Genomic DNA, 144,179 nt, shown 5'->3' with positions numbered 1-144,179 from the left:
TAGATACTTATCTATGGAATCCCCCCCCTTTTGCATAGTATGAAGCTCAGCTTTCAAATGGTTAACAGTAGCTTTAGGTACAGACATATAGCGATCATGTAATGCAACCCATGCCTCATGAGAGGTCTTACATCTTACCACATATTCAATAGCATCATCACTAAGTGTGGCAATCAACAGACTTAACAGTGCTATATCAATTTTGACCAAATATTTATATTCATCATTTATCTCAGTAGCAAATTTGGCATCAGCCTTTCATCATATCAACATATACATCTTCAATTCAACAAAAACTATGGCATTGGCCTTCAATTCTACTAATAATCGAAAAAAAATAAATTCCAGACCCAATCGCACTTCTAGGGTTTGTGAAAAATTACAGAAACAATATCACCTTATCATCAATCGGAGCAGCGAACCGCAGAACCTATCTTCTTTGCGCAAGCAAGACTGGCTCTGATACCATCTTAACAATAAGGAAGAATTCAATGGAAATCAGGAAAATGCAGAAATGGAAAAAGAACAAAGAAGAAAATGATTAAGCTCTCAATGTATTTCTCTTAACTGTTTTTCTGTATACAACCGACAACCACAATATATGAGGAGAACATGTTATTTATACTATTCTATTAAGGCTTGTAAGATACTCTATGTTTGCACATGTTTTGCACATGTAAGGTAATGATCTAGCACACTGTTTACTCATCCAATAGAAAGGTATGGTGTATCATTTTGAAAAACACTAACTATTTGAAAGTCCACTTAGTGTTTCTAGTGCATTTATAATGTCTTAGTAGTAAATTTTTTAGTAGTTGAATAGTTTCTTTATAGTGTTCTTGTAGCAATTTTTAGGTAGCTCCAAACTATTTTTGCAAATGGGGATCTCAAGAAATGAAGTTTGGCACATTCAGAAATGATAACACCAAAACAATATATCATAAATATATTGATGCTTAGAGCATTATAAATAGTTCATAAATCATAAAAATTAGGGTAAATTACACAAAACTACTTCAACTATGGGTTGAACTACAATCTTATACCTCATGTTTTAAATATTTCAATGTCAAGCCTTAACTTATGAATTCATTGCAATATCAGATATCCGTTAAATTTTCTGTCAATTTATCTGTTAAATGATGACGTAGCACCAGCAGAACCCACTCTTTTCCCAACTGAAATAAAAAATTAATATATTATTAATTTTAATTGAATAATTAAAAACTCTCTTCCTCACTCGCTCTCCCTGTTATCGCTTCTTCCTTTGTCCTCATTCTTCCTCCCGTCACTCTTTCCTCCCTCATTTCACTCATTCCTTCGTCCCCCTTCTCCATTTCTCTCCTTAAACACAGCCAAATTTTCTGCGCCGATCCCCATTGATATTCCCCCCCCCCCCCCGCCAACCTCAACGCTCCATTCGTTGCCCACGACCTCTCACTCTGAATGCTTCGTCAAGTTCCTCCACACCGGCTGATACACTGCCTGATGAGGGGGGAACCTCAAAAAACTACAGTTGGTGTTGCGAGAAATGCCTCAGATTCAGGTTGGGTCGGGTCATTTGATGTGCCCCTGCAGATCTGCACCGGAGACCCGTATAAACTCGAGTTTTGAGCGAAAGTGGTTATGACGAAAATGGAAAAGGGCTTGGGTATTTCGTCGGTCAAACGGTTCCCAGAAATCACCCAACTCCATCGTCGCCCTGTGATTCCACGGGATGGCACGCCATCTGTTCTCTCTTTTCCTCATCTATCAGTTTGTCAGAAATGAAGAGAGAAAGGAATAAACAATGAAAATGAAAGATAAAAGGGAGAGAGACTTGAGAGAAAAGGAGGGATAGGTGGGTGGACGTTGCAGGTATTAGGGAGGGGAGTTGGCAAGGGGGAGAAGAAGGGTAGTCGAGGCAACTTGGAGAATTTTTACATAATTTAATTACTAAATAAAAATTAATAATTTATTTTAATTGGGAAAAGGATGGATCCCACTCTTGTCATGTCATCATTTAACTAAATTGACAGAAAATTTAACGGATGTCTGACATTGCAACGAATCCATAAGTTGAGGTATGACATTGCAATGTTTAAAACATGAGGTACGATATTGTAGTTCGACTCATAGTTAAGGTAATTTTGAGTAATTTACCCTAAAAATTAATTAAAAGAAGAGAGCAAGCAATTTATATTTAGCTAGCTCCAAACTCAAAGTTATAGGAACCCTCTAATATTCCCACAATGACAGCTCAAACTTATTATTTGCATACATTACTCATCCATAAACCAACTCTAAGCACCTTGATATATATATAAAGAGACCCTAGATCTGCTCTTGAAAACCCAAACCTTAGAGTTTAAGCTCCAAATCCAAATCACACTACTACAAAAGTGGCTTATTGTGTCGGAGACTAATGTCGGTTTTATATAATATACTGGCAGATAAGACATTTTTGATAGCCTCTTTACATGGTGTTGGAAGTACTGTCGGTTATAACCGACATAGACTGTTAATGTCGGACAAAATCGACATAGTTTTCAATTTTTAACCAATATAAATTTTCTATGTTGCTTATAACCGACATAGACTGTTAATGTCGCTTATAACCAACATAGTTTTTAATTGATGGTGTCGTATAAAAAGAGAATAGTGTCGCTTTCAACCGACATAAAGTTAATGTTGATTAAGGAGCCATTTCTTGCTCTTCTACTAGACAGTATATTTTTATTTTTAAATATTTTCAAACTTCTTGGTGGTTGTAGCTGACAGATTGGTATTTTTATTTTTTTTTAAATACGAATCTCGCTTGACAAAATTTTGGGCAAGATTATTGGGCGGGATATTTCCCGCCATTTTTTAGACGAAAAAGAGAATGTCAGTTCTATTGGAAACATATTTTAATTATATTTTTTACACGTAGAAGATTGCTGTCGATTTGAGCCGTCGTAAAATATTTCAACCCTACGTAAAACCCTTCTCTCTTCCTTGCGCCGCTGCCTTCTCGCTTCCCCAGTTTCTTCTCCTTCCTGTTGCATTCATTCCCCCTTTCCTTCTCCTGTTCTCCTCCCCTTCTCCTTCTCCCTTCTTCTATCCCAAAATCACAACTAACAATCCCAAATTCATAGTCATAGCACCGCTGCTCTGCGGTTTTCCGTATACGAATCACAATCTCAGGGTACCCCCATAACACCACAGTAGCACCACCGTGTAGCTCTCTTTGCAAATTTCTTCACTCCAATGCTGCTATACAACTCACAGTCGCATCATTGGGTGTGTTGCTCTTTGGCTTAGGTTCATTCTTCTTCTTCATTGCACTTTCCCCTTATTTACCATTTGTACGATTAAGGCTGCTAATTTGTTTAAAATTAGGGCTTTCAGATTCTACCTAAATTTTGTTATTGAATTGGCACAAAAATGTAATTTTTTTTTCAAGATTAGTGGCCTCCTTGCCGTTGTCTTGGTCGATTTGAGTTCTGGGATTATTTTTTTTTCAAGTTTAGTGTACTCTTGTGTTCTGGGATTTTTTTTTTCCCATAACCTGTTTTCTAATGAAAAAAATTTTCCCTTGTGAAACTGTTGCAGAAATTTAGGAAAGAGGAGATAAGAGGCATTTCTGCGGCTGAGTGTTTTGAAAGAATCTGCACCGTATAAAACTATGGGTTGGTATTATAACTTCAAATTGATGTCATATAAGTGTATATCCATGGATTTTGACTTCAAATTGATTATATATCCATGTAAAGAATCTGCAACAGTTTCAAATTGATCTCATATAAGTGTGCATCCATGGTTTTATAAGTGTTTTTGGATTTCCCATAACCTATTGTGAAAAAATCTGCACCGTAAAACTGAGACAGACTTTTATATTTTTTTTATTATTATTGGTTTGTGGTGTCGGTTATGGACGAGAGTATAGTTGTTTATTTTATTTATCCAATAGTTAGGTGGTGTCGGTTATAGGCAACAATATAGTTGTTTATTTTATTTATCAAATAGTTAGGTGGTGTCGGTTAGGGCTGACACTAATCTACTCTATTCGACGGTCTTTCTCAGTATTTAATGTCGTCTGTATCCGACTTAAGTTTCAATGTCACTTTTATCCGACACTACTATCCTTTTTTTATTTTATATAGCTTTCCTTCTTCTTGGTAGATTAAGGGGACTAACCGACATCAAAAGCCTTTTCATGACGCTAGCAATGGTGTCGATTCTTTTATCCGACATTACATGAGTTTATGTTGGATTTTTACCTAATATCTGACAGAAATTAGATTCTCTTGTCAGTTTTATGACCGCTAGTTATAGGTAATTTTGTAGTAGTGTCATCATCCCTTTGCTCGGAAGTCACTTCCTCACCTGCACCATTACAATTAGTAGTATCATTATTTTCCCACTCACGTAGATAATCTCTTGTAATGTTAATAAAACCCTGTTTGGCCTCCTTCAACTGATTATCCACTTCTGACCTATTCATTGCAAAAGCAATCTCATGAAAATAATAAGCATCAAGACTTGAAGATGGCAGTAGGCCTAAAGTAGGGTGGACTATCCCATGATAACCCCATCCAGCTACATTCACCTCCAGCACCTGTTAGGCAGCCGTAGCAGCTGGCTGGACCTCCGATAAAGCAGCAAAAACATAGGGGTTACTTCTATAGGTTCCGATGGCATCTGCGAATCTCCCCATGAACTAATTATTTGGGTAACGGTGGGCGTTTTGGTGACCACCCAAGTCCTGACCGGAGGAGAAACCTTTCTCACAATGGGTGCACTTGAAGAGATCTTTTTTGTCAGAGTTGGTTGTGCTATCTTCAGAGTTGGTGGCACTGTTTGACATGGTGATTGGTTTGGACGATGAAAACAAGGTAAATTGAGAGTGAGAGAGAGCTGGTTTGGAGGAAGTAGTGCAAATGAGGGGTTTATAAAAGAGTGAAAATCGGATTTGAAGTTGGATTAAATTAAAGTTTCATGTATGAACTTAAATGTAGTGAGATTTTGTGAATAAGGGACAAATTTGGTCTTGTGAGAGCTTTATGTATGTGCTAATTTAGGGCTTGTGGAACTTGGATTGCGAGAAAAAAATTGAGCAAACTATTAACCATAGTCATTAGTGATGACATGGTTACTTAGTAATGAAGAATATAGTTGGTTGAAATGTGTTGGTAGGTTGTCATAAGGATAAGATTAGTTAGAATTGTTAGAGGGTATTATTGTAATTGAGCTCATCAATTCAGCTATATAAAACCAAATGTGAACAGCCATTTATAGCTATCCAGAAATATATGTAAAACTTCATACTCTCTCATCTTCTCTTCGAAAGCTTCTTCTTTGTTTTATATTCAAAGATTGTTCAGAATAGTTAACATGGTGTCATTGCCAGAAACAGTTTGCTGCCATTTCTGATCCTAATGATTATTCTTCCGCTGATGTTCTTTCTTCCGCTAGTGATCTTTCTTCTACTGTCTATTTTCTTCTGCTGAAGGTCTCTGGTTGTGCTGGAAATTGCTAATTAGGTTTGCAAGTTTGTGCATTTGGTGTTGTTGCTGCTTGTTGAATCAGGTGTTATTCCTGCCATTTTTTTCGATTAAATGTTTGGATGTATTGATCTGATCAGGCGTTATTCTTGCAATATGGGTGTTCATATGATTTCTTGAGTAGTATTGTGGTGAATTGTTTTTGAGTGTTCAAGGAAGTGTCAGTCTCTCTTGATTTTACAGAAAGTATCAATCTTTCTTGAATTGTTAGAAAGTGTCAATCTTTCTTGCTTTAAAAGGGAGTATCAATCTTTCATGCGAAATTGGATAATAGTGCACTTGTTCTTCTGATTGAGTACAATTTTGCTTTGGGGTATATTGTGCATTTCATCATGTCTACACCTATTGTTAAAGTTGACAGTCTTTTGGGTATGCTCATAATCAAACTGAAGGATGACAATTTTACTAAGTGGGCTTTTCAGTTCAAGTCAGTTCGAAAAGGATATAAAATGTTTGGGCATTTTGATGGTACAGATGCTTGTCCACCAAAATTTGTGATAACCACTGATACTGGGGTTACAGCTGAGATTAATAAAGAATATGTTGAATGGGAATCAATTAATATGGCATTACTTAGTCTATTATTAGCTACTATTTCTGATGATGCTATTGAGTATGTTCTTGGTTGCAAAACTTGCATTTGAAGCTTGGTCCAATCTTGTTAATTGGTTTGAATATGTGTCTAAGTCCAGGGTTAATTATCTGAAAACAAAGCTATATACCATTCAAAAGGGAGCAAATTCCATAGAAAAGTATCTGTTGAGGCTAAAGAACATAATAGATCAATTAACTGTTGTAGGAGAGTTTGTATCTAATAATGATGTTATAATTGCTGGACTTGCTGGGTTACCAAAGGAGTATGGCATAATTCGAACAATCATTCTTGCCAGAGAATCTACTATTACTTTGAAGGAGTTTCGGGCTCAGTTGTTAGGTGCTGAAAAAGAGATTAAAGGGGAGCTAAATGTATTGTCACAAAGCATGGCTGCTCTAACACTCAAGGCTCATCTACAACACCGAATTTATCTAATGCATCGGGTTCGAATCCCTTGGGCCATTGCCATATTCCTGCAACAACTGGTGGTATAATTCAACAACAATTTTCAACACCTCAATACCAACAACCACAATTTCAATTACCACAACAGTCATAATTTCCACAACAACAATTTCCTATACCTCAGTATCAACAGCAGCCATTCCCATTATCTCAACAACCACCATTCTTTGAGTCGCCGTCGTATGGTTTTGGTTTCATGGGGAATGGATCAAACTTTGGGGGATCAAGACAGAATTTTGCACAAAAGTTATTCAATGGTTCAAATTACATAAAGCAAAATGGTGGGTATAAAGGTAAACAGTTCAATTCGAACTGTTCTTCTGGTTTTCAGTTTGGGAATTCCAGGCAGAATGGTTATAGCATGTGGTTTGGTAACACTGATACCAAGCATACTGTGGTAATTGAATGTCAAATCTGCAATAAAGAGGGTCATACGGCTGTCAATTGTTTCCATCGAAATTCAAGTACACCATCCACAGGGTTCTTGCTTGAGTGCCAGATTTGTGGGAAAAGAGGGCATTCTGCAATTGTATGCTTTCACAGGGCCAATTATACCTTTCAAGGTGCTCCTTCACCATCAACAATGAATGTCATGGCTGCACAGCAAACACCTCAATATGGTCAACAAGACTCCTGGATTGTTGACACTGGAGCTTTTCACCATATCACTGCAGATGTGAATGCCCTGAATCAAGTCACTCATTTTAAAGGTTCTGAGAAAATTACTACTGGCAATGGAACAGGTTTAACCATTGACAATATCGGTTCTACTACACTTAAACATAACTCTCATGAATTGATTCTTAATAATGTATTACATGTGCCAAAAATTACAAGAAGTCTTCTATCTGTGCAACAACTTTATGTTGATAACCATAGTTGGTTTATTTGTGATGAGAATGAGTTTTTTGTGAAGGACAAGAAGATAAAGGAGGTTTTGTATCAAGGAAAGAGTAAGCTCAAGGAGTTGTTTCAAATCCCAATTGTGAAATGAGCAAGATGAGTACAATCTACAGTGTAGAATTTAGCTTTCTTAGGACAATTGGTCAAGTCAAAACTGTGGCATCAGAGATTGGGACATCCAATACATGAAATAATGGCTGCTATGTTGAAAAAGTCAAATATAAGTATAGATATAGATAATACTTATAGTCTATGTTCTCATTGTATAAAAGGCAAGATGTCAAGAGTTTCATTTCTAGCTAGAAATGATAAGTGTTCTGTGCCATTTCAAAAGGTTCATTCAGATATTTGGGGACCATCTCCTATAAAATCCATTGACGGGCATAGATACTATGTACTATTTGTTGATGAATACACAAAGTATACTTGGATCTTCCCATTGTGCAATAAATCTGATACACTTACTGTGTTTATGAGATTTTATAATTTTGTTCACACTCAATTTGGAACTACAATTAAATGTTTGCAAACTGATGGAGGAGGAGAATACACCAGTTTTTCTTTTAAAGGGTTTCTTGATTCAAAAGGGATTGAACACATGATTGCTTGTCCATACACACCACAGCAAAATGGATTAGTAAAAAGGAAGCATAGGCATGTGGTGGATACAGGTATTACTTTGCTTATTGCTGCTGGATTATCTGCTGAATTATGGTATTATGCATGTGCACACTCAGTATTTTTGATTAATAGAATGGTTTGTAAGTCTTTGTCATTTGAATCTCCTTATCAATTGTTATATACCAAATCACCTGACTTGAAATCTTTGAGAATCTTTGGTACTGCTGTATATCCATGGTTGAGACCATATAACATCAATAAACTTCAATCAAGGTCTGAAAGATGTGTTTTCTTGGGGTATTCAATGGGATATAAAGGTGTTATTTGCTATAATCCTAAAACCAGGAAATGTGTTGTTTCAAGGCATGTTTTATTTGATGAAATGATGTTTCCCTACATTCAAAATTCCCAACAGAATGTTTCTCCATATTCTGTGGATTCACATTCTTCAACTCCTAAGGTTAGGTCAGTTATTGTTCCAATTCCGATTTAAACACATAATGTTCATCATAAGAATGTAGATACTTCAAGTGACTATTCTCATTCAGCCTCATCCTTTACTCAGCCTGGGAGTATTTTTGTGCATACTAAAGGATCTACTAGCACTTCTCACAGTCTCAATGTCTCACCAACTACAGTTCATCAAGATATAAGTGGTCATATTCAAAGTTCAACATCTCCAATAGGCAATACTCTTTCCTCCTCAATTGATACGCCTTATTTGCTTCATGTCCTTGATTTTGCACAACTCCAAGTAATTCTTCCTATTTCTCCACCTCATTCTCACACTACCCCTCCAAACATACATAATGGTATTCAAACTCGGTTGAAGATAGAAGCTATTACAAGACAAGATTATTCATCCTTTATTGCTGCTTTACCAGAGTTACAGTCATTACATTTCCATGAGTCTAGTGGTTCTACAGATTTCAATTGTATGAGTGGTGGATTCATTTTTATTGCTGATATAGCTGAAGTGACAGAACCTAATAATTTTAAAGCAGCTTCTATAATGGTGCAATGGCAGAATGCCATGCAAGAAGAGTTTGATGCATTGCTAGTTTAAGGAACTTGGAGATTAGTTCCTCTTCCAGATAACAAAACTATTATTGGCAGTAAATGGGTATATAAGGTCAAAAGAAATCTGGATGGGACAGTTACAAGGTATAAGGCGAGGTTAGTAGCCCAAGGTTATAGTCAAGAACAGGGACTACTCTGAGACCTTTAGTCCAGTAGTTCGACATATTACAGTGAAACTGATTCTTGCATTGGTAGTTCAAAACAACTGGAGTTTACGACAATTAGACGTGAAAAATGCTTTTTTACATGGAGAATTGGAGGATGAGGTCTATATGAAACAACCACAAGGTTTTGTAGATCCTAAGCACCCAACACATGTTTGCAAGCTTGTCAAATCTCTTTATGGTCTCAAACAGGCTCCACGAGCCTAAAATTCAAAGTTCACTAGCTTCCTACCTTTTCTGGGGTTTAAAACCTCAATGGCTAACACAAGTCTATTTGTGAAAGAAGATGATGGTGATGTGGTTATGCTATTAAATATGGATGACAAAATATTGACAAGCTCAAGTCTAACAAAGATCCAACCTGTTATCTCTCACCTTGCAGAAGTTTTTGACTTAAAAGATATGGGGCAGTTGACATTTTTTAGGCCTTCAAATTCAATATCACGCAAATGGATCTATATTTGTTAATTAATCGAAGTATACCACAGAGTTATTGAAGAAAACAGGTATAGAGTCCTGCAAACCTACTTCAACCCCTTCGAAGCCTCATTCTTAAGTTCTTATGGCTGAAAGAAGTCCTAAGGATGATCCAACACAATACAGAAGCCTCGTAGAGACCCTCCAGTATCTGACCTTCACACGACTCGATATAGCTCATGTTGTTAATGTTGTTTGTCAATATATGACACAACCATCTGAGGTCCATATGCATTTAGTCAAAAGGATTATGCGGTACTTGAAGGGCACAATCCATTGTGGTTTAAGGTATACAAAGTCACCTGACTTTACAATTTCAGCCTATTCTAACTCTGATTAGGCTGCAGACATAAATACACGGAGATCTATAACGGGTTATGTGGTTTATATTGGCACTAATCCAATTTCGTGGCAATCTAAATGACAATCCATAATATCTTATAGCTCTACAGAGGCAGAATATAAAGCGTTGGCTCATTGTGCAGCTGATGTTTTTTGGATTCGCTCTTTATTAAAAGATCTCTATCAATTTCTTCCAGTACCACCACATTTACATTGTGATAATCTGTCAACATTAGCCTTGTGTTTGAATCCGGTGTTTCATTCCAAAATTAAACATCTCGACATAGATTATCATTTTGTGCGAGAACGAGTACAAAAAGGAGATATAACAGTACAATACATTCCTACTGAAGAATAGGTAGCTGATGTCTTCACCAAAGGACTTCACAGTCCAATTTTCAATAAACACTGCCATAATCTCAATGTTGGTACAAATACATTAGAGACTTAGTGGTGTTAAAGGTGTCTGGAAAACAATCTAAGCTATGGCCGCTTAGCTTGAAGGGGGAGTATTAACCAGTCATTAGTGATGACATGGTTACTTAGTAATGAAGAATATAGTTGGTTGAAATGTGTTGGTAGGTTGTCATAAGGATAAGATTGGTTAGAATTGTTAGAGGGTATTATTGTAATTGAGCTCATCAATTCAGCTCTATAAAACCAAATGTAAACAGCCATTTATAGCTATCTAGAAATATAAGTAAAACTTCGTACTCTCTCATCTTCTCTTTGAAAGCTTCTTCTTGGTTCTATATTCAGAGATTGTTCAGAATAGTTAACACAAACTAGACACGCACACAGTTTTAGTTCCTTGTTTTCAGACAGTTTTGATTTTTCTGTTTACCACTTGGAAAAGTGTCCCTTGATGTTTATCTATTGTGTCCAATTGTGAACCCTGTTGAACCTCAACTTTCTTAAAACCCACATAGGTTAAGTAATGAACCGTATATAAGTTAGAAGACAAATAAACACATACATGTCTGTACTTTCCTTAACTGGTAGTATTTGGTATGAAAATATATACTCACTCGTAAAACATCTGGCGCAACGTTAGTTATGTCTGTACTTCAGATATGTGCTTGCTAAATTGAAATATAGTGAGATTTAATTTGACTTAATATGCCCTTGTAGATAGCTAGGGCCCCGGTTTAATGAGAAAAAAAAAAGAGTTTCAGACTTGATTACAATTTTGGAGCAATAATTATGTTGTCAATTGTGCCTTTATGTTCGACACTCATATATTGTATCAAAAAAGTTTAGATAATCAACTATTTTATCGGCACGTTGTTGTATTTCATTTGATAGACATATGCACTTGAAATATTCGGAGTACTAATTTATTTTGTCAGTGCATTGTCTCTTAGCTTCCGACAATATAATATACTACACATTTTACACTTTTAGAGAATAAGTTATTTTGTCAGTTCTGACACGTTGTCTCAGTGCATTGTTGCATAGCGCCTGAGACTAATGTACTACACTTGAAACTTTTTGAACACTAATTATTTTGTTCGTGCATTTCGCACATTGTTTGGCACTAATCTAGTCCGCCCAAAATTTTTGAAGAATTAATTATTTTAACGATTGCAGCAGTTCGTCTGAGAATAACGTATCTATGTTGCACATAAAATCTGTCATACAACAGCCAACAATACTACATGTGAAATTTAGGATATGACAATATTGATCATAGATATTTTTTTTTTTGAACAAACAATATTATCTACACTAAGGGGAAGGGGATTGGGTTTAGCCTCACCATGAGTTAGCAATAATGTGGTTCAAATTCACATTTGACGAGAATCGAACCTAAGACCTCTTACTTACAAGTGAAGAGAAATATTATTAGACTGTAGTACTAAGTGATAGATATTTATCACTAAGAATATTTGAAAATATTTTTCACTACTTGATTCATTCAAGGACCTTAATTATTAAAGGAAGAACCTAATTTTCGACGACAATTTTCATTGTTTTTCTTTTTTATCTCACTTAACTGAAACTTGGATTAAATCTTCACATTAGATTTCTAGGTTGAATCTAGAAGGTATTACCTATATATGGGTGATTTTAAAGACAGTCCACAATTTGTTGAACATATTTCCAACTGAAAACACTCCCAATCACTTGAATTATTTTAATATACCCACCTAACTTACCCACACCACCCTCACGCTTACCCCTCCATATAAGTTATGACCACCTGGATCTTTTATCCCAAAAGCACAAACTGCCTTTACCACGAAACGATTACACTAGCCCTGAAATTTTACAAGAACTTTACCTTTTGTCAATAAAACAATATTGCCGCTAAATTATCTATTAGTAGCGAATATGACTAGTGTGGTCGTTGCCTAAAGTAATTAAGGTCATTCTTAGGAGCCAAATTATCAAGAATCTAATCTCATGGAAATATATATGATTTATTAAACATAAAAATCTGCCAGAAATGACAAATTAAAATTAGGGCACAATTAGCCTCCTTGAAAATGTGGTTTATCAATCTTGAAAACCATTTTTCTGAACAAACAGATAATGCATCCACTAAGATTTAATATACCAAACGGCAAAATTTTGCAAAATAAGCGAGAGCTAGAGGTGGTGCCGTACATATCTTTTGCTCGGCGGAGTTAACAACAAAAAATAAGGGTCGAAACCTCCACTAACTACCGTTGCGAATTACCAGTAAGACTGCATCCAGCTTAATTTACAGTCAACTTTGTAACTGATTGTGTCTGAACAGCCCAATAATTACTTCTGTGAAGCCACATAAGTATAGAACCAACACACACTTGCACACACATAAATAAGATGAAAGAGCAGTTACAAACTTTCAAATACGAACAAGACTTAACATATATTCCATGATGTCTCACAATTACATTTTGTATTCATGGAGGACATAACCTCTTACAAGCATCGCTGGCGACAACACAACAAGAGAAACGGAAGGGGCACACTCACTGGCGCGCACACACTAGAAATGGAAATAACCTCGGCTAATAAAGCTAGTACTCTTCTCTCTCTCCCTGGCTACCTGGCGACAATATATTTTAGGAAATTCTTATCCACACTCGAAATATATATATTTTAGGAAATTATTGTTTTTGGAGTGCAGATGTCAACTCCCTAAAGTTTATTTTATTTAATTAGGTTTTATTTTACTTATTACCTCTAGATAAAGCTAAGCATACAAACGATGCATATCTATTAGGAAACAGAGTGAGAGAGAGAGGGAAGACTCGAAGAAATTGAACTTATTGGGGTTTGAGATTTAAGTCCAGCTCTTCAGTCTTGGAAGTACTTGTTTTACCATTACCTCCACGAATCCAGTCTAAACCAGAACCAGACACCTGCATGTCACCACTTCCTATTGCCAAGCTCAGGGTCACATTAGGCATCTCCACTTTCAAATCATTATTAACATCAACATACTTACCCTTTTTGTTGTGACGATCCGCCTCCGCATCATCATTATCATCGTGAACACGGTTGTTCTTTTTAGATCCACAATCACCTCCATCACCAGCTCCTGATCCAAACCCTACCCCGGTCATTTTCGGATTACAGTCCCCCGCCATTCCCATGAAATGGAGGTACTTTTGTGCACTTGGAGTCGCAGTTCTGCTGTTGTCGGTGATGGAATCATCGTCGCAAGCTGGCGGTGCCCATCTCAAGGGCTCAGGTGACGACACGTATACCTTGAAGCTGTCGTTTTCTTCAGCAATTCTAGAGTTGTGAGCTGAGGATCTGGAATTGTTGAACATGGAACTGTTTGACATCTTTTTCTTAAGATGGGAAAGAATTGGAGGCAATAAGAAGGAAGGGGGAGAGGAAATGAAGAGAGATGAAGAGCAATGGAGCTTGTTGGTAGCACCAAGTGGAGAGGAGGAGAGGGTATATATATATAGGCGACAAGGAGGGTTAATTTAATTTGTTGAGAGTAACAATCTTACACCGGGCAAAGAGAGATCTTACATGTGCTTATAAGTAATTGAGTTACTCCATATATTACCAATTTGGTTTTATGGTCGAACCTCAATTACTTCATGGTATCTGAGCAAGTTGTCCTGCGTGAGAAGCCTAACGGCGACACGTGATCCATGTCACTGATTTGTATTGTCCACATGCTAGGTTTGAAAAATCGCCACACATGAGAGGTGTGTTGAGTGTACCAATCCTACAATGGAGAAAGAAGAGACCTTACATTTGCTTATAAGTAATCAATGTACTCTCATGTTACCAATTTGTTTTATGATAGAACCTCGAGTTCTTCATATTTAGGAGTTGCATGAGTGGGACCTAGCGCGTTAAGATAGAGTTATTTAAGAGGAGGGTAATGTAAATTGGAAAGGAATCCTACTGAAAGTTGAGGATGTCATATGCCTTTAGATTTCTATGAGTCACACATTTGTTAAGTAATGTAACGCATAATATATAGCTAATTAACCAGCGTACATATGTTCACGAAGTGGTGTGAATTATGTATGCCACCTTTCGTTGCCTATTCCTTAACGTGATAGTGATGTGTTGGTAGGAAAATGTATAAGCTGACCCAGTTATTTAGTTAGAGATATGAGTAAGGCTTTATTAATTACCATAATATGGCATTATTCACTGGACTTTTTAATTTGAAGGTTGGTTTTATCTGCACTGTATTTTCCCAGTCCAACTTCTACTAATTTATACTTGCCGTCTACTATGATACACACACACACACACACACACACACACACACACACACACACATATACATATGTATATGTATATGTATATATAGAGGAAAGAAGGGATTCTCCTTTTTTTTTTCTTTTTTTCTTTTTTTTAAATGAGAAATAGTTGTGGGTCCCACACCACATCAAATTTTAACAATTCGAACTGTCTATTTTTTAAAGTTGCACCTCATAGATCATCTTTATAAAATATTAGCCAAATCGGAAATGTATGAGATGTCTGATTGAGTTCAAAGAAATTAACAAACATAAAAACATTGAAATTTCATTGTGATAATTAAATAGGCAAATGTTTCGGATTGAATTGAATTTTTGCAAGGTTGATCTATGAATCGAGACTTACAAAATAGACAATTCGGATTGTTGAAATTCGATGTAGAGTGACTCCCAAAACTAATCCCCATTTTTTGAAAAAAAAAAATGGAAATCCCGTCCTTAAGGGGCCTGCACACACACACACACAAACATATATATATATATATATATATATATATATATATATATATATATAAAGGTTCTAAAAGACGCTAGGAGCTAATTTGGTAGTGGGTTGGGGCCTTGCGCCTAGACGGACTAGACAGATTTAAGTAAATCTATTATATTTCGTGTAGATAAGTGTTTGCTTATACAAAAAATATATATAATTTCATCATAAATACAAAATAGAATGACATATATATATATATATATATGTATGTATTATGAAGTATTGGAACATAATGAAAACATGGGGAACAAGGATTATGTTCATTTAAGTATGCAACAAGTCTCTTACAATTTATCGAAAAAGAAAAAAGAAAATGCAAAATAAAAGTTATCCATTTTCTGTCTAAGTGAGTCACGACCAAGGTAGGTGTCTAGGCAGGTCTGGGCAAGCTAGGTGAGTGCCTAGGCAGCCGCTTCAGCACCCTTTCTTAATTTTCAAACACCTAAGCATTAATCGAGGCGGTGGCCAGTCACCTAGCACTTAAGCAGTGCTAGGCCAGGATCTTTAGAATAGTGATATATATATATATATATATATATATATATATATATATATATATATCTTCCCTTATTATACATTTACGAGACGAGTTACAACCATATAGTGCAACATATACTACCAATTTGTGAGACTTGAAAATGTGTATATGAAATAAGCCTCTCATTATATTGTGGAATTTCAAATAATTTTATTATTGCAAGAGTTTTTAGCGAAGAAATTAACATATAGCCAAAGAATCATAGAGGACTCTATTAAGAATTAACAATAGCATAAAGAGGAAAATATTCTATGAATATAGCTTGTAAAGTTTATTACACTGTGTATAAGAATATTCCAGGCATAATATTAGTTACCTCTCCAAAAAATGAGTTGTTATTAGCACCCAAGAAATGTCATTCTGCAATTCAGGTATATATTTTCACCATAAGTTTTCCTAAATGAAGAGTGCATGATGACATTTTTAGAGTATTGTAGTGTTCACATTATGTCTGACATTAGCATATTGCATATTAAACTTTGAGAGAATCAACAATTTTGTCGGCACGTTGTTGCGTTTCATCTTACGTTTTATATGTATCAGTTGGAGAAATAATTATTTTGTCAGCTTATTGTCTCCTCGCTTCTAACTGTAATATATTGTGCACTTTATAGTTTCAAAGAATAAGTTAAATTGTCGTTGCGCTGATATGTTTTGATCTGTATGTTGTCGTGTTTCATCTTACCTTGTATATTCATCTTACGTTGTCGCGTAGCATCTGACACTAAGATATTGCACTTGAAACTCTTTTAGCACAAAGTTTTTTGTTTAGTACGTTGTTGCATAGTTTCCGGCCCTAATCTAGTGCACTTGAGACTTTTTGGAGAAATCTACATTCAGTTGTTATAGTTTGTTTGACAATAACATATGTATACTGTACACCAAATCTATCATGCGACAGCCAACAGAAATGTATGCACGCGAAATTTATGGTTCGGTCACATTTGAGCACACATGATTTTGATCACTTACAATATTTGAAACTATTTTTACTATACTTGATTCAATCAAAGACATTAAAGGAAGAACCTACCGATAAGGGAATTTTAATTGTTTTTCTTGGTTAAATTTAGATTGGATTTCTTGGTTGAATTTAGAAAATATTACCGTACATCAAATTTGAACCTACATCATGAAATCTTGCATAAAGAGCTTTAGCTTTGGTGAGGGAAACAATATTGTCGCTAAATTATCTATTACTAACGAAAATGATTGGTTTTGTCATTGCCTTCTCTACCATTCTAATTCTATTATGTAATTTTTTTTAGCTGTTGCTTGAGATAGAAGTGCAAGTTAGAATTTAATTTTTTTTATTCCGCTATTAAAATTTCTAATCCAAATCCGGACATTTTCGAATTTGAATATTTTCAAAAAAAAAAAATATTTGAAAATTGAAACACATTTAGAGAAAAAATGTCGAAGTGTTCCGAGCTTATTCCGATTACAAAGTTTCAAATTTTTTTTTTATATTTTATAATTATCTACTATAATATATATTGTAATCAACTTTTGCAGTTTTGGCTACATTTTATTCATTGTATTTATATTAATAGTACATTTATTATTTATATATATATTAAAAAAATAAACATACTTGTATGCTACAAAATAATTGAATTTATACTTATATACTACGTTAGCAGAGAATTCGTATCTTAATTGGATTTAGAAGCTCAAACCATTATTGTCGCTGATTTGGGGATCATAGTGCCATTAACGTTTAAATCCAAATGAATTTATTAACTAAATTTGAGAAAGATTACACAAAATCTCAATGGATTTCCCTTTTCAACTGCGCAACTATATAGTGTATTTTCTTTCCTTATGAAATAAGAAATTATTTCCCATATTTAGATTTACGTTTCTGTATTGAAATTTGTTCATGCAAATATTTGGCCCCACCGCCTAGCACAGAAAGAAGAAAAAAAATCTGGCACTGTAGACGTAACAGAAGTGGCAGATGTTACGATATTGGCCTGGCCATATGGATATCTACTTGTCTTCCAATGGTTGTCAATGTCATGGCTCTGAATTCAATGGAATGACTAAATAACACTTGATTTGTGCTACACCCAGGTTGAAACAGCAGAGTGAACACCCAGGTTGAAACTACACTTGATTTGTGCTACACCCAGGTTGCTTAGACTTCTGCTCCGAAACAGCAGAGTGAACATAAACTAACAAGACTGTATGGGGCTGTGGGGGTCATTATTCGAAATCATCTGGGCTCTCTTGTTGGCGGGGAGGCGTTTACTTTGTAGCGTGCTTTTCCTGAAGCAATGGATGCTGAGGCGGCTCTTGCGGGTTTGTCTTTTGCAAAGGAGTTAAGGATTATGAATGTGATCTTTGAAAGTGACTCTAAGGAAGTTGTGGTCTGCATAAAAAAAAAGAGTGCTAGTGGTATGTGGAAAATTTTCTCCATTGTGTCTGAGATTTGGAGGCTTCAGTCATTTTTCAATGCTGTCAGTTGGCGATGAGTTTCAAGGAAGACAAATAGAGCAGCTCATGAGGCTGCAGCTTTGGCTTTGTCGAGGGTGAGAAACTACAGATGGGCGTCACAACCACCTCCCTCGCTGGTTCTTGTTCTTCCTCGAGATGGGCTTCCTTGCCCCCCTTGTAATTAGGTTTTTTTTTTTTTTTTGTTTGCCCGGCTTAGCGCCATCCTTTTGTGCCTTTTGAGGCTTGATTGTGATTTCCTATTTTTTCTGGGAGTTTAAATGTATTAACTCCTTAAACATTATGGGATATCATCGTCCGTGTTTAGTTCTGTTTCTTGGAATACTTGCTTTGTTTAATACAATGACCTCTTTCTGACCAAAAAAAGAAGAACATAAACTAACACAAATGATGTGGAAACACTAGACATAAACTATCAATATAGCATAAAACATTAGATACGAACTCACTTAATTAATTGTTAAAATTGATAGATTGGGGAAATAATTATTCGTTTAAATTTCTTTTTTTAATTGAAATCAAGAAAATACAAATGTGATAACGTTATGGATTATTTTCAGTTATTTGACCTACGTACTAACCCTAATGAGCATTAGAAGTAATTATAGAACTAAATCACAATTGCTAATGTACTGATAATCAAGTTTTTTAGTGGACTTGTAATCAACCAATGTTATTGACAACTTATCGACATCATATTAACAATCTGTCTGTAAGCAAAAACAAACCTCCTATTTAGAGAACAACTATATGTACATGATAATATTTGTATTTCCAAATAGTTACTGTAAATATATATGTGCCACCCAACTCTATCAATGATCCCTAGTAGATATTTTTCCAATCGAAAGATTTTATAAGAATTCATATGTACGTATATCTTTAGCAAGCGTATTAAGGATCCACTCCAGAAACATCAAAGCTCATATTATATGTTCGACGTTAATATACTATATCCGAAAAATTTAGAGAATTAACTATTTTGTCGACGCGCTGTCGCTTTCATGTAACACATATATGCACCCAAACATTTTGGAGCATTAATTTATTTTTCAGTGTAAGCCTCCTAGCTTCCGATAGTAATATACTGCACATCTTACACTTTTTGAGAATATATTATTTTGTCAATGCACTGACACGTTGTCTCGGTGTATTGCCGCATATATAGCGCCAATAGTAATTTACTAGACTTGAATTTTTTTTAACATTAATTATTTTATTTGTGTCTTGCAGAATTCTAAAGATTTCAATGCTTATATTGGATATGTTGCTTGAAGAAAGCACTTTGTCAGAAGGAAGAATTGCTTGAGTTAAGTTTTAGCAAATTTGTAAACCAATGGTTATTGAGGATAGCTAGCTTTTCAAGCTGTTCTTGTGAGACGCTCTTTTTTCTCTTTAATCGGGTTGAAATCCACGGAAAGATTTTTATCTAGGTCCATGTATGCACACTATCCTCTTATTTGTACATATCACTTTCAATCAATGAATATCGTACTCTTCTTCTTCTTCACAAAAAAAAATAAAAAATAAAAAAAAAATAGAGTTCAATACCAAGAAATTTTAGAATTATGTGGATTGTCATGGACTTTTAATGACTAATTTATTAATAAGTATTATATTATTTTTTTAAGTTTTCGTTATTGAATCGGTGATCATGACCATGATAAAGTGATCTTATGAGATGGCAACAATGATGGAGGTTTCACGTGGCGATTGTCGGCAAGATGATTGTAGTAAAGTTGGTGTCTTTGTGGCGGAGATAATAGTAGGGGGTGGTGATTATAGTGTCAGGATGAAGTTGGGATGGTGGAGGAGTAGGGATGGGGGTGGTGGTGATGGGGTGGTGACATGGTGGTGGAAGTGGTGGTAATAATAGTGCATTATGGTGGGTGGTATAGCAAATCATTAGAAAATTGAGAAAAACAAAATCCATCAAAATCTTAGGGGGAGAGGTAGGATTTGCTATGACAAAAAAACTTACTATAAAAGCATAAAAAATCATAATTGAATACAACAAGACTTTCATAGACTTTTTAGAAGTCATAAAGAGTCTTTATTCTATACATGGTGACTTCGGTAATTAAAGTCCTTATTAAAAGTCTATATTGAATACACTTGAACTTGAGAATCAAGCGAAGTCCATCAAATTTCATATATAATACACCCCCTAAATCTCTTTCTATACTAAGGAGCTATATATTTCCCCATATGTAATTTCATGGAACCTAGTACCAGGTATTGGGAGAATTTTGAGTGACAAATTGAAATAGGGCAGACTTAACCTTCTGAAAATTTGGTAAATTAATCTTCAAAACCATTTTTCTGAAACAAGAGTTAATCATCATCTTAGATCTAATATACAAAAGGACATACTCTTTTGCTCGGCGTCGAAGCCTCCAGCTTTACAATCAACTTTGTAACTGCCCTTTTTTAATTTCCCATTAACTGAATTGAACTTAATTACTTCTGTGCAGCCAGATAAGTAAAGAACCAACACACAGATGCACACACATCAATAAGATGACAAGAGCAGTTACAAATTTTCAAATACAAACAAAGACTTAGTATATATTCCATGATGTCTTACAATTACATTTTGAATTCATGGAGGACATAACCTCCTACAATTCATCATCAGTAAGCATCATTGGCTACAACAAGAAAAACGAACGGGTACACAGACACTAGAACTGGACCCAAAAAAAACTAAGAAAAAACAGGTGCTCATCTCTCTCCCTCGATCGCTACCTGGCCATAACATACATAATTTTAGAGATTTATTATTTGCACCTCCAAAAATACATATAGATCTGCGCTTGACGAAATTGTTTTTGGACTGCAGATATCAGCTCCCTAAGTTTTATTTTGTTTCTCTAAATTAGGTTATTACCCTAGATAAAGCTAAGCATGCATACAAGGATGCGTATTTATTATGTGAGGAAAGAGAGAAAGAGAAGGGTCTAATAAATTAACATTTTAGAGTTTCAGATTTAAGTCCAGCTCTTCAATCTTGGAAGTACTTGCTTCACCGTCACGTCCAACAACGTACATGTACTCCCCGTCCTCCCAATCTAAACCAGAAACGGACTTCTCCATGTCACCACTTCCTGTTGCCAAGCTCAGAGTCACATTAGACATAGCCACTTTCAAATCATCAGCGACACCAACATACTTACCCTTCTTCTTGTCACGATCCGCCTCGGTACCGTCGTTGTCTTCATAAACACTTTTCTTTCTTTTAGAACCTGATCCAAACTCTAACCCTGCACCCCATTTCGGATTACAATCGCCCGCCATTCCCATGAAATGGTAGAAGTCATATGAACGCATTCGAGTCTTGGTTTTGTTGATGAAATCGTTGTTAATAGATGGCGGTGCCCATCTCCAGCGGTCATGTGAAGACACGTAGGGTCTGAACCTGCGGTTTTCCTCAGCAGCGCGAGCAACCCCCCTCGCACGGAGATCATTTCTCTCTTTGCGGTGAGCGTTCTGGTGGCCTCCCAAAGCCTGGATTGTTGGGAAGGCCATGTCGCAACTATTACATGCGTACTTAAAGGAACCACGATCATGCAAACAGAGACACGAACCAAGGCTTGGTGACGTGGAGTACATCATTGGAATTGAGGTATCTGATGAGGTAATGGAGTTACATGGAGCGATAGTAGAGCTGTGAGCTGAGGATCTGGAATTATTGAACATGGAAGTGGACTTAAACATGAAATTCAACATCTTTTTCTTGAGATGGAAAAGAAACTGGAGGCAAGAAGAGGGAAGGGAAAGAGGAAAATAGAGGTGACGAGCAGTGGTGCTTGGGCGTAGCACCAAGTGGAGGAGGAGGGTATATATAGGGGGAAATGCGGGTTAATTTAGGGGTTGTATGGGTGGGGTCTAGTGGGTTAAAAGTGAGGGGTTTTGAGTTTTTACCTTTTGCACCACATTTGCTAACATTCTCTCTAATACAAGAAGAATTCAATAGTATGATCCATGTATATATATTAAAACATGTGTTAGTAAATGTGTATGTTATGTGTGTCCAAATAGTTTTATTATTTTACTAAGAGGGTAATGTAAACCGGAAAGGGATCTGACTGAAAGTTGAGGATGAGGTTTGGGTTAGGGTTTGAAGCAACGTGGGAAGAGAAATGAAGACTTGTACGAGCTGCATGCATTGGGTGACTAGGAGTAATGACACTTGGACTAGGTGGCAAAACGGACTCACTAACCTGTGTTCTCACCAGAGAGAAAAGGACTAACTAGAGTTAAGTCAGTGTAGTCTGATCACTTTTGAAACTGCACACCAGTTACTTGTACTTTCGGTTTCATTCGGTCAGACTCAAAGCTCGCAAAGACGGACCTAGCTTCTCTGACCTCTTACTTCCTATACACTCACATCTTTTTTATTTGTAAGGTCACGGTTAAGTTACGTCAACATTTTATATTACTATTGCTTTTTGTTTTATTATCTTTATAAGAAAATCAATATAAAATGTTGACTTGGCTTAACCGTAACCGCACAAAATAGGAGGGGATGAGAGTGTATGGGAAGTGGGAAGGCAGAGAAGCCAGGTCCCGGCAAAGACAAGTGGTTTGGTACAGAAACTCTACTGGCTAGCCAAGCTAGACCCAGGAGGATTCTTTCCGGATCTTAAAATCATGTCATGCGGTTAATTTTCGTCAGGTACTATTTATATTTAATTTAAAATAATTTCTGACCACACGATATACGATGAACAGACACGATTTGAAGATCCCTAAAGGAATCTAAAGAGGATCCTCATTCAAGCTAGACGACCACACCATGATGTGAAGAAAGTTGAAATCTCGCCATAAAAAAATTAATTGGCAATTCAATAAGTAATTTAATTATTTATAAATACATGTAAGCTATTCATTCTTAACGTACCTCTTCACGTGTAGTGAATTTTCAAGTCTAACACTTAACAACACAAATTGGGTGGCTGTTGAGCTTCAAACATGGACAACATGCTCTGATACCATGAAGAAAGTTGAGGTTCTGTTATAGAGTAATTCAATTACTTATAAGCACATGCAAACTCCCTCCTCTAATCAATGGGGAATCTATTCACAACCGTCCTAATGTGCTCGTTTTAAATTTTTTTGTAAAAGTATATGAAAAAATCCTTTTCTTATAGGACTAATCTTTATTTTTCCCCTTGTTTTTCTTCACGCAGTGCTCTCGGAGTTTTAGATAATTACTAGAAACATAGTAAGGGACTTTGTCTTAACACAAATAAATAAGATTCTATATCACCTCGGTTAATGTACAGAGTTAAGAGAATATAACCAAACAAGTCTGTCTTGTTCCTTTTGAGTCCAACAGATTTCATCAATATGAGCAATATAACGCCTGCGTCAACCATCACTTTGGCTGGAGGGTAATGAATCCCATATGTGAATGATTATTAAGTCTTGATTGACATGTTAAACTTCTTGTGTAATTTACATGGATTAACAGCTAGAGTGGGTGACAGTTCACTTAATTTGGTATGGGTATTTGTAATTCAATTAAGCGTCTCACATTCCTTTCATTGATTTCCAAATAACGTGTGCAAAAAAGAATTTTGGAGTGGAAATAAGATGATCTTATACATATACGAAGGTAAAGTTAGAGTTAAGGTTGGGCTTTACACTTGAGTTAACTTACTATGATATAGAAAGTTCAGGTTTCATCTTAAAACTAATTTATAAAAGAGAAATAACTCAATTTCTTATAAGCTCTTCAAAGATTTCTCAACTTTCTAATGCGAGACAACGCTCTACATACTCACATCTTATCAATGTCATGAGTCACTAATTCACAATAACGTTTCGAAGGGATAGCCATTCCAAGTGTAGGGTTGTTTGAAGGGTTAGTCAAGCTTTTCAATCGTAACCAAAAATGTCTGGTTCTCTAAAGAGTTAGCTTCAAACTTAAGCCATGCAGATCTGTTTTGCTTTTTTTTTTTCGCCATGTTCTCTTAATTGCAAAAATTACTCCCCAGAAAAAGACATAATAAATGCTATCTGATACTACCAGATTTTGTCTTTAATCAATTATACAGATTACAGTGGTGACAAGCGAGTCTTTCTAAAAATTTAAACTAGGATAGTAATTTACACAATCTAACTTATTCTTTCTAGCCATTCAGTAATACAATCCGGTGGTATTCCTCTCCACTTAAAAGTGAGAAGTCTTATGTTCGAATATCGTGGATGGCGAATTTGATACCAAATTAGGCTACCCATTATGTGGCTTAACCGAATTCTCCCTCCCCTTAGTGTAAAAATATCGATATACTCAAAAAGAAAGGAAAAAAAAAACTTATTCTTTCCACACTGCTCTTCTTGTTTTTGTTATTTTCTTTGATCCTATATTTGATCACTTAATTCTCCTATAATTTATTCAATCTATATACTAAAAAAAAGTGAGAACATCCTTTAATTTAGATAAGTGATTTTCACATAATCTTTTAGCCTCTCACGTAGTCTTATTTATGCTAAAATATTTGGAAATTTCTGTATGTTATTCTCCTCCCTATGGAGGCCAATATATATACAAGGCTACATGCTAATTACAAGAGAATACTTTGCTAGACACGGGGTAGGCTCACGTTAACACTCCCCCAAATACGTTGGTGCATAGATGTCGGGCAATGCCCAACTTGTAAAGTAAGCAAATATACTTTGCTAGACACGACTTTTGTAAGAACATTTGCTGGTTGATCTTCACAAATGGTACGAAAATTAATCCAGCTTCCAATTTCTCTTTGATGAAATATCGATCCACTTCAACATGTTTAGTTTGATCATATTGAACTGGACTGTGAGCAATGCCGATCACACTCTTGTTATCACAATGCAACTTCATTGCTTTCCGTGGTCTAAAGCCCAAGTCTGAAAGTAAATTTGAAATCCACAACAACTCACAAATGCGATTAGACATACCTTGAAACTACGTTTCAGCGCTTAGTCTGGCATAAACATTTTGTTTCTTGGTTCTCCAAGGAACAAGATTGCCTCCTACAAATGTGAAACAACGTGAAGTCGAACGTTTGTCACTTATAGAACCAACCCAATCTGCATTTGCATAACCATACACATCCAAGTGACCATGTTTTGAGAACATAAGTCCTTTCCCAGGAGCAACCTTTAGGTATCTCAAAATGCGATCAACGGCACTATGATGCTTAGTACAAAGATCATGCATGAATTGACCAAACAACACTTACTGTAAATGCAATATCTGGTTTGGTGTGTGCCAAGTATATTAACCTTCCAACAAGGGTTTGGTGTTATTCCTTGTTGGTTGGTGTTTGATCTTCTTGCTCACACAACTTGTTATTCATCTTTACTATATATATGTGTATCAATATGTTTCCAAGCAAGCATTCCAGTCTCTATTGGCAATTCCATCCCATATTTCTGTTGAGATAAGAAATACCCTTTGACAATCGGGACACTTCAATCCCCAAGAAATACTTTTAAGGGACTAAGATCTTTCATCTCAAACTCTTGGGACATATATGTTTGTACTGCAACTTTTTCTTCAAGACCATTTCCTGTCATCACCATGTCATTTATTTAAACAATAAATGCAATGACTTTACCTTTCTTACACTTCAAGAATAATGTATGGTCCACATTACTTTGTATATACCTAAACACTTACATTGACTTGGTGAATCTGACAAACCATGATCGAGGAGATTGTTTGAGACCATAAAGAGACTTCTTATTTGCATACTTGATTCTTAGAAGTCATATTACATCTTGGTGGAGGATCCATATAGACTTCTTATGTTAGGTCTCCATGCAAGAATGCATTATTCATATTAAATTGATGGAGCGACCAATCCAGATTGCAGTGTGAGATATAAGAACTCTAATGGTATTGATTTTAGCAACTGGAGCAAATGTCTCCTAGTAATCAACTCTGTATTTTTGTGTATATCCTCTCTCTACTAGCCCTTACAAAGTCAACTAAACCTATACGAGTTGGGCTTAAGTTAACAGTTTAGTCTTCATCGTCGATTTCGTTTGAATTATTCAATCTAATTGTCATAAGTAAAGAATAGTGTGAGAAGTTAAAAAGTGTGTGAAAATCACTTTCATAATTAATTTAAGCAATCAACTTTATTAGAGAATTAGTAGTGAATTGGAATGAATTTGAGTTTCAAAAGGGCTCATTGTGCAAGGCAAATGGAGTTTTACTACGGGCCTAATTCTTTTAGTGGGCTAGGGCCTTGTACCTTGTTATAATAATTCAATTGCGAAAATGATCTTATTTCCTACTACTACTATTAAAGATTCAATCGTGGAGCTTCATCACCACTACCAATACCATCTGCACACCACCTCAACTACTTTCTTGCCATGACCATCAACACGATCTCATCACCTCCATCACCATTCTGTCACGACCATCATCCTCATACCACAACCTCGTACAACTTCTTTGTCATTGTCGTCACCACCACCACCACTGCCACCACCACCACCATCACTACATCCTCGCCACCACCACAACTTCCTACTACCATATTACAGCTATCACCGCCATGACCACCATCGACACCACTCTTACCATTATTGCCACCTTTACCACCATCATCACCACCCCATCAGGACCACCCCCTCCCTCATTCCTCCACCACCCCAAGACTACAATCTCACCGTGTATACTATTATCGCCGCCACCACCGACACCACCTTAGCATCATCTTGCTAACAACCACCACTTGGCACTTCTACCATTATCGTTGTCATTACCATCTCAAACAACCAATTTGTCATGATCTGATCATAACCACCAACAATAACAATTTGAAAATAACAATATTTTATTAATAAATTGATCATAAAAAAGTTCACGACAATCCATAATAAAAATCTCACAAGCTCCATTAAAATCTATATATAATTCAACCAAAATCCACATGAATTTATGAAAGCCAACTAAACTCTCTCAAAATTCATGTATTCATAACTCTATCTACTACTACACACACCCCTAACAATTTCGTTTAAGACTAGGTTAAATCTTTATAAGTTGACTTACAACTTACAACCAAAAACAATTGAAGGCCGCTGAGATTTAGTTCGGGAAGGATCTTATAAAATTACGGTTCATTTGGAAGTAGTTTTAAAATGACTGAAAGTACTTAAGGTGAAAGTATTTTTAGGTTCCAGAAGCACTTGAAGTGCATTTTGAAAGAAACATTTTTACTAAGGATTTGTTACGCTCAAGCATTTACTAGTGGTGGCAATAAAAATAGAGTTTTTAACAATTGGAAAAATATAAAAAAGCCCAAGGCGCAAGGCAAGGCCCAAGACCAACATTAGAATTAGGCCCATAGAAAAAGTCCACTACATCTCACAATCTAAAACAAACAAATCTACGCACCACCAAATCAGATCAAACGCTCCAATATTCAAATTTTCTCTGAGTTTCTCGGCGATTTTCCGATGGCCACCGCCTCCTTCCTCTTCGGCCTCAAGTACTCGGACAGCCTGACGGTGGTAGGCATCTCCTTCTGCACCGCCGTCATCTGCGAGGCGATCTCATGGGTTCTCATCTACCGCACCAACTCCTACAAGTCCCTTCGCTCCTCCATCGACAAAGCCGCTAAGAAGCTCGAGACCATGAAGACCGACTCCTCCTCCGCTGCCAAAATTACCAAAAAGTCCAAGACCAAGAAGATCGACCGCGTTGAGAGCAGCCTCAAGGAATCAAGCCGCGATTTGTCGCTCTTCAAGTTCAAGTCCGGCGCCGTCGTCGCCCTCGTCCTCTTCGTCGTCTTCGGACTGCTCAACTCTCTGTTCGAGGGGATGGCGGTGGCGAAGTTACCCTTCAAGCCCTTTGGGTTGGTGATGAAGATGAGCCACAGAGGGCTGCAAGGGGAGGATGCGACGGACTGTTCAATGGCGTTTTTGTATTTTCTGTGCTCGATCAGTATTCGGACCAATTTGCAGAAGTTCTTGGGCTTTTCGCCGCCGAGAGGCACCAGTTCCGGGTTGTTCCCCATTCCGGACCCGAAAACCAATTGATGGGTTCACTACTCAGGACTCCACTCATTGCCTATTGGGTTTGTTCTAAATTTTAGTAATTTTTTTTTTTTTTCAAAAATTATTGTTAGGTTGTGATTTGTTATTGTTGTTGTTTAATTAGTGTTCTAATTCTCTAATGACAATTAAGATTTGCTTTTGTAATCATCATTGGATCTCTAAAAAGGGACGAATTTTAGTCTTTGTTATCCATTTTCATGTATTATTTACCAAAATAATCAAACTTTTTGTTTAAGTAATTAAGCTGTGAACAATTTTGTGCACTTGAAGATGCTTAAAATGCCACTACATTGAACTGAATTATTTTTTTTCTGAATTATGTGGAATGGTTATGAGTAATCAAACTAAGTAATGTCAATAGTTCGATCAAGCCGAAGTTGCAGTAATGCAATTTAATTGAGTCTCCGTTTGTTTCTTTCTGCTGTTAGTTTTCTCTTGTGGTCGGCTTCTGTGAGTTCTGTTCTAGTCTGGAATTGGAGCTTTCTCTTGAGAGCTAAATTTAAGTTGTCGTCGTCATCATCATTCTAGTACTGCCTTGTATGTTAAATAAGTTGTTTAGTTGAACTTTATCAACAATTCATTTCGTATATACTGACATCAAAATGTATGCAGCATTGTAACCAATGACCATTACAACAGTTTTGTTTTTCTGACCATAGTTCTGTTTTCCTACTTCGGGTCGTTTCACTTTTTGAATTAATTTTCGAAGAGCCAAGTTATTCAAAGAGATACAGAGACACACACAAACACACATATTCATGTCTTTGTATGTGTTTATGTACCATAGTGCATAAAGTATGGTTGTTGGTTATGGTCGATTCTGTTTGCACCCAGTCTCGATATTTATGAAAGTGGAACGTTGGTGTGAGTTTGAATCTATGTATTGTCATATATGCTCTTTTGTTTTAGTTTGCATAAAACTATGTATGTGTTGCGAGAAGTCGCATTGTCTTTAGAAGTAAACGAGTTAAACCTTGTTATCTAGTTAAAAGACTCTTCTGTTCCTCATAAACAGAAGTGCTTTATCACAGTTTACTATGGTGCAGTTGGGATATTAGCCTTGTTATCGAGTTAAAGGACTCTTCTCTTCGTTTCTTACCAGTTTGATGGCCTAATGACGGTTTTCGTGCTTTCGTTGGCCATCTTTAACATGGATGTTGTTTGGTTCTTGACTGTGATTTGTTCAATGATTGTATCCATAAAATTAACATTCATGATGTTGATGAAAGCGTAAAGCTACTTGAATTTTGTTTGTTTGTATGGTATTTAGGGTTTATCTTGGTGTTAAATTATTTTTATGAATGATCAGATGTGGTAACTCTTAATTCTTGCATAATGTCGCTGAACATTTCCGAATATCTTGAGTTCAAATCTCGTTGGCAAAAGTTCTTGATTAATTCCAAAAGAGGAAAGGACAGCTCTTGCATAACGGCTATTCTGAATTTACAAGGGAAACTAACTGCATTTAGATTGGAGTATTAAAACACTAACATAAAAGGTTGGCTCGATACAGGTCAAGATGAATTTGAAGAGTCTTAACATAGGAGAAGTACAATAATAACCTAAGGTTTAAATATAGTTGCACCACTTTAATTGTATCAAGATTTTTTGAGATAAAACTTCACATCTGAGGTTTATTGGGCTTGATACTATCTAAAGAATTGAGCTTAGATGATTAGGTAGGGACAATATCAATGCATGGTAGCTTTAGTCGTGAACAATTGGATTCACGATAAATATATCCATCAAAACTGCCTGTGAAAAAAACCAATAAATTTCATGACCTAAACATTACAAACGCAACAAATTGGCCTCCACCTGCATCATTGTCAAGCGTACCGTCCCCAAGGGCACCAACATAAAGGACAAGGAGAAAAACTTCATCCGCAACAAGATCAACCTGACGCCAGATATGATGGATGTATTTTCTTTACTTAATGTTTTCGACGATGTTATTAATGATGGTGATGTTCATCATGCTGCAACTGTTGAGGTTGAGAACTTCTGGTTGAGGAAACTTCCTTTTAATGTACAAATGTTAGGTCATTGTGATGGGATCATCTGTGTACAATATCCCAACGACATTATTGTTTTATGCAATCCAGCAATCAAGGAATTCAAGCTTCTTCCCGAGTCTTGTCTTCTTCACCCTCCATGGCCTCACTGGCATTTAGGTATTGACAAGGGAGAAGAAATCATCATGTATAGCAATGCCGCGGGATTCAGTTATGATTCCAAAACTAAACAGTACAAGGTTGTTAGAATTGTCAATTTTTTGCCTAGGCCTTCTAGTGAAGAAGAAGTATGCACGCCTTGAAGAAAAGCAGAAGTATACACCTTGGGTGCTAATTCTTGGAGTGCGATATCAAAGCTAATGTCTTCTGGATGGCTTCGTTTGATATGTACTTCAAGGGAATTTTTTACTGGTATGCAGCTTCTGTTCCACAAGATAATGATCCTTTCATTCGATATGAGCGATGAGGTGTTTCATAATATACCACTTCCAGATAACTTCCGTAACATCAATGGGTGGCTTAAGAGTCTTGCAGTATGGAATGACTCCATTGCTCTTTTATTATATAATAGAGTAGGGGATAATACCCAATTTCCGTCTTTCGAAATATGGGTGATGGATGGCTCCAAGGAGGTGAAAGGTTCATGGATAAAACACTTAAGCATTGGAACTTTACAGGACATTTTGATTCCACTGAAAATTTGGAAGAGCGATGAGCTTCTTATAGTTAGCGCTAATGGGCATATAGTCTCCTACAACTTAAGCACAAAAACACGCAAGTACGTTTCTATTCGTGGCGTGGATAATCCAAGATTTATTCAAGCTGCTGTTTATGTGAATAGTGTTATTTCAGTCAAGGGAGACAACACACTTCACGTTCTGTCAAGAGAGACAATACACTTAATTGAGGGCTCAGATGTTTCTGCATACATAGAAAGTGGTGGATTGCCATTGTGAATACATTCTTCTTTCTCAACTCATGGTGTCGGGTGTTCAAACCCTCACCCCTCCCCATATTCTAGATGAATTTAAAGTAAATTATCTATCGTTTGTCCTAAAAAAAAAAAATGTTCCTACATGTCAATAAGGACATTTTGTTGATGTGTACAATGAGGATATTTTGTTCAAATTACATGTGTTCTTCAATGGATCAGTGCTAGTAGCCTAAACATTCCTTTCTTATGTGTGCTACTGTTGCGTTTGAATTGCATGTAATATACATTACAAGAAGACGCCGATAATAGCTAATGACATTAGTAGCAATGGTTTAATATGCTGCGTGGAAGTTGATAAGAATGATAATGCTAATACAGGATCACTGTTTTTCGAGTCTGCAGGTTCCATGGGTTGTCGTATGTTTCTATTTAATCCCTGAAAAAGAGTTGATCTTATGTTTCAAGAGTTGAATAATTATGCTTTGTATCAGTTTAAGGATTGAGGATAATGCTTTCTTCTTGTTCTTGTTATATGCTGGGCTTCTTGAATTGTTCATTTTTTTTTGCTTGTACGATTATCACTTTGATATATAACAGCTTGATCGGTATTGAAATTTGTATGATTATTAGATAGCATGTGACTATTGACATTTTGTATTGCATATGCATAAACACTCGCACAATCATGAAAAATATGTAGCATGAGTTGTGTTAAGCGTTGAGTTGTGAATGTATTCAGAAGACAAAGAAGGCCTTGGATATATAATTTGAAATTTGTATATATTCACTAGACATTGGAGGAAAGACTTGAATACATATTTGGGCGTCGAGAGAATGGCCTATATAACAACTGAAAGTTGAGAATAAAATTAAAAAATTTGTGATTAAGGGTTAGACGGGTGCTAACTCATATTCTATAGTATTCAAAGCCAAGTAGTATAAGCATGGTATCGGACGTGCAGGCTTGGTGTCTTGAGTATGTGTTAATGGGATTAATAGAGAATAAGAGTACATTCATACATCTCATTTGAATAATTATAATCCTTGTTTTGTGCAATAAATTTGTGAAATATTATATATTTTAATTCTTATTAGGCGAATGTCTGCTTCATCGGTGGACTAGTCAGTGGACTAGAATTCGTTGGACAATGATCTGCAGTGTATCCATATATCTTATTTACAATTTCTAATAAACTCAATTTATTATATACTTCGATTTGTTACAAATAAATTTTAATTTTTTCTTATTTGCGAGCCGGACGTGACATTCCCGCAATTAAATAAAAATCTATTTTATTGGAAAAAAATGTATACTTCCGTATCCTAGTATTCTACTAGTAGATTGTCTTCTTGTCAAAAACTGAATCCTGTTAGTACGTAGTACTACTCATTCTGCTATCCATTTGCGACAATATGCATATATTATTTCCTACTACTACTAGTAATTGCAGTTTGGAAACCTATTCCGAACAGGACTAGGAGAAAGCACATTGATCTATATATATGCAAGGTCGCGTCGAGTCTTTCACTCAAACAAATTTCAGTCAATCATTCCTTTCCTTCACTCTCGATTTGTCCTTCCTCTTCTATTTCTTTAGCCATGGCTCTGCAAAACACTATTGCACTAATTTTCTTCGTGATGATGATGGTGCTTTCTGGTGTTTGTTTAGGTGATGTTTATAAAGTTGGCGATTATGATGGGTGGACGTCTAGAGGTCTCGTTGATTACAACAAGTGGGCTTCAACAAAAGAGTTTCATGTCGGTGATACTCTCATATTTGCTTACAATAGTCAATTCCACAACTTGATACAAGTTACGAAACAAGATTTTGAATCTTGCAACACTACCGCTGCTATCGCAGTTTATACCTCTGGTTCCGACACCATCACTCTTAAAAGGCCCGACCACTATTACTTTCTTTGTGGTGCTCCCGGCCATTGTCAAGCGGGACAAAAGGTGGATATCAAGGTTACCCTTCCTATACCGCAGAGTTCGCTGGCAAGTCCAAACCCGGCACCTCAGGGATCATTACCTTCTGACTCAACTCCAAGCTCAACTCCAAGCAGTGCTCCGACTATTTATTTTTCGAAGCTTGGATTGGCCGTTACCACTCTTGTGTTATGTCTTTTGAGTGCTGTATTTTAGACACACGTTGTAGTTCTTCTAGTTACTTTTTATTTTAAAACTAAGATTGCTTTTGTTGTTAATGATTTGGGCGGATAAACTTTGAAAGTTTTGTTTAAAGGAATTTTTTTTTTTAAGATTAAATAGATGTGTTGTTGATGAATATTTACTCTTGTTCACGAGTAGTTATACTATGAAAGGTTTATCTAGTACATTGCAACAATCATGTCAATCCGTAGCATCATGAGGCTTGTGAAGGAGTATTTATCAACTATAGCAAAAAATTAACCCTTAATTTCAAAAATGTCATTTTTATAAAATCTTTTAAATATATCCAAAATTCTACCTAAATAGACACAAATACCCTCAAATTTAACAATCAAATAAATTAAAGGCTTTTTAGCCAAAATGATTCGTGACATTGACATAACTTCTTAATCTGGTCCTTAACAATTAATGATAATCAATAGTATTGTTCTTGAATTTGTCTTTCATGAATCATTTTAGTCCTTCTTTGAATTTGTCCATCGTGATCATTTTAGTTTTTTCGTGAAAAATATGTCAATTGCTCTGTTAGTGTGATGATGTGGCGCCACGTGAGTCTCACATATACAATCATATAACGACATGTGGATTAACTTTAAAACCTATTTTTATATTTAAAACTAAAAATGATATTAGTAAAAAAACAACGTTGAAGGCATGATTGAAATTCTGCTGCTCCTACTTGCCGTAACCGCGGTTGTGTTGAAGTTTTTAGGGTTTCCTAGCCGTTAGGGTTGGGCTTCCTTGTTTGTAGGTTTGTTTCAAGTAGTGGATAATAATCCCTAACTTTGAGGGATACGTTGTTTAGTTTGTTTCCATCACTAGTCATGCACCACGTAATTAGGGTTGTGTAAACGTGGGTTGTTATGCTTTCATTTCAGTTTGTTTTGTATGGCTATTTAATGTCATCTTATGTTCTTGAATTGAAGAAGAAATATTCTCCCAGTTCTTGTGTGGACGTTCAAACATACATTCTTGTCAAACGTTCATTCTTGGTTTTAACATCTGGTATTAGAGCCCCATCATGGGGCCTGATCGAAGTTTGAAAAGACTGTAGCCAGAACAACGACATGGCAGCGAAGAATAGTTTCATGCAACCTGCAATACCAAAGTTTTTATGGACATTATGATCACTGGAGTATGCTCATGGAGAATTTCTTGCGTTCCAATCAGTATTAGAGCTTGGTATAGATTGGGATCCCTGCAATAGCAGAAGGAGTAGATCCCACTGATGCACAGAAGAAGACGATCAAAGATCAAAAGTTGAAGGACTTGAAGGCAAAGAACTATTTGTTTCAAGCTATTGATTGCTCCATCCTAGAGACAATTCCGAAGAAAGAAATTAAGAAGGACATTTGGGATTCATTGAAGTAGAAGTATCAGGGAACTGCACGAGTCAAGCGTGCACAGTTGCAAGCTCTTTGCAAAGAGTTTGAAGTGCTTCATATGAAGGTAGATGAATCTGTGAACGATTATTTCGCACGAACCCTCACCATAGCCAACAAGATAAGGGTTCATGGAGACAAAATGGGGGATGTGGTGATTATTGAGAAAATTCTGAGATCTATGACTCCAAAATATGAATATGTTGTATGTTCTATTAAGGAGTCTAACGATCTGGATGCCCTTTCCATTGATGAGGTGCAAAGTAGCTTGTTGGTTCATGAACAACGAATGAGTAGGCACACTATTAATGAACAAGCACTGAACGTTACCTATGACCATCAATCAGGGGGAAGAGGAGGAGGACGTGGTGCGTTTCGAGGATGAGGTCGAGGAATGGGTAAATATGGCCTTGATAGGTTTACCATTAAATGTTACAAGTGTTATGAACTTGGTCATTTTCAGTGGGAGTGTACCAAGAAAGACAAAGATGGAAAAGTCAATTACGTAGAAACAAGTGAAGAAATGTTACTGATGGCTTATGTGGATGTCCAGGAAGCTGGCAAAGATGAATTGGTTTCTTGACTCAGGTTGCAGCTGTTCTCAGAGTTTGATAGAAGCTTTAGAGAATACGTGAAGATGGGAAACAACTCAAGCCTTGCTATGCTAGGGAAAGGGAATATTCGAATGGAAGTGAATGGCCTCGTGCAAGTGATTACAGACGTATTCTATGTGCCAGAATTGGAAAACAATTTACTTAGCATTGGTCAGCTGCAAGAGAAGGGCCTCACCATCCTCATGCAACGTGGAAAATGCAAGATTTATCATCCTAAGAGAGGTTTGATCGTGGAAACTGAAATGTCTTCCAATAGAATGTTTATCATTTTTGCTCGCTCACTGCTAAAAGAGCAACAGTGTTTCAACTCGGCTATTGAAGATCAATCTCAACTCTGGCATTGTAGGTATGGTCACTTAAGTTGGAATGGTCTCAAGGTCTTTCAACGGAAGAAGATGGTGCAAGGATTACCACTGTTCAAGGCCCCTACGAAAGTGTGTGAGAGTTGTTTGGTGGGAAAACAACAAAGAGATCTGTTCCCAAAAGCAAGCATATAGAAAGCTTCTCAGATTCTTTAACTGGTACATGCTAATATATGTGGCCCAATTAACCCCACTTCAAACAGCAAGAAAAGGTATCTCATTACCTTTATTCATGATTTTAGTCGAAATACATGGGTGTATTTTTTGGTTGAAAAATCAGAAGCCTTTGTTACTTTCAAAAGTTACAAGGCTAAAATTGAAAAGAAACTGGAGCATACATAAGGAGCTTTTGTACTGATCGAGGGGGCGAATTCACATCATGTGAATTCATAAACTTTTGTGTTGAAAATGGGATTCAAAGGCAATTAACTACTGCGTACACTCCCCAAAAGAATGGGGTCACAGAAAGGAAGAACCGAACCATCATGAATATGGTTCGAAGTATGCTTTCAAAGAAGAAGGTTCCAAAGACATTCTGGCCAAAAGCAATGAACTGGACGATTCATGTTCTAAACAAGAGCTCGACACTTGCAGTGAAGAATATGACTACAAAAGAAGCTTGAAGTGGATCTAAACCATCAGTGAACCACTTCAGGGTTTTTGGATGTATCTTTCATGTTCATGTTCCTGATAACAAGAGAGTTAAGCTCGATGACAAGAGCTCAAAGTGCATTTTGCTTGAAGTAAGTGAGGAATCAAGGGCTTATCGACTACTTGATCCAGTTTCTCCAAAAATAGTCGTGAGCCAAGATGTAATTTTCGAATAAGACAAAGGTTGGGAATGGGATAGTGATCATCATAAGGCAACTATGGAAGATCTTGAATGACCAATGGAAGAAGAGGAAGACATTGAACAAAATGTAGAGGAAACTGAAGAGACACTAGAAGATGGAGATTCTGACCAGATTGATAACTCAAATAACTTATCTAATGAGCTAACAAATGAATAGGACTGGACAAATATCCCGAAAATCTCGATCCCGACCCTGGCTGAACTCGAACCGAAATTATCCCGAAATTTTCAGTTTTTGAAAATTTTCGATTCAGTTATTATCCCAAACCGCCTAGTTCAGTTTGGTATTCGGTCTAGCATTTGTGAATTTCGGTTTTTCCTGAAACAAACTGATTTTAGATTACTACCTAAAAAATGAGGCCACAAGGATTCAAACCCCTTATCTCCTCTTGGGAATCATAGAACTTCACCACTGAGCCAACTCTCGATTGTTGAAATTATACTACATAAAATGTATTTATATGCTTAATAACCATTAGTTACTTATACTTAACCACTGAGCCAATTCGCTCTCTCTTATCTCTCAAATAAATCTATGTGCCCCTCTCTCTCACACTCAGACTCTCTCTAACCTCTCGGATCGCTCTACACTTTATCATCTCCTCCTCTGCTCAACATCCTCGGACTAAACACTCTCTCTAATCCCTCAAATCGTCTCTGGACTCTCTTCTTTCCTCCTCATCCCTTTGTCACAAACTCAATACGTCGGCCTTCAAGTCATCGACCACTACACCATATTCCAAATCCAAACTTCCATGGTTCCACTTCCAATGACTTCCAAATCGAAGCTTCTCTAATATGTAGGTGCCAAACTTCATGAAATTATTATACCTTGATTTGGATTTGGATTCTGAAATTGAGGATTAGGATTTTGAACTTTCATTTTGGGCATTTATAATTAAAATTAGGATTTTTTTTAAAAAAAAAAATCCCTTAATTTTAGTTACTTCATGCTTGATTGCTTTGTATTTTTCTACTTTTGAATTTTGATCAACGACTTCTTCGATTCTTAACTGTCTGATTTTTTATGGGTTGTCTGCAAATTTGGGATTAGGGGACTGGAAATTTTCTATTTGGGGACTACATTCATTCGATCTTCCTAAATTAGGTTGATATCTTATGACTGCATCCATTCTCGATCCCGAACCGAAAAACCACAACAATTTCGGGATTCTCAAAATTGGGGTACGATTTCGGGTTTTAGAATCATATCCTGAAAAGAGTCGGTTTGGGATTTGGGCTTTGGGTTTCGATTCGGGATCTCGACCCGAACCACCCCTACAAATGAAGGTTCTATCTCTCCTAGTGAAGGACGAATCAAAAGACAACTCATATGGATGAGGGATTACGAGAACAGGCAGGGTCTTTCTAAGGAAGAAGACGTGGCTTACCTAGCCATGTTTGTTGACAGTGATCCCATTTTGTATGAAGAAGCCGAGAAGCATGCAAAATGGAGAGAAGCAATGAACTTAGAGATTGAAGGCATAGAGAAAAATGACACATGGGTGTTAACAAACCTGCCACGTGGGGGGAAAATGATCTGTGTAAAATGGATTTACATAACGAAGGTCAATGAGAAAGGTGAAGTGGACAAATACAAAGCTCGCTTGGTTGCAAAAAGGTACAGTCAAACTCATGGAGTCGATTATGCTGAGGTGTTTGCACCAGTTGCTCGCATGGACACCATTCGACTTGTGATCTCACTTGCAGCACAAGAAAACTGGTCCATTTACCAGTTAGACGTCAAATTGGCCTTCTTACATGGAGAACTTAGTGAATAAGTTTTCGTTGCATAACCTTCTGGCTATGTACAAAAGGGACACGAGCAGAAGGTATACAAGCTTTAAAAGGCTCTATATGGCCTTAAACAAGTTCCCCAAGCTTGGTACAATCGTATAAAGTCCTACTTTATCAAGGAAAGATTTACAAAGCGTCCCTATGAACACACTTTGTTCATCAAAGCAACGGATGAAGGTAAAATGTTGATTGTTTGTCTCTATGATGATGACCTTATATTTACTGGAAATGATGAGTTAATGTTCAAAGAGTTTAAGCAGTCTATGATGGTTGAGTTTGATATGATTGATCTTGGAAAGATGAGTTATTTCTTCGATGTTGAAATGCTGCAGAGGCCGGATGGTATATTTATTGGTCAACAGAAATATGCTTAAGAGGTGTTAGAGAGGTTCAACATGGATCAGTGCAACCCAGTCTATAATCCTATTGTTCCTGGTTTCAAACGTGTCAAAGATGAAGATGCGGTACGAGTTGACAGCGCTCTCTATAAACAAATCGTGGGAAGTCTAATGTACTCGACTGCCACGCTTCCTGACATAATGTTTATAGTAAGTTTGATTAGTAGATATATGGAGCGTCCCACTAAAATTCATCTACGAGCAGCTAAAAGGGCGTTTAACCAAAATTGAAGGAAAAATGAGATAAAATCAGTTACGGTGGTTTGGACATGTGAAAAGAAGACCTACTGATGCTCTGGTTAGAAGATGTGATTACTGGTCAAAGGTTCAGGGCTGAAGGAGTAGAGGAAGACCTAGGAAGACCTAGGAAGACTTTGGAAGAGACTCTACGAAAAGACTTAGAGTACTTGGATCTAACGGATGAAGCGATACAGAACCAAGCGTAATGGTGTTCTAGGATTCATATAACCAATCCCACTTAGTAGGAATTGTTGTTGTTATATGGCAATGGTTATGAGTAATCAAACTAAGTAATGGCAATGGTTCGATCATGTCAAAGTTGCGGTAATGACGATGTTCGTGCTTTCATTGGTTATCAATAGACATGGATGTTGTTGTTAGTAGCAATGGCTTTCGAGTCTACAATTTCCATGAGTTGTTGTATGAGATATATGAACTGTTATGTTTTCATTGAATGAAAGAATGTTTACAATTAAGTATATATACATCTGTCAATAATGATTAGCACCTAATCAAGTGTAACTAATTACATTAAGACAAAATTAGTTACACAAAACAAACAGAAAAATATTATGCTAAGCTGGAATGTGTGTTAATACTCCGTCGCAAGCTAATAGGAGGAGACCCGAGTGAAAGCTTGGACTGCAAAAACTAGAACCGAGCTTTAGAGAGAGCTTTTGTGTGAATATCAGCAATTTGGTGTTGAGTAAACAAATACTTGACATGAAGAAGATGAGACAAAACTAACAATAATCTATTTCAACATGTTTAATACGAGCATGAAAAACTGGATTCGAAGAGAGGGAGATGGCAAAGACATTATCACACCACAAAACATGAACTTTGGATAAGGGAAAGCCAATGTCTCTGAAAATCTTACAAACTCAGGTAATCTTTGCTGCAGTATGTGCTAAGGAATGATACTCAGCTTCTGTGGAAGATCGAGCAACAGTGCTTTGCTTTTTAGCACTCTAACTGATAAGGTTGCCACCCAAATACATATAATATCCCCTGGTTGAGCGCCTTTCGTAAACACATCGAGCCCAATCAGCATCAGAAAATGCAGTGAGATGCAATGGACCTTTTCGAAACCATAAACCTTGATCAACAGATCCTTTGAGAAAATGGAGGATTCTTTTTACAACTGGATAATGTGTATCTTTTGGACAATGAAGGAATTGGCAAACTTGATTAATAGCAAAGGATAAGTTAGGGCATGCCTATGTCAAATATTGGAAAGCACCCACAATGGACCTATTCTCATGAGGATTAGATAACAGAGAACCAACATGATCTAATTTATGACTGCCAAGAGGTGTGGAACATGGTTTGCAGCCTTCCATCTTAGTCTTGAGGAGTTAATCAAGTGCATATTTCCCTTAGGAAAAGAAAATGCCCTCTGAAAACCTGTGAACTTCTAATCCTAAGAAATAATGAAAAGGACCTAAGTCCTTGACTGGAAATAGTTTGCCAAGTTTAGTAATAAAATCCTTACAGACAGATGAATTAGGACCAGTAACCAAGATATCATCTACATACAACAAGATAATCACTAGTGAGGGAGAAAATGTGACAAACAAGGAGCAATCTGACTGTGAATTTGAGAATCCAAGAGATAACAAAGCTTGAAACAATTTGTCATACCAAGCTCTAGGAGCTTGTTTGAGCCCATAGAGTGATTTTTGTAACTTGCAAACATGAGAGGGTTTAGAAGAGTCAATAAAACCTGGAAGTTGTTGCATGAATACCACCTCTTTGAGAGAACAATGAAGAAAAACATTACTTATGTCCAATTGGTTTAAAAACCAGTCAAACTGAACAGCCAATGTTAATAAGATCCGAATAATCACTGGCTTTGCAACAAGGCTAAAATTTTCCTTAAAGTTCACACCTTCTTGTTGATGAAAACCTTTGGCTACTAAACGAGCCTTGTATTTGTCAACAGAGCCATCAACTTTTCTCTTTATCCGAAACACCCATTTACAACCAATTAAATTCCGATTAGGAGAATAGGGAATGAGAGTCCATGTACCAGTGGACTGTAAGGCCTGATATTCCTCTAACATAGCTTGTCTTCAGTGGTTATGCTTAAAAGCTTGTAAATATGTGGTAGGAACAAATTAAAAAGGATCAATAGGGTATTTAGTTGCTGTCAAGGCCTTAGGTTTGAAAAATCCATCTTTGGAACGAGTTATCATTGGGTGAATGTTGGTAGAAGGTGGAAGGGGAAAGGGAGAAACAGAAGATTGAATGGATGGAGAATTAGGCTGAGAGGAAAGAGGTGAAGGTATAGTACTAGCATTTTGTAATGGTGAAAGTGATATAGGACAAGGTGCAGAGGTGGCAGGAGATGGGAAGTAGTTGGAAATGGTAAAACAAATGAGGAATCTGGAGTGGAAAATGAAGATTGAGGGGGGGTTGAAGTTGCACCTGATAAAAAGCAAAATGACTCTCATTAAACAATACATGCCTGGAGATATATATCTAAGATGTTTGCATATCTAAACATCAATAACCCTTATGCTGCAAACTATAACCAAGGAAGGCACATGGTTTACTCTTACCATCAAGCTTAGATGAGACATAAGGTTTTGGCCAGGGATAACAACAACACCAAAAAACCTTCAACCTCGAATAATCTAGAGGTTTATTAAACAAAAGTTCCCATGGAGATTTATCTAAACTAGAAATAGGTAATCTGTTGACTAGATAAACTGTAGTGGAGAAAGTCTCAACCCAAAATTTATAAGGAACTTTAGAGGCAGCAAGCAATGTTTTACTGGTCTCAGTTAAATGCCTATGTTTCCTTTCAACACACCCATTTTGCTCGGGTGTATGAGGGCAGCTAAATGGGTGCAGAATACCATGTTGAAGAAGAAATGAATTAAACTGCGAACTTGTGAACTCTCCCCCGGAATCAGAACGTAGAATTTTTATTTGATTTCCAGTCAACTTCACAACATAGGATTTGAAGTATACAAATATGGAGAAGACCTCAAAATTTGACTTCCAAGGAAATAATCAACTATATTTTATAAACTCAACAATAAACAAGACATAGAATCAATATCCACTAATAGAAAAGATGGGAGCAGGGCCCCAAACATCACAATGGACAAGTTTGTGCTTACAGAGAATGGCAACTTGTGATTTTTGCCAATTGCATAATCCTGACAAAAGAACCTTACAAACTGTTGACCAGTGTAAGCAAGTTTATTTCTAGATAAGATCTTCCTGGAAATTGCAGAAGATGGATGACCAAGTCTCTTATGCCAAAGTTGTAAAGATGCTGGAGTACCAACATTAGCATAGGAAGATGTAGATACTGGATCACTGAAAGCAACATGGGAAGTTGTACTGGATAAAAACTAGAGCTATCTGGCCCCTGAAAAAGCATATTCCCCGTAGAAAGATCCTTGATTGTGTAACCATCAGAATCAAGGATTAATTTGCAATAATTATCCTTTAAAAATTGATAAGCAAAAAGAAGATTAAACTTCATTTAAGGAACATGAAGGAAATTATTCAACTTAAATGCAGCAGCTGGAGTTTTAAGAACAGAAGTACCAGTGTGGTGAATGGGCATACCTTGACCATCACTGATATAAACCTTGTCTTCACCATTATAAGGTATAGGAGAATGAATGGTAGAGATATCATTCGTGATATGGGAGGTAGCGCCAGAATCCAAAATCCAAGTGGGAGAAGAAGACTTAGCAGTGGTATGAGCACACATTGCTACCAATTTTGTCGATGGAATTTTTCCAACAAATGCATGATTCATGCGATCAAAGTAATCAATAGCTTCATGGTCCAAAGAGTGACAGATTTGACAGGGAACTCGATCACCAGAGTGCTGGCGATAACCTCCTGAAGAACGGTTTTGATTGTAAGAGTTGCCTCGATAATTGCTAGAACCACGATAATTGTTGAAATTACAATTATTGCTACGATTGTTACTGCAGTAATTTTTGGAGTTAGAGTACGGTGCAGCAAAGACTTGTGGAAAAGCATTGAATTGTGGCATTGGAATAAGAGGAGCCTAAGAGCGCTAAGACTGAGCAGCAAAGGCTTGAAAAGGTTCTGTAACAACTGCAACAACAAATTTCTTCTTTCGTTCATGAAAAGTTCTTTGTTGATAAACAGGCCATGAAGTTCATCAAGAGATGTGGAGGAAATTCGCAACATGATAGAGTCAATAAATGACTTGTACTTGTCAGAGAGACTATTGAGTGTAACAGCAATGATATCATGATCGGAAATTGGCACGCCGGCAACCATTAAAGCGTTTGAGATACTCTTAATTTGCTGAAGGTATTCAGAGATTGCAAGATCACCGATCTGAACTGAATGAAGACGAGTACGGAGCTGGTGAATGTGAGCAGCTGAAACTCCACCAAAACGCTGTTTAAGATTCAACCAAAGTTCTCGAGAAAAGGAGACTCGAACGGTGAATGGTATGATTTCTTCAGAAAGAGTTGAATTCAAACAGATGAGGATGTTTTGATCCTTCTCATACTAAACTTCAAAAGTTGGATTTGGAACATCAGTGCTTTGGCCAGAGATATCAAGCATATATGGTGGTGGACATGCTTCATTGCCATCAAGAATTCCAGTGAGCTTGTACTAGCGAAAAATTGGATCAAAAAGCGTCTTCCAAACGAGATAATTATCTCATTTAAGCTTTGTTGGAACCATACAACTGATATCCTGGACTGTAATCGAAGAAATTGATGAAATTGGGGGATTAGGGTTAGGGTTCATCAGAGAAGAATTGGGGGCGAGAATGTCAGGATTCATCAAAGACGAAGTTGAAGATGTCATCGGAGAAGCAAAGATCAAAGATCAAGAAGAATAAAGATCAGAGAGCAACAATCGAAAGAAAATCAATCAAGATTCGAAGAAAATCGATCATGATTCGTAGGTCGGTGAAGTTACGAATCACAAGAAGGTGGTGAGGATCGTGAAGAGGCAATTAAGCAAAAGGCGGTTGATACCATATGAGATTTATGAACTGTTATGCTTTCATTGAACGAAAGAATGTTTACAATTGAGTATATATACATCTGTCAATAATGATTAGCACCTAATCAAGTGTAACTAATTACATTAAGACAAAATTAGTTACATAAAACAAACAGAAAAATATTATGTTGAGCTGGAATGTGTGTTAATATGTTGCACGTGTCTGTTTAATCCCTGAAAAAGAGTTGATTTTAGCTTTCCGGAGTTGAATAATTAAGCACTGTATCAGTTTAAGAATTGAGGATAATGCTTTCTTCTTGTTCTTGTTGTTATATGCAGGGCTTCTTGAATTGTTCATTTCTGTTTATCACTAAAAGAGAGTGACAAAGACACCTGCTTGAGAAATGATGTCATCTGATAGGGAAGATAGAAGGTTCAATTCAGAGTGTAAAAGAGCGGATTCTGTAAAAGAGAAGTCAATATTGGAAGTTATGGAGAAGCTCTCACTCTCAGATGCAAAAATGGAGCCACTGCATCCAAACATTGATTTCCAGATTACACATGCCGATGGGATATTATGCTTTAGGAACAATGGCGAAGTGTTATTGATGCTTATTGGAGGAGACCTTTACTGTTTCGGTAGTATCATCAAAATATCAAAGCATGAACTAGTTTCCGTAGACCTTGTGAGAAAAGAACTGAAAAATCTTGTGATTTCCCGATATCAATATTGCTCTGTTGATTCTTATGAAGAGAGCCTTTTTCTTACTCGACGAGACCAGGGCAGTTTCTTACTAAGAAAAAGAGCAGGTGCTTGCTCTTTGCCTACGAATAGGACTTCATGTCGAATTCCAGTGCGTTCTTCATGTTTTTTCTGTTTTCCTGTTTTGTTTACGTGATTGTCTACCTGCTTTTGTTTTCTTTTGTTGCACATCATTCAAGAGCTGACGTAATTTTTTAATTTTGCATGCAAATTTTAATCTGAAATTCTGGTGTATTTTGTTGAGTAGTTCTATGACTGCCGTAAACTTTGAATGAAACCATGCATGAATCTGGTTACAAATTTCGATTGCCGGTGGCGCTTGAAAGTTGCACCTGTTTCTGTGAAATTATCTACCAAGTGCTCGTCAGTTTCTAGTTTATTTTCATAGTAAATTTCCGTGAGCTCAACGATTAGCAGTATTGCAGATTGGCGAAGTTTGGTATTTATACGTGATTTGCGTCCGAAAGCTAAATCAATGTACTAAATTTCTGTTGGTCAATAGTCAGTACGATCACTTTGATATCTATAGCTTGATCCATATTGAAATTCACGATTATTAGATAGTATGTGACTGTTGCACATAATGTTGTATTGCGTAAGTATAAACACTCGCGCAGTCAAGAAAAACATGATGCATGAGTTGTGTGAAGTATTGAGTTGTGAATATATTCAGAAGACATAGAAGGCTTTGGATATATAATCTGAAAATTTGTATATGTTCGCTAGACGTTGGAGGAAAGACTTGAATAAATTTGGGTGTTGAGAAAAGGCCTATATGACAAGTGAAAATTGAGAATTAAATTGAAATTTGTGATCAAGGGATAGATGGGTGCTAACTCATATCTTATAGTATTCGAAGTTAAGTGGTATAAGTACGGTATAAGACGTGCAAGCCAGCTTGGGTGCCCTAGGTAAGTGTTAGCAAAATTAGAAGGGAGTAAGACTACATTCATGCATCCCATTTGTATAATTATAATGAATTTGTGAGATTATATATTTTAATTCTTATTAGGTGAATGCCTAGTTCATCGGTGGACTCAAGCGTTTATTATATACTACGATTTGTTACAAATAAATCCTTTTAATTTTTTCTAATCTTGTCTTGGTTGTAGATCGTTTTTCTATAGCGAAGATATGATTGACACCCGGCCCACCCTTAACTCGTTAATAGTAATTATTTGCGAGCCGGGCCTAACTAACATTGCCGCAATTATATAAAAACCTATTTTATGAGAAAAATGTATACTTCCATATCCTACTAGTAGATTATTTTCTTATCAAAAGCTGAATCCGGTTAGTAGTACTACTCATTTTATGAAACAATATGCATATATTATTTCCTACTACTACTAGTAAGTGGAATTTGGAAACCTATTCCGAACAGGACTAGGAGAAAGCACGTTGATCTATATATATGCAAGGTCGCGTCGAGTCTTTCACTCAAACAAATTTCAGTCAATCACTCTTGTCCTTCCCCTTCTATTTCTTTAGCCATGGCTCTGCGAAATACTGCTGCACTAATTTTCTTTGTGATGATGGTGCTTTCTGGTGTTTGTTTAGGTGATGTTTATAGAGTTGGCGATTCTGATGGGTGGACATCTCGAGGTCTCGTTGATTACAACAAGTGGGCTTCAACGAAAGAGTTTCATGTCGGAGATACTCTTATATTCGCTTACAATAGTCAATACCACAACTTGATGCAAGTTACCAAGCAAGATTTTGGATCTTGCAATACTACCGCTGCGATCACAGTTTATACCTCTGGTTCCGATACCATCACCCTTAAAAGGCCCGACCACTATTTCTTTCTTTGTGGTGCTCCCGGCCACTGTCAAGCGGGACAAAAGGTTGATATCAAGGTTACACTTCCCGTACCGCAGAGCTCGCTGGTAACTCCAAATCCAGCACCTCAGGGATCTTTGCCTTCAGATTCTCATCCAAGCTCAAATCCAAGCAGTGCTCCGACTATTTATTTTTCGAAGCTTGGGTTGGCCGTTACCACTCTTGTGCTATGTCTTTTGAGTGTTGTACTTTAGAGACATTTTGTTGTTCTTTTATTTTTTATAACCAAGATTGCTTTGTTGTTTATGATTTGGGTTAAACATTGTAACTTTTGTTTTTATATTTTTTTTATTTTTTTGAAGATTAAATAAAAGTGTTGTTATGGATGAATAATTACTCTTGTTTCCGAGTAGTTATATTATGAAAGGTTTGTCTTGTGCTTTCCGAAAATCGTGTCTATCCATGGCATAAGGCTTGTGAAGATTGTATGACACTCCATATATGATATATGAATTTGCTCTTTAGGTGGAATAGAAGTCTCAAACTTTTAATATTTTATATGATAAGAAGAAATTAAGTAGTGTGATTTTAGTTATGTTTTATCGGTATTGTTCCCAATTTGTACAATTTGTGAAATTTGATTATGATCATTTAGAAAGAAAAAATTTATACACATTTCACCTTCTTTTAGTGTCATTGTCAATATTATATATGACAATCCATATATGAATTTGCTCTTTAGGGGGAATAGAAGTCTCAAAGTTTTAATATTTTATGTGATAAGAAGAAATTAAGTAACGTGATTTTAGTTATGTTTGATTGATATTGTTTGTAACTTACATAGTTTGTGTAATTCAACTATCAACGTTTAGAAAGAAAAAATTATACACATCTAAACCCTAGACTTATTAGGCACTACGATAGGAAAGGGTTGTTCAGTGTGAAAGGCGCCGATCATATTGCCAGGGACTGGGTTCAATCTCGCAGGGATGCGCCATCTCCGTTCGCTGTCTACAATCCTTTTGGGGCGTTGTGGAAAAAACTATGGGCTGCTTGTGTTCCACCTAAGGTAAAGATCGGGGTGTGGAAAATTGCCCTTGACATCATTCCTACTCATGATAACCTCAGGAGAGGCGAGTCGAGACCGAACCGTACTGTGTTTTATGTGGTTCTTACGGTGAGCAACGACAAGAAAAGCCTATAGAATCATGAGGCACATCTCGAATGTATGGGAATTGAGGTCCGCAGCCCAACTCGCCAGGCAATCTAGGATAGATGAGGATCGAGAAGGGGTGGTTGGGTAGCCCATTGGAGATGCGAGCCACATGCATTTGGCGAAAGAACAGCTCCTCATAAGGAGAACGCCTATTTCTATCAGATATTAGCAAAAAATCCGACAGAAATTCATGTAGTGGTGGATAAAAGAACTAACAACATTGCTTGCATCACGAAAATATTTTTGCTGTCGAACAGGACTCTTAATCCGCCAAGAAAATAGTGTCGGATACAACTGACATTAATACTCCTGTCGGTTATAGACAACATTAGTTGTTGAGAAATCCCGTCTGATATAAAAACAATGTTGTCACATATAATCGACAAAGTAAAAAAAATATAAAAATATAAAAGTATATAAACCAAATTTATGTTTTGATTAAAAATAAAAAATAAACAAAAATGCTCCTTTTTCCGACACCCATGCTCATTTAAAAAAAAAAAAAAAAATTAAATCTGTATCTAACATGAATGCTTCCATTGGTAATGTTCTTCAGCAATATATCTCATTATACAAAGTGTTTATACAACAAAATAAAGAAAACATAATGATGACTTTTTCTTTTTCCTATCTTCTTTTCCCTTTCTTCTTTACTTCCCCTTCTTAGGTCATCTCCAACCGAGGGATGGCCAAACGAATCGTTTTAGCCCTCTGGCCCTCCAAGATATTAATATTTTAATGAACAGTATAAAGTCATATTTGCCTCCATTTCCAATCGAGGGTCATAGGGCTCGTTTTAGCCCTGTCACAAAATACCGTCTCCAACCGAGGGCCAAAGGGCCATACGGCCAAACATAATTTATTATTTAAATTTAAAAACTACAACAACTTAAATTTAAAAAGGGTGAAAATTATGTGAGAAATAGTGTAGGAATGGCTTAGGTATTTATAGAAAAAAAGGGGAATTTTTTTAATTCATTATAAAAAAAAAAATTGGCCCAAAAAAATTTAAAAAAAAAATTGAATCCAATGGTAACTAGCCGTTGCATTCAAAATTTTCCCTTCTATTTGTGTTGGTTATAACAGACAGGAAATCCAATAGAAATAAAAAAAAAAAATTGGGCTAGCCCTTTGGCCCTTTAAAATTATGTGGGGCCCACGAGCCCTCTGGCCTATCCCTCAGTTGGAGACGGTTTTCAAGTTATTTTCGGCCCTCTAGCCCTTTGGACCTTTCGGCTGGAGATGGCCTTATGTCGGTGCTACCATTCTCATTTCCCCCTACCCCCCTTCTCTTTTCCTCTTTTTCTTTCGATGCTCTTCACTGCAGAACAACAGTCCATCGTATGAGAAAACATGAATTAACAAAATTTCAACAGCAATTGATGCCAAAAACATCACTAAATATTAACAAATTAGATAAAATAAATGTGGTTTAAGTAGAACAATGTATGAGAAGTTTGATAATTAGCAAATTAGTCATAAAAATATATTGAATTGAACAAAAACTACAAAACCATAATAAAATTAGGGAACTACAAATTTTTAGTTAACTTGAAAAAGTTGAAACAAAATCCCTCACTAATTACCTCAGATAAGCAAAATTCCTTACACACAATAGAAAACAGGAGCAGGAAAGCAAGACATTTCTGGTATTTGGCGTAAATCCTATGTTGTCGTACTAGAGAGAGAAGACGGGGAGATGAGATCAGCGACCGTCATGGAGAGAGTGATGGAGGAACTAGATGAAGTGGATAAAGAAAGCATGGTAAGAAGATGAAATGAAAAGAAGAAAGAGATGCCGGAAAGAAGAAGGGGGGAAATGAAAGGGAAATGAAGGAGAAGGGGAGAAAAGAAGAAAGGGAAAATGAGAGAGGAGAAGGGGAGAATAGAAGGAGAAGGAAAGAAGGAGGAGAGGAGAAGGAATGCAGGGGGAAGGAGAAGAAATTGGAGAAGGGAGAAGGCAGCAGCACAAGGAAGATGGAGAGGGGTTTTATTACGTAGAATTGGTAGTACTGTCGGTTAAAATCGACAACCATGTAAAAATTTGTCTGACCCACTTTCCTATTATCGTCGAATAGAATCGACATCACACTTTTCAACATAAAGAATGGTGGAAATACCCAAAATTCGTTCCCAAAATTTGCCAGGATTTAAAAATAAATAAAATAATAATTACGTCGAATATAATCGCCAGTGTTAATATAAAAAATTTGAAAATATTTGTGTTGGATATAACTGCCTAGCAAATGCGTCGCCAACAGAAGGCCATCCTATAGAGAGGAGATAAAATATTATCCACTTTCCTAGCAAATGCCGCCACGAATGCACCCCGATGGTCGCGTATTATGACCCCAGTTCCACCCCCTGATTCAAAGAAACATTCCAAGCACCATCAACATTAACTTTCAGAAAACCATTGAATATGAGATAGGCTACGCAGTGGGGCGAGAGGAGCGAGGAAAAGCAATTTTGTTAAATTCCTGCCACCAACATAAGCAGCTTGTGGTGAGGAGATCGGGAGAGTCAACCTTGTCCACTATAACAAAATTGGCTTAATGTGTCGGAGGGTGGTGACGATTTTATACCATTACTGTTGGATAAAATATTTCCGACATCTTTAAAAAGGGGTGCATTGGTTGCTAGGGATGGCCTTCTGTTGGCGACGCAAAGGGGCTTATTCAACTTCATTTTGGAAAGTGATTGTCTCCAGATTGTTGCTGCACTTAATGATTTTTCTACTAACTTGTCAATCAATGGACATATTATTGAAGACTTGAAGGCGATTATGGCAGCAGTCATTGGAGTTTCTTCCACCCATGTTTGTTGCCAAGCAAATGGCATTGGCCATCCCCTAGCTCGTTTTGGTCTTCTTTCGGATTCTAATTGTAACTGGGATATTGATCCAGATCTAATCTTAGATTTGTTGTTTAAAAGTATCTTCAAATGAGATGTCAAAATGTCCACATAAGTTATAAGAGTAAAAAAAAAACACACTAATGTTCTCCAATAGAAATGTCAAATCACATGTGGCAATAACATGGATTGATAGCAAGAGAGTTGCTGTCAAATTTAGCAGCTTCACAATTAATTGTTAATGCTTTTTATTAATTTTTTTATTAGTTTAATCATTATTATAATGGTAAATTACATTTTACTTCTTGAGGTTTGAGTGTAATGGAACTTCATATAACATTTGTAAAACAATTCAATTCCATACTTTAACTATAATTTCATTACAATTTCGTACATTCGTTAGTCAAACCATCAGTTTGACTGTTTAATGATAACGTGTCAAATATTGATGACATGTAAAGTAAATATATTAAAAATCGATTTTAAAATAAAACAAATTTTAAAATTACAAAGGGCCCCACCCACCTTCATCTCCACGGTGAGAGATGGCAATGGCATCAACCCAGCTGTAAAAATCGGAAACATCTGGGCATGTCTCGTCGCCTTTGGATCCCTCGGAAATTTCAGGGTAAAGGGTTCTCTATTCCCGTTGTCCGCTCATGAAATTCACAGGAATCTTTAATTTGGGGAAAGATCTGCGTTTCAGATTTTTGGGGAAAGTTCCGTGCTTCACCTCCATCAAATTCTCGATGGTGGCGAGAGTGTTGTGAACGGCGGTGCTCTCGTCGGGGTCCGAGTCGCTTCTAATCTCAGTGGAACTGTCTCTTCGGGTTTCACTTCGCTCTCGGAATTGGTACCTTTCAAAGTCTTGACAAAAAATTTCATCGTGTTCATCAGTTGCACGATTCGCCCAATTCGTACAGTTACGATTCTCCGGCAACTCAAATATTCGATTTCCATAGGATACACCGCAGCTCCATTCCCTACCTTCTCTATCGCCGGTGTTCGTAAACTCTAATCCCCTTCCATCGACATCGTCTTACGCCTGTGCACACGGTGGAATTAAATCCGCGCTCCCCGCGGAGAGAGAGATCGAGAGAAGATGAGATAGAGACTGCGACTCTGCGGGGAGAGAGAGGCGGCCCCCTGAAATGGAAGAGGAGACCTCGCTGCTCCCTGAAATTGCAGAGAAAGTGGCAGATGCCATCTCTCTCTCTCTCCGTTGGCGAAAAAGGTTGGCAGGTCCCTTTGTAATTTTAAATTGTGTTTTAATTTAGTTTTATTTTCAAATCAATTTTTAATATTTTTATTTTCCATGTCATCAAAATATGTGGATCTTATATTTATCACGTTATTATTTTAACGGTCAAATTAATGGTTTGACTAACATATGTATGAAATTGCAATGAAATGATAGTTAAAATATGAAATTAAAATATTTTAAAGATATTATATGAGGTTACAATTACATCTAAACCTAAAAAGGTAAAATACAATTTACCCTTATTATAATGAATGCTGGTTTGACCCGTTTTGGTGCATTTGATGAAGGGTCCCGATTTAGTAAATATTAAATATGTTTATTTAAATTTTTATTTGTTTGATCATTTATTTTGTAATATAATAAAATAATAATTTAATTTAACACATCGGATGAAGAATAAAATTTTAAAAGATGTCAAAATGTCACATAGGCTATTAAATTTAAATTTATGTTTAAAATTTGATATCTCCTTTAAATATACTCTAAATAAGCTATTTTTAATACTCCTTGTGGGTAAAACTTTCTCTGTGAAATGAATCTACTATCGACCCTTTATCAAAAAATAAATAAATAATTTACACTCTTTTTCCAACTAGAGATATTTACATTAATTGACACTTCATTATAAATTATAATATGGTATGCGAGTTTTAGGAATGTATATTAGAATGATTCGTCAGGCCTTAAGTTACTTTGTCAATGTCAACTAACTCTCCATTTCTAGCCTTTTATGGCCTTTAGTGTGAAGTGTAACCATAAACAATGACCTATAGAGAATAAAGTGAAATTTTTTTAGTAGAATTGGCTGGATATTTTTTTCTCAAAGGTGAGGTGGCAAGCTAGTAATCATTAGAAGTTAATTATTAAGATAATACTAGAAATACCAAAAATTTATATAAAATTTGTGTTATGCTTGTAAATTCGTTATTATATATATAATAATTCTCCTTGTTTACACCTTTGTTTTACTCTTCTATATAGGTTTTACATTATATTTGTATTTTGTAGGTTGTAACAAGCAAAGAGTGCAAAGGGAGCTAAAAAAAGGCTTTTACTATCCTATGTCATTTTACATTATATTTGTGTTTTGTAGGTTGTAACAAGCAAAGAGTGCAAAAGGAGCTAAAAAAGGCTTTTACTATCCTATGTCATCAGCACAGCCTATGCAGATCAGCTGAGTTCGTGGGTTGAACTGTATTGACTCGGAAAGAACCAAGAGATGTGCCATATATGCTTGGAAAGTCACGGATGTCTATTTTCCATAGAATTTTACAGTTTGTGAATATCATTTTTTCGAGAGGGAGTTATGGCAGTTTTAGTACATGAAGGTTAGGCTACGCGTGAATATGAAGTTTTCTACAAACGTGTATCAATGTGGCAGATTAAAGGAAGATTAAAATTCCTATTTTTTAGGAATTTTAACCAGTTGAAGAAAGCCAAAAAGTTTGAGAGAAAGTAAATTAAAAGTTTTTTTTTTAATATAATGAGACTTTAACGCTCATTAAGCTTGATAAGGAAAAGAAGGCTAATTGACTTGTTGGTTACAACTAGAAGGGAAATGAAGGCGGATCCCTACTCAGACCAACAGAGGGGGTGTGATATATAAAAAGCAGAAAAAACAGAGGGAGAAAAAGGAGGGACTAGAGCACTGTTCTACAATTCGTCATCGAAGAGTTTCTTCTTCTCCTTTTACTTTCTATTTTGTTTCTCTTTACTACCCATTTACATTATGAGTAGCTACATTTCATAGTTGGGACTTGGTTGAAGTCCTAATCATGTTTCCTTGAGTATTTTTGATACACTTTTGTTACAAAGACAATTTGTTGATGCTTTAGTGATTAATTCCAGTTTTAATTCCCATCTTATTGAGTTATTTTATGATTGATCACCATAGAATAGCTTTGTAATTGAGTTTGTTACATGGGTAAATTTAGATGATCGAGTCTTGTACCTATGCCGAGTAACAAGAGAACTAGTTACGGTTCTTGGAATTAATTATCACGAATAAGCGGAATAGATACCATGTTCTAGGACTCGTGTGTTTGTCGATTTCCATTGTATTATGCTCTCTCGGAGTGCAACTTAGTAGATACCATGCTAAATACTTCGAGAATGAAAAGAGTTAGTGTAGACACCCATGCTTAATTCGTTGTTTAGGAAAATCAATAGCTTAAAGAATAGATACCATGCCTTAGGTTGACAAACGTAAAGCATCAAAAATTTGTTTCGTATAGTGTGTATCAGTTGCTTAGGCGAAAAATGTTAGAGATGAAAGTCAAAGTCCTAACCATTCAAACATCGTTTTCAAAACCCTTATTGCCAATTACTTTTATTTGCCTACGTTCTTTATATTGTGCTTTTATACTTAAACTTAAGACATCTCTTACTATTTTGTTAAACCTTTTACTTGCATAGTTGCTAGTTTTGTGAATTAATTAATTTAAATTGTTAGGAATCATACTCTAGATACATATTAGTGCAATCATCGTGGGAATGATCTCGTACTTGCTTTCTATACTATGTGTTTGATCTTGTGCACTTGCGAGTTTAAAACGTGCAATTAGTAGCTTAATATTTAGGTTGCTAAATGCGTAACAATTTGTAAACTAAACAATGTGTCACCTATAAGAAATAAGCACGTTAATGAACACTTGAGTAATAATCCAACCATCAACAACCACATTATTTGGTTTACAGAATTTGGTTTAAAATTTTAGTTCTCTAGCATAACCCTAATTATTATGGTGATTATTGACCACTCTATAGTGAGGTGGAAGTCTATATATATAGCATATGTGTATCCGTTTGAGTGCATGCGGTGGCAATATGTTGTGGTTTTAGAGTGTTGACTCACTAGCTAGAAATTTTTTAAGAAAAACACTATGGAGACCATATTTTGTAACTACATCTAAATCATTTGTCTAATAAATGAGACCTATTAGATGTGATTACAAATATAGTCTTCCTAGCATGATCCAAAAATCTTAATCATTTGGCTGCAATAATCTCTATTCAATTTTGTTCTAAATTTTGCAATGAGATGATTATATCTTGGGTAGACTCCAAAAAAAATAGAAAAGAAATCTCACCAATTTTGTACATGTCCATGCTTGAGGCACGCCCAATGGTAGTGCACACATTGTAACCTAGGTAGATCGTGATTGAAAATCATTCCATCGCAAAGCTGCTCTAGACAGAACTCAATGATGAACCTAGTGGCATTAATAAGGCTTATTTATGCTTGTAAAAGTTAGCATGGTATCAGTTAAAGAAAAACACAAACAACTGCATTGTGGTATTATCGGGATCATAGTCGTACAAAATATCAGTATAAAAATAAAGGTGTGACCTGATGGAGAGAACCTGAAACCAGAGCAAAGTCTCATCTGCTGCCATTGTGGAACCTGTGGTAATGAAGTTTAACAGCAAGGAAAAATGAATTTTGCTTGACCAAATTGATAATTGAAAAAAAAAAGCATCACAAATGCCAGCGTAAATTTGAAAATTTGTGATCAAGGGATAGATGGGTGCTTACTCATATATAGGATACAATAGGATATGATATCCTATCGTATTCAAAGTTAAGTGGTATAAGTATGGTATGAGACCTGTAGGCTTGGGTGCCCTAGGTAAGTGTCAACAAAATTAGAAGGGAATAAGACTACATTCATGCATCTCATTTGTATAATTATAATCCTTGTGTTGTGTAACGAATTTGTGAAATATTATATACTTTAATTCTTATTAGGCGAATGCCTACTTTGTCGGTGAACTAGTCAAATAGGCAGGTGCTAACACATATTCTTATAGTATTTGAAACCAAATGGTATAAGTATAGTATGAGACATGTAGGCTTGGCTGCCCTAGGTATGTATTAGGGAAATTAGAAGAGAGAGAGTACGTTCATGCATCTCCTTGTATAATTATAATGAATTTGTGAGATATTATATATTTAATTCTTATTAGGTGAATGTCTACTTCGCCGGTGGACTCAAGCGTTTAATAATTATATACTACAATTTGTTACAAATAATTAATTTTTTCTAATCATGTCTTGGTTATAGATCCTTTATTTATTTATTTATTTATTTTTATAGCGAAGATATGAATGACATCCCACCCTAGCTCGTTAATAGTACTTATAGTTGAATATCAGAGTGTACGACAAACAAGACTTAAAAATAATAAGAATATTATTAAACAACCAAGAATGCTAAAACAGATACAAAACTCCAAGAGGCTACATTGTGAATGACTTGTTTCCTAATCTAAATTACAAGCTATATTTATAGAGAACTAAACCTAAAAAACCCTAACTCGGATGAGTTAGACCCAATTCCTAAACTAACAAGCAAAACCCAAATACCAAAATAAACATAAATACTAATATTTTCCAACACTCCCCGTCAAACTCATGGCGGTACACGACATGAGTTTTCCAACAGAAGATATGGATGCAAGCTTTGTTATGCTAACTTCCAATGCCAATTTCAATATGAAATTTCATCGGTGCAAGTGCAAGATTCTCATTCAAGTGCAAGATTCTCATGCCAGTGCAAGATTCTCATGTCAGTGCCAGTGCAAGATTCCATGCCAGTGCCAGTGTAAGATTCCGTGCCAGTGCCAGTGTAAGATTCCGTGCCAGTGACAGTGCAAGACCAATACCAATGCTAGTGCAAACTTTCCCATTGCCAATTGCGAGCTTCTGAACAAAAGAAAAATTCAACTCACTGTGTACACAACATCACTCGAATGGTCACCAGTCCAAGCATTCAAGCGATAGTTGCTGTGGGAACGATAGACAAACTAAACAGACCATATTTCTTTCTTGCCCGTGTGGGCCTAAACCTCAAACAATTTTCAATTTCCTTTTCTTCCTTCTCCTTTTCCACACCGAGTTTTACTAGGCAGTGCATACAAATACCATTACAGATACTTTGACTTCAAAGTCCAATCCAAATTCCAAATTTCATCATCAATTCCACATAAATCAAAACCCCAGACTTCAGAAACAAATAACAGAGCAGCGCTAGTGCCCTGTTCTTGATACTTTGATGCTACTTCAGTGATGTTGCATTATCAAAACAACAAGTTATTTGTTTTGGGATTATAATAAGGACATCCTATAACGAGAACCATACTTTTAAGTTTTGAGTTTTTTTTTATGCATTAGTTGCTACAATTGAATTTAGACAATTATATTAGTTAGACTTTTGAGTTTGTAAACTTATAACTATTTGGATTATGGTTGCTGACATTGTTGTTGGTTTATTAATTTTTTATTTGATTTTCATTTTTATTTGTTACGTCATGATTATGTTGGCTTATCATCAATTGAAAAATTGCAGCAACAACTTCTATTTCTCTTTTCTGGTTTGTTATTTATGCGGTCAATGCATGGTTTTGAGCTGTTATTTTTGTAGCTTATTTGCAAACCATCGGTTGTGCCATTTACCAACCGAACCAGCCAATAATTTTGGTTGAACCAATTTTTTGGCAACTGCAAGAAGACGGTTGGCTAACCGTAACTGGTTTTCGGTAATTATGTATATGTGGCTGGCATGTGGCACAAAGAATTTGGAAAGGTTTGCCAATCGAACCCAGCCCTAGCAAGATCAAATTAAATCTCGAAGGATCAAACCGGTTCTGATACTAAGTTGAATATCAAAGTGCGCGACAAACAAGACTATAAAATAATAAGAATATTATTAAACAAACAATAATGCCGAAATAGTTACAAAACTCCAAGAAGCTACATTGTGAATGACTTGTTTCTCAGTCTAAATTACAAGCTATATTCATAGAGAACTAAACCTAAGAAACCCTAACTCAGATGGGTTAGGTCCAATTCACAAACTAACAAGCAAAACCCCAATACTAAAATAAACATAAATACCAATATTTTCTAACACTTATTTGCGAGCAGCGTAACATTGCCGCAATTATATAAAAACCTATGTTATGAGAAAAATGTAAACTTCCGTATCCTACTACTAGATTGTTTTCTTATCAGAAACTGAATCCGGTTAGTAGTACTACTCATTTTATGAAACAAAATGCATATATTATTTCCTACTACTAGTAAGTAGAATGTGGAAACCTATTCCGAACCGGACTAGGAGAAAGCACATTGATCTATATATATGCAAGGTCGCCTCGAGTCTTTCACTCAAACAAATTTCAGTCAATCATTCCTTTCCTTCACTCTCGATTTATCCTTCCTCCTCTATTTCTTTAGCCATGTCTCTGCGAAACACTGCTACACTAATTTTCTTCCTGATGATGGTGCTTTCTGGTGTTTGTTTAGGTGATGTTTATAGAGTTGGCGATTCTGATGGGTGGACATCTCGGGGTCCCGTTGATTACAACAAGTGGGCTTCAACGAAAGAGTTTCATGTCGGCGATACTCTCATATTCGCTTACAATAGTCAATTCCACAACTTGATGCTAGTTACTAAACAAGATTTTGAATCTTGCAACGCTACCGCTGCTATCACGGTTTATACCTCTGGTTCCGACACCATCACCCTCAAAAGGCCCGATCACTATTACTTCCTTTGTGGTGCTCCCGGCCATTGTCAAGCGGGACAAAAGGTTGATATCAAGGTTACCCTTCCTATGCCGCAGAGTTCGCTCGCAACTCCAAACCCGGCACCTCAGGGATCATTGCCTTCAGACTCTCATCCAAGCTCAACTCCAAGCAATGCTCCGACTATTTGTTTTTTGAAGCTTGGGTTGGCCGTTACCACTCTTGTGTTTTGTCTTTTGAGTGTTGCGTTTTAGAGACATTTTGTAGTTCTTTGATTTTTTTTGTAACTAGGGTTGTTTTTGTTGTTAATGGTTTGGGTGGATAAACTTGGTTTAAAAGAATTTTTTTAAAAATTGATGAATTTACCCTTGTTTTCGAGTAGTTTAAGAAGAAATTAAATTGGCATGATTTGAGTTATGTTTTATTGATATTGTTCGCAACTTACACAATTTATGAAATTCGATTATGACCATTTAGAAAGAAAAAATTATACACATTTCACCTTCTTTAGTGAGTTTATGCTATGATCTCAAAGGGGTGTCATGCGGGTCTAATCCTTAGCTCTCATACCACTAGTTAGAGATTTATATTTTTATGTTACACCCATTTTTTTCTTTAACTTTTTTTTTTTCCCACCATTTTGTCTCCAACTCAATTACCTTTAAACGGGTTCAGATGAGATTGAGGACCTCAACGTGACTTAAGAACATATCCCTACTTATTATGTTTTTGGCTAGACAACCACTTGAACCCAAGGTTCTAGTTTCAACTCTATCGTCCTACAAGTTAATACCATTGTTGACCTCATCATTTAATGGTTGATCAGACCATCAACTTAACAAAGAGTTTAAATTGATAACATTTTAAACTTAGGATTTAAGAGCGTAAAATGTTAAAATTGAAATCTCGTTAACTATTTTAGAAATTAATTAAGGTGTAAATCCTAAATTTTTATTTTTTGTTACTTCAATGAAGTGATGTAAGATAAAAAGAATGAAGATTCTTTTCGAATTCTCTTTGTGAGGATTTTGGGAATCTTTTAATCGTATTCGTTCATCGTACATCGTGCGATTAAAAATTATTTTAAATATTTTTATTTTAAGTTAAATATAAATAATATACGAAAATTGATCGTACGATACACGATGAACGGACACGATTTGAGAATGTGGAGAGGATCCTCCTGGGGATAAAAGAGTTACCTTTCAATTGTGCCAAAGGAAACATAATCGTATTTTACAGTAATCTTTTCTGGTGACTTTTTCTGAGGATAAAGTAGCGGCGGAATTTGAACCCCAAAAAAAATTAGGGTTTAACGAGATAGGAGTCGAACTATCAGGACTAGAGCTTTGCAGTGATACCCATTGGGAGGAGGCTCTGAGTTCTGCATTCGCCATTGAGGTTCAATTTCCAAAGCAGGACTCTGGGTAAGTAAATTTTGATCTAACCATCACGCAAAAGAAACGAATTTGAATTTGAAATTCTGTCGAAATTTCCTTTTACTCCCTTTCCTTTTCCTTTTATGCTTTCAAATTGCCTCTTCTGGGTCGTCGTTTCTATGATTTGTGCATAGAAGAAATCAGTTATTTTCGGTTTGTTTGTTTGTTTGGTTTACCAATTTAGTTCTGTGTTTGGTTACTTGGAAAATCGAGGGAAAATCGAGAGAAAGATGATGACTTTTGGCACTTTGGGTTTTATAATCTTGTTTTCTTTCAGGTTCTGAAATGTGAAACAAATGAACATTTGTAGTTGGGTTATTTGTTTGAAGAAAGTTAATTATTGTTGCAAGAGAATTCCGATTCGATAAGAGGTAATCTCCGTCGGATACCGGTATAGGGGTTTGAGGCTGTGTGGAAATTGATAACAGTGGTAATGCTACTATAGGATCACCTTTTTCGAGTCTGCGGTTTTCGTGTGGTGTTGTTCCTTTCTGTTTAATTGAAAGACAGTTGATGTTATCTTTTTGAAGTTGAATAATAAGCATTGTAGATGTCAGTTTAAGGACTGTGAATAATGCTTTCTTCTTGTTCTTATATGCAGGGGTTTTGATCGTAAAGATAAGTTTAAGGGTAGCGATAACAAGTTGAACTGAGCTACTTTCGAAATATTAACAGAAACCATTTTGGTCCATCTCTGTTTATCAATAATTAAGCTACTGAAGTTTTTCATTTTACACCAGAAACATCCAAATAGGAAATTCAGTAGTTCTTTGCAATGAATTCTGTTTTCTCATCTCACTCTCTTTTCGTTCCTTTGCCTAGATGCCAGTTCCTACCTTGTATTCAAACACAACCTCAACATATGGTCATGAACCGTGTTTATCGCTGGAATCATTGTGTCCCTCCTCTTTCTGTTTCATTTCCTTTTATTTCACATCATTCTTTGCATACTCGCCAAACACTTTTTGGTGCCACAGCTCCATCAAATGAAGGCGTAGTCTCTGTAATCAACTTCGATGATTTTGATGAGAAAGACTGGTCCTTTCTTGATTCAGGTGATTTCAGTTCCGACCAAGATTATAACCTTAAGATTGATCGCATTATATCTGCAGGAGAGATTGAAGAAACTTCTAGGGTTATGGTTTCAATTGGTTCTGAAGGATTTGTGGATCGGTTGGTTGAATCATCACCCTGCAGTCTCCTGCTTGTTGTCCATGATTCACTTTTTGTTTTAGCTGGCATTAAAGAAAAATATGACAAGGTTAAGTGTTGGCAAGGAGAATTGATATATGTACCTGATAAGTGGGCGCCTTTAGATGTTGTGTTCCTTTATTGCCTTCCAGCCATGCCCTTGAAACTTGACGAAGTGTTTAAAACACTTGCAAGGTGTTTTACACAAGGTGATTTTCATAATATCATCCATTTTTCTTTTTGTTCATGCTTGATATACTACTGCTTCTCAGCCTTGATGAATTGTCATTAATTGCCATAGACTCGTCCTCGCATGTCATTCAGGGCTCACCCTGAAAATATACATATTTGCCTGTCTGAATCCATAAATTGAGTGTTTCGTGTTAAAATTAGTAAGTAGAAAATATTTTCTGAGAGTGATAAATCTAACGTTAGCTGTTAAATTCTTTCAAAATATCACTCTTGATTCTGAGTTGTGGCTGTTTGTTGTATAGGTGCGAGACTGGTTATTAGCCATCCCCAAGGAAGAGAAGTTTCGGAGCAGCAACGACGACAGTATCCAGATGTTGTAACTTCTGACCTGCCTGAGAAGAGTACTTTAGAGGAAGCGGCAGCCGAACATTCTTTCGAATTAACCGAATATGTTGATGAACCTTGTTTTTATCTTGCTGTATTAAAGTTTGTTGGGGCAAGAAACTGATGGTTTATTTAAACTTTGACAATTTCATGTGCAAGAAACAGTGGATTCAATTGAAAATTTATAGATTCACACATCGTTTTATTTTTGCAGACTGGTTCTTTTGCCCTACTCCCTGCGTTCTGTTTCTTTTCGGCCATTGAACCCTCGTGCCGTGCTGAGCAAGTTAGGTAGCTTTCGCTTACCTCTGTTCAAAAATTGGACTCTCGTTGAAGGTCATTGAACTTGTTTAGTCCGATATTTTTGAGTAATGCTATTCATACTATATTTTTGTATCACATTTTCATACCATCTTAGGCGGCATTTGATGTGGATAACCACATCATTTGAATTAATCAGATTTTTAAATTTAGTTCATTATTTAATAAACTAATAATTAAGAAAAATTAGTTAATTAAATGATGATTATGGTATACAATGAGTCTTTCTCCTTCATTTCCTTGGGTTTTGCAAATTTTTCAAATAATATGGTTGTCCATATCAAATGCCAGCTAAGGTGGTATAGAAATGTGGTATAAAAACATGGTATGAATAGTATTACTCGATATTTTTTCAAAATTATGTGCCATGACTTACTAAACTTCGAACTTGGAATGAGCATGTAGGAATTAACAATACTTTTCGTCCTTTGAGTTGTTTGCCAGACTGGTTGCTCAAAAACTTTGGTTTCTAATCCAACCCAGTTTTAGGTTACCTATTGTGTGGCTTAACCGAACTCCTCTTCTCTTTAGTGTAAAAATATTGATGTACTCAAAAAAACAAAAAAACAACCGATTAGAAGTAGAAGGTGCTCCGACACGATCCTTCCGAAACAAAAAACGGGTTGCAATTAGTTTGATAATGATCGAGTGACGGTACTTCTTTGGCCCGACCAAGGAATCCTTGTATAAGAGGCAAAAGTAATTGTGTACTATTGTCGACCAAAGATTTCTCCATGAACAATGGGAATTGGAGTTTAAGTTTGAAGAAGGTGAAGAAGTCCTTGACCAACAACCAATTGAGGAAGATTTATTGAGTCACAGATGGTAAACAAAATTTCAAGCCATCAAAATTTGATGGGAAAACTCAAAGGATGTGCACTCAAGCCATAACACATAAATTCCTCATCATATAAGCTCCATTATTTTCATCATCCCAGAAAATTCTTTTAATAAAATGCTTTAGGAGGTTCAAAATCCTAAAACAAGCTCTAAAATACAGGAGTAAACTTCCATACCAACAAATTCTTCATTAATTAAAAAAAAACGAAAAAGAAAACTCTTCAAACATTGTAGCACTCTCCCAACCTTTTTCTCTCTACTATAGGAAAAACAAAAATCAATGGGGCAAATCGAAAAACGGAAAACTATTGAGCTAAAAATTGGAATTTTTCAAAGGAAGATTATTGAGTACCAAGTACCACAAACCTTCATCTCGATATAAGAAGATAGGGACTGCATATTCCTCAACAGCCGCATCACACCTTCTTACCTCAGAAGAATTGAAACCTTATGCCATTACTTGCTGCAAACAGGTTGTATTCTTCAATGGTAGCCTCCTTGTAACACGCCTGATCATTCTCAACATGATCCGAACATTTTAAGGGAGAATCCGTAACGGTCTGTTCTTTCGAAGGCATATATCCTGGTGGATTAGCAACAGGGCCACCATAATGGAATAAGGAAAAGCCATCATTGTTCGTATGCAATTTTCCAGAATTATCATCGTGCGCTCTTTCTCCAGTTGGTGGTGCTTGCCTTGAATGCGCTCCAGATGGATCCACACTCTCTGTACTAGCTTCTTTAGGATAGTCTTGCATACACGGGGTAGATATCTGAGCGTGCTCCTCTCTGTTGATGACTGGCTGATAAATTGGAACGGGGCCAGGGGTAAACAAGGGAGGTACGTGCTGCACAGGATACTGCATGCAGAAGCCTGAATTTCCATTTATACCATACCCAAGAGGACCAGCATATAAGTAATGGTTCGGAAATGTTAGCATTCCATTTGCTGGAGCAGCAGGCCATGAAACTGGACTTTGGTGAAAGTAACCCATTGTTGAAGGACCTTGAAACACAGGAAACTGTACATTTTGGTTATGCATCGGAGGAAGCATGCCATGATGCTGTGAACCCACATTAACAGCAGACAAACCATTATCAAAACTCTGAGCAATTTTTGTTGATGGATTCCCAAAAATGTTACTCCCTGCTCCACTCAGTGAAGGACCAATCGGTGTCCTGCTTTCGATAGACTCTCCTTTTGCACTCTGATTATTCTCCATACCAACTTCATGGTCTCGGAAACCATTTGGAATGAATATAGAAGTTTCCTTTCCTCCTGATTGCTGGCTGGCATCTTCTGAATCTGATGTGGATGAAGATTCCTGATGTCCATGATTTGACGAGGTTGTATTGCTATCTCCCTCACTTAGGCATGACGAGCAGTTATCGGAATTAGAAGTACTGCTGACAGTGGGGTCAGAAGTTCCATTTGATGTAGAGTCAATGGAATTAAGTACAGAACCGATAGGGCATAATCCAATCTCCTCATAAGTGGCTTTTGTTGAGTTGCAAGAATCCTGTGCTCCTGCATGAAATCCACTCTGACAGTTGACATCCATTCCTGTGCTGGATTTTCTTGATTCCTTCAAGTTATTATCCTCATCAATCTCACCTGCATCTACCCGATCTTCACGTGTACCTATATCACCAGGTGACTTCACGATTTTATCTTCATCCTTGAAAGCAGATGACCTCAAGGTAACATCGGAGTCTGAGTTACTTCTAGGATACATGGGCTCCCAAATTTTCTTGGGATGAACCAAATCTCTACTAGGATTGTCCCCATAATTGACTTTGCTTTTGGGTCTTACACAACTATCACGCAAGTCTCCTACTTGGTTATACCTGTTACCACGATAGAATTGCTTGGACATATCTAATGCAGATTCTGCCTTACTTGCAGTTTTAGTATCCCATCCCAATCCGGCAGCAGAAACATGGGGCTCTACCTTTGCTCTATATTCAGTGTTTTTGTTACAGCTGCAAGAATTGAAGTCGTATCTGTCACTCATCCTGTTACTTGGGGAGAGAAACTTCTCAGTAAACTTAGGACCACTATGTCGACCATTGGACTTCGGGCCAGTCACTCTTAATTGCCTATTTGATCCATTGATGACCCTTGATGGAGTCTCAAAATTATCAGCATTACATCTCGACTCAGATCTACTAACCACAGAAGCACTGTCTGAAACAGCAGCATATCTGCGTCGGTCAGACCACTTCAAAGATGCATCTAGTTGAGCTTCTCTCCTATATTTTAATCTCCGTCGTGAAAACTTTGATTGCTCAACTGTAAAAGAACCACTATCACCTCTTCCATTGGTGATTTCACCATCAGGACTATCATAACAGTGGTCTTCACTTTTTGAAATGATAAAATCTTTTTGGAACTGTTCATCACGTGTCTCAGGAGATCCAGGCCTAGATAGAATCTGATCATCAGCTTCAATAACTGAATCCTTGCAGCTAATGGAACTATTAGGCTCCTCATCAGCATGTAGTGATGATTCTTCCTTTGAGACAACATCAAGAGCAGGAATTTCATTTACTTCAGAACATTCCATATCTTTGTCTTTTTCTTTCCCTTTCAACCTCTCCTTTCTTCGCAACTTTTTCTCTCTTTCTTTTGTTCTTCTCCTCTCTTTGCGCTCTTCTTCTTCACGCTTTTCTTTTTCTTCCTCTTCTAGAAGCTTCATCTGTAGAGAAAAGGTGCAAAGTCATCAGAAGTGTTTCTCCTAAAACGCAAAATGGCTCCTCATTTTTCTACCCAGTATGTTATCTTTGAATATATAACAAGGTTTTTACAGCCCGAAATGTAACAAGATTTAAGACCTGCTTTTCAAGAGTAATTATATCTTTGCAGGCAACATGAACTCGCTCTTCCAGCAGTTTTAGTGCAAGACAAACAAAGATGCTATGTGCATTTTGACGAGCTGTTCCTTCTCTAAATGCTTTTTCCACCTGAAAGATTGGCATTCACAATCAGACACAGAATACGTATATTACAGTCACACACAACATGCATACTAAGAAATCTGCCAGCAATGCAAGCACACACACATAGTGAGTAGTTTTACAGCATCATGCCAACATAACTCCGAACTCCAAAAATCTAAGCATCTCTGCTATGAAGACATTGTGTGCAACATGCAGCCACACTCATTTTCTTTTGCTTTTTTTCCTCATTTTGGCTAAGACTACAACCTAACATTGAATCTTTAACCCTCTCCTCACCGTAGTTTCTCCAAGGAAAAAGCAACTTTTAAATACCATTTCCTCAATAGTTAAATAAAAAGGTTTAAAAAGTAACAATACCGAACTATTGTGATTGCATTCCCTAGGCACCATTGACAACACCACTATTTGACATCATTCCTAGCATAGAAAATATAATTTATCTCTCTTACTTTCCACATTGCACCCAGATGTCTTATAGACTGAATTGTATACTACCTAACTGAGGTTTAAGAATACAATATGGTATATGAAGGATCTTCATTTATGTTAACACAGGTAAACAAACAAAGGAGCTGAGTTTATATAATGAACAACGATAAACGTAACACAACATCAGCAGACTGAACATGCCTGTTCCTTGAAAATAACAGTTGCAGCATCTAGTAGAAATTCTCGAGCAAGTTCAGGACTCTTCGCATGTTTTTGCGGACGGGAGCATTCTCCATCCAGTTCATTTCCATCTTTGTCCATGGAATCATCATCCTGAAAAACACATTAAATAACAACACTTCTTTAGAACACTTCTTTAGGTCTAACCCCGTAAGATAAAATATAAATCTCAACTGCCTCTGGAGAACTGCGAACATAAATAATAACACTAAGCCTTTAGGGATCTTAACTACCTCTTCTTCCTCTGCCTCTTCAGCATGCTCAAAAAATCTTCTAATACTTTCTCCTCTTGTGATTGTTACATAGCCGTCTCCGACAATAAGCCTACAGTGAACACATTCTTGACCCTTCAATGCATGAGCTTTTACAGAAAGCTCGGTGCAACGGCCATCTAGTTTCCAAGCCCTCAGGGTAATGTAGCATGCACTTAAACCACCAAGATCTAGACCATTGACCTTCACACTCCCATTCATGCCAACATTTTCAAATTCCAGAATGTCTGATTTTCCCTCGCCTGTTCCAACTGCCCACTCAAAATGATGGTATGTACCAACAGTGTCAGCAAAAGTATGGCGCCAATCAGCTTGTACTGTGGCATCAGATACCTGTAATGACAGCAAAAAAGAGATCAAAATGCCAGTCACATCATCCGTACTTATCAAAAATTAAAGTGGTTCAACTATCAAAAATTACTTCTCTCACTAGTCTGCTCTTGAAAAACTTGGAGAACACAAAAATCACAACAAAAATCAGAGAAAAGAACAAAATTAAAGAAACATATGAGGCCACACCTCATACTGAAATGCGGTGTCTGCAACACAAAACCAATTAGTGCAGCGAGGTTCCCTCCTCAAGCGCTTCAGCTCCTTTAGCTCCTTGAACTCACGAATCACATTCCTTCTGCAATCTCTGCAAAATCTCTTGCTATCAAACCTGTGACGGGAACATCAAAATCTTAAGACAACCCAGAATAAAAGTAAACGATGACGACTTTTAGGATATCCAAACTTAAGGAAGTAATTGCTGCAAACATAACTCTTGACTAGGCAATTTTAGAGGACCAAATAACGTATAACTGCATGCTATATACAAAATGGCCAGATGTTGCAACATGAAAAGCCACTGGTAGATTAATCTTTCACGCTATTACTTTTTATTCACCTGCACATATGTTTTGGTGAGGATTTTCAAATACCGTCATAATAGTTACTATGCGCATGAACCCAAATTCAAATGTAATTCAAAGAAAAGAGTATGTTTCAGGCCTATGTAAAGCCTTCAAGGATGTGTCGGCTAATGATGGGCAGCTATTGTACCAAGTGAACCTACTTTTCTCTTCCCTATTAGCTTCACCAGGCTGAACATCCTCAATATCATTACTAATCTTGCAGTTCTAATAACCAAAACTTCCTCCACAAACCATAACTAAACATACAGCGCTTCTCTCAACCAGAAAGAAGAAATACATCACTTCCACTATTTTATATTGAATCTCTTGAGAAAGGGATACATGAATAGCTAAACACCTGTACATGAGCCTCTCAATAAAATCCTCTTCCTTCATCCTAAGAAGGGACTGTCGAGTTTCTTCTCCAAGTGCTGACCAGAAATCAACCAATGTATCGCAAGAAAGCCTAGCAGTGTGCAATGCACAAGTTTCTCTTGTTCCATGTCCTCTGCCATAACTTGCCATTCCTTGGCTTATCCAACCCCGACCTCCCCCGCCACATGCATCAGGATAAAGCAACTCACGTTCTCGTTCTCTTGCACGTGCACTGTCAAATACCTAATTCAAAAAAAAAAAAAAAAAAAAAAAAAAAAAAAAGAAAAGGAAAATCAGCTACTAGAATGAAATTGGCTTGTACACCAAAGTCATGAAATAATAAAATTATAACTTACATTTTGAAGTCCCTTGAGAGACTTACAATACAAATAGCAATCAATCAGCGTCAACGACCCCTCACGCGTTATGGTTAGACCACCCCAAGGATGGACAGATGGATCTGGTATTTCGTCATGGCACCCATTAGTAATACTTGATCCACCATCGTTTTGATTTTTGGAGGCCCTTGACCTGTTGCAGGATAGTTGCTCGCATGTTCCCTCCTGCTTCAAAGACTTGCCATACATGACAATCTGAAAAAAACCTTCAAGCAGTAACCCATTGCATCTAGAGCAGTACATGTTCTTCCGAGCTTGTTCGAAAAGGGTTTGCTTGTCAATCCTGAGAAGCTTCTGTCGAGCTTGTGGTGATAGATCACTCCAAAACTACATCAAAGGTATATAGAACTTCATATGAGACTTGTCAGACACCAATGAGTGTAAAAAAAAGAAACCGAATAATTATAGGTTATTATACAATCCATAAATTCCCAAATACGTATTACTACAAGGAACTTCTTATTCAATCCCAACTGCAAACACCATCAAACCAACCACAGTTTTAGGATCAGTAACTGGGAAATGATATCATTGATCAAGAAACAATGGATGCAACTTTTCTACCTGCAACGTGCTTGCGTCGATGAAAGAGTCTACATGTGTAAGTCTGTGAATACGTTCTATGTCCAAGCCTGTAAGCGTTACTAACTTACTATAAACTAAGCAATAAAGGTGCACTAAACTTGGTATAACCAGACAGCTTCATTCAGATATCGCGCCTGGATAATACAAAAACATAAAATTTCTTTCTTTTGTACATACTTTTCTTCCGTTACCACGCATGTGAAGAGCCATTTGGAAACAAAAACATAATGAGAAACATTCTCCAATAACGGTACACATTACGCAATTATTAACTCAATTACATAATTACAAGATTATATTCTCACTACGGACATATACACACACAAACAAGTAAAGTGGATCTCATTAACAAAACACCGATATTCCGACGAAAATCAGCCCCCCCCAATGAACAATCAAACAAGTACAAATAGTACAAGATCCAATTCAAACGCAAAACACCCATTTAATTCGTTGATCAAACACAATATGAAAAGTAATCCAAATTAATCTCAACCCAAATTTAAAGAAAAAATCGAATAAATTAAAAAAAATAGAGTACCCTCTGGAGCTGATTGTAGCTAACATCGTCACGATGCTTGGACCAAAATCCGTTGGGCGAAGATAGTGAGTAAATGGGCGACAACCCATTACTGAATTGGTCATTTCTCTGAGCTAAACCGGGCATATTTGGTTCAAGCACTCATAGAATTCTCATTCACCGGCTCTTCCCATCCCAGGCAAGCGTTCGCCGTCCGATTCGGATCCAATCCGATTAAAAATCAAGCATTTAATGAATAAAACAAACGACAATTAATCTGGGGATTATAGATCGAGGAGTGGACGGTTCTCGGATCGAAATGAATTGCGTCGGAGGTGAATCGGATTGGGATGGTGGGTTGAATTGAATTGAATTGGATTGGATTGGATTGCAGGGGTGAGAAGTGACAAAGGATTCAGAGAGAAAGGGGGATGCAATGGGGGTTTTGGTTGAGGACGATGAGATTTGGTGCTGCGTATATATTTGGAGAGAGAGGAGAGGGACAAGGGAAGGCTTTGGTAATGGTAACTTGGTTACCTCTACGAGAGGCGCGGTTAAAACGAAATGAGCCAGAGAAAGAGAGAGAGGGAAATACTGTTTTACGTTACAAATTAACAGGATTAAAATTCCAAGGTAAAATAATTTCATAATTTGATACTTTCTTTTCAATCATCTGTGAATAAATTTATATACATTTTTTTTTTTTGGAGAAGATATAATATAGTTCGATTTTTTTCTGCTTTAGGTATTTAATTTTCATAATTGGACAATATTTGTATAGTATTACATATAGGGCGGGTTTATATAGCGAAAATTTGCGCTAATAATCCGTAGGTAATCAGTTACTGTTTTCGCTCTTCTTTGTATAACTTTATAAGAAAACCCGAATCAGAAATTGATTGGAAGCAATTACAATGAATAAGTTGAGTTTGATTGCCCCCCAATATTCTAGTGTTTCTATTCTTTTCAAATATAAATACATACATGATAAGTTTATTTAGCGGGAACACGCGCCAAAAAAGAGTAGCTAATTAGTTACTATTCCCGCCGTTCTTTGATATTTTCTTATAAATAATGTGATTCAAAACTTGATTGGAAACAATTACGATTAATAACTTGAATTCAAGTAGTTTAGTATTTCTATTCCTTTTTGTACATGAAATTCATATAGGGTGGGTTTATTTAGCAAGGATACGCACCTAGAACTAATATGTAATCAATTAATGTTTGCTTTTCTTTGTTATCTTTTCTATAAGAAAATACGAATATTGGGCCTGGGTTCTACAAACCCCACTTCTCTCTCGCTAGCCTGCAGCCCAACCGATCAAAATAATATTTTTTTTTTTTACATAAAGCTACATATTTTTGGGGTCGTTCTCTAAAACTTTCACACAAAGCGTTCGAAGCTACCCACTATCATTATATTTGTTTTCAATTGCTTTATATATTATGTCTTGTTATATAATCGACGGTGTGTGTGCAGTAGAATAAATAAAACAAGACACAAAATTTACGAGGTTCCTCTACAGTCAGTGTGACTGGAGTACGTCCTCGGACAGCAGTGATGCTTTCATTATAATTTGGAATAATAGGAGTACCAAGATAACTCTATGTATTCTCTCCTCTTCTCTTCCTCTCTTTCTCTTCCTCTCTTTCTCTTTCTCTCTGTGCTCTGTATTGAAAACATACAGAGTGCTCTATTTATAGAGCAACTCCAAGCACACATCTTTGACAATATAACTTCCTTCACCTCCCAAGTCAAGATTAATTTTATGGGCATTGAAAAACTACCCAATGTCTTCAGTTTCTATGTGGGCATTCATTACCCACTAGACTTTTCAACACTCCCCCTTGGATGCTCACATATCAACATGAGTTGTCTCGTTAAGATCTTGATCTATTTTTGGATGCTCCCCCTTGATGAGTATCTCCCCCTGATTTCAAATTATTTAGGCTGATCATTGATCCTGCTGCTTTAGTCTTTTAGCAGTGATAGTTGCCGAATGAGGTTTTCACTTGTTGTTAACTTTCCACGGACTTGTTCTTGAACTGAGTTGGAGGGCCTTCTGCTAGACTTCCTCCAAATGTCTGAATTTACCTATTTTATCTGGAGCTGAATTTGATTCAAGGGTGGTGGACACTTGATCTTGAATCGAACTTGTGATTTCTTCAAAGGCCGTCTAGACTTGATCTTGAATGAAATTGGATCATGAGGAGCTTCATGTGACAAGTGATCTTAGGCTTTGTCGGGGATGAACTGACATGTGTTTGTTGTGGTTGTCTCCACATGCTTCAATGTATCATTTTCACTTGCCTTACTTGCTCCCCTTGCAGAAGTGGTATTTTCCTTATGCAGGTTTGGCATCTTCTCTTGTAGTATTTGTCCTCTGACCATCACTTCTTGGTGGCAGCGAAAGTTTGAGTGGAGGTTCCGACATATTGCTTTCTCTGTCCTTGTTTTGGCAGGTAAGAACAAGGACAAAGGAAAGGACAGGGAGATTACATGATATGAGATACTCTTGCTCTCGTCCCTGATGATATGAGATACTCTTACTCTTGTGTGACTTGTTTGTAGAGGTATTCTCGGAGAGGAAGAAAGCTGAGTATTTTGAAATACTTTGTGAAAGATGCATTCTCGGAGATGAGGAAGAGTTAGATATTTTTTAGTTCTACCTTGCCATGGAGGACAGAGGTTGACATATATATGGATTTCCCAATAGCAGCTAGTAGTGTTTTGCCTTTACTCTTGTCAGCAACTGTGGTGTAATTAGAACAGTAAGATTCACGCGTTTTCAACTTTATCAGAGATCTTTGACAAAGTTGCACGTGATATCCAAGAGCTGAGATTGCGTCTGAGAAATGTTGACAGATGTCATGCAGGGAAATCCAACTTTTGAAATTCGAAAATCGGTGTCTCTTCGATTTTTGAATAAGTGGTCATGTTGCCCCTCCTTTTATAGAGATATCAATTTTGTTCAGAAACACTCAGAAAATTGTTGCCTGCAGAAATTTCCCTTTCTTGCACTTCTGAGATTTTATCTGACTTCCTTCATCATTTCTGAAAATGGCTTGCCCATCTAACATTTGCTTAGATTTGAGTCTCAAGATTGATACAGACGAGCAACGTCAGGATAACATATGTCGACCGTCCTTCTCATCTTCTAATGGTCCTCTTACAGTTGGGGACTCTGTGATGAAGAATAACATAACTGCTACAGTGGTAGCCAGGAATCTTCTCACTCCAAAGGATAACAAAATCTTTTCAAACCGGTCTGATGAGGCGGCCGTTCAAGACTCATTGGCTCTCAGTGTTCAATGTGCGGGCTCTGTATCCAATATGGGCCAGCGCCTACTTGCTCGAACTCACCAAGTTGAATCATTAATGGCTGAGGTTGCAAGTCTTAAACAACAGATTAGAGGGCTCAAGCATGAGAATAGAGTGTTACACATGCTTACAAATAATTACTCTACGAGCATGAAAAGAAAGCTCGACCAGCTACTAGAATCCGAAGGTCGGACTCAAAATGACAATCGGGGCTTCGAGTCTTTATTCCAAAGACATCAATTGTCTCAGCTATCTGGAGTTCCACCAAGTATTGAGACTCCAAATAATTAACTTCTGGTGTCTCCCCCTTTTGGGGTACTTCCGAGTACTGAGGTTTCACATGAGCAACCTTTGTGAAGGTTCCCTTCTGTTTGTTTGTTTTAACTCATGTGTATGTAATTTCTCGGAGATAAGCTTTATTTCATTCAGTGTATTGTGTTAAATACAATAAAGCATATATTTTACTAAGATGTGGTACTTCTGGACCAAATATCAATTTATCTTTACCCTCGCGAAGATAAATGATCATTCTTAGTGTCTAAATCATTTGAGTATTCAACTCATAATCTTCAATCCATATGATTATTTAATGTCATAAACATCATGGATAAGATTCGTGTTGGCATATTGTTCGATTCTGCAGTTCGAGACAATATTTCTCTCAACACTTTATAATCTTTCTTGACTCTTCAGGAGTCCCAATTTAATATCATCAACTCTTGCAAGAGATTTTAGTATGTTGCAACAATACCATAATGAAAATACTCACTAAGGCAATTTATATCATCCATTGGTATTGAGTACATATTTTATGATTTACCCTTCCAGGGCTTTCTTCAAGCAATTTGAATCCTTCAGGGATTTTCTACATTTCATGACACATTTTCCTTTAGAATTTATACAAAGCAATTCGCTTCCATGTATATTTGAGGGATTTACTTATAGAGATATGATGTGGGCGACTCATAACCCTTCGTATATAATTCTCCATTTCTACGAACTCGTTTCTAACCTTGTGTCATATCATGTGGATGTATTTCATGGTATTACAAATGCCCATATGTAACCTTCTAGGTTCAACATCCTTTGGTTATTTGTATTGTATCCAAGTATATATGTCTATTTTTCCACGTTCTTACAAAATTGTAATGGAATTGCCTTTCTCCATTTTGGCCCATAATTTTGTTGATGGAAAAAGAATGGGACTCAATATCACCACAGCCCATTGATGAATTTAGTAGCTACTTGTAAAAACCAAAATTACCATTGGTTATCATCAATCTGTGATCTCATATTCTCATGTGCATGCGCATGCATAAAAGCTTTTCATTTCTTTTGGGATATCCATTGCCTCTTCAAGGGCATTACACTATCTCTTCCAGGATAGTAGTAATTTAGAGAATGCAGATCATAACCTCCTCTTGAGCATTATAGAGCTTGGATTTTAATCTCCACTTCGGGAGTTGAGTCATTGGAACCTATACATCTATCATGCTTCATGCATGAGACATCAACATTCTCATGTCCGCGGATTGACCTTTTCGGGACAAGTATCCTTGCGGCAACTGTCATGCATCTAGCATGCGGCAGTTATGCTTCGGGAATGCAATAGTTTTAGTAGTGCCATATTCTTCTTCTTTTGAAGGACTAAACCTTTTGAGTTTGAGGGTCTGCCATGCTTCAGGCGTGCAACAGATAAATCATTTGTTGCCATATTATTTTGTCCAACAGGGACATTAATTCTTGTAAGCACACTTGCAGCAAGTATATGTGATTTTATCACTTTCGTTTCATCATTAAATGCATCTGGCATTTGATTTGCATATCGTTGCATCATTCAATTATTCTCACTTCGTTTGTATATTGATTGCTTCATAAATCAAAATAAGACAAATTCTCTTCGTTCTTCTGGAACGGTTTTTTTTTCTCATCATTCTTCTAGAATGATATTTGTTCATCGTTCTTCTGAAACGAAGTTATTTTCTCCCCCTAACGGTGGGAAAATTGTCTTATCAAAATGATTGTCCGCAAACCACGCGGTAAATATATCCCCAGTCAAGGGTTTTAAATATTGAATGATAGATGATGTTCAACATCAATGCCTAATCCGCAATGATGCTTCATTTCAGTATGTTGTGGCAGTGCAATAGGCACATAGATAACACAACCAAAAACTCGTAAATGTATAATGTTTGGCTGGTTCCCAAACACGAGTTGTACTAAGAAGTATTGATGGTTGTCAACAGGTCTCAACCAAATCAATAATGCATCATGTAAAATGACATGTCCCATGTAGAAAATTTGGCAATTTCATTTTCATCAGCAGAACGCGAGTAATCAATTTCATCCGCTTAATAAATGCTTCTACTAAACCATTTTTGAGTATGGACATAAGGAACTTCTGGTCCTTATTTAATAGTATGTAGACTGAGACTCTCATGGCTTTTATTACAATTAAGTTGAGGCACTTTGGCTCTTCAAACTTAAGGTACTTATCAAGGAACTTCATGTCCTGATCTTGAGGATCTAGGGACTTCATGCCCGATCTTTTTGTATGATGGAACTTTAGGTCCAATCATTTTTATATGATGAGGATCAAGAAACTGCAGGTTCTGATCTGATCAAGGAACTTCGGGTCCAGTATGTACTCATCGTAACAAAAAAAAGTACAATAAATAAATTAAAGCAATAGGCGGTAATTCCAACCATAATGAATAAATTGCATTTAAGTAAATATAGCTTGTGACAAGGGTTTTAATTCAGCACCATTCACATAAATCAAAACTTAAAACAGTAGGCGGTAAAACCGTCCATGATAAATAAATTGCTTTAAAGTAAATAAAACTTGTGAAAGGGTTTTAAACCAACACCAATTCACATAAATAACAAGAAGTATCATACCTCCTTTTATTTATTATTTTTCTTTCTTTTGTCAGCACTTATTCAAACCTTATTATTGTTACTTTTCTTATTCCTGCAGCATGGTGCCATGCACCAACAGAAACCATTTATATTATGTTGACCAAATGGTGTCATGCACCATTCAAATCCTTATATATATATATATATATTTTTTTTTTTCTTATGTTGCATTCAACATCCCTTTTTTTCTTCTTCACATGTGCCTTGCCATTCCATCAATCCCCCTTTTCTATTATTTTTCTTCCTTCTCTGTCTCTGCCAGTCTCGAAACGCAGGGCCAGCTGGGTAGTTATGGAAGTTGCCCAAATTCAATTCAATCCAAAAGGCTACTAGAGACTGGCGTTGTTCTTGCATGACACAGGGAACATGACATCGTTAAACAAGAACCTCCCTACAGAGACATAGATGACAGTAGGGTTGACAGAGGCACAAGAGAGGGAGGCCTGTGTGGATTCATTATTGCCATCACCATCTCAAACAACCAAGTATTCATGGGAGTTCTCAAGATCCGTCGAAAACAACGTGATCTGGGTTTCCAAGTCTGATGAGATTCGTCTGGATCTTTGGAAACCAGTTGTCAAGTACAAGTTTTCTCATCTTGTGACGACTTCAGGTCGTAAATTTCAATTCTCACCGGAATTCGGTGGGGCGCTTCTGGCGCGGTGGGAGAGACGAAAAATGGACATACCTTTTATTCTGTGAGATTTTAGATGACGGAGGTGAGAGGTGGATAGTGCTTCACCGGATTTATGGCATTGTGCTTTCCACTGACATGAGAGCTTCTCGTGCTGATAACGTGTTGTATAATCGACGGTGTGTGTGCAGTAGAATAAATAAAACAAGACACAAAATTTACGAGGTTCCTCTACAATCAGTGTGACTGGAGTACGTCCTCGGGCAGCAGTGATGCTTTCATTATAATTTGGAATAATAGGAGTACAAAGATAACTCTATGTATTCTCTCCTCTCATCTTCCTCTCTTTCTCTTTCTCTCTGTGCTCTGTATTGAAAACATACGGACTGCTCTATTTATAGAGCAACTCCAAGCACACATCTTTGACAATATAACTTCCTTCACCTCCCAAGTCAAGATTAATTTTATGGGCATTGAAAAACTACCCAATGTCTTCAGTTTCTATGTGGGCATTCATTACCCACTAGGCTTTTCAACATGTCTTTTATATATTGTCTTTTTTGCAGTTATTATGAACCTGAAGTTTCAGAAAAGTGTCATAGAAACCTAAAGTTTCTTAACACACACCACTCATGTTGAGACCCGAAAATTCTCCATGATTAATTAGTTTAAACCAAACCATGTCTTAGAACCTAAATGTTTTAACTTTGGTGCTTATGGAGATTTTATTTCCCACAGCACCAATCATAATATTGTTTCCTCCATTTAGCGATTTGTCAAACTACATTTCACTGACTTGGATGTTTTGAACAAAAACTATTTTATCTGAACACCAAATGTGACACTCTGCTTGATTACAAAAAGCTACGAAACCATTAATTGTAGCGAACTATGGTTTGGAAGAGCTCAATAAGCCTCCGCCATGATATTCATTCAAAGACTTTTGCTTAAAGCATTACACATGGAAGTACCTCACTAATAAGGATTCCCTGGCCCTTTGACTCGCTTTTACGGACTGTTTCAATCATGCAAAAAGACATTATTAAATTCTTTATGTCCATGAATAGGTAAAATTTTGAAGTTTATAGCCGATTGAATTTTGACTGGAGAAGATTTTTCTTGTCCTTCCATGTCTAACTTGCTCTTGCAGCAGCAGTGTAGAGAGCAGAAGTTTCCAAATTCTCGGATCTGATTACTACCACAAATGTGAGAGAAAGGTACCCAGTGATTCCGCTAGGATGCACCGAATGGTAAAGATTCAATTTCAACTAGAGTCTACCGAATGGTGGTACTCTGCTTTGGTAGGGATGCACCAAAAGCATACTTTGCTTCGCCAGAGATGCACCAAACAACACCTCCAGCTTCAGCTAGAACCTTCCAAACCTAAGTACGGGTCTGTCCGTCTCTCTCTTACAACCACTTTTGAGCTTGTTTCACAACATATGGTATAATCAAGCGTGTTATGGGCTAACAACACAGCTAGAAACGTGATCCTTGGCACCTAAGACCTAAAACTTCAAGAATAATGGATAGTCTTCCCAAAACCTGTAAAATCTACTTCTGCTCTGATGGAATATATCATTGGTTATACACTTGTTTGTGCTCCTACCAATATTGTTGAGGGGTATCATTCCCGTAGTTAATCCATTATACTAATTTTACTCCACCTAACACATTTTGAAGAGCGAATTTTTGACATGGAAGGCCACATTGGCCAAACTCCCTAGTAGATTTGGTTTACTTTGTGAACAATATCCTATGTTCCTGGATTTACGTTTGATGTTTGGATAACATTATTATTCCCAAATACGAGTTAATTGATGAAAGTTAATATATGTGACGATTTCAATTAAGTCATGCTTAGGTATGTTTTGTGGGGTAGCTTGCTGTGTGGTTCTATATGCTAACTTCATACCTAATCATCCCCTGACAACCCTTTTAGGCTTATCCAACCTAATTGTGGGGCATGTCACTGCCCTATGTTGTCAATGATACTAATGTTACCTATTGTTCTAAAAAACAGTATAAGCAATGGAGTTAACCCTGAAAATTTCATACAAATTCTCTAGAAGAAATGTTGGTGTAAACGTTTACATAAGTAAATAGCATTTTAGAAGAAAGATAATCAAGTGGTCATTAAATATGAGATATATCCCGAAAAGTAGTCAACAATATGAAACACACATCAATTAAAGAGGTTTTATTTTATTTTATTTTATTTTATTTTATTTTTTTGACAAGAAACAATAGCGTAGTGTTTCATTAATCAACACAAACATTTATAAAGGTGTCATTTGGTACATAGCTCTAGTGACCAATAAATTGATCTGTAGTGAATTTGCATAGACAAACAAATAAGAGTAAACCCCTAGTAGACAACCACAAGCACAAACACACAATCGCCAAGCACACAAGTGCTACCAGTACAGATTTGTCACAATAAACGATAACCACAATAGAGAAATAAAAGCAGCCATAATAGTCATCATTGAATAGCAAGGCCACATAAAGTCATCGCGTTAGAGCGAGACCACATCAAGTCATTATTGACAAACAAGACTACATCACGCATCGCACAAAGTTGAAGACCAATCTAGCCAAAACAACAGCGCCACCACGGTGCACATAAGGCGAGTGAAACACAACTAGACTACACCGAGAAGGGATCCGCTAATCAACTCATCATAGTAGGGGACGAGGCACTCAGGCCCAAGCCACCTACAAATACACCGAACAGTGGGGTACCGGCATCCACACATCAAAAATCATAAGAGCAGCTGCAACAGACAATGGAGCCGTCAAGTCCAAGACACACAAGCCGAGTCGCACCGAGACATACAAGCCAAGCTGCCAGATCAAGCCGAGCCGTCATATTTGAGTGCACAAGTTAGTGCATCCACCCAAACTAGGCAAGGAAGATGACACCACCATGGAAACGAGATGACGAAGGTGGATCCAACCCACTTGCAGCACAAATCCAAACCCCAAATCAAGAAAACGAGCACCAAATCAAAGAAAATCTTGAAAGAGCATGGCCCGGGTCAGGGTACAGGGCATAAATCCATGGAAATCTGCATCCAAAATGGTGGGAGAGAAGCACGAGAGGGGAGAAAAGGTAGGTAATGGTCGGGAAGGAGTGGTCGGCGTGAGGTGGGGTGGGGGGGGGGAAGTCGTGCATGGTGAGGGGGAAGAAGGCTTGGATGGGGAAGAGGAAGGGAGGAAGGGCTAGGAGAAGAAAGGGAGAGGCTGCCACCGACCCCAGCCATAGCCAGAGACCAGTGACGATGGAGGTAGACAGCTAGGGTTTGGTTGAGAGAGAGGTTATAAATATGTGATTAGTAATCCTTTCTGACTCGGCATAACCCGGTCGCCTTATCCGACTAGCACTTACCAAAGGCTTTCAGTTGTTTTCATAAGGGATGTTCACTACAAGCTATCAACATTAAATATGAGATTCATCTCAGAATAGTAATCAACAATATGAAATACATATCAATTAAGAGAGAGTATAAAGATGTGATTAGTAAATGTGGTATAGCTTTACAAGTTTGTGTGGAAATATAAAATCAGTCCAGGAGTCCTTGCTACACAAATCATGGCGAGGACGACTCCTGGTGAGTCCAAAGATTCATTCGACGCGGACCACACACCACATCAATCGCACACGAAACCCATTATAATGGACCTGGCGTAGCAGCTCAATGGCTAAGTGGCTAAAGCCAGGCACCCGTTGTCATTGCTCAATTGCCTGCCATAACCTCTGTTATCTTCTCCATTTTAGAGGAGTGCCTCCTACATGGACTCAGCGCCTGCTACATGTCATCTGCAACTACCTTGCATATCACGTCTAGTTCTCTACTATAGCTAGCCTCACTTTGCTCTCAACAGGGTAAGTTTATTTTAACGTCAAACTTATGCCACAAACTCAAATAATTGTACTCAAGTGTTGATTGCACGCAACAAACACAGCCGACTTGGGCTGAGGAGGCCCTCCCAATAACATTGCTTTTTGGTTGCAGATTTTCCCAACCAAATCACACGTCTCATTCAAGCAGATCGCCCTGTGGCAGATATTTCCATCCACAGTTTGTATATGTGTAAACGGTCTATTTGTTTGATCTGAATCGTAGTTTCTAAACCTTTTCAATTCAAGTGACAAGAGAGTTAAAAGAGAAAAAGAAAATACAAAAAAGTTGATCAAACTAGAGAATCACCATTCCATCTGCCAAATGGAAACATCTTACACCGGGCACTGAATCAGATAAATGACAATCGATTCAGTGGAGCATAATGCGGGAATAGGATTACAAAAAAGAAAGATACGTTACAAAGCACACGTACACAAGACAAGTTGCTGATTCTGCATGCATGCATGCGGCACTAGAGTATATATGTCTAAGCATTTGTCTCTGGGCCTGCAGGTTTTGCGTTTAGCAGTGGCTGTAGAGCCTTCACAACGATCGTCATGTTTGGCCTGAAGTCAGCTTCATATTGAACACAAAGTGCTGCTACTGCTGCCAACTGAGACATTGCATGAAAACCAAAATTTAGATATTAACTAATCAAGGTGAACAGCCTAATGTTTGCCTGCCATATTGAAACAACGAAACAAGGGTTTCCAATCAAATTATTTAGCTATAGTGTGGTATAATATGATTAGTCACGGATCCACGCCCATTGATGGCTAACAATCATCAATGGGCGTGTGAGCTACCGTCTTAGCTTTCTTCTAGAGAAACTAGCTGACATTCACTCTTAGTCTGTCAATCAGGAAATTTACCCCTTCCAGTCCTCCATTTTTTTTCTTAATGTCTAATCCCTTACGATCCTCTAAGTCATTAGCCGCTATCTTTAATATACCTTTTATTTTATGAATTACCCATTCCAATTCTAGGAGCACCAAATGAGGCCTATAACTATTTTGAGCTTATGAGGTTTAGTCATTTTTGTTTCATGGGATTCCTAGATTGAGTTGGGAGCCTGGGAGATAAGGAAATATGTTTGATTCTTAGAAAGAACGGTGGTGAGGGAGGGTAGCATTGTCATATTGAAAATTTTATTAATGGCTATTGTTCATCCGCGTTTTGGTAAAAAAAGTGGGTTATTTTAAGGGGTGTGATATCCACATATCCTATTTTATTTCTCATATACCCTTTTAATTTTCGGTCGTCAGATCGGATGAATTGAAGAAGATAAACGGACAGAAATTAATAAGGGGTGTGTGAAAAGTAATTTGGGATGTGTGGATAGCACACCCTTATTTTAAAAGCAGCTCTCAGCTGCTTCCACTTTTCTGCTTTGAATGAGGTTGAGTTACCAAACACAAATTGGAGCCCAACTTTTCTTCACTCCTGCTTATAAAAAAAGCTAAACAATCCGAAACCAGTACTTACTATACCTTGAATTTTATAAGTTGTCTATTCCAATTCTAAGCACGAAATGAGTCCTATAACTATGTTGAGATTGTGAGATTTGGTCATTTTTGTTTCATGGGATTTCCAGAGTGTTCATAGTAATTGAGTTTGTTAAGAGAAGGGATTCCAAAGCAAACCTTAGCAATTGCCTTTGGTGGGTAGTCATTGTTTAGCTTGGGATCAACACACTGCTTCACTTTATCCTCACTCAGTCTTGGAGTTGCCTGTATGTTTAAATTGTATGTATTCAGAAAAGCACTGCTAAAAGCAAGTTAGAAAGTCTGAGAAATATGTGTACCCAAGTAACAAGACTTTGTTGCCCCTTTGGCATTGTATGGTCTACTGGCTTTCTTCCTGTCAAAAGCTCTAGTAAAACAACTCCAAAACTGTAAACATCACTTTTCTGAGTAATTTGCCCTGTCATCGCATACCTGAATAAAAAACCAAAATAAAAGCAACGATTTTATAAATGGATAATGCTTGCGATAATGCTCGCTTTCCCTTAGTTCATTCTCCCTATACAAATAATGTTATTTTACCGTTAATTCTGTTAATCTTCATTTGAAGAGCATTCCTACAAAATGTCATTCGAATATGAGATTACTTAGTCATTTAAATGTATCAAACAAATTAACGATTCATTATCTACACTGTTGATTTATTTTGATACATTTTAGATGACTAAACAATGTCCCGTGCGAATGATATTTTGTAAAGATGATCTTCAAATGGATATTAAGAAACTAAGCAGTTCCAAGTATAAAATTTTAACAGTGAATAATGTATCTGCAAGTGGAGGAATGAGTTCATCCCGAAGGGCAATATAAGTATTATCCTTTTTAGAAATAAAGGAGGAAATTACAATGTGAACACAGGGAGAAAACATTATGCATGATGGCAGAAAACAACGGTAAAGTTAATGTAGAGAAGATTATATTATATACTAAAAATGTTTTCTTGCCCATTGTTAGATTCACAATCTAACAACATAAGTTTAGGAAGAGAATATAATACCATATATACTAAACCTTAATATGCAGATGTGCATCACTTTATAACCATTATAGGGGACGCAATAAATCACACTCAAGCTAATGAACAAGTAGTTAATATTCTTTTAGATTAGTAAAATCAAATCAAACATTCAGAAAACAAGAACCTAGGCTTACTCAGGAGCATGATAGCCAAACGTTCCCAACACTCTAGTCGAATGCAGTCGCGCAGCCGTGTCCGATGACTGATTTGACAAGTTGAAGTCCGCAATTTTGGCAACATGGTCATCAAAGAGCAGGACATTGCTGGATCTCACGTCGCGGTGAACAATTGAAGGTTGAACCTTTTCATGGAGATACTCAAGGCCTTTGGCTGCACCATAGGCAATTTTAATTCTCTGATTCCAACTAAGAACTGGACCCGGTTCAGCCCCTTGTACTCCTTTTCTTCCTGCAGCAGAATTAACAAGTAAATGAATCGATCTTTAACGGGAAAATAAAAATAAAAATTGTAGAAACAAACACAAAAGCGATGATGTAATAAGCATACCATGCAATATGTCATGTAAAGATCCCATGGTTGCAAACTCATATATCAAAATTCGGTTATTTGCCTCCAAGCAATAGCCCATCAACTCCACAAAATGCTCATGCTTGAGTCTTGACACTGTTGATAACTGCACAAGATTGATCCAGCATTTTAAGTAAAAAGTGCAACATTGTCTTTGTCGAAAAACAGAAGATCCCAAATCTTACTTGTGCTGAAAAGTCAGAGTCCGGCTCTTGAGATGTACCCGTATCCATTTTCTTTATAGCAGCAGCCTTACCATTACTCAGTTTTGCATGGAAAACCCGGCCATAAGAACCTTCTCCTATCAAAGCCTTCGGACCAAAGTTACCCGTTAACCTATTTAGTTCATCCAAAGACATAGATGGTATTTCAATCGGTAAGGCCTTCTGTGGAGCTCCGCTTTTGACCGCATTGGAACCCCTTGGCTCTCCTCTGTCATTGCCTGTAACACAATGCAATGGTTTGTAATGCTTCACGAGGTGCATACTGGTTTGTGACACAAGTATGCATATGCATGAAGGTCGAAAAATATGTTTGACATGGAAAATTAAATTGACTTTGTTAGCTTGATACAAGCTCAACCGATTATCTAATCAACAACTTAATATTCGACAAGGTCATGTAGTCATTGTCTAACATGGTATCAGAGCTCTCGTTTCAATAGGTTCTCAATATAAAACCTCCAACCTGATTCTCAATATGTTCTCAATAGCTTGATACATTGTCGACCGATCATCTAATTAACAGTTTAACCTTTGACAAGGTCATGTAATCATTGTCTGACATGGTATCATAGCTCTCGTTTCAATGGGGTTCTCAATAAGAAACCTCCAAACTAATTCCATACAATATTTACTCCAGTTATATTAGATTTTGCCTGCCCTCATTCACCACTTGGACTAACCCAAAACCACTTATTTGGTAATCCGTGAGATGAAATTTTCCTACATCGTGTGCCTTCATCTGAATGGTTATCCATTCCTATCGAATCCTGAAGGCCTCGCGAGGCCTTACTTCTACGGGCGAGCAATTGTCTAATAGACTTAAGCTAAGAAGTTGGACAACCAAACTCATGCTAATACAGCCGCTCATACTGAGATGCCTCAATAATTAGCAGTAAGGAGAGATGCATTTTTGCTAAAGAAATGGTTTTTGACTTGACCTAGAAAACAAGTTAAGAGAACACTGTTTAATTATAACTTGTAATTTGAATGAAATTGTTCTCTAATAATTACCACCAACACAATGGTCCTCATAAATCTCAATATATAGCAAATGGTTAGAAATTAAGAAAGATTAAAAAAATACCTCCTCCTCCTCCTCCTCCATATGTATTCCCACCTCTGGGCGGGGCGGTGTATTGATTAGCAGGTGGGCCGAAGTTTTCCTCCTCCGCACCCCCGCAGCAGCTCATTTTTCAAGTTGTGGTGGCACAGCAAGATTAACAAACCATGTATCACCACAATTGCTAATATTCTACACAATTAATTTTATTCACCAACAAAATTATTTCGGAATAAAATTATTTCTGCAATTCCAAAAAAAAAAACCACATCAATTTATAATCAACAACAAACAAAAATGAAAAATCAACCTTCAAATTGCATCCTATATGTTTCATTTTTGTCCGAAATTCATAAATTAATAAAAATACAAATCAAACAGAAGAGCAATAAATTAAGATCTATCTGGTTTCTGGGTAAGCGAAGTAGAAAAATGAAAACCACATAAGGATGCATACCCTCTTGTTAAAATTAAATAATAAATATATAAATCAACCGCTTAGAACAAATCAAAAAAGCAAAGTGGTCAGTTTTTAGGGAAAAAAGAACGGAAATGTGAAACAAGTTGAAGAAATGCAGGTCGAAGACTGATGAAATGAAAACTGACCGGAGAATTTAAAGAATGGTGAGGAACCAGAGGAGGGACAGAGAAGAAACGGAGGAAGAAAACAGCAATGTTTGATAAATGTTTGTGCAGATTTGTTTGTGATGGACGAGCTCTCTGTTTTGGGACGACCGGACGAGAGAGAGGGCACGTCGTGCTTCTATATCTCGCGGGAAACTCGGGCCTAAAACAAACTCTACTTCGTCTACGTTCACATGTCACCACGTTGCACGTCCTCTTTCTACTAGCTATTTCCTCATATCATGCATCATGCATGCATGATGTTTATGGTAATCCAACGCCCAAAGCTTCACCAGACAAATTGATTAATATTATCTATTTCTTGTCTTTTCTGTTATTGTTATTTTTTTTTTAAATGAGGAGAGAGAGGAGAGAAAGAGAGAACGTGGAAATGGTGATAAGTTTTTGTTTTTGTTTTTATTTTTAAAATTAGAGATTTGTTAAGATCACATGTAATTGATGTATTAAAAAAAATGTAAAATTTAGTTTGTGCAAAATTACTCTATCATTCATAATTTTATTTTGTAATAGAAGACAAAAATATTTTTTTTCACCTTCTTTTAATTGACAAAGAGAGCTTAAATTTTTGAAATATACATAAAGCATAATCTGATTGGCAAATATTTTTTGGACCAAAACAAATATTAAGAATTCTTTTTGGGGTACAATGAGGGTTTTCTTAATAATTGTATAGATATGTTTACTTAATAGGAATGTGAAAATAAACAAATTAGAGTAATAGAGAAAGTAAGGAAAGGGAATCAGAACCCATTGTTTCTTAGTTGATCTGATTCCTAATTTTCAGGTATTTGATTACAAATTTAAGGGTAAATCATACTTTTCAGATTTCAAATATAGGCGAAAGTTAGGATATGAAGTGATATTCATACGCTTATTTCAATAACTTTAAGAAACTCAAGAATTATATTCAATCCTCATTCCTGGTAAGTAAACATATACATGCTAAGACACATTATTCTTTCAAACTTTTGTTAGAGGCATTGGTGTTTACCACTCTAAATTGCCTTATTATAGACTTTGACTAGCATGTGTGTGACACTCTTTTTTCTAACCCAAAATTTTGTCCCGTGTAATTTTTTTCGGAAAGATTTTTTACTCAAGCACACATCACTCATGTAAAATGTCATTAACCCTTTTTTTTTTTTTTTTTAAAGGCATAGAGATAGGACTGGTGTTGTATGTATGTCTTTTATAGATTTTGTTCATGATAGGTTTTCAATGGCTTTCTGGGCTATGCTACATAATTTCTTATGATGTTTAAATAAATTAAATTGTATGGAAAACAGGGAGAAACGTAGAGCCACAAAACCGAAAATCCAAAATACAATTCCTACTCGACTGGCTAAACATGGCTACCTCCACATATGCATATAGCCTTCTTCGTTAAGTCTGGGCAAGTAATTAGAGACGAGAACATAACTTCCATAACAGTGAATCGTTCTTGTAACTTGTAAGTTTTTCTTTTTGGTACTAGATTTCCAATATTTTTTAATATTTAGAGGTTTGATGAGCAGTTTGTGAAGCACTTGAAGATAAGGCTGATGAGTTAGCTATATAGTGATTGATTTTCAAAGCAAAAGCAGCTTGGTGATGTCAGTGTGAGATTGTTGTATTTAAAAAAAAAAATAATGTTTTTGATGTGCTTTATGACACATCCTGATCCAGAAAGTTCACCTAGACATTTTCGTCAATTCACACTTTTAAGATTAATAAAGCCGTAAAATTAGGGACGGATTGTTACACTTTAAGAATAATTACTTGTAAAATAAAGCAATTGACGTTTGATAAACTATATTTTTAAAAGTGTTATGAGTATGAAAAGCAGTATAAAAGCGTTTGATAAATTTTAATGTTAAAGTGATACAATTGTGTGTAATAACAAAAATGGACATGGTACGTAGTGGGGGTGTGGCGTCCACACCATTGGTAGGGGTGGTGGTGGCAACGATGGTGGGGATAGTGGTGGCAGCGACAGTGGTAGGGGTGGTGGTGGTAGTGGCAGCAATAGTGGTGGTGGTGATGGCGGCAATATTTGGGGGTATGATGGTGTTGTAAATAGGGGTATGGTGGTTAGGGTACAAAATAACAGTAATGGTAAGGACAGCGGCGGTGGTTGGAGTAGTGCCGGTGGCAGTGGCAACAATGGAGGTGGTTGCATTTGTGGTTGTGGTGGCAGAGGTGGAGGTTGTGGTCGTGGTCGTGGCAACAATGGTGGTGGTAATGACAGTGGTTGTGTTAGTAAGTGGTGGCCGTCACTTTATTCTCCAAGGGATAGCATGTGTATATAAGAATAAATAATGTCATTTTAAAACCTAATGAGAGTGTTATAGGAATTGAAAATATTCATTAAAAGCTCAACTCCGTTTTTTATGAAAAACTTATAAAAATTGATGTCTAGATATCATTGCTTTTAATAAAATAGGCATGATATTTTATTTTTCTCAAACAATTTTTATAGCTTAACTTCAAAGTAAAACTGGTTGTGGTGAAAGAAAAAAAAAAGGGTACCAAATGGACCTAAGAAAGTAAAAGAAAATCCAAAAAAGAGCGAGAAAATATGACAATGCAAAAGAATTTTCAAAGACCAATATATAGGTTATGGCTCTGGTACAGTCGAGAAATCTGAAGTGTTGTACATAGAATCTCATTAAGTGGATCAAATAATTATAGATGTGAGTATTTTTTATCGTGACGTCTGATGCCAATTATACAAGGTTACGTGTAAGTTTCCTCTCACATAGCACCATATTAGTTACACGGGTGATGGTGTACTTTCGAAATCTATACAAAGTCAACTTTGCTTTGCTACTACTCTGCCAAGCACACTTGCCCAGTGACTTTGCTTTTGCCAAAAGCAAAAGAACACTTGTTTTCATCACTTTAAGTCTTGAGTTATAAACCCTTACTGAAATTCTTCTGTGATAGCAGCAATTATTCCGGGTTTATCACCTCCAGATACTGTCCATGCTTTCAAAATATTTGAGACACCGATTTTACAGTATCAATTGATGTAACAGTGTTTTATTTGTTTCCTTCTTATTTGAGCTCAATCGGGACTTTTTCCACTCGGAACAAATAAAAAAATGTCATATCAGTCGATAAAGCAAAATTGGCATGAAAAGTTGGAGACTATCAAAATTATTGTTTCACAAATGTGGTAGCTTGGGCATCCCTCTCTTTCAGAAAATGGTTGCTATCATGTCATGTTCCTGCCACATTTTTTGGCATGAATTGACTGAGTTAGGCTGTAGTCCAACCCAAAAGCAAGCAGCTGCTGCTCTATTTGAAGTAATATCATACTCAATTAATAAGTTCCATTCTCTTAGCCACCAGGTGGTCAAAGATTCATCGCCGCTCGCCTTTGAATTTGATGTCAAGGGTGAGATTAACACACTAATAGTACACCCATTTATTCTCCACCTTTGATATCAAATCCAAGGGTGAACGACCATGCATCATTAGGTCATCCGGCGACCATGAGAACATCTATGCCCAATTTATTTGCTAACAATGCGAGTTTTGCAGAAGTTCGATTCAGACCAAGCCAAGCAAAAGAAGAAATCTCTTGAATGGATTCATTACTTGAGGCCACACGGTGTTAATGGCCACATTACATCAGAAACACATAGGTACAAAATACATGGCAATAGGTGTATTTAGATACATATAAGGCCAAGGACTTTGTGTCAGTCTTGAGAGCAAAGGATACACAATCGAACCCCTTAAATAACCCAAATATCCATTTTCCGGTGCTAAGCTGCAGCTCTGATCTTACAGCGGTCAGCGGATAATCAAGTTTTCAAAATACCCTCAAGCTCAGTCACTTCAACTCCAAGTTCGAACGAAGAAAACCAAGTGAAACACATTGACGCTTCTACGTGGAGCTACCCTAGCTAGTCTCAGTTTTTAACTGTACACCTAAACACTAATCATCCACCCAGATCTTCATTCTTCTTTCCATATACGGCCAGTAATCCTCAACTTTAGTTCTTGCCTATCCGCGCCTGAGAAATAGAGAGCCAGGTTCCTCTGAATAATGAGTCCATCTTGGCTGTCTCTAACTTTTCCATGACTGTCACGAATACTCCTAGGTATCCCCTGCCATATTAGCTTACGGCCATTTGCACCAACTTCCAAACTATAGCTGAACTTCTTAGCCTCAATATCATCACCCATGAATCGTAAAAAAGCCATGTAGACCGGAGCCATTCCTAACTGGAAGGCCTCAAAGTGCAAACAGAACTGTCTTCCGAAACAATTGAAGACCTGCAAGAGAAAACATAATTCAAGGTACCAGTCATACAAAAGTTAGATTTTCCAAGCAGAATCAGTATAGATATTGCAACAGAACATTGTATACATGCCAAAAAAAATTATTAAAAAAGGTATGGGGTTTAACTACATAAATTTATAATTCTTGTAACACGTTTAAAATATTAAAATAAAAAACTTACAGTAAGCATCCAAGTTGCATTTTCAACTTCATTTGGGTTTGCTTTAACATATCTATGGTTGAAGGTGCACCCATCATGCATGTCAACCTTGTGATCCTCCTTAAGATGCCCAACGAGAGTGGGGATATCACCTGTAACAGAGCACTCAGATCCAGCATAAGGGCAGTTGTATAGACGAAATCGACAGTGTTGCTCATGTTTGAGCTTGCTGTAGTACGGAAAAATATCATGACAGCCTAAACTCTGGTATCGGCATGGAAGTTCCAACGATTCAGCAACTTTCTCCAAAGCCAAACACCTTATATCTCCAAGCTCATAGCGACAAGTGGGGCAACAATTGTGCACCCTTATCTTGCAGTCTGAACATAGCGTGTGGCCATTAGGACACTGCAAAAGAAGAATTTAGAAACAGAAAGAATTAGTCAAACAGAACATGTGATTCCGGATGACAGGACACTACCCCCAAGTGTTCAATCACAAGAAGAGAGTAAAGTTAACGATGAGAAAATGAGAGATTGGTCACTTCAAGGGGTTCAAGGAAATCTGAACCCCAACAGTAAGCAAGCAAATAATGTTCTGGTTGAATAAAAGAACATAGCCATTGCAATTTAGCCTTCAGGAAACCAAAAATTAAGAGTAATAAAATTAATTGGTTGACTGTACTATATATACAATTCCCTGTGGATGGTATGAATAATAATAACCATAATTAGCTAAATTAAGCTAGCAATAACAACTAAAACAAAGGGGTCATAACATTCTTATTTTTGGCAGTTAAAACGAGGAAGGAGACAGAATGACAGTTCCATACACTTTGACATATTGAAGTAAACTCAGACCAAATTAATGCAGGGCAGCTCAGAATTACCATGGGAACTTAAATAAGATAATATACGAAGATCATGAGTCAGTCCCAGAAAATCAAAAGGAGATAAAGAAATGAAAACAGCAATGGAAGTTTGCAAATCGGGCTAAAACAATATTCTACTACAATCACAAAACATCTCCCTCAACACTAATGAGAATCACTTTATGTTGGCGCAACCAAACTTTATATTCCCTCCTTAAACCATCCTCTCCACTGCCAGAAACCAGCAGTCAAAAGCTTCACTGACAATGAGCTGATTCAACACCTATTAAACCTAATACCGATCATCATCCAATTATCTCCATCATGCGTACACTGATAATATTTAACTTGTAACATCATTAAAGGGTAGTTAGAACGGGTCATGACTGCATTGCTTCACTAAATCTTCAACTTCCGCTATAGCAAGTATGAGGGCAAGAGTAATAAATTTTCAAAGATTATAGTGATATATAGTAGGATCAATTCAGATTCAGAAAGGAAGATTCAGGTGAAACACAATATGTCCTCAATGCACATGTACCTGATGTATAGGAGGGTACATCAAATTTGTGCAGACGGGGCACTCAAGTAACTCATGCACACCATTGGTTGAATACAGACCATGCTTTCCACCCAAACCAAGGGTAGTCTTACTAAGCATACTATTGCTACCTGCCTCCGACTTAGCGATTGCCATGTCATAATCTGCAGACTCAAAACCCCCTTGCAAAGTGCCCCAGGAGCACAAACGATGCAAATCTAAAGAACCCCCTTACAAAATTCTCCCAGGAGCCACAAGTGATTCAAATTGAACAAAAATTCTGGCTCATAACACACAGAGTAATCTACTTGCCCTCTATTCCGTCCTCAGTTCTCCGTGGACATGCTTATCTCTGTCAAAACAAGATGAATAAAGACTTATTAAAGTATTTCACATACTATGAATGAAATACTTTCTAAAGAGTGTATTATTTAGCTCTAGTCCAAAGTCCAGAGAAATGACAAATAACAAGGGTATCAAGAATGTTTCATGCAACCTCCAGTTGCTTTGTGATATCAAAAGAACTCAGAAAAGCTTCTTGCTTGGCAGCAGGAGATTCCCAATCTCTTACAGTTGACGACCTATAAATATCTCCACTTTTCCATAGTAGCTTCGAAAATGCTCTTCAAGCACTTATAATATCAGCAAATCGATTACTGGGATAAAATTGGAATTTGTTTTACCAATGAGTATTTCAGCATACCACCAAGGCACAGTAAACACCCTCTTGAAACTATTGGTAAATCATGAATCCGACAATTATAAGATCACTTGCTTTTTATAAAACTTTAGTATGCATATCAACGTTCAAGTTTTATTACTGCATAGATGTTATGTAGCAATGACAGAGTTCATCTTAAAAGGAAGCAAGGAAATTATGGAGATTGAAGAAGCAATCATGCATCCTGCAAAAAATTTAAAATAATATGTAAAGTTTTCAACTTCAAAAGAGAGATGAGACATGGAACATATGGATTTTCCTTTTCCGACTTTTCGACCGTCACATAGGCAAATTCAGATGTATAAACACATCCGGCAAGATAAGGACAATCCAAGATCAATTCAGAACTGTGCTTTGACTAAAACCCACATTCCTCATTTGCACTAAAAATACTAAGTTCAAAAATTTACAGAGAGGACATTAAAAGCAACCAGCTTTCTCAATCAATCCAAAGAAACAAAAAAGGCACCATAATAGTAGTACAACAACAAGCATACCCCAATTCACAATTGCAACCAAAAACCCAACAAAAATTCAAATTAACCTTACCAAAATCTACCTTAGAGATATAGAGAGAGAGAGAGAGAGAGCAAACAAATTCAAATAAAAATATTCAACCCAGATATGCAAATTTTAAACTAAAATCTGGGTTGTTGCCAAAAACTAACTTTCCCTTCATCTAAAATAGCAGTGCAAATAAATCCAGGCACAATAAAAAAAATGAAAAAAAAAAATCCCCGTTCCCCTCGGGAAACACAAATACTAATCAAAAGAAAAAACAACATAAATTACAAAGAAGAAACCAAAACACAGATTCCCAGTTGAAATTTCAAACCCAAACCACCATTTCATGCAAAATTAGACAACTGGGTCTCCCTCCCAATTGCTAAAACAGACAAAGAACCCAGATTGCAACCCAAAAACAATAACAGAATCGAACAGCGAGCCCAGAAGCAACACGCGGATTACCCGGATATGGAGAATTGAAGAAAATGGGAGTGCCTTGCTCGTATCGGTGCTGGCTATCGATGGCCTCTGTTGTCTCTATGCTTCAGAATCACTTAAGAAAATGCGCTTTTGTTTTTGTTTCTTGTGTGTTTTTAAAGTAAACTATTTGATTTCTGTCTTGGGATTTATAATTACTTACACAGTGTATTTGGATAAGGAAATTTAGTATGAAGGAATTTCAAAATGACCAAAATAAAAATTGCAGAACTTTGTTTTTTAGAATGTATATATATTTTTGTTGTTTGATTAACCTAGAATAACAATAAAAGTTGAATACAAAATTAATTTTGTGTATAGAATCATTCATATATAAATGAAATATAGTTAGAAAATGTGTTAGCAGCGGTGGTGGCAAGGATGATGGTAAGTGGTGGCAGGGGTGATGATCGATGGTGGCAGAGGTGATGGTAGTGGGTGGTGGTGGCAACAGTTGGGGGCCACAATAGTATGTGGTTGTGGCGGCAACCGTAATGGTGATGAAAAATGATGGTGCATGGGGATGGTGGTGGTGGTAGATGCTGGTGATATGTTGCGGTGGTCGGAGTTTTTTTATATTTTTTTATTTTTAAACTCTAATCATAGGAGTTTGGAAATGGTACCTAAAGAATTTAAACTTAAAATTGGAGGTCTCGAATTTTATTTTTTTTTCACATGCAGAAATTTTATATTTTTATATTTATGAATCTAATTAAGGGAATTAGTATCTGTCAATTTATAAATTCTAATTCTTGTCTAATTTTTAATTTTATTTTCCTCATACAAATATTATTATTTTATGGGAACCAACTAGTAATACCTTGTAGTGGTATGTTTTTTAGGTGATGCAAGGGAGATTATCTGCTTTAATTATATTTTGTAAATCACATGATATAGTAGTTAATGATCGAATTCTTCTTTAAATGATGGGGCATTTTGATATAAGCGCCTCATTTTTTAATTTTTTAGACTAAACATACACTCCTTTTGAAAATTTGATCAAACATTTTCCTAAAATTTTGGTTATTAATTTCAGTTTTTCACAACTTTTCCTGGACATTTCATTTTTTTTTTCCTCTTATCCCTATATTTATGCATTTATTATCCATCTCTATGCTTTTTTTTTTATTGTTTGTTATAATTTTACTTTTTTTTTTTTGTGAATATAGTAGAATATTTATAAAAAAAATCGTCATATTTTATTATTTGGAAGACCCAACACATAAAAAAGATTTGTTTGATTATATAGATACATCTAGTTACCTATAATATGGACACATTTAGTTTTATAGCGGATTTGATTTCTTTGTATGTCTCGATACATTTGGAATATAAATGTACCAAAAGGGTTATCTGATAGAGACATTTGGTTTTGTGGTACATTTGTGATAGTTTGTTCATTTGGTCTTTTGGTACATTTGAAATCTAAACGTACCAAAAGGATTACCTGACAATGGGCACATTTGGTTTTATAGTACATTTGAAATTTTGGTACATTTGGTTTCTCTATACATTTGAAATCTAAACGTATCAAAAGGGTTACATAACAATGGGTACATTTGGTTTTATGGTACATTTGAATTTTTGGTGCATTTGGTTTGTCAATACATTTGAAATCTAAACGTACCAAAAGTCGATATTTTTGTTCTCAAATGTATCATAAGTTTTAAGTATATTTTTTATATATCTATACGTGAAAATATATATATTGAAGACTTTTTATTGAGACATTTTTAATAGAAAGAGAATTTTTTTTTTTAAATACTGATAATAAGGTAATGAGGAATTAGTTAATTAATTTTTTATTTTATTTTAAAATGTCATTTAATGCGTAGAATGGGATTGACGAAATTAAATTCTTATATTATAGGCAATTAGTTGCTAAACTACCTTATGCCTTTATATAAATGCATTTAAATTAATGACATGAAAATTAAATAAATAGAAAATTATTGAGGTGGCAATTGATCAAAGCACCTTAATCAAATTTTTAAAAGAGATGAATGTTTAATCTAACAACTATAGAAAAGATGTAGGGTATTCTAATTTTCCCTTAAATGATTAAAGAAAAATATTTAGTCATCAATCACCACAACATATGGTCTATAAAACATAATTTTAAGAAAATATATATTATTGTATTAAAAGTTTGTTTTATGAGAAAAAAAAAATAGTGAGATGTTTTCTATAATTATTAATTCATGAATTTTTGTTTAAATTTAATTTTACCTAATGAGTGGACCAATTGCGCCTCAACCCGCACGCGACGTTTGAATATATTCCAGTCCCTTCTGTTTTTTCATTCAAGCACGTCGACGGCCTTTAGCTTTTTGTTTCTAGAATGGCTCACTTTTTTTCCAAGGATGAAATTTGAATTTCCCACTTCACACAGCACACAAGTCACAAAGAGACTTGGGTGAATAAAGTCTTATTTTTAAATTTCGGGTTTAAGTCACTCCCTACCCCAAAGTAAAGTACACAAAAACATTGCTTTTTGTCTATGATAGTTTTAATTTTGATAGTATCATGTCAACAAGCTGTGATATCACAACATTAACACACCATTTGGTGCATTGATGTACACAATAAGAGAAGAAAAAAATCTAAAAATGCTTTTACTATTTGGAGAACTTTTGCAATTTGTACATTGTAATTATATAATATACTTTTTCATTTTGGTTAGGGTTAGAAAAAGAAGTCAAAACTGATTTTGTTGTTCATTCAAAATAATCAGTTGTAAAATAAAATAATTGAGCATTTGATAAGCTATATTTTAGAAAGTGTTGTGAATATAAAAAGTAGTGTAAAAGTGTTTAGTAAATTTTAGTGTAAGTGATACAATTTGTGTAAATGACAAAAATAGACATGGTAGTGGTGGTGGCGGCGATAGTGGTGAAGACGACATTGTTGATGATGGCAGCGACAATGGCAGGGTATGGTGTTGAGGCCAATAGTAGGGTGCGGTAGTTATGGTATTGAGGTAGCAGTGGTGGCGATTGTGTCAGTAGTAGCCTATTCGGTGGTGGCGGTGGAGTAAGACTAGTAGTTGCAAGTGTGAGGTTTTATCATAAAAAATTTCGGTGATGCTAAATGCCATATATTAATTGTATATTTTTTTTGTCATATGCCCACCGATGCAGGATCCTATTCTCCAACTGTTTTAAAGTCTAAACAATAAACAATTACATTAAATTTATTTAAACCACCGAAAGAGGATTTTGAACTTAAGTGCAGAGGGTAGTGCAAACTACTCTAACTAACTTAACTAAACTGATATATGCATCGTTTGATTTTTTTTATAAGCGTCTCATCTTCAAATGTTTCTCGTGAAAGCCCTTGCATTATAATAAAAATAACATTGTTGTGTGTGAAAAAACAAGAAGAAGAAACTACATATTGTCAAGACGTCTAGATGATAAAAGACCAAGTCATGCAAAGACTACATAATTCATAAACACAATCCTCTAAATACACAGGTTTAAAGTCCTCTAACACTCTTGTTAAATTCACGGCGCTACACAAGTTTGTTAAGATAACTAATATTGATTCGTTAATGTCAATGCAAGTTTTGGTACCAGGACTGACGTCGAGGCAAGGAAATTTAAGATGGTTGCTAAGTAGAAAACATTTCACACATAATCATTCCTTAAACATGATTAATTTGATATAATTTCTTTTCTCCAACCTTAAAGCAAGAAAAAGATAATCCAAAATTTAGTTTGACTGCTTCTAGGAACTTTGGAAGTTTGTATGTATTTTCACCTTTTCACCTTTTCACCTTTTCACCATTTGGGTATTGACTGCTTCTTACAAGAACCTGTTTCAGAATGTATTTTTGTTCACCACCCTTAAATGATGGTAATGCTTACCACCTTATTTATTATCATTGGATAAGTTTAAATTTTGAGCTTTGCGTATATCCACTATACAGATCTCGAAATTTAAACTCATTTAACCATGATAAATAAGATAGTAAATGTCACGATCACTTGAGACTAGTGAGTAAAAATATTTCAGCGTGAAAGTAGTAATTTGGGAGTTGTGTTGTTGTCTTGTGAGACCAGAGTTGTTGGGGTGCAATGCAATCATACAAACAATATTTGGAACCTTGGAGGGTGGTCCTGTCAAAAATATATGCAACAAACCCACATATTACGCATACAATATTTAACCATACAAGGTTAAATGGTACTTAATAATGGCTTCAGCATTCACCAGAAACATGGACCACACCACCTTGGCACGTCCTTGGTTGGTTCTAGGAAACATCAAAATTTTGTTTATTACAAGCAATATTACTATTCTAAAATATATCAAGAAAAAGAAATAAGGAGACAGGGGTGGGTTGAACTTGGGACATAGTAGGTCGAAGAGGAAAGCTTTATCCACTGCGACAATTCACCACTTGCAACAATATCGTACTTTAAGGAGAGGAGAATTGCACTAAGCAACATGGTTTATTAGTCAAGACTAAATGTTGAACTCAACACAGCTTTTATTTTGCTAAGCAATAGAATGGGTCAGTCATGTAAATAGGTATCTAACTCAATATAATATTTGTTGTTTTCAATGTGAGTCAATCTTAAAACATTTCACTTACATTTGAAGATGAATATCCTTAGATTATATAGTGTTTGTTAGTAAGATCGACCATCAAATATTGGATCTTAGTGAAACGTTAGTTGCACAATAATTAATTAAGTACTCGATTCGAGCAAGTTCCAAACATTAATTTTACTTATATAAGATAATGTTCTCGAGTAGATAATTGGCCATTAATATTAACAAAAATTGGTCATATCTTATGTTCCTACTCTAGTATCTGCTTCAACTATATAAAAATGAGAATATTAGGTAACCTCTTTGATATTAAAAAGAAAAATTAATGGGTAGGTAAACCATGCATTATGTATTGCAATGGTTGATAAACTTTGTAGGGCCACGCGGGTTCACTAGCAATATCGCTGATAGTGTCTCAACATGATCATCTATTATCAGGTGTTGAATTTTGTCACAAAATGTCTCGGTGATATTAACAATGAAATATCTTATTTATAAGTTGTATTGTATTTTGTCATATACTCGACGTGGGACTCTATTCTCCAACAATGATTTCAAACTACGATTTGGTAGTAGATTCCATTTATCAAAATAGGCAGATTACACAACATGCAAGCAAGGCATTATAAGGCAGTACCATAGTCAATTACATTCAGTTAATAACAAATTCGAAATGAAATTGGGTGGATCCTCAAACTAGGAACAGGAAGATAAAGTCGTTGTATAGAGCATAGTGTGCCAGATGATGTGCAATACCATTAGCTTGGTGACGTGTATGGGTAACCAAAGCTCCAGTGATCCTGAGAAGCAAAGCCTCCGAATCTTAATTTGCCTACATGACAAATTTGTTTAGACTATTTACAAAGCTTTGGGTGCAACTAAACCTATTTAACGCAATGCGACCGGCTCTCAAATATTGAGAGTTTGGATTTACAAACATATGTCGATTCAATGTTATTTATGCTTTTTATTTTGTTTCTAATGTAATTGATATTGGTGGAGCATTCAAATATAGGAATCCGAGTACGAAGATGAATACTTAGTGGAGTTTACCAATTCGTAATCAAAATTAAAGTAAGGAGTCGAATTCTGGTTATGGTGTATATGTATATTAAACATAGAGAAGTCGGTACTAGTATTACTTTGATAACAAAAAAACTCTAATAAACAACTTCGACATGAATAACTCTACCTATTCAAGCTCCTAATCGGTTCAATTGCTCCTTAATTCAAATTCTTTCATTCCGGTGACGAATTAGTAAACAAGCCATATATATGACTTGAGGTATAAAGCCAAGTCTCACTATTTTGAAATTTGAGCTTTTAAAATTGACATATTCGTATAGGTTGGTGTTATCCACTCACCCCTCTCAATTTTTAGCTATCGAATTGAATGAATTAAAGATAATCAAATAAAAAAAAATCAACAGAATATGTACAAAAGGTAAAGTGTAGTGTGCAATAATGGTCAAACTAAATATCGAGTGATCACATTAACAACGTACATGGTGGTCAAATATTGGCACCCTATTGAAAAGTTGACTATTTTAATAATAGGAATTTGAATTGTGATGCAGAGAGTTAATCGCATTGCTCTATTTAACTTGGCTAGGCCGAGTTTGCAAAAGGATATAGAGTAAATCACCCTTGTGGTTTAATGCATGTAATAAAATTTCAGTAAAAAAGGCAATAGTGTAAGAATTCACAAATTAAAGTGCTTTAAAAGTGTTCGTAAAATTTTCAAAGGTTCAGACCAAAAGGTTATTGAACCTCAACTACAAGTCACTTAGTTCTACGGTCTAGTTGTATTCTATTTCACTTATAAGTGAGATGTCTTAGGTTCGATTCTTGCTAAACGCGAATTTGAACCATATTATTATGAATAGCCCATTGTGAGACTTAGCTCACTCCCCCACCCCCTTCAGTATAGATAATATCGTTTGTTCAAAAAAAAAAAAAATAGAAGGGTGAAAAATGTAGCATTTTGTTTCACAGGCTTCTTCCTTTTCCCTCCTTTTTTTTGGGTTGCATTGTTATTCTTATGGTGGGCTTTGTTTGTTAGACTTTTTGTCTTTGGATTTGTTGGATCCTTAGTGTTCTTGGGCTTATATGGGCATTAACCCACAAGCGAGCAAAATGTGATTTACCTTAAAAAATAAAAAATAAATTAAAAGTTTATCTTTGTTTGTACCATACTTTGACCAATTCTGAAACAACCAATCACCGGTCAATGTCATACCTTCAATGATCCACTAAGGGGTTCCTGCCAAAGCACCCATGTTGAAGCACAAAAGTTTCCCTCAAACCGGGAGGCCAATCACAGTACAACACGTGTCAACGTCAAAATAAAACTCCTGGAGTCCCATATCGACCGCCGACGAAAGCCAAAGACTTTCCTAAACTATAAAAGAATACCATTCTCCTACAATTGATCCCGAATGTCATTATTGTACTTAAACTGGTCATTAGAACCTACTAATGATGAGTATGCTTAAACTTGTGTATTTGTTTAAACCCTTCACTATTGATGAGAACTTCTTTACTCCGTAGACGTAGCCAAACTTAGGGTGAACCACATACATCTTATGTTTGCTTCCCTATCTATCTATTTACACATTATCATCACTAGGAGACTGAAGCAACCGAGCGAAAGTCACAAACTTAACACTTTACGTTGTTCCAAAGTCTTCACTGATTTTGTGCATCAACATTTGGCGATGTTTGTGGGAACGACACTTATTCCTACTCTTTCCAGCTTTGTCAAGTTGGTTTTCATCATTCATACACTCTCTTTTGATTAGGCATCCCTCTCTATCATAGGAAGCGAAGGAAGCTACAACACGCAGAACGACACCTCCCTTGTGCCTAGTGTGAGATAACGAAGGAAAAAAAGAAAGAAGTTTGCTCTTCAGGCTAAGGTTGAAGAGCTTGAGGCTCAAAACAATAAGATAACAATAAAGAATAAGATCATCCATGAACAATATGATAAACTCTTCAAGATGCTCCACGAGGATAGGTAGACTAAATCTCACGAACCCATCGCCCATGTGGATATTAACCATTACCTGGGTGCCCTCCAACATGAAGGGTCACCAGTCTTTAACATGAATGCTTCTAATGAGCAGTGAACTACCTATCAATGTGTTGGTCAACGCGAGACTTCTCTCAACCCAACTACTTCGACCTGAAGTAGGAGAAGTGGAGGGAGGCCTCATTGCTGAAGGAGTAGAAGGATCGAAGGCTGTTTATCACGACTATCGAGACTTCTTGAGGTAGCGTCAAGAAAACCCCATCCACATAAGCTCAAAGATCAAAGATCCAAAGGTCATCAAAGGGCTCAGTCCCCTACCACAACGTAGGTCAGCCTCTAATTCAGGAAAAGAATGACAAGCCTTGGAGGGACAGGAAGGTGTAGGAGACTCGAGGAACTTCCAGCGGACACGTCCTGGAAACGAGTACGGTGAATCCAAGGAAAGGCCACATGCCTTTGACCAAACTTTCATACTTCCAAAAAATAAGGGAAGCGTACGAAGGAAAGTTTTAATGGTGCCTGACTCCACTCAGGACTCCTTTATCTTTGCAGCTCCTTGAAAAAAGTGAATAGGTTGATGGCCGAATGTTAGGCCAAAATACCTGACTGGAATTAGCCAAAGCTAAGCCCTTTAACAAGGAGGATCATTTGCACCCTTCTACAAGGAAAAACTAAACAGAAGCTTGGTTTACAATCATATACTGGGATGAAAGATCCAATTGAGCATATCCACATCTTCGAATCTACCATGGCATACCGAAGATACAATGATGAGGAACGACGTCTCACATTCCCCTCAACTCTCTTTAGTAGAGCTCTCAATTGGTATTGTCGTCTTTAACCTAATATTGTGGATTCTTTCATTGAGCTAAGAAGACTCTTCGTGGCTCAACACATCTTCCAAGCTGATCGCTTACACGCCACTGATGAGTTATACACCATTAGTCAGAAATCGGACGAGTCATTAGGTGAATATGTCGGTCGCTTCAGCCATAAGTAGTCTCATTGCGCTAAGGCATATGATAAAAGAACACTCATGGCCTTCCTGGTACGCGTGCATGAATACTTCTTCAAGTACATGATCAATGTTAACACTTGGAAGACTTACTCTGAGGTGATGATGCAAGTTTACAATCATGCATTTGCCAAGGCAAAGACATACCAAGGAAACCCTCATATGGTTAACCTCTATCAACAAGTGAGGAGTGGAAGTCAAGTTCTACCAAGTGAGGAGGTTTTGGCCATTCAGACACCCATTGCATCCTCTCCTGCCTCTTTTAGCTACTCGCTAAGTCATCAAACGTATTCGTCTCTTGGTAAGAGGAATGATTTTTACTCTCAGCAAGCTCATTACAATAAGAAGGATAAAGGTTCGTATCAAGACAACCAGCGGTGAACGTACCTTCAACTATTATGACCATGGGGTCAAGCCTCACTCTTTCAAAGTAGGGGACTAGGTGTTGAAGGAAATGCTATTATACGAAAGCATACACATTACAAATGTTTTGACCCTTAACCGTTTGAGATCTTTTGTAGCACAAGCCATTTGGCAAATATTTAATGAAGAGGGAATTCAAACAACTTCGTCTGAGTCATTTACATTCCCAGTACTGGAACACTTGGTCTACGCTGACCTACTTCTATACTCTAACTCAGAACTTCAACATGTGTACTTTGACACAAAGTAAGTGACACTAAGTGTTACAACCAATGTGGTTCACATATCGAAAGCATGGATTCCTTCATGCATAACAAAACATTCATAAGCATCACTCATGTCAATCAACATAAATATCATACATTTCAACACATTCATACATATGCCAACTGAGTTTCGAAAGGGTGTCAACATACTTTTTGTCATTCGGCACTTGCTACAATGTGCCTCGACACCTTGCCCTTATTCTCACCAACCAGGTGATGAAGGAACTCACCTTCGTCTCATCAACCAGGTGATGAAAAGTACAACCCATACTCTAATATTATTTGGCAACCTGCCACTCTTATCACCAACTAGGTGATGAAGGAACTCACCTTCGTATCACCAACCAGACGATGAAAAGTACAACTAGTACTATTAATAAACATTTTTGCCTCAGCAACTCACCATTCTTCTCACCAACTAGATGATGAGTGGTACAACTTGTACATGTGAACTCTTAGCATTAACAAATAATCAAAAACCCTCAAGCCTTACAGCTCAAAAGAGGGATAAGCAAGCTTAACTCAACCCAACTGGGGGAGCACTTATGACCAACAAGGGTTATAGTCATCAACAAAGCCTTATTACAAGCCAACAAAGGCTTCAGTATCAAGCTCTTTAGCCCTCTTGCATCTGCTCTAGACATTTCCCTTCTGTAACAATGCAAACACTACAACTCGTAGAAAGCTTCGCACATTCTTGAACAAGACTATGCAAAGCAAAATCAATTTATATGGTTCCTCCAAACCTTCAACTACTACAATGTGTGGTTTGCCTCGCACACTTTTGCTCAAGAGTGTGGAAGCACAATCTATATATGTTGTCTCTCCCACATTTTCTTGTCTCTGGTTCAAAAAAAAATTAAAAAAAAATCTGCCAAAAAAATCGGAAATTAATTAATTAATGATTTTTTTTTATAATTATTAATTATTAATTATGACATGGGAAGAAGGCCAACAAAGCTTCAACACATAGGAGGCAACTACAAATGTAAAAAGTTTCACACACTCTTGATCAAGATAGTGTGAAGCAAAATCAATTTATAGTGCCCAACAAAAGCTTCAACACATAGGAGGCAACTACAAATGTAAAAAACTTCTCACACTCTTGATCAAGATGGTGTGAAACAAAATAAATTTATGGTGCCCAACAATTAGCTTCAACTATTCAAGCTATGTGCCTAACCAAAAAGCTTCACCTACAAAGTTTCAACCTAAAAGCTTCAGCTACAAAGCTTCAACCAAAAAGTTTCACCCACAAAGCTTCAACCTAAAAGCTTCACCTACAAAACTTCAACCTAAAAGCTTCACCTACAAAGCTTCAACAAAAAAGTTTCACCTACAAAACTTCAACCTAAAAGCTTCACCTACAAAGTTACAACAAAAAAGCTTCACCTCCAAAGCTTCAACCAAAAATTTTCACCTACAAAGCCTTAACCAAAAGGGCTTCAACACTACAACATGTAGAAAGCTTTACACACTCTCAATCAAGATAGTGTGAAGCAAAATCAATTTATGGTGTCCTAGAAATAACTTCAACTATTCAAGCTATGTGCCCAAACAAAAGACCTAGAACCAAAATCTACAATAAACCTACACACACACACACACACACACACACACACACACACAAACTAATAAAAAAGAGAAAAGGGCTACCAACAAGGAAAGTGGGTGTGGGCCTCATCTTCTTTGGGCCTAACAACCTTCATAAATAAAAAAACATATAAGAAAGGAGTTTTGGGCTACCACTTAGAAAAGAAAAAAGGTGAAGCTTTGTTATTTTGACAACTTGGCTACTAGCAAGACACCTCCTTCAGCAACTCTCCTCGCTCGGAGACTTAGGGGACTCCCACTATATGCTATTACATTCTGGTACTTAGAAATTTCGTGATTACGCAGTGACTTGAATTTTTGCAAGTCCCTAACCGAGAAACTTTCCTGACTTAGGAACTTAGGGGAGCACTGTTTATACCATACTTGACCAATTCCGAAACTAGCAAGCACTGGTCAACGTCATACCTTCAAGGACCCACTAAGGGGTTCATGCCGAAGCATAAGAGTTTCCCTCAAATTTAGAGGCCAATCACAACACGACACGTGTCAACATCAGAATAAAGCTCCTAGAGTCCCACATCGATCGCGGACAAAAGCCAGAGACTCTCCTCAATTATAAAAGAAGACCATTCTCCTACAATTGATCCCGAATGTCATTATTGTACTTAAACTGGTCATCAGAACCTACTAATGATGATTATGCTTAAACTTATGTATTTGTGTAAACTCTTCACTATTAATGAGAACTCCTTTACTCCGTGGACGTAGCCAGACAGGGTGAACCATGTACATATTGTGTTTGCTTCCCTATCTCTATCTCTATCTCTTTACACATTAGCATCACTAGGCGACCGAAGCAACTGATCGAAGGTCACAAACTTGACATTTTACGTTGTTCCAAAGTCTTCACTGATTTTGTGCATCAGCAACCTTCATTTCTAGGACCAACTCTAATACTTGGGGTTAAAACCTAAATTTTTGCCACTCAATACTACAGTCTGGTGGTATTCTTCTTCTCTTGAAGGTGAGCGATCTTAGGTTCAAATCTCATACCAAATTAGGCTACCCATTGTGTGGCTTAGCCGAACTTCCCCTAGTGTAAAAATATCGATGTACTAAAAAAAAAGCCTAAATTTTTAACTAAAAAAAGCCTAAATTTTTAACTAAAAAAAATTTAGGTTTTTAACATAGAAACAATTTTTCTATTCCAATGGTTATGGGTTAAAATGTAACAACCCACCCCCGAAAGTTACAGTCTTTATAAATTTTTAAATGTGAAATTTCGAAAATGCCCTTCGAGGCAAATGCATTGACTTTTGTTGACCGCCTTGTCGAGTTATGTAAGATTCATTTTCTTGGTTTATCTTCGTAGTACTCGTCATTATGGACGCGTAGGCACAAACGGAGTGCAGTTTGGAATTATAACGAATGAGATATTAACGTTTTAAGTTGGGGGCATTTTAGTAAATTAATAAAGTTCAAGAAAGCTCCAGATTTTTGGAGCAAAATCTGGAAAGCCACGTGTATGGCCTAGATTAAAAGAAAAGAAAGATATCAGTGCAAATGGAAAATAAAGGAGAGAAATGAGGGGGGAAACGGACCAATGAGGAAATGAGAGATGAGAGAGTTACCAATCAGAGAAGAGAGAAAGGAAGGAAAGGAGAAATGAGGAAGAGAAGGGGAACCGAACTGGATTCCCTTTAACTCGCAAACCCGGCTGCGACCCATAGGTTTCTCCAGTGAAATTCATCATTTTTCCAATGGATTAGGTAGATTTACCACTCCCAACCATCATATAGACCTTTCTTCTACCATTTATATATCAAATTTGAGGGGATTAGGTTCAGAATTGGGAAGAAATGAGCCTGTGGGTGCGGTGAGACCCGTGGCCGAGATCTACCAAATCTGAAACGTTTTCTTCCAATTATTACCACCATTAGACTCCCCTTGAGGTCTGGAACAAAGCCCATACATTGGTTGAGGCATCGGAGTTTGTTTGGAGTTGAATCAAGAACCACTCATTTCTAGGGTGCCAACGGGTTTTTGTGAAATTGGGGCTTTTCCCGGCCAAATTGGCCTTGGTCATAGGTATGAAAGTTGTTTTACTCATTGAGATCTTCATTTCTGTGAAGTTTGAGAAATTTTAGAAATAGTTGAATTTTCCGACGAGTCGGGGCGACCGACCACCATCTGCGGAGGCACATGGGCAGAAGCATCCCCTGACCTTCCTAGGCTAAATTTGATTCTCCAATTTCGTATGTAAAGTCCAATTGACTAATTTCCATCGTTTGAACCTAGTTCCATTAAGGTCCGCCACTCGATTATTATAGCAATCATCGATCCGACCGTTGGATCATCACTAAACTTTGATACGTTATAGTACATAATATTTGAGGATATTAGAAACTTACGGATTGGGAATCCGACTTATGGATCTTCCCGAATAGGATATGTAAGTTACATGTTCTATTGATAAGAATTCTAAGACATGATTTGATAATTGTTCTAGGCGCCAATCGTTCGTGACGCCTTAATGTTTGTGCTAGGGAGTTGTAGCGCAAACTCCAGGTGAGTGGGATTTTGGTTTTCTATATATACATGTATATATATATGTGTGTGTGTGTGTGTGTGTTTTCCATTTTCCCAGAAATGGTTTAAAATGATTTACGTTTTTAAATGCCATGTCAATCGCATTACATTTTAGTATATGCATTAGTATAGATATGCATATTATTGCATAACACTGTGGACGTCCAGGTAAGCTTCAGGTAAGTGCATATTGATGATAGTGAATGCAGTGTGTATGGTTATATTTAGATGCATTTAGTGCTCATTATCCTGCATCCCGGTGTTAGTACTCCTCCCGAAGCCAGGGCCTAGCCTTCACATGATCGTTCACCTCCCGCACCATATGCTCACCTTGGATCCAAGGCAAGTGCCAGCCTGTCGTACATACCACATTAGGTGGTTCCGACTCGTAGGTGACTTGCGATACTTCGCATAGCCTTCACATGATCATAGCACTTGAGCGTATCTATTTACACCTAGCCTATTGTACAGACCACATTAGGTGGTTCCGACTCATGTGCAAGAATTGGTTAATGAACTATAGGTTCAGCCATACAGGTCACGTTAAGTGACTCCAGCTGACATATCATTTTATATTGATTCACAGCACCTGGCTTACATATTTATTATTGAGATACTTGACATGGCACATACTTTGGCTTTCATTGCTCTCAAGCCTGATTTATATATATATATATATGTATGTATTTTTATTTTTCGGAAAATTATACGGGTTTTACAGCGAAAGGTTATAACGTTTTCAAAAGGTTTTTATCAAAACTTTATTTTCATGCCCACTCACCCTTGTTTTTCGCCCCTCCAAGTTTTAGTTGCTGAAAGTTCGTATCGACGAGGATTCTTGGAAAATCTCAGTATATGTGGCTACTTCTGAGGGTATGATCCGTACCCACACTATTGTACTTTACTTATGCTCTGACGTCGCGTGTGAAATGAGTTCATTCCCACTCACAGCGCACTCTTGTCTTTAGGTACTTTTAGGTTTAAATTTATTCACATTTTCTACATCACTACACTTTATGGCTTCGTCACCTTCCAAGTGTCGGCGGCCAGCACAGCTCGATTTGGAGTCCTATTGGACATTCCGGATCGGGGTGTGTCATAAAATTTTAACCTTAGACTATTAAAGAATGAATTTAGGATAATTTTTTTTTGATAACATTTTTTCAAAATAAATTAATGTAGATTATCATAATTTATTTTATGAACATTTTAACCTAAAAATATTTAGATTCCGATAAAAGTTGAAATTCATTAAACCGACCCCATGAAACATGTATTTATAGAGTTTTTGGGTGAATTTTGATTTAAATAATTTGTAAATTGTTTTAGCCGTTGGATTTAATTTTGGGTCGTTAGATATTTTTTCTACTATTATATTTGATCATATTTGATCTCAGCCTTTGAATTCAATGTATTTAATTTTAAACTTAAAATTAAGGTGGGCCATTATTTTAACCCTCGACAGAATTCTGAGTTAAATTTGCCCAAATTTTGTGTTTTAACCCAAAACTTATTTTAAGCCCAACCATTCGAGAAGGATTGGGTTAGTCTAAAACCTAAATTTTAGATTTTAACTCTAAAGTTGAAGATGGTCTAAACATGTAGTTCCTTTCCTCTATAAAAGCATTTACTGAACCCAATTTCCTTGGAGCAATGGCAAGGACTTGCCTTTCTAGTTGGAAGCTGATGAAACATGAACATTGTTCCCCATTTTCAGGAGGTTACATATGACGCAGTGTACATAGAAAAATTTAAGCTAGCTACAATCCTAAAAAGATACTCCAAAATTTTAGCGTTGGAGAATCGCACTTGGTCCGAATTTAACACAAAACCCAGCTTGTCAAGGTCTAAAAGAATTCTTAACGCCATATGCTGTGATAATATTAAGTGACCATTTCCTACTCTTTATCCATATCCACATGGAGTTTAACCAATCCTTTAGAGGGTGTTCCAATGAAGAAAAAGCATGGGGCTTTTATGATACTCCCTCTTATGTGTTAACTTGTATTCTTTTGCTTATCTTATTGCATATTATTTTTGACAAAGACATTTGGCGCTTTTATGATACTCCCTCTTATGTGTTAACTTGTATTCTTTTGCTTATCTTATTGCATATTATTTTTGACAAAGACATTTACTTTAAGAGCATCTCCACCTGTTGGTGCAAGATAAAGGTAAGGGCCTTAAATTTGCTCTCCAACCCAAACAGACATCTCCAACGGTTCAAGAAGAAGAGGGCAAGGCATAAGAGATGCCTTGAAGTTTGCAATGGCCAAAGGGATCCTTCAAGGTGACTCGAAGCTTATCATTGACTGCATAGGCGTTTTACTCGAATTTTCTAGACTCATATCTACTATGAAATAAATTTTCTTGCAAATGTTATAACTAGTGTTGACCACAAAATCCAGGACCTATATTTGCTTTTCTAGCAAAACAAAGTATTAGAGAAATTTTTTTTAGTCAATAATTCTAGAAAAATTATTCATAACACTGTTGTTTTAGTTGGAAATTGTTAAAAATGTGAAAGAATTATAGGAAAACTAATGAAAATTGCTTGAAAATTTTGACTTTTAATGATAAGGACAAAATAAAGGGTAAAGTGAATATTATCAAAGTTGATATTTTAGTGTAAAAATATATTTTTTCGTTAAAATAAACAGTATCAGAAATTTTTCGTTAAAATTCTTAATAATTATTAGTTTTGTATTCGTCTTCGTGATGATGTGCACTTATGTTTCCCAAAAAGAAGAGGGTGTTTTTCGATAATAAAACGAAAAAGAAGAAAACCCCATTTCCGCGCCCAACAAATCAAAAACTCTGCAGTCACACTCAAAAATCTCACCTTCTCCAAATCACTCCCACACTCGCAAGATCCCCACTCTCCCCTTCGCACTTCGACCTTCCTCTCTCACCAATGGAGGAAGAAGACCAGCAAAAAGTTGCAGATCTGATCAAAGAGCTCGTCATCCGCCTCCGCTCCCAAAACCCCAATTCCGAATCTCACCCACCGACTCCAAACACCCCGGAATTCCAGAGCTCGCTTCGCTACGCTTTCCGGTTGATCTCCAGCCGATTAAATCCGTCCGTGGCTCCCGACGCCGCCGCCATAGCCGAGTCCACCAAGCGCCGCCTCGCCACTCAAGGTAAGTCCTCGCAAGCTCTCACTTTTGCCGACCTTTATACCAAATTCGCGTCGAAAACCGGACCGGGGAGTGTAAATAACAAATGGGCAGTCGTTTATTTGCTTAAAATTATATCGGAGGATCGGAAAAATGGCAAGACACAGTTGGATTCTTCGGTTTTGTTGCCGAATTTGGGGTTTAATGATGCCGAATCGGGGAAGGAATCGAGGGTTTTGGTGGGTAGGGGAAATAAGGAAAAGGGTTGGAATAATGGGGTTTTGTTGGTTTCTAAAGACCCGGAAAATCTTCGCGAAATTGCGTTTAGGGAGTATGTGAATTTGATTAAAGAAGAGAATGAAGTTTCTGAAGAGGTTTTGGTGAGAGATGTGTTGTATGCCTGCCAAGGAATTGATGGAAAGTATGTGAAGTTTGATAGTAGTGCTGATGGTTATGCTTTATCTGATCTGATTAAGGTGCCTAGAGCAACCCGCATTATGGTTCGGAAGCTTTGTGAATTGGGGTGGTTGTTTAGGAAGGTTAAAGGGTATATTTCAGAGAGTATGGATGGGTTTCCATCTGAAGACGTTGGAACCGTTGGGCAGGCCTTTTGTGCTGCATTGCAAGATGAGCTCTCCGATTATTATAAGTTGTTGGCAGTGCTTGAAGCACAGTCGATGAATCCGATTCCTTTGGTTTCAGAGACAGCGAGCTCAGGGAATTATCTTTCACTGAGGAGGTTGTCTGTTTGGTTTGCCGAGCCAATGGTGAAAATGCGGTTGATGGCTGTTTTGGTTGATAAATGTAGGGTCTTAAGAGGTGGGGCAATGGCTGGGGCTATTCATTTGCATGCCCAGCATGGTGACCCATTGGTGCACGAGTTCATGGGACGTTTACTTCGGAGGGTGTGTTCTCCTCTATTTGAGATGGTGAGGAGTTGGGTTTTGGAAGGGGAGTTAGAAGATGTTTTTGCAGAATTCTTTGTAGTGGGCCAGCCAGTGAAAGCTGAGTCCCTTTGGAGGGAGGGTTACATGCTCCATGCCGGAATGCTTCCTTCTTTTATTTCACAATCTCTTGCTCAACGCATCCTGAGGACAGGCAAGTCAATCAATTTCCTTCGTGTCTGTTGTGAGGATCGTGGTTGGGCTGATGCTGCAACAGAAGCCGCAGCTGCTGCTGGTACCACGACAAGAAGATGGGGTCTTGGATATGGTGAAGGTGATGCTCTTGAGTCTTTGGTGGATGGAGCAGCAAAGAGAGTTGATAAGCATTTGTTGGATGTTATTTACAACCAGTATAAGTTCAAGGAGCACTGTCTTGCAATAAAGCGGTATTTACTCCTTGGACAGGGTGACTTTGTTCAGTATCTAATGGATATTGTTGGGCCTGAGCTTTCTGAACCTGCTAACACTATAAGCTCTTTTCAGCTAGCTGGATTGCTTGAAACTGCAATCCGAGCATCTAATGCTCAGTATGATGATCGTGACATATTGGATAGGTTGAAGGTAAAGATGATGCCACATGGAACCGGAGATAGGGGCTGGGATGTGTTTTCATTGGAATATGATGCAAGGGTTCCTTTAGATACTGTTTTTACAGAGTCTGTGATGACAAAGTATTTAAGAATTTTTAATTTCTTGTGGAAGCTTCGGCGAGTAGAGCATGCCCTTATTGGTATCTGGAAGACAATGAAGCCAAATTGTATCACCTCTCGTTCATTTATGAAGCTTCCCCATGCAGTTAAGTTGCAGTTACTTTCAACTCTGAGACGATGCCAGGTTCTTTGGGATGAAATGAATCATTTTGTCTCAAACTTGCAGTACTATATTATGTTTGAAGTCTTGGAGGTGTCCTGGTCCCATTTCTTGGACGAAATGGAGGTGGCCAAGGACCTTGATGATCTACTTGCTGCACATGAAAAGTACCTCCATTCAATTGTGGAGAAATCTCTCCTTGGAGAACGGTCCCAAACCCTTTACAATTCACTCTTTGCCTTGTTTGATCTTATACTGAAATTCCGAAGTCATGCAGATCGATTGTCTGAAGGGATTAATGAGTTGCAAGCAAGGTACTATTCTTTTTCTATGATCACTGTTTGTGAACCAAAAAACTGCTATCTCATTTCTTGTTTCTTTTGTTTTTCTTATGTTCTCTTTTATTGATAAACTAATGTCTCAGATTGTTTATTGCAGAACCATGGAATCCTCTTTACCCTCTCGAGACAAGAGTAAAACAAAAAAGCGATCAAATGATAGGTCCTCAGAGCCTGGATCCTGGATTAGTGAGGGCAGGAAAGCCCTCACACAACGTGCTGGTGAATTTCTTCGGAATATGGGACAAGATTTAGACACACTATCAAAAGAATATTCATCATTGCTTGAGGATTTTATTTCCAAGTTACCCATGCAACAACATGTTGATTTAAAGTTCCTCCTGTTTCGGCTTGACTTCACTGAGTTTTATAGCCAGTTGCGTCCTAGTACGTAGAAAACAAGCTAGTCCATACGAGTTGAAGCAAATGCAATCGGAATTCGTGACATGATCAAACTAATTTTTTGTTCATTAGTCGTCTCTGCTCATCTGGTTGACAATCAGCTGCAGCTGGCTGACGGGACCAACCAAATCACTTTATTTTGCTTGATTGTTAGGTAAGTGGAAAGCCTTAGCTCCTTCATGACTGTTGTAATTGCATTTGACATTTTTCTGAGGACTAACGTACGATTTCCTTGTCTTATATTTTTAGATGATATTTGCTTCTTTCTGATGGCATGTGTGGAAGATTTACAGTTGACTTGAAGGTATATTGCATCAGTAGATCAGGGTGTGGGATTTGATTGTGTACACGTATCGTAGCTGATAGTTTTCAGGTTTTGTTTTTCGGGTGAGTTTTTTTTGGGAGGTGTCTCATTAGAGCTTGTATGTCTGTACTGTATCATAGTTCTGGATTATATTGAATGATAGATAACAGGCGCCTACTTTATGCATCCTCATTTCCCTCGCTTGCCTACTATTTTGTTTTCGATGTTAGCTATATTTATAAACTGATGTCGTTCTTGTTGGAAACTCTTTAGGTGGCTTTAACATTGTTGATCGTTCTGTGTGGAACCAGAATGTTGGCTATATCAGATGATAATCTGTTTAGCAATCGTGTAAAAACCCGTCATTATGTTCAAATCGTTCAAACGAATTCGAAAAATTTCCAATCCTTGTGCATGGAGTATTTTGCTAGAGACAGTTGTTCGCGTCCAATCCTTGCTCGTAGTCGTAGTTACTTCAAATGTTGGACTTGAGATGTTAAGAGTGCGGTATGACAAATTTAGAATGATTCTTAGCGGTATGACAAATTTAGAATGATTCTTACTTCAAATGTTGGCGAAAAAAGGGGTATTGCTTGATTCTTACATTAACGATGATGAGTCATTCTTTATTCAATGACAATGTGACAACATTTCTTCGTGCAAATCATTTGATTGCTGCTCCATAACGAGGATATTATTTTATTTGTTAGATAATTGTTCATAACGGTCTCCAAATTTAATGGTTTTTAAATGATATTATAACGACAATAAAAGATAATGAGAACAGTTGTAATTAGGGTAAGAGTTCATTTGGAAGTGGTTTTTTTAGTGAAGGTACGATATTCATTGATAGGAAATTAAATACGTACAAACATAATAGGGTGCATACATCAGGAGGTTCCTCAAACCAAACTATCAGAGTATCAAGGGCTAAACTCAGTCTAGCCAACCTATGTGCCACCTTGTTCGTCGTGCGTCGGCCAAATGTAACCTTGCACTAAGAAAAACCATTTAAAATATGTCTAGTATCTGCAATAATGTGCCCAAAAGTAGATGAATCCCTTAGGCCCTCATGTTGAAGTGCCGTGGTCACCATCAGTGCATCCCCTTCAACTTCCACGTGTGTAGTCGTTGGTGTTGTGAAAAAATCACTGCTTCCCTTGCTGCCATAATCTCTGCCAACAATGGAGAACCAATTCCCTCAGCTCTCATTGCTACTACAGCCATGAACTCCCATTTGTCGTTCCGTATCATTACCCCCACTCCTCCAAATTACTTTTAATCCACCCATTTTCTGGCGGCTTCCATGGCTGCCAGTGACCACATTGGTGTTCTTCCTCGGCCCATGCCACTTATGGAATTCATGTAGCCATGTCTGCACTTTACAGTGCATTTCCGAAGGCTCCAGAGCCTTTCCATACCACAACATTGCATTACGTTCTGTCCATATGCACCAAATTAAAACCATTACCAAGTCAAAACTCTCCCTCGACATCGAACCTGCAATGGCGGTTATCCATTCCATCAAGCTCTGTCGCCTATCCCCTTGGCTTCTGATACCCAGCGGACTAGAAAACCACACCACCATCGCACGGGGACAGAACCTCATCACGTGATCAACCGTTTCCACATCCCCGTCACAAAACAAACATCTTGTCGGGATATTTAACTTCTTTTTCCTCAAGTTGTACCCTGTCGGTAATGCATTCATGCAACATCTTTACACACATATTTTTACCTTCCCCGGCAAGTGAGCTCTTCATATCGCTTTCCACAAAAACTTGACCTCCGCAGCCATTATCGAACCACTAGGTTCATTCCCGTTTACTTCCCCAGAATACCGTGCCAAATGGTATGCACTCCTCGTTGTAAACTTTCCATTTGACTCCGCATTCCATATTAAGATATCTTCCGTATTGAACATGCTAAGAGGGATGCGTTTGATTAGTGCTACCTCTTCCTCGACAAATAGGTTATGTATTGCTTCCATTTTCCACGATGGACTTCCATCCTCAGTAATCAACCTGCTAACTTTGGGATTGTGATCCATGTTGGAGCAATATTAGAAAATATGAAAAATAACAATATAAATCTAATGATAATAATCATAAAAAAAAATTCACAACATCAATTATATATGAGATTAATATAAACAACTAAAGAGAAAGTTAGAAAAACTGACAAACTTGGAGATTGAAGCTTGCATAAATGCAATGTCCTAAAGACAGAATTTCGCCTCTACTCTTGTGCTTGTAGTTCGGTAGGCGTCTATCTCCCAGGATTCAACAATCTATAATCCGAAGTCAAAGCACTTCAATCTTCGAACTCTGGCGAACTTTATATATTCCATACTCTCAAGACACGACTCGGAATTTGACTTACGAAGCATGAGAGAAACAAAGTGGGGAAACCCTATTTCTCAAGAGTAAAAATTAACTCTAATTTTTCTATCTTTAATACCAATGGTTTCATGGGTTTAAATAGAATCAAATTTCTACTTATTAAAGAGATGTAACTTTTCATCTATAAGTATACATCACTTATCAAGGAATACACCTAAACAACATAACCTTTCCAAGAAATTGGTTAACAATATTTTTCATTCAATTATTAAAATTATATATTACAATATATAATTTCCAACAATCCCCCACATGAATGAAAAATTAGGAAGAATTTGAGAGTACAGACGGACAATAGATGCATCGGGAGAGGTGTCTTTTGGACTTGAACCTACCCTAGTGAATACTTATCGGATTTACTTGGTGATGCAGTGAATATGAAATCTTGAACTGTTCACCGCAGTAGTAAACCGAGACAATAAGCGACACACATCACTAATCCTAAATATATTATGGTTCATACGGTTGTGTTCATTTTGGTCCTGAACAAATCCCGGATTCATGAGAGCTTTAGAGAATTTAGCCATCTCATACTCATAGAAGCGACCCACTTCTACTCTCACATAGGCGACCACTAATTAAGAATAGTCTGCTCTATTCCTCTTATATATAAGATATCACTGTCATTAAGTATAAATATACAACCTAAAACGTCTGCAGACAACACACTTCTTCCACCATAGGAATGAGGTATATAGTGTGTTAACTTCTTTGAATCATGCCCAACCAGTTTGCCTATTAAACTTAGACCATGGGATCTCCAATCAACTAAGTTAGGTTTCCGCTCGGCTAATTCATTAGTTATGTTGGCTTTAGCCTCATTCCCCTTGATGATCAACTTACTCAATAGTCTAACCTTTAATGATTGGATCCACTACTAGGTTGACTATTTTAATGGTGCGCATTTCCATTTATGAAATTATATTTCATTCAAGAGTAGTTGTTTTCTAACTTTCAAGTCCTCAAAAGTATGTATATACACACACACACACACACACACATATATATGTTGGGACTTTTGTAAGTAATTTGCTAACACTAGGAAGTAGACTTCTCCCACATTTAAGGTATTTGCTAGAAGATCTCCAACCTTTCAATACCTTAAAACTTCAATTATAAGCGTAATCGTTATCTCTTTCTAGAAGCAAATTACTTTTAAATTCTTTTTAAGTACATTCCATTTCTCAAAATAGCTAAGCCACCCGCACAATTCCGTTACATTGTGCTTGCTTTTCAATTGCTATCAATTACTCCTTCATCATACTTAAGAAGAAGGAACCAGTGAAGATATTTTCTCTTTATCTATTCTTCCCTCTAGGCTTTCAAGCCTCTCAAGTCCTTTCTACGAGAAGCACTTATTTCACATTCAACTAGGTATTCATACATTTTGTTTCTTGAACTTAAACAAGAACTATAGTCAGAAATTTATCACAACGTGATACCCGGTTTGGATACTTCATTTCTTAAAATGAGAACCAAACTTGCAATTTCCAAAAGATACCAGCCACTCTTTTGGTAAAGAACCAAAAGTCACTGAATCAACCGTATATATTAATTATAAAACCTGGCCGGAGTGCTTTCTTTTGGAATAGACAGTCTTGCTCAATTCGAACAGATACAACCCTATATATATAATACACGTATGTTCAAACTCATGTGTCTATTAGGGTTACTTACAACAGGAAAATGGAACCCATATATATAATACGTCTGTTCAAATCCGCAGACCTTTCTCTTCACACCAAATGCCCCTTTAGTTAGAGAAGCTACTACAATTGAAATAATCATTTCAACAAAACACATATGCAACACAATTTCAAAGAAATAAGCATCAGATCAAAATAGGTCAACGTAATCAAAAGCCATTCTCATGCATGCAACTCTACCAAGAAGCATTAAGCTTCATTTGCACAAGAAAAACCACATATAAATTGATATATAGATGTTAGAAAACCATGTTCAGTTAGATAAACTCATAGCAACGTGAGACAACATACATGCATACAATAAGCAAAACTCATAAAACCAAATATACACAAATGAAACTTATTAGAATCCAAACTGCCACTCAAAATCCCAAACGGCACCATCACAGTGATGGAATGGTTACCCTTTGGAAAAGGGCCAAATGATCCATACGAAGTGATCATGTCTTTTCGTCATAGTCTATGCATCTGCACATGCACTTTGGAAAATACATGATTGTTCTGGACAAACTAAATCCAAAATTTATTATGCATCTGCTTGAAATCTCACTGGGGTCAATGATCCGTTTCCTTATAGTTTGGAAGGGTCATGTTTGTCAGTGGAGGCTCTCCAGAGAACCCTTTCATAAAGTTAGATATAGTGAAATTTTTTTTTTCAGACAAAAAATCAACCCATCAATTATAGGGATTCATTCCAACACATTCTTATCTAATTCACAATATACAAAGTAAATGTATGTAATCGTTTCCCAAATGGCATGTCAACTACTTGGAAATTTATCAATTGATTGTCAAACGCTCGATCGACAATCATTTGAAGCCCTCACCTATATGCAGTATACAACCACAAGTTTTGTGCCATATGTATCATACCACAACATCATCCAACCCAATCATCAAGACTAAATCAGAGATTAAAGTCTTAATTGCATCAATTCTAGGCTTCACATCAAATACAACACCATATGTTGTCCAAGACTTTTAAAGCCACATATTTAAACTCTCAATATGAGAATCAAGAACATTCATATTTCCGATTGTTCCATAGAAATAAAAAAATTATGTCTTTAGATTGTTGGAGCAATATTAGAAAATATGAAAAATAACAATATAAATCTAATGATAATAATCATAAAAAAAAATTCACAACATCAATTATATATGAGATTAATATAAACAACTAAAGAGAAAGTTAGAAAAACTGACAAACTTGGAGATTGAGGCTTGCATAAATGCAATGTCCTAAAGACAGAATTTCGCCCCTACTCTTGTGCTTGTAGTTCAGTAGGTGTCTATCTCCCAGGATTCAACAATTTATAATCCGAAGTCAAAGCACTTCAATCTTCGAACTCTGGCGAACTTTATATATTCCATACTCTCGAGACACGACTCGGAATTTGACTTACGAAGCATGAGAGAAACAAAGTGGGGAAACCCTATTTCTCAAGAGTAAAAATTAACTCTAATTTTTCTATCTTTAATACCAATGGTTTCATGGGTTTAAATAGAATCCAATTTTTACTTATTAAAGAGATGTAACTTTTCATCTATAAGTATACATCACTTATTAAGAAATACACCTAAACAACATAACCTTTCCAAGAAATTGGTTAACAATATTTTTCATTCAATTATTAAAATTATATATTACAATATATAATTTCCAACAATCCATTCTCATTGGTATGGGACTAAGAACTTAAAAAAATTATGTCTGGGCAGCCAACTATCTCCCCATATGCAAATTTTTGAACCATCTCCAACCCTCCACCGTGCACCCTTACGGATTACAGTACGGGCATCAGTAATGTTGCGCCAACAAAATGACGAATTCGGTTTAACCTGGGCAGATAAGAAATCGGTTTGAGGGTAGTACTTAGACTTAAAGAGCCGTGCTGCAAATGACGATGGTTGTTGTAAGAGCCTCCATCCCTACTTTGCTAACAACGCAAGATTGAAAGTATAAAGATCCTTGAAACCCAGCCCACCTCTTTTTGGCTTACATAGTTTTCTCCAACGAATCCAATGTATTCTCCTTCGACCTTGTTGTCACCCCCACCAAAATTTTGCTACCATTTGATTCAATTCATCACAAAGAGACTTTGGTAACAAAAATGTTTGCATAGTGTACAATGGCACCACTCGAGCAACGCTCTTGATCAAAATTTCTTTTCCTGCACTACTCAAAAGACTCCCTCGCCAACCATTAAGCTTTTTCCATAGTCTATCCTTAATGTAGGCAAACGCTTCTTTCTTCTTCTTCCCCACAAAGACCGAAAGCCCCAAATAACGATCGTGGTATTTCACTCGGGCCATGCCCAAGCAATTCGTTAGTAGTGTCCATCATAATCAGTAAGGTTTCCATTGAACGCCACACAACTCTTCAAGTGGTTAATAGCTTGGCCAGATGCTTCTTCATATGTTTTAATAATTGTTTCACTTGGATTCACTCCTGAAGAGTGCCCCAAGCAAATATGAAACTATCGTATGCAAATGGTAAGTGGTGCACACTTGGCGCCTCTTTACAAACTTTAACCCTTCTAATTCTTCCCGTTCTCTCCCATGCATCAAACAGTGATAATAAACCCTCCACATATAAGACGAATAGAAATGGTGAAAGGGGATCACCTTGTCGAATTCCTCTTTCTGGATGAACATATCCCATGGGCTGCCCATTTAATTTAAATGAATACAACATTGTTGTAACACACATCATGATTAGATTGATTCATGCCTCGGCGAAACCTAGTTTTCTCATCATTTGCTCTAAAAAACTCCATTCTATAAGATCGTAGGCCTTACTAATATCCAATTTCAGTGCCATAATTTCATCCCAACCACTGGATTTCTTATGCATATAATGGGCAATTTCAGATGCAACCATGTTGTTATCTTAGATTAATCTTCATGGAACAAAAGCACTTTGTGATGGAGATGGCAAAATCCGTTTCAAACAGTTGGTAAGCACTTTAGAGTAGACTTTATAAATTACATTGCACAAGCTAATTGGGTGCATTTCTATCATCACAGTAGGATCTTTGTTCTTAGGAATTAAAGTGATATGAGTGTAATTTAATTTCCACAACATAACTCCGGAAGATAGTAACGATCTTACCCCATTGCAAACGTCCTCGCCAACAATTGCCCACTGCTTTTGATAGAAACATGGAGACATTCCATCCGGTCCTGGAGCTTTCATATGATGCATTTTGAAACAAAGCAAACTTTATCTCCTCATTAGAAAATGGAAGGAGGAGTTCCTCATTCACACCACACATAAACCTCCCGAACGTCTTCTACTAGGTATCGTAAAAATAAAATCAAACTTTAATTGTGATTTTAATCTCTCCATATACTCCACTAAGCTTTTTGTTTCACATAGAAAAATCACATTGGGATCTTTTGAGAGAACTAGTCTCTTCAGTGCACGAATTGCCCGATGGTTCCCAAGCCCCCGACAATTCCAGCTTACACAACTCATTGGTGTTGGCGGGGCTGATACTCGTCACCCTTCGCCATTGTAGAATTCATAAAAGAATACAGCACAGACCTTCGCTTGGGTTCATGCCTATTACAATTATCACCCACTTCTCGTTCACTTCTCTTCCCCAACTCAGGGAGTTTCCGTTATACTCTTCTTTGTCTCCTTCGAGCAGTGTATGTAGTACCCCCACCCCGTCTATTTATTCTCTGTACATATGCCTGACTGCCATATATAAAAGGGCCAAATTAAAAGGGTCGAATCCTAACGACCATTCAGTTGTGTCCCCTCCCAAAACTTGCTTTCCCCACTGCCCTTCTTGTGTTCCCATCCCTTCCTCATGTACAACAACCTTTTCTAGCTCCATTCTGGATTGCATTTGGTTGGCCTCTTTTCTCGAGCCTCTAGTAACGATCATAGTCCCAGGCCCAGGTTGAACTCGGTCTTGGTCCAGTATAACAACATCTTCAATAGGGACGTGTAAATGCGAACCCTGATTCTGAGAATGCTCCCATATTGCTCCTCCTTTCAACTTTGGTCCGATAAAATGTACTCCCCCAAGTGGTTGTCGAGAAGTTTACCCATTTGTCTCGTTATGTAACAAATCGGAAGTCCTTTAATCTGAACCCAAAAGTCATGATAGGATAACAGCACATTCGATTTATCTGCCTCTTCCAGTACCAATAAATATTGCTTCTTATACAGCCATGGACCCCCCCCGGTTGGATCACAGTCATCTCTTGCTTCGTGTTAATTTCAAACGCGAATCTATCGCTCTCCAAATCCATGATAAATACATTCGCTTTGGGTTTCCACAAGCTTCGCATTTACGCTTGAAATTTTCCTTGTTGAAGGGCTTTGTGTCACCTTCCCCACCAAGAAAACTTTCGAAGTTCTCAGCGTCGACGCCTCCTTCGCATCAACCACAAGTATCTGCTGTTCATCTTCTGTGATAGCAAATTGCCCAGAAAATTTGGAGACCATGTCTTCCATAGTGCTCAGTGTAAGAATTTCTGATCTCAATTATAATACTTCAAAATCTCTTATTTTCAAGCCTTACGGGAAGGCTTTGTTATATACACCACAACAACAACTTTACAGATTAAACTACTAGGTGACAGTATGCACACACATGCCGCAGCACCATCTATACACCTTTACACATTAAACTACTAGGTAACAGCACACACACATGCAGCAGCACCATCTGCTGTCTTCTGACAGCACACATGGGAAAATGCTTTAACAGTAACCAAGCACGCATGGGAAGACTTCGGACAGCACACATGCACATGCACATTCCTTTCCCTGCTGTTCATGAGTCAGCAAATGCTTGCTGTGCTGTCTGTACAGCTTGGCCTGATGTCCTTCTTCCAATACTTGGGTTAACAAGAACAGCTTGAGCTTGACTTCGTCTAACACCCCCCTCCCCCCCGCAAGCTAACAGGTTGAGGAACAACTGGAAGCTTGGACACCAACAAATTGAATCGAGACGAAGACAGACCTTTGGTAAATAAATCTGCAAGCTGATCTTGTGAACAAATATAATTAACCAACAGTTCACCACGAACCACTTTCTCCCTGACATAGTGATAATCAACCTCTAAATGTTTGGTTCTAGAATGGAACACCGGATTGGAAGCAAGAGCAATTGAAGACACATTGTCACACCATATTTGAGGTCAAGTAAGATGTAACTGCAAGTCCCGAAATAAAGACCTTAACCACGAAAGCTCAGCTGCGGTGTAGGCAAGTTGCCTATAATCGGCCTCAGCACTCGATCGAGAAACAGTTTTCTGTTTTTTTGAACTCCATGAAACCAGATTTGAACCAAGATAAATACAAAACCCCCCAGTTGAATGCCGAGTATCCGGATTCCCAGCATTGTCCGCATCTGAAAAAGCAGAAAGATGGGTAGTACCTGGCTTGTAAAGGAGACCATGACTATGCGTCGCCTTCAAGTATCGTAGAATCCGTTTGACTGCCATCCAGTGAAGAGTTGTTGGAGCATGCATAAACTGGCATACTTGGTTAACTGCATAAGATAAATCGGGACGAGTTATCGTTAAGTATTGTAGAGCACCGACAACACTACGATACATTTCTAGTTTATCAAACGGATCTCCAACATATGCACTGAGTTTTTGACCAGAAGACATGGGTGTAGAAATCGGTTTGGCATCAGTGAAATGTGTGCGTGACAATAAGTCAAGAGCATACTTGGATTGGCACAAATGCATTCGATTTCCATCGTACTTAACCTCTACACCCAAAAAATAATTAAGTAGTCCTAAATCCTTCATGGAAAACAAAGTACCCAGCTTTTGAATTAACTGAATGATGTGAGAAGAACTGTTGCCAGTAATCAGAATATCATCCACGTAGATGAGCAGGATAAGATACACCCCTTTTTGGTTGAACACAAACAAACTATAATCACAAGTTGATTCCTGAAAACCAAGTTGAAGCAGAAAATCTGAAAACCTCTGAAACCATGCCCTCGGAGCCTGTTTAAGACCGTAAATGCTCCGTTGAAGTTTACAAACATGATTAGGTAACTGTTGATCAACAAAACCCGACGGTTGACGCATGTAAACTTCTTCGTTCAAGAAACCATGCAGAAACGCATTTTGGACGTCAAGCTGCCTAACTTGCCAACCTTTGGAAACTGCAAGACTTAAAACAAGCCTAATAGTGCTGTGTTTAACCACAGGACTAAAAGTCTCATTATAATCCACACCAGCCTTCTGATGAAAACCATTTGCGACAAGGCGAGCCTTATAGCGCTCAATTGTTCCATCTGCACGTCTTTTCAATTTGAACACCCATTTATTTGGGAGCAAATTCATCTTTGGATGAAACGGGACCAAACTCCACGTGCCACATCGTTGTAGCGCATTAAATTCCTGTACCATGGCATTTCTCCATTCCTGAGACTTGACAACTTGACTGAAACAAGTCGGTTCAATTGGAAACTGGTCAACAGTTACATGCATAGCATATTTAGGGTTAGGTTTTTGGATGCCAGACTTTGATCGTGTAGTCATTCGATGGCCATTATTTTCTGACAGCACTTGTACTGATTCCATGGATACCACAGCTTGTTCATGTGAAGGTATGGGTGATGACAGAGTTAAGGCCGACACGGGTGTAGTAGAGGGTGGACTGGATGAGTCAATTGAAGGATTGGGGACAGGTTCAGACGGTGCAGTGGAGGGTAAGGAAAGAATTTCATTAGAAGGACAATTTTGACGGAGATGAATAACAGGTACATTAGGTGAGTGAGATAAAGGAGACGTGCTAATATCATCAAAATTAAATAATACCACGGGAGAGTTAAATGTACCTGAATCGACGACATTTTCTGAGGTAGATGTGAGTCCCTTAAAAGGGAAAGAGTCCTCATCGAATAGGACATGGCGAGACAAGTAAATTCGTCTTGTGGACAATTCCAAACATTTGTAGCCTTGGTGATTCAGTGAATAACCTAAGAAAACACAAGCTTTTGATTTTGGTTGCAGTTTATGTTGTGTGTATGGGACTAACCATGGAAAACATCGACAACCAAACACTTTCAACATGTCATACTTTGGAACTCTTTTAAACAACTTCTCATAAGGTGACATATTGGATAAAAGTTTTGTTGGCATGCGATTTATCAGGTACGTAGCGGTAGAACAAGCATCAAACCAAAACTGATTAGGAACGTGAGATTGAGAAAGCATAACTATACTGGTTTCAACAATATGGCAATGTTTCCTTTCTGCAAGTCCATTTTGTTCAGGATGTTTTGGGCAGGAAAAACGTTGTGAAATCCCACTGTCAGAAAGAAACTGTTGAAAAGCACGACTTTTATATTCCCCCCTTCATCACATTGAAAGGTTTTAATGGCAAGATTAAACATGTTCTCGACAGTGGCTTTAAATTTTACAAATATCTCAAAAACTTCACTTTTATTTTTCATGGGAAAAATCCAAGAATACCTAGAGTAGTCATCCACAAACAACACATAGTAACGAAAATTTTCATTAGAAATAACGGGAGAAGACCAGACATCAGAGTGCAAAAGTTCCAATGGAGACGTAGAAACAGACTCGGACAAATTGAAAGGTAACTTTTTACTCTTTCCTAAGGGACATGACTCACAAAAGCTTACATGAGGAGGACCATGAAGTGGTACTAGTTTATTGGAAATTAAAAACTTAATTATTGAGTTGGCAGGATGACCAAGTCTAGCATGCCATTTTTGCACTGAACACCGTACCCCTACCAAGGCTGACATTGAAGACTGGAACCGTCCACTGCCATTTGGAAATGGGTATAACCCATTCTCACATCTCCCTCGGAAAAGCGTCTTCCGAGTCTTGAGGTCCTTAACAAGAAAAAAAATATGGGAAGATTAGCAGGTAGCAATTGTTGTCTAAAGTAAACCTATGAGCAGATTTGATGTTTTGAGAAGCAGTTGGGCAGTGAAGAACGTCATTCAAATCAAAAGAACAAGCTTTAGTATTTAGTTGTTGGAAACCAAAATGAGAAATAGTGATGCCAGAATCATTACCTACACCCCCAATAGTTTCATTACCAGTGTACTCTTTGGGATTAACCAAATTTTGAAGGTCAGGAGTGACATGTGCATTCGCACCACTGTCTAACAGCCAGGTACCATTGGATTGCTTGTTGAGAGTAATAGGCGAGGAGGACATGGCTGTGAGTTTGTGAGCAGGAATCCGACCTTCATAAGCAGAATTCATCCTTTGGAAGCAATCAAGCGCAGGATGACCTGGTTTGCCACATATTTGGCAAATAATACGCTCACCAGAAAACGAGGATTTCTCACCATTAAACTACTGGTTGCGCTGATTGGTGGGATTGCGAGGATTGTTGCCACGCTGATTTGACAGAGAAGCACGGGTGAAGGAAGACATTCCTCTTCCATTCCCACGCGATCGTCCACTGCCACGTCCTCTAGTGGCAACGAAGGCGTTGACAGGTGCAGGTTCAGCCAAGGAATTATTCTGATCCACCATTCGTCGTTCAGTTGTCAACAGAAGTGCCTCAAGGGTGGGATAGGTGATCGGGGTATCCCTAGCTTGAGCAGCCCTTACTGTCATCTCAAATGCAGGTCCTAGATTGTTCAACACAATCTGCACGAGTTCATCATCACTGACCGGTTGACCCGCGAGAGCAAGATTATCAGCAATCGCATTCATGCGATCCAGGTAATCCGCAACAGAAAGATTACCTTTCTTTGTCTGCAACTCATTCCGCAGGAACAAAATTCTGTTCTGAGAAGTGGAGGCATACCTTTGCTCTAAAGCTTCCCAAGTGGCACGCGCAGTTCTCTTGCTTACCACAGTAGCTAAAACAGACGCTATCAAGGAGCCATTTATCCAACTCAAGATCATTTGATCTTGTTGAATCCACGCACTGTATGCAGGATTGACAGTGGTAGCACCAGGCAAGTTTTTTGGAGGGCACACCAAAGTACCATCAACATACCCTATCAGATCTCTACTTTTGAGAATTGGGAGAATTTGAGCCAACCACAGTGGGTAGTTGGTTCTGTCAAGCTTGATATTAACAATAGTGGAAAACGGATGAAACTGATTGGTGGTAGGTGGGTTGGTGGAAGAACTAACATTGTTTTCAGCCATTGAAGCGTGGGGAAAAAAAAAAAAAACAGGATCTAGTCGTTAGACAATGAGAGGCTCAATACCATGTAAGAATTTCTGATCTCAATTATAATACTTCAAAATCTCTTATTTTCAAGCCTTACGGGAAGGCTTTGTTATATACACCACAACAACAACTTTACAGATTAAACTACTAGGTGACAGTATGCACACACATGCCGCAGCACCATCTATACACCTTTACACATTAAACTACTAGGTAACAGCACACACACATGCAGCAGCACCATCTGCTGTCTTCTGACAGCACACATGGGAAAATGCTTTAACAGTAACCAAGCACGCATGGGAAGACTTCGGACAGCACACATGCACATGCACATTCCTTTCCCTGCTGTTCATGAGTCAGCAAATGCTTGCTGTGCTGTCTGTACAGCTTGGCCTGCTGTCTTTCTTCCAATACTTGGGTTAACAAGAACAGCTTGAGCTTGACTTCGTCTAACACTCAGTCCCCTTGTTACCCACGTCCAAGTCCGCAAACAGCCCTTGAGCACCTTCTCGACTAGTTGCGGTACTATCTGCCACACCATTCGTCTTCTGCTTCACCGCCTCTAAAGTTAGAGTGGCCTGAGTTTGTCGGCCAGAAACAACCAACAAACTGATGACAGCGCTCTCCTAGGGTTTCGTCCTAGATAGCCCCTTCAAGGCGTACATGATGAATTTTTGAAGTGTAGATAACTAACAAAACAACAATATTATGTGATTTAAACACACAAATATATATAATTTCCTTTTGATTACAAGATCCAAGATGATTCTGAATGTTGGAAGTGATTTTAAAATGACGGAAAGTGGTTGGTAAATATATTTTTTAAACCAATAATTAATAAAATGTAAATAAATCTACAAAAACACTTAAAATGCTTTTGAAAGTTAAAATTATTTTCTAGGATGTGATATACACACATCACATTTTACTTCTCACACATCTTTTTAATTTTCGGGCGTCAGATAAGATAAATTGAAAAATATCAACTGACAAAAATTATCAAGGAATGTCTGAGAAATAAAATAAAATGTGTAAATAGTACATCCCTATTTTCTAAAGACACTTTCGATTATTTTAAAAACCCCTTCAAACTACCCTAATTTGGTAATATGATGTCATGAATGTCATCAACCAAGTTTCGTCTTTTTATAGGGACCAACAAATACCCGCCAAAATCCAGCAAACATAAACATCCTGCGAGACGAAATGAAGAAACCTCTGGCATTTAAACGAGTCGCCGCCAAACCCAAAAGGCCAATTCCATCCAACCGACTCAGTAATGAAGAAGGCAAAACTCGGCCGAGTCAATTTTCCGAATCGTTGACCGTCGCAGCGGTCAAACCCAAAAAACCCCAATCTCAACCTCGAACCAAATCCGACTCCTTACTCCCAATCTCAGACATTCTTCCCGAGAAAATGACCATCTTGCCCTTCTCCTTCTTCCAAATCGACGCCCTAGAGCTCGCCCCACGTTTGCTGGGCAAGTTTCTGAGGCGAGAGGATGTTGTTCTTCAGATTACTGAGGTAATTTACCCATCAATTTTTTACTGTTATGTCTTTTTCCGTTTGAAATTAGTTTGTCAACTTTCTGTTTGTTTCCCGAGAAAATGAAGGAATTCGCGCTTGTGTGACTGAGCTGAAAAGCTTCCAAGTCGGAAAACGAGTTCACGTTGTGTCTCAAATGTTCAAATTTCCTGTTGTTTTCGAATAAAATGCATAAATCAAAATGCTTGACTTAATGATTTGTAAAGGGGAATGTAAATGTTGGTATCATGACGAGAGTTTAATTGATTTTGCATTGGTGACAGGTAGAAGCTTATAGGCCAAATGATTCGGCTTGTCATGGTCGATTTGGCATAACTGCGAGAACAGCCCCCGTTGTGAGATGCTCCCTTTATCGGTTTTGTTCTGTTTTTCTTCGCGTTTTGTGATCTCAAAATGTAGATAAGTATCGAAAAACATGAGCTCAAATTAATGTATTGTGGTTGGGATACAGTTTGGACCTGGAGGGCATGCGTATGTTTATCTTTGCTACGGCCTTCATACAATGCTGAATGTTGTTGCTGACAAGGAGGGAGTTGGGGCTGCTGTCCTAATACGTTCTTGCGCTCCAGTTAGTGGTAAATTTTCATAGAGATAGCCGTAATACCCTAACGATCACTTACTAGAGTTATCCTTGTATTTACCCTTTTATTGCATGTAATTTGTGTGCTTCTAGCCATTGTGTCAATCGAAAGCGAAAGTCTTGTCCTGCTAACCAACCATCGTTATGATTATTTGAAACCGATACCAGATTTTTTATAAATGGATCTAGTTTTATTTTTTTTCTAGTTTTAAAACTAGTGTTCAAGTTTAGGAGTATGTTGGGAATATGGGAGGTGAGTTGAGCAATATAATTTTGAGAAAAGAAACCGAAATAATGGGGGTGGGGAAAGCACATGAGTGAGGTGAGCATTTTGGAGTGGTAACAAAAGTTCTTTTAATCCAGTCATGTGTGCCTCTTTGCTTTGGAAGAGAAATAACTTTAGGCGGTGTTAGGTGAAAGAATTGGACTTGAACTGCAAGTGAAGAGCTAGTAGCTTCCAAAGATTGCTGATTACTGTTTGAGATGGTATGGATTAGCATAGTTTTCCAAATGTTTACTGATAAGGGAGAGAACAATGTGCTGACCATCTTTCTTAAATAGATGTCAGCTCTTCAACAGCCTTTATTCCAACCCGAAACTTTTTTAGAAGGACAAAAAAGGAGCGAGGTCTAGCATACTGCAAACGTCTTTGCTCGCAATGTGTATGACAAAGTTGTTTACGAAGGTAGCGAAAAGAATATGGGATAAGAGAGGGAAAATATTTTTAGTTTCTCTGATTCACGTTTTTCTTTCAAATTCTCTCTACTTTCTGGTGGGGAAAACATGGCTCTTTCTTTTATCGTCGTTTTTCTCTATATTTAACTATCTCATAACCATGTGAAAAGAGATTCATCTCTCCCTCTTTCTTCTCTTTATCCATTTCTCTCGATGAATGCTATTCACAGAAATAATGAAAGTCATTACAGGATTGGAGACCATTCAGCGGCGTCGAGGTCAGAAAACTGATAAACCCGTGCTCCTTAATGGACCTGGAAAGGTCAGCATCGTTTTCCTTAAAGATCTGTGTTAAATTCCAATGCAATCTTCTGTTGGCACAAATTTTGTATTAGTGGTTGATGGTATACTTTGTTTTTGGATGGTTAGTGTAGGTGCTGTTGATTTTACCAAAACAGAAACCTGTAAATTTTAACAACCTGCCTCATATGCAAATGTGTGACTATCGTTGTATCAAAATAGGCTGATGAGCATAAATATATTTCAATATAAATTAAAACATTTATAGTTGTTCTTACTCTCGGAGAAACTGATACACTTCTTTGAATTCCGTGTGCCATTCTTTGCGTTAGCGGTTTTTGAACTGTTAAGGTCTATATTTTTGTGTTCAGATTGGTCAAGCGCTGGGACTTTCTACCGAGTGGTCAAGCCATCCCCTTTATACTCCAGGTACGTATGGTTGGCTCGCACCCCTTCATCTATAAATCTAAACAAACTTGTTTAATTCTGAGATAAATGAATGGGTCTGGCCAGATGGTCTGGAGATCTTAGATGGTCCAGAGCCCGAAAAGATGCTGGTTGGTCCGCGTGTGGGAATTGAATACGCTTCACCTGAGCATGTCAATGCATTGTGGAGATTTGCAGTTGCAGGTACCTCTTGGATAAGTGCTCCTAAAAACACCCTCAGGCCACCTGAATCTTAACTTATGTTTCATGAAACTGTGCAAAATATCGATACGTATACTTACCCCTAATCATGCATATGGCCGCTTTGGTAATCCGGTGTCCCTTTCAGATATGTGAACCTGAAATTTTTTTGTAAACAACACAACCCTCGCCAAGTGAGTGCCTAGTTGGCTTTGGGTCGTCCTTTTAATGTTTGTTGGAAAGGTCTATTAGCCATGATTGTTCGTAATAGTGTTTGCATTATGTTTACAGTTTAACTGACTGACGTCTAACCTACACCCCACATCTAAAATGTGCCTCTAAAATTCCAGCTTTGTCCTCCATTTTTCTGAAGCCACCCCATCCCCATAAACAAATGACGGCAAAAAAGCTAGCTCGACGGCCACGGGCCACCCATATAAGAGGTATCCGTCATCGATATCAACACAGCAAAAACTCCCCACGTCGTGGAAGTTGACAGTCAAGACCGACTCTTTAATAGACCGAGAATTGCCCAACACTCTTGATTCACACATCCCATCTCCTAATTCCCTATTACCTACCGGCAAGTGGCTAGTGATTGGATGACCGACTCTTTAACAGACTGAGAATTGCCCAACACTCTTGATTCACACACCCCATATCCCAATTCCCTATTGCCTACCAGCTAGAGGCTGGTGATTGGATATATATATATATATATATATATATATATATGGAGAGAGAGAGAGAGCATGGCGAGTGGTTGAGATTTTTTGCCCAGATACTGTGGTGGTTGGCAATCGGCATAAAGGGGTGGATGGGGTTTATTTTGGACTTCAAAATTTAATTCGTTTTTACAGAAATTTAACTAAAAAAATAAAATTATGAGGTGTATTCATAAGATTGTGGTGTTAATAAAATTACCTTTTTTTTTTAATAATTAGTACCTCACAATAAATTAGCAATAATGTGATTGTTCATTAAATATTGTTTTCTGTATATTTTGCACGCAGATAATAATATGATTAAATTAGTTGTCAAATATTTTTTTTGTTTTTTTTGAAAAAACGATATTATCTACAATAAGGAGGAGGGGGTGGGCTTAACCTCACAATAGGTTAGCAATAATATGATTCAATCAATTGTTTATTAAATATTATTTTCTCTATTCTTAATATAAATACAATAGATACCGATTTTATTATGTGGATTCAGTTGCTTTAATTGGTTTATGAGGGGTTTATTCAAGCATGATCTAAGATTATTCATTTACTTCAAATATTTGACTTTCCTTTTGTCAATTTACGCATATAAATACATTTAAAACGTGTAAATTGCGCATAGCACGTCGTGATTCAAAAAATGTCTTTTGCACGTGCATAAGCGCATGCATGAATGCTAGTATTTATTAGATGATAAAAACTATAAGAAACAAATATTAATAGCACGAGAGAATTTCTCCAAGAATATAGGATATGAAACGAAATAAACAAGGGATTTTCTTTTGGCAATGGATCCCATTCAGATCTACTTTGTGGAGATTTTAGGGATCTCTACTTCTTAATCATTAATCGTGTATAGTACGGTCAGAAATCATTTGATTTTTTTTTATTTAAAATTAAACATAAATAGTAAACTGGTTGCATGATATACGATGCACGATTAGAAAATAAGAATTCTTAAAATCCTTACAAAGTAGATCTAGAGAAATCCTCTTCCATCTTAGAATTGAATTCCATCCGGATCTAGTTTGTGCCGTTTTGAACCGACAGCTCACCCAGTTAAACAACAGAAGTAGGTATAAAGCCCAAATAGTTGTTCCAGATCCTTCTATTCCCCCACTTTATTGGGCCTCCCCTCAAAATTCTAGACCCTTCCACCCTCCTCAGTCCTCCCATAAGAACCCTCCAGACTCCTTCCCCACCCCTTGTTTCTCTCTCCTCGCCCATCCCAAACCCTCTCTCCCTCTCTCCTCTCTCTCTCTACAAGTTTGAGTGTGAATCCTGATTCGATTCAATGGCGAAGTACGGCGAGGGCGACAAGCGGTGGATCGTGGAGGACAGGCCCGACGGAGCCAACGTCCACAACTGGCACTGGGCCGAGACCGACTGTCTCGGCTGGTCACGTGACCTCCTCACCAAGCTCCTCAACAACGTCACCGTCCTCGACGGCGAAGGCAACCTATACCTCAGGACCAAGACCGTCGACAAGGTGGACGGCGAGGCCTACGTCAACGTCCGGAAGGGGAAGATCATCCCGGGATACGAAATCAGCCTCAGTCTGTCGTGGGAGGGCGAGGCGAAGGACGGCGACGGGAAGTCGCTGCTGAAGGTCGACGGAGTTGTGGAGATTCCGTATATTTCGGACGAGAACGCCGACGAAGACCCCGAGGTTAAGGTTTCGGTGAAGGATGAGGGGCCGATTGGGAGGAGGATTAAGGAGGCGATGGTGGCGAAAGGGAAGCCATTGATTTTGGAGAAGGTTAGGTTTTATGTGGAGAGTATGGCGAAGGGCGGGCCGGCGAAGGAGGAAGTTGAGGCTAAGAAGATTGCGCCGAAGAGTAATTCGACGGCGGTGGCTGCTGCTGCGGCGACGGCGAAAAAGGAGGTGGTTGTGGAGAAGAAGGAGGTGAAGAAGGAGAGCAAGAAAGGGTTTAAGACGATTAGTTTGACTGAGAAGTTCAGTTGCAGGGCGAAAGATATGTTTGAGATTTTGATGGATGAGAACAGATGGAAGGGTTTTACGCAGAGCAATGCGAAGATAAGCAAGGAGGTCGGAGGGCCGATTAGTATTTTTGATGGGTCGGTGACCGGTACGAATTTGGAGTTGCAGAGTGGGAGTTTGATTGTGCAGAAATGGAGATTTGGGAGCTGGCCGGACGGGATTGATTCGACGGTATGTGGCATTTGAAATTCGGGTTTTCGTGTTTGAATGTGTTCTTATCAGTGCTTTTAATTGGTTTTGTTATTTGTTGATTGAGTGTTTTATGTTTGAATTTTGCAGGTGAGGCTTATACTTGAAGAACCTGAACCTGGGCTCACTGTTGTTAAGCTAACACATACGGACATTCCTGTGGAAGACAGGTTGGTTTTGTTTAAGCTTTCGACTAATGGGTTTTTCTTGAAAACAAATTTAGTTTTGATTGTATTGGAGCTTAAATTTTAGGTTGATTGTATTGGAGCTTGTGAGTTGAATTGTCTTTTTTTTTTTTTAATGGAAAGTTAATTGCCTTGTTTTTATGTGTTTGGTAATGCAGATATGGGAACGCGACCGTGGTGGAGAATACGGAGAGAGGATGGCGGGATCTTATCTTCCAGCGGATAAGGGCAGTTTTTGGTTTTGGCATTTAAGATATTCAAGTTGGGTTTCTCTTGCAATTGTGGAATTTGTTGATTTTGGAAGCATGAATTAAATGTTTGGGATTAATTTACAATGCTTCCTATCAAAATCATTTTCTGAGTCTAATTTTACAATGTCGTGCGCTGTCATTGATAAGCAGATTTTTATCATAACAAATTTTCAGTCCTCTCGAGATTTCAATAACTAAAATTCTGGTGGCATTTAGTGTGAATTTTGTCGGATTTGTCTCATTGCAATGGATTGATTTCTTGTACCTGTACCATGCCCTTCGGTTTTTGCTTTTTAATCCCAACCGTTTTTTCATCACCGCGAGTGAAATAAGCTTGTTCCTTGATGCCTTGCAGAGAAGAGCTGTGGTTTTTACGCCATTGCGGCGAATAACATCCCTTATGGTGTGTTTGTCACTTGTTTCAGTATTAGCAAATGAACATAAATTTAGTTTGTTATTCGTGTAACTTCTTGATGATCATGTTATGCTGATAGCTAATGTGCATGCGAAAGTGCGAAGATTGGATTTGAGTTTGCAATCTCCTTTTAATACTACGTTGTCTAATCATGTGTTGTTATATAGCAGTATGTTTCTTACTGGATGATTATATTGTTAGAAATGAACATATGCTATTGTTATGGTGTAGCTTCTTAAGTGTATATTCGCAACTAATAGTGGGGAAGAATTTTAGAGGCATGGATAGTGATACATTACATTGCTTCAGCCTACAAGTACCCAGATCAAACGCAGCAGGTTTTGACAAATGCAGCAGGTCTTGACTGTAGATAATATCTAAAGATCTGTCTGTATCAGTTTTAGGACGTTCGGTTGACGGTTTTGTAACGCCAATTTTATTACGTTGTTCACCGTGGTCGTGAGTAAGTACCCACTTGAGGGCGTTGTTTCGAGTTTTTAGGCGTAGTCAAGTGTTTAGGTTGCTCTGCAGGAGAGACTGGTTATTGTGTGGGATGAAGAGTGAAGATTCAACGACAATAGGGTTACAAAGTTTGAGTTGAGCTTGCACGGTGGCGGCGGTCGGATGAGGGAAACCTGAGGTGTATGGTCGAGTGAGGGAAAACCCGTGGTGATTTCCGGCTCGTTTGGCGGGCAGGATAGGATAGGTGGTTGTATTTAGGATTGGTTAGGCTAGGGTTCGAAGAGAGGTTTGTCTATTGTTTGGCGTAAACAACTCAGTTGGATAGGTTGTGAAAGCTAGCTCTTTCTCCACATCAACCACTCGCGATAGAACCAGCCGCGACCTGGGTACTCACCAGAACCCATGACTCCCGTTGACGTCCCGTGAAGAGCCCATGTTGTCGTCCCGACATCTGAGGAACTAAAATGATTGAAGGTGGATAATGAAGGTGGACAAACTTAGAGATTATTTTTGTTGATTTCAAATCTCATGGGGACCAAATTGACGAGTTATGCAAATTTTAGGGATCATATTAGCTAAAAAGCCATTTTGAATTTACAACTTTATCATTTCTTGCCTATATATTATATTTGCACAACAAACAACGGAGTTGAACTCATAGCAATTTTAATTGGTTACAACCATACCATCCAGCCTACCAAACAAGCATTGTCTTACAAATGCTAGCTGAGCATTTGTGGACGGAATGGGATGGCGTATGTATGTTTGAAGAAGTCACCAAGATATTTTTCTTCTACTAATTCCATAGTTTTGCAATGTAATTGTTTCCTCATTAATTTCTGTCACCAATTTGACCATTCTTAGAAAACAACCTCATTGTATGATTCAACCGAGATTAGTTTCTGCTGCATTCCATCTCGAAAGCAAGATTTTCGTTCCTTGGAGGCACCATGAACCGGAGAAACGAGCTTGCTCAAAACTGGAGTTCATCCTTACAGACATTTTAAGAAACAAAGAGGGAGAGCAAATTTGATTGTACAGTTCAAAATATAACTTTCTCAAAGTTTTTGAGCATTTCTCTCACTTCTTCAAGATTACACTTAACAATCCACTTACAACAATTTAGCTGTCGTTTAAACACAATCACAAAACTTTTACTGCACAATGGAAAATCTCACCTGAATTGTAGGCATTTTCTGAGAAATTGGAAACACGAAAAAGAAAAAAGATCAGTAATATGGTAAATAATGCAAGGTCACGTGAACGATGGGACACCTCGTGGTACGTGATAGTAATATTCCAAACAAATAACGTGTCATAGTCGTGTGCTTTAATATTCTTTAGTGACTTTGTATTATTGATTTGAAATGTCACAGTAACATATTAAAGATGTAAGAAAGTCTCTTTCAAAATACATGTAGACATATAGAGATGTTTACGCGCTTTACGAGAGCTTGAGGTACTTTGTTGACATCAACATGGTAGAATGCCGTTACAGTTAGTTCCAATTTAGGCTTCAAATAGATGCATTTGCGGTACCAAGATGACATCCTGTCACAAAACGGAAGAGGGAAAACTATGTTCAAGTTACCAAAAGTTGTACAAAAATAAAAAATAAAATAATAATAATAATAATTTGCTTAAATTTTCAGTTTACCGAAGCTACTACTAACTCGTGACAAACTCGTGCTCGAATCTCCTTTCTCATTGACAAACTAAACGAAGAATGCGGTTCAAACCCGCTCAAAAGTGAGTACCTTGCCATGATAGAGATGAAATGTTACAAATGTAAGCAAGTGGTACTTTGACTAGCATCCCTAGATTCTTAACGGTTTATTCACAAGTAATAGTGGGGAAGAATTTTAGAGGGATGGATAATGATACATCACATTACATTGCTACAGCTCACAAGTACATAGACTAACTACCGGTGGTCTTGACTGTAGATAATATCTAAAGATCTGCCTATATCAATTTTAGGACGTTTGGTTGATGGTGTTGTAACGACAGTTTGAGTACGTTGTTCACTCGCAATATAGAACTATCGGAGACCTGGGTACTCACCAAAACCCACGACTCCCACTATAACGACCTACGACGAACCATGACGCAGTCCCGATGACCCCACAATGCCATTCTGACGACCCCGCGACTTAAGGGGTGCTGATCATATCTCACTCACAATGAGAGAGAGAGACGAGATATGGATAGAGATGATGACTGAGAGAGGAGATGAAGATGAACGCAACGATGATTGCCTCACATTGCCTCGCGTAGACGGGATTTGTAACCCTTGGTTATGTTGGGTTAGATAACCCCTATTTTGAATACATAACTTATTGTGTCATGTTCAAATTACATTTTGCCCAAAAAACAATGGACTTGGACTCTTAGCCATTCTAATTGGTTGTAACTAATCTTATCCAGCCAACCAAACTACCGTGATATTTTGTCATACTAATTTTGTAGTTTTGCAAAGTAAATTGTTTCCTCATCAATTTCACCAATTTGGCCATTCTTAGAGAACAATCTCATTGTATGAATCAACCTCGCACAATTCAGCAAGATATCAAACCGAGATCAGTTTCTTGCGCATTCCATCTCGAATGCAATATTATTCGTTCCTTCGAGGCACCAAGGAACGAAAATTTGAGCTCAAAACTGGAATTCATCCTTACAAACATTTGAAGAAACAAGAGGGAAAGCAAATTTGACTGCACAGATTCTTCTTTCATTATATATTGTGATGAAAACATATTACAGGTAAAAGGGTTGATAAAGGAAACAGAACGATCAAAACATAAACTTTCACTCAAAGTTTTTGAGCATTTCTCTCACTTCTTCAAGCACAAGCCATGCTTTATGTCCCCCAATCACTTCTTCTTTGTACTCTCCATCTTTCCATACCCGCAATTACATTTAACAAACCATTTACAACAGTTTAGCTATGTCGTTTAACACTATCACAAAACTTTTACTGTACAGTAGAAAATCTCACCTGAATTGTAGGCATTTTCTGAGAAAACGGAAACACAAAAAAAAAAGAAATCAATAATATGGTGAATAATGCAAGGATAGAAGTTCATGAGGACGGGCTTACACCTCCTAGTACATGACAGTGATATCTCAAATAAATAATGTGATAGTAGTGTGTTTTAAAGTTCTCACGTGACATTGTATTATTAGTCTGAGATGTCACAGTGACGTATTAAGGATGTAAGAAAGTCTCTTTCGAAATGCAAATAGACATACAAAGATATTTCCACGCTTTACTAGACCTTGAGGTACTTTGTTGACATCAACATAGTAGAATTTGATCCTGTTGTGCTTGTGTACATAGAAATGCCGTTACAGTATGGTTCATAATACGAAGAGTTTTATTTTTGCAGAGAGAGAGAGAGAGAGAGAGAGAGAGAGAGAGAGAGAGAGAGAGAGAGAGAGAGAGAGAGTTACTTGGTGTCATATTCAGCAGTCAATTTCTCCAATTTAGGCTTCAAATAGATGCATTTGCGGCACCAAGATGCCATCCTGTCACAAAAATGAAAGAGGGAAAACTATGTTCAGGTCACCAAAGTTTGTAACAAAAAAAGCTAGTTTGCTTAAATTTTCAGTTTTCAAGCTACCAACTAACTCGTGCTCTAATCTCCTTTCTCAATGACAACTCAACGAGAAATTCTGTTTAGACTCGCTCAGAAGTGAGTAACTTGCCATGACAAAGATGAAATATTACAAATGAATGCAAGTAGCTTTGTGACTAGCTTCCAACTAAACCTCATTGGCTTCTATAGATAAGAGAGAAAAAGTGAAAAGTGGCCGACCATGCATCCATTCATCTAAGACAACGAGAAAGAGAGAGAGAGAGAGAGAGAGAGAGAGAGAGAGAGACCAATCAATGACAACGGGCTGAGAGCTCTCCCGTGCATGGCTAAGAATCTGATCAAGCTGATCACAGTCGTTGATTGCTTCCAACTCCACAACCGTGGGACTCGAGGTATCCGTATCCCAAAAGGCCTCAACTTTCAAGTCCCTCTTCAACGTCTTGTTGCCATCTCTGTTTCTGTCCATAAACCCTAATCCAGAAGCTTTTGGCAACAACAGGAAACCGCCGCCATTGCTCCAGAACTGTGGCTGTTGGTCTCTGTGACTGTGATGGACTTGTCTGCTACACAGAACGTGAGAATTGGCTACCAAAACAGACATCTTACTCCTATTTGCTCTGCTACAATAATCAACAATTACAAAGAAGAAGAAAAAACATAAGATTTTTAATTCGGAGGAAGTGAGATTTTTAGGATGATGGGTCAGAAAATGGTGGGTTTTATGTTGGCTAGCTGGCTACTTGAGTATTTGGCGTTGAAGGTTGCTTTTTATTTGCACTTTTTGGGGGGTTTGTCTTGATTCGAAAAGGGAGAAGAAGGGGTTGACGTTTTCGGAAAGTTATCGAATGTGTGTGCGCCTCAGAATATCTACGGGTGGAGTTGGGTTTGCTGAACCCAATACAAAGCAGGCCTATTTGATTCTTATTTGGATTGGACTCATCAAAATTATACAATAACGAATAATCATGTTCCAGTTGCTGGTCTCAAGTATATTGGCACCAATATAGCAGAGAAATGTTAAGGAGTGTTTTTCAAAAGTGGAATTCTTTACTAATTCTCTATCATCTCACAATTTTACTTTAATTTTCGTACCAATATTATAAAATATTATGCCAAAAACATAACGTGACCGAGAGTCTATAAAAAGTTCCACTTTTGAGAGAATTCCATTAGCATTTTTCATACAGTCCTACTAATATATTAGATCGTACCTCTTGATTAGAGATGCAGTACCTCAAGTGTTGGTCATTATGTGATTAATGTTCATAAAGTTTCAGCAACATACTTAAAAGTAGAAAACGGGTACGTGCATCATGAACCAGAAGAAGTAGAAGTAAAGCTTGATGCCACTTAGTACTACGTTCTAGTGGTTTTTCTCTTCATTTGTAAGTGAGATGTCTTAAATACGATTCTCGTCAAAAGCGAATTTGAACCATATTATTGCTAGTATATTGTGATGCAAAACTCACTCTCTCCCCTTAGGCCATCTCCAATGGAGATGACTATAGGGCTATAGGCCAAGTTTTAGCCCAAAATGCCACAAAACCCAACTCCAATGGAGGGCTAGGCCAAAAAGAATTGGGACCCACCAAGCCGAAAGGTTATCAGGCAGGGTATGTTGACCCTACCAAGCAGCCCCTTTCAGTAAAAAAAAGTTCTGAACAAGTGTACCCCTTTCGGTAAAATTAACGGCTATCTTCAAGGATAATGCTCTTATGCCCTTGATAATGGTCCCACTAGTCTTACAAAGATATGGCTATCTTTACTCTTGACTCCAATAAAATTAAAAGCAAAAAATCCCTAGGCAAGACTAAATAATTTTGTTTTATTAGTCTAATTTACTTTGCTCAAAATAGTCTGAACATAAGAAAATTGAGTTGAAATATCCTTTCAAACACTATTCTGTTATGTAAACAATCAAAGTAGTTTATATTTTTTTCAATTATCATTTAAAGATTATCTGTAAAAAAATTATCTGAGTTCAACAATGTTTAGCCATTTTTTAAACAAACGATATTATCTACACTAAGGGGGAGGGGTGGGATTAGCCTCACAATAGGCTACCAATAATGTATTCGCCTTTGGCGAGAATTGAACGTAAGACATCTCACTTACAAGTGAAGAGGAATACTACTAAACTGTAATACTAAGTTATTTACGTAGATAATTCTTAAAAGAGAATGCAGATACTAAATAATTTAGAAATTTGAAAGACACTAAAAAAGAGTGATGTACTTAATAAAGGATATTGCTCTTATGCCCTTGATAATGGTCCCACTAGTCTTACAAAGATAACGGTTATTTACTCTTGACTCTAATAAAATTTAAAGCAAAAAATCCCTAGGCCAGACTAAATAATTTTGTTTTATTAGTCTAATTTACTTTGCTCAAAATAGTCCGAACATAAGAAAAATGAGTTGAAATATCCCTTCAAACACTATTCCGTTATGTAAACAATCAAAGTAGTTCATTTTTTTTTTTTTCAATTATCATTTAAAGATTATTTGTAAAAAAAATTATTTGAGTTCAACAATGTTTAGTCATTTTTTTAACAAACGATATTATCTACACTAGGGGAAGGGGGTGGGATTAGCCTCACAATAGGCTAGCAATAATATATTCGCCTTTGGCGAAAATCGAATGTAAGACCTCTCACTTACAAGTGAAGAGGAATACCACTAAACTGTAATATTAAGTAATTTACGTAGATAATTCTTAAAAGAGAATGCAGATACTAAATAATTTAGAACGTTGAACGTACTTAATAAAGTCAATAATGTAGAAAAATGTAGCCATATCTTATATAACCTTATTTTAATAAGTTAATGTTATTCAATTAACCAATAAGTTAAAGAACAAATTTAAAAAAAAAAAATAAGTTATTAAGGGGCTAAAACACGAAAAAGGATCTTCGTCGAATCTTTTTCCTAGGGATCCCGTGATTGTGACTGTTTACCGTATATCGTGCGGTCAAAAATCATTTTAAATTTAAATTTTGAAATTAAATATACATAGTACCTACGAAAACTGACCGCACGATATATGATGAACAGTCACAATCATGAGATCCCCGAGATCCCTAGGAAAAGGATCCAGCGAGGATCCCTTTCCTTAAAACATAGCCTCTTTCAGTTGGAAATGGTATATAAATATAGCCTAGCACTATTCATTTAAAAATAATATTTTACAGGACTATAATTCTTGATGGTGCTATATTTAGCCCTTTCAGTTCAAGTTAGTCATAGTGTAAATTCAAAACAAAAACAAACGAAAAAAAAACTTGCTTGTATTGAACTTTTGTGCTCAGTTATTATTCACATGGGCCAGCTAGATAGCACCAAAGAGACGCATGCATGGCTAAAGTTGCTGCAATATAGTACATATGATGTGTAGAACCCTAAATTAATCTTGTGGGGAAACAAACACTAATGCATGTTAACTTTGTACAAAATACATACATTATACATAGCATGCGTGAAGGTTGTGTTAATCATTGTGGTTATTACAACCAAAAAAAAAAACATCATATCTTTTACGACAATGTACCCATATATAAATACTTGAAATACCACGATATCAAGGCAACCATTAGTTTCTTTCAGTTGTTAATTGAGGTTCAATATTTTTAGGATCATTTTGGTTTCGGTCCCTTATCAATCTAATTGTTAGATTGAAACCTTGTTTCTTTATATATTTTGATCAAAGTTCTTAGCATCATTTAAGATATTTAACTCATGCATTTATGCATTTAATGTCCTCAAATTAAGAAATTTAACCAAATTCAAATAACATTTTTAAAATATAATAAACACTTAAAAATCAATAATAGAGTAATATTGTTCTTCACAAAATTATAGAAAAAAAAATAATGTACCCACATAATTATTAACATATTTAAAAAAATAACTACTGATATATTTTAATACATATAATTAGCATGGGTACATTTAGCAAAACTAAAAATGGGTACAAATACAAATAAAAGTTTAAAATGTATGGGCACAAAAAGAAATTAATATATGGGTACAAATGAAAATTGAAAATAAAATTGGTACAAATTACAAAAAAAATGTTGCAAATTAAAAATGGGTACAAACTAAAAATAAAAATATATGATAAAAAATTTAGCCGTGAATATAAATATATTAAATGTAACATTTCTAACACTAAATGAATGTATTTAGAAATTAAAAATATTTTATTATTGAAATAATTAATAGCCTTTATTAAAACCTAAGAACCTTAATCAAAAATTGAAAAGGAATAAGGTTTTAATCAATGGAATAGCAAAAAGATGGATGAGAACCTAATTTCTCCATATTGAGGACAAAATGATTGTAAATTCTTCTCTTCATTTTTTTTGTTTTCTCCTCTTTTTTTTAATCGGGTTTACACTTGTGTGTGTGTGTGTATAGGGGTGTACTATTCACATACTCCTTATTAATTTATATCATTTGATGTTCTTTAATCCAGTCGATCCAACGATCATAAATTAAGAAGTTGTATATAGAGCAAAAAAAGGACATGTGAATAACACACCCCTATATATGTTTCCATCGTCAATTTGGGTGAAAGTGCAAAAACACGATGAATTGAGATAATGTTCGAATCACATTGAACTTGAAACTCTAATATCTCCATTTAAAATTTAATAAAGTAAACAAATAATTAAAATATAAAATCTTATCATCACTCTTGGAAGTATTCCTATCTAGCCACCAAAGTTGTGCTAGCTCATGAAGTCAAGTTCGCCAAATTTGAGCAAAATCTACTGACGTAGCTTGTCTATTTCTTTGATCATTAAACTTTGACCGGTAGGGTGGCCAGTCGGTGATGAAGAAGTTGTTGGTGTGCCAAAGTTATGTCACGTTATCAATTAACAGAGTAATTAACAGAAATTCTAGTGGAAGTATGAAAATGGCACAAAAATTAGACATTAAGTATGAAAGTGGAATGAAAACAACTTTAGGTATGAAAATTGGAAATTTTACGCTATTTGAGGATAGTAAAGTAAAAATTATCCTTATTTTTATGTTATTTTGATTTATACGTGCAGTACTTTTACTTAACTAGATAAGAAATTAAGGATATGTAAAATTTGAAGTTTGCTGGAATTATGAAGTTACTGAGGTTCGAGTTGCAACTATGTTATTGGTTCAATGAACTTTGAAATTTAATAACATTGTTTATTTTTTGGATGGTTTAATTTGTTAGAAAATGAAAAATATGCAACAAGTTATGTGGACAAACAAATTTTAGAAAATGCAAAAGAGAACAGGATTACGCCCAAGTTGTTTGGTTTGGTTAATATGAACTGGTTAATGATTTTTGTTGAAACTAATTCGAACTAAATTGATGATCGTAAATTAATTTGGCTGTGATTTGTTGTAAAACTGATCCAATCTAAATTGTGCCGTCTCCTATAATGTTAGAGCTACAGTGTGATCATTATTTTTTACGTCGAGATATATATATATATATATATATATATATATATATGTATGTATGTATGTATGTATATGTATATGTATCTATGTATATATGTGTATACATACACACACACTCGTAAAATGATTGTACCCACATCTATATACTCCTTGTGATGTTTAGTGGAACCTCTTTTTTCTGTTCCATCCTTTATTCTCTTCAACCTGGACATCTCACTGCAAACAGTCATAGTCGGTTGTGAAAATATGTCCCCCAACTCCCTAGTTTATCTTGTTTTATTTGCCTTATATTAATTGTAAAAGCAGTATATGTACTATTTATACATCAACATTTTTCTTAAAGCAGTTCCAGCATTGGCTGGTGCTCGGGGGAAGGTGGACCAAACAGGGCTCCATAGCCCGGCAGAAGCACTCCAGCGTTGGGAGTCTGAGGGACTGGCCAGGGCCGAGCAAGAGGCCCGTGAGGAATCGCCAGCCCGCGAGCCCAAGGTGGACCTGACGCAAGGCTGACATCAGCCTGGCGTCAGTCACAATTTTAAATTTTTTTCTGTCAGGCGCGTGAGCCTCACCCGCGCGTGGGGGCGCGTCAGTAGACAAGTTTCAGACCCCAGGGGCCCGCGGAGCAGTTGGCATCAGTTACCGTTGGGAAGTCACGTGGCTTCCCACGGTGCGTTCGATCTCAACGGCTCTTTAAATGGGTCGTCCGATATGCAACGGTAATAAAAAAAAATCTGATTTAATATCAACCGTTTGATCTGAGATCGACGGTTGATATTAATCTGCTTTATAAATAAAAAAATAAAAGAAAAAATAGTTTTAAAATTAAGAAAAGCTACCGTTGTGACATGTGGCACAATCTGGAGTGTTGGAATTCAAATTTTTTTATATCCAACGGCAGAGATTAATTAGTTGAATAAAAATTTTTAAAAAAATTGTAAAACATTCGAAAAAAAAATTGTAAAACATTCGAAAAAAATTGTTTTTACTTTTCTATAAATACATTCTCATTATCATCTACCTTATATCACAATTTCATATTTTCTCAACTACTTTCAATCACATTCCTTTCTTTCTCTCAAAGTTTCAATCTTTTTTTTTTCAACAAAATGACTACTGATGCAGGTAGGAATTGGTCGCTTCTTGAAGATGTTGCGTTGTGTACTAGCTGGGTTGAAGTTACCCATAGTTCGCTTACGGGTAATGAGATGCAATTGCGAGAAATGTGAAGTCTTATTCATACCAATTATCTTGAGAAAATTGGTGGGAAAAGAACCAAAGAATTGATGTCCAGTCATTGGAAATTACTTAGCCAATCGTTTAGTACGTGGAGAAACGCCTTGGCACAAGCTAGTACTAATATTCGAAGTGGGGAAAATTACTCAGATCAGGTAACAATATATTATTTATTTGTTTGTACTATACCCAAATTTACATTATAATTATTTGTTTGTATTATTTATTTGTTACCTACTTACATTATAATTATTTGTTTGTATTATTTATTTGTTACATATTTTCATTATAATTAATTCTTCTCCCGCATTGTGTAGGAACTTCAAGCACAAGCTTGGTACGGTGCCAA

General features: G+C 37.1%; 9 protein-coding genes and 4 pseudogenes across 16 annotated transcripts; 9 read left to right on the top strand and 4 right to left on the bottom strand.

The window, feature by feature from the left end:
• Positions 1-27,780: 27,780 nt before the first annotated feature.
• Positions 27,781-28,691, top strand: LOC137713700 (uncharacterized; annotated as a pseudogene). Its single transcript, XR_015955510.1, has one exon. The product of XR_015955510.1 is annotated as an uncharacterized LOC137713700 (transcript).
• Positions 28,692-30,367: 1,676 nt separating this feature from the next.
• LOC137712102 (F-box/kelch-repeat protein At3g06240-like) lies at positions 30,368-31,515 on the top strand (annotated as a pseudogene).
• A 1,446-nt stretch (positions 31,516-32,961) lies between these two features.
• LOC137712078 (mavicyanin pseudogene) lies at positions 32,962-33,611 on the top strand (annotated as a pseudogene).
• Positions 33,612-46,411: 12,800 nt separating this feature from the next.
• Positions 46,412-47,028, top strand: LOC137712103 (mavicyanin pseudogene; annotated as a pseudogene).
• An 11,314-nt stretch (positions 47,029-58,342) lies between these two features.
• Positions 58,343-58,846, top strand: LOC148691403 (mavicyanin-like). Its single transcript, XM_088684012.1, has one exon. It carries the CDS (start codon positions 58,343-58,345, stop codon positions 58,844-58,846), a length of 504 nt encoding a protein of 167 aa, XP_088540138.1.
• Positions 58,847-59,763: 917 nt separating this feature from the next.
• On the top strand, positions 59,764-62,011 carry LOC137713645 (uncharacterized). Its single transcript, XM_068452970.2, has 3 exons — positions 59,764-60,019; positions 60,633-61,431; positions 61,717-62,011. The coding sequence occupies exons 2-3, from the start codon at positions 60,807-60,809 to the stop codon at positions 61,920-61,922; spliced, it is 831 nt and encodes a 276-aa protein (XP_068309071.2). The 5' UTR covers positions 59,764-60,019; positions 60,633-60,806; the 3' UTR covers positions 61,923-62,011.
• Positions 62,012-63,007: 996 nt separating this feature from the next.
• On the bottom strand, positions 63,008-70,206 carry LOC137712886 (uncharacterized). Its single transcript, XM_068452069.2, has 8 exons — positions 69,657-70,206; positions 68,489-68,857; positions 68,116-68,375; positions 67,381-67,522; positions 66,823-67,194; positions 66,551-66,682; positions 65,795-65,923; positions 63,008-65,658 (listed from the first exon to the last, which is right to left on the bottom strand). The coding sequence occupies exons 1-8, from the start codon at positions 69,780-69,782 to the stop codon at positions 63,391-63,393; spliced, it is 3,798 nt and encodes a 1,265-aa protein (XP_068308170.2). The 5' UTR covers positions 69,783-70,206; the 3' UTR covers positions 63,008-63,390.
• Positions 70,207-80,709: 10,503 nt separating this feature from the next.
• LOC137713718 (protein CYTOSOLIC ABA RECEPTOR KINASE 4-like) lies at positions 80,710-85,616 on the bottom strand. 2 transcript variants are annotated; one of them, XR_015955452.1, is made up of 9 exons: positions 85,384-85,493; positions 84,802-85,021; positions 83,679-83,935; positions 83,473-83,599; positions 83,100-83,373; positions 82,229-82,361; positions 82,068-82,154; positions 80,858-81,037; positions 80,710-80,768 (listed from the first exon to the last, which is right to left on the bottom strand). XR_015955452.1 is itself a non-coding variant. In XM_068453060.2 (8 exons), the coding sequence occupies exons 2-8, from the start codon at positions 84,905-84,907 to the stop codon at positions 80,912-80,914; spliced, it is 1,110 nt and encodes a 369-aa protein (XP_068309161.2). In that variant the 5' UTR covers positions 84,908-85,021; positions 85,384-85,616; the 3' UTR covers positions 80,710-80,911. The 2 variants fall into 2 exon arrangements, 1 of the variants encoding a protein (XP_068309161.2); XM_068453060.2 differs by having other exon boundaries at positions 80,710-81,037; positions 85,384-85,616.
• Positions 85,617-88,955: 3,339 nt separating this feature from the next.
• On the bottom strand, positions 88,956-93,123 carry LOC137713120 (E3 ubiquitin-protein ligase SINAT2). Of its 2 annotated transcripts, XM_068452379.2 has the most exons (5): positions 92,958-93,095; positions 91,764-91,923; positions 91,268-91,619; positions 89,877-90,263; positions 88,956-89,688 (listed from the first exon to the last, which is right to left on the bottom strand). In XM_068452379.2, exons 3-5 carry the CDS (start codon positions 91,421-91,423, stop codon positions 89,368-89,370), a joined length of 864 nt encoding a protein of 287 aa, XP_068308480.1. In that variant the 5' UTR covers positions 91,424-91,619; positions 91,764-91,923; positions 92,958-93,095; the 3' UTR covers positions 88,956-89,367. The 2 variants fall into 2 exon arrangements, with proteins under 2 accessions (XP_068308480.1, XP_068308479.1); XM_068452378.2 differs by lacking the exon at positions 91,764-91,923 and having other exon boundaries at positions 92,958-93,123.
• Positions 93,124-109,133: 16,010 nt separating this feature from the next.
• On the top strand, positions 109,134-112,513 carry SPC98 (spindle pole body component 98). Its single transcript, XM_068451551.2, has 3 exons — positions 109,134-111,597; positions 111,722-112,177; positions 112,273-112,513. Exons 1-2 carry the CDS (start codon positions 109,142-109,144, stop codon positions 112,014-112,016), a joined length of 2,751 nt encoding a protein of 916 aa, XP_068307652.2. The 5' UTR covers positions 109,134-109,141; the 3' UTR covers positions 112,017-112,177; positions 112,273-112,513.
• A 14,238-nt stretch (positions 112,514-126,751) lies between these two features.
• LOC137712483 (DNA-3-methyladenine glycosylase (MAG)) lies at positions 126,752-130,258 on the top strand. Of its 3 annotated transcripts, none has more exons than XM_088684539.1 (7): positions 126,752-127,122; positions 127,407-127,478; positions 127,595-127,718; positions 128,650-128,720; positions 129,070-129,127; positions 129,212-129,328; positions 129,676-130,256. In XM_088684539.1, the coding sequence occupies exons 1-7, from the start codon at positions 126,805-126,807 to the stop codon at positions 129,819-129,821; spliced, it is 906 nt and encodes a 301-aa protein (XP_088540665.1). In that variant the 5' UTR covers positions 126,752-126,804; the 3' UTR covers positions 129,822-130,256. The 3 variants fall into 3 exon arrangements, with proteins under 3 accessions (XP_088540665.1, XP_088540666.1, XP_068307653.2); XM_088684540.1 differs by having other exon boundaries at positions 126,753-127,122; positions 129,699-130,258; XM_068451552.2 differs by lacking the exon at positions 129,676-130,256 and having other exon boundaries at positions 126,754-127,122; positions 129,212-129,593.
• Positions 130,259-130,334: 76 nt separating this feature from the next.
• On the top strand, positions 130,335-132,896 carry LOC137712484 (uncharacterized). Its single transcript, XM_068451553.2, has 3 exons — positions 130,335-132,220; positions 132,329-132,408; positions 132,582-132,896. The coding sequence occupies exons 1-3, from the start codon at positions 131,342-131,344 to the stop codon at positions 132,673-132,675; spliced, it is 1,053 nt and encodes a 350-aa protein (XP_068307654.2). The 5' UTR covers positions 130,335-131,341; the 3' UTR covers positions 132,676-132,896.
• A 3,370-nt stretch (positions 132,897-136,266) lies between these two features.
• LOC137712009 (thioredoxin-like 3-1, chloroplastic) lies at positions 136,267-137,877 on the bottom strand. 3 transcript variants are annotated; one of them, XM_088684597.1, is made up of 4 exons: positions 137,438-137,877; positions 137,005-137,079; positions 136,804-136,870; positions 136,267-136,567 (listed from the first exon to the last, which is right to left on the bottom strand). In XM_088684597.1, exons 1-4 carry the CDS (start codon positions 137,749-137,751, stop codon positions 136,526-136,528), a joined length of 498 nt encoding a protein of 165 aa, XP_088540723.1. In that variant the 5' UTR covers positions 137,752-137,877; the 3' UTR covers positions 136,267-136,525. The 3 variants fall into 3 exon arrangements, with proteins under 3 accessions (XP_088540723.1, XP_088540722.1, XP_088540724.1); XM_088684596.1 differs by having other exon boundaries at positions 136,267-136,870; XM_088684598.1 differs by lacking the exon at positions 136,804-136,870 and having other exon boundaries at positions 136,525-136,567.
• Between the last annotated feature and the right edge of the window lie 6,302 nt (positions 137,878-144,179).

Source organism: Pyrus communis, chromosome 14 (assembly GCF_041283825.1).
Source record: "Pyrus communis isolate YQ-2024b chromosome 14, ASM4128382v1, whole genome shotgun sequence".
Taxonomy (NCBI): Eukaryota; Viridiplantae; Streptophyta; class Magnoliopsida; order Rosales; family Rosaceae; genus Pyrus; species Pyrus communis.
The sequence above is the reverse complement of the archived record's forward strand: the minus strand, read 5'-3'. Positions and strand labels throughout refer to the sequence as shown.

Bases quoted from the DNA above. Each gene is read 5' to 3' on its own strand.
- LOC148691403 (XM_088684012.1), top strand. From the start codon at position 58,343: ATGATGGTGCTTTCTGGTGTTTGTTTAGGTGATGTTTATAGAGTTGGC.
- LOC137713645 (XM_068452970.2), top strand. From the start codon at position 60,807: ATGAATTCTGTTTTCTCATCTCACTCTCTTTTCGTTCCTTTGCCTAGA. The intron at 61,432-61,716 runs GTGATTTTCATA...TTTGTTGTATAG, and splicing joins TGCAAGGTGTTTTACACAAG to GTGCGAGACTGGTTATTAGC.
- LOC137712886 (XM_068452069.2), bottom strand. From the start codon at position 69,782: ATGCCCGGTTTAGCTCAGAGAAATGACCAATTCAGTAATGGGTTGTCG. The intron at 67,195-67,380 runs GTGTGGCCTCAT...CTGTCATTACAG, and splicing joins ACACCGCATTTCAGTATGAG to GTATCTGATGCCACAGTACA. The intron at 66,683-66,822 runs GTAGTTAAGATC...TGTGTTTTTCAG, and splicing joins AAGAGGCAGAGGAAGAAGAG to GATGATGATTCCATGGACAA.
- LOC137713718 (XM_068453060.2), bottom strand. From the start codon at position 84,907: ATGAGCTGCTGCGGGGGTGCGGAGGAGGAAAACTTCGGCCCACCTGCT. The intron at 83,936-84,801 runs GTATTTTTTTAA...ATTGTGTTACAG, and splicing joins TGGAGGAGGAGGAGGAGGAG to GCAATGACAGAGGAGAGCCA. The intron at 83,600-83,678 runs GTAAGATTTGGG...AATCTTGTGCAG, and splicing joins ACTCTGACTTTTCAGCACAA to TTATCAACAGTGTCAAGACT.
- LOC137713120 (XM_068452378.2), bottom strand. From the start codon at position 91,423: ATGGCAATCGCTAAGTCGGAGGCAGGTAGCAATAGTATGCTTAGTAAG. The intron at 90,264-91,267 runs GTACATGTGCAT...CTTCTTTTGCAG, and splicing joins TGTACCCTCCTATACATCAG to TGTCCTAATGGCCACACGCT. The intron at 89,689-89,876 runs GTAAGTTTTTTA...TTTCTCTTGCAG, and splicing joins ATGCAACTTGGATGCTTACT to GTCTTCAATTGTTTCGGAAG.
- SPC98 (XM_068451551.2), top strand. From the start codon at position 109,142: ATGTTTCCCAAAAAGAAGAGGGTGTTTTTCGATAATAAAACGAAAAAG. The intron at 111,598-111,721 runs GTACTATTCTTT...TGTTTATTGCAG, and splicing joins ATTAATGAGTTGCAAGCAAG to AACCATGGAATCCTCTTTAC.
- LOC137712483 (XM_088684539.1), top strand. From the start codon at position 126,805: ATGAAGAAACCTCTGGCATTTAAACGAGTCGCCGCCAAACCCAAAAGG. The intron at 127,123-127,406 runs GTAATTTACCCA...CATTGGTGACAG, and splicing joins TTGTTCTTCAGATTACTGAG to GTAGAAGCTTATAGGCCAAA. The intron at 129,128-129,211 runs GTACGTATGGTT...GGGTCTGGCCAG, and splicing joins CCATCCCCTTTATACTCCAG to ATGGTCTGGAGATCTTAGAT.
- LOC137712484 (XM_068451553.2), top strand. From the start codon at position 131,342: ATGGCGAAGTACGGCGAGGGCGACAAGCGGTGGATCGTGGAGGACAGG. The intron at 132,221-132,328 runs GTATGTGGCATT...TGAATTTTGCAG, and splicing joins CGGACGGGATTGATTCGACG to GTGAGGCTTATACTTGAAGA. The intron at 132,409-132,581 runs GTTGGTTTTGTT...TTGGTAATGCAG, and splicing joins GACATTCCTGTGGAAGACAG to ATATGGGAACGCGACCGTGG.
- LOC137712009 (XM_088684596.1), bottom strand. From the start codon at position 137,751: ATGTCTGTTTTGGTAGCCAATTCTCACGTTCTGTGTAGCAGACAAGTC. The intron at 137,080-137,437 runs GTCTCTCTCTCT...TTTTTGTGACAG, and splicing joins CAGCCCGTTGTCATTGATTG to GATGGCATCTTGGTGCCGCA. The intron at 136,871-137,004 runs GTAACTCTCTCT...CAAGCACAACAG, and splicing joins ACTGCTGAATATGACACCAA to GATCAAATTCTACTATGTTG.